The sequence below is a fragment of the Uloborus diversus genome, chromosome 5, assembly GCF_026930045.1.
Source record: "Uloborus diversus isolate 005 chromosome 5, Udiv.v.3.1, whole genome shotgun sequence".
In the NCBI taxonomy this organism is placed as follows: domain Eukaryota; kingdom Metazoa; phylum Arthropoda; class Arachnida; order Araneae; family Uloboridae; genus Uloborus; species Uloborus diversus.
Window position 1 is genome coordinate 166,861,543 of NC_072735.1, and position 144,179 is coordinate 167,005,721.

A 144,179-nucleotide genomic window follows, 5' to 3' on the forward strand; every position below is an offset into this window, starting at 1 on the left:
TATCTATTCTCAGAAACGTCATTCTTCTTCGCAAATCGAAATCTATTCAAACGGCTGTGTAAAAGTGAAGTTAAACCTGTCGCTTATATGTTTCCTCGACGTGCAAACTATTACGAGAGATCACAGAAACGCCTTGCTTCCAGCAATGACTTTATCCTTACTATAAATTTCGATGATTTCTAAATCTATAATGGGGTCGTTTCCAAAATTTTAAAAGTACTTTTTTCTGAAAGAACATGCTTAAAAACATAGGATTTAACTATTTTTTAAATAATTTGTTTAAGCTTAATATTAAAAAAAAATTACTTGCATCGGTGTGCTGTCATTGTTTACATTTCTTGGAGATGACATCACAAATGAGGAAATGCCATTCTGTGTTACCATTCACAGAGCAAAATATTTAATTCGCATCTTTACTAACGTGTATTAGCAACGATATGGTAGAATTTCATTCGCTTCTTGATTATCATAACGTGGAAACGCGGTACAAAGATGTGAAAAAGAGCATCATTTGTGACGTCATCAAGACCACGCCTTCTTTGAAAAATCGGACATTAAAAAAAATAATTAAAAAATAACTGTTGGGAAAATTAAAGAATTTTCTTGGCCCGTGTTTTTTTTTTTTGCTTATTCTATCAATTTCAGTGACTAGTACTATTTTTGACTGAAGAAACAACCCCATCAGCTATATGGCGGTACCAATTGCGATTTTTTAATTCTATTCCATTTAAAAATATTTGTGTAAGCGGGATTTATCGCTGGGAGTTATACTTTTTCTAATAGGGATAGTTTGATCAGTAAATTAACCTTCATGCACAATTTCTTTCTCAGAGATTCATATTATTGTTACTTCAACTGTTGCGTCAAAGCTGTACCTTAGACCCAGACTAACGTACGAGTAAGTTTAAAAATTGCGATTTATTAGTCCTTTTATTAGTGCACTGTATGTAGTATCCTATACCGCATTGGGCCACGTGAACGTAATTCTAAAAAAAAAAACCTTATTAACTATATAATAGTGAAATCCCGTTACAACGAACTTCAAGGGACCGCAAATTTTGTTCGTTGTAGCGGGAATTTCGTTGTGATGGGATTGAAATAATGTAATAGCAGTTATATATGGACTGAAAATTTAGTTCGTTGAAATGGAAATTTCGTTTGTATTGGTATTCGTTGTAACGGAATTTCACTGTAGTGTTAAAAAACACACGTTCCATACTTTACATTAGCCAGACTATCGTTTTCTCTCCCTGTAAAATAGCGATTCTGTGACTTACGTCAGTCTGACGCAGAGGTACAGAAATACTGTAAAAGCATTACTTATTTTATAGAGAATTTAATTTTCGCGATTTTCGTGAGCCGCCCGTCTTAATTACGAAAATTTAAGCTTCGCGAAATATTTTTTTTGTTTTAACTGTCCATATAAAATTTGCGAATTTGTCTTCTGGTGAAATCACCGATATTTTCATCATCGCGAAAGTCACAGCCCGCGAAAATAAGTGCTATTGCAGTATATCAAGTAAATATATTTGGTAGATGTAAATATATGAAAAAAATAGAGAGAACTTTTATAGTTCTGCCGTTCTCTCTCTCTTTTTTTTTTTTTTTTTTTGGATGGGAGATTTCATAAAAGAAAATGCAGCATCTCAGTAAATGAACACGTCGAAACAGTAGACAAACACATACTTTTCTAGGCTTGTACTTCTCTGGAATTCTGTAGAAGGAAGTTGCTGTAGCCATTTCATACTAGAATTTTTTCGAAATTTTTATTAAAATTAATAAATAAATAAACTGTTTATTCACTTTTGAACTACCCTACAAACAACGTATAAAGTTGCTAACTCACAGAATTTGTAGTTATTTTAGGCTCTCGAAACTTTGAAAAATGCTTGAGTCGAGGTCTTGATGAATTCAATCTAATTATTAATTTCTATTAATAAATAGACTGAATTTCTTTCAATCACCTAGTAATTACTTTCTAAATAACCTTGGCGCCCACTTTTTCACGCAGCTATATTCGACCGAAAACGGAAAGAATCAATTAATAAAGATATTGATTAGGGGGGAAGGGAACATTTTCAAAGACCATGCGAAAAAAATTCCAGATCGATCCATTTAGGTGTCAATTTTTGGCAACAGAGGTGTTTCTAATAACACTTAATGGCTTCATTATAGAGGTAGCAGGTAAAAACAGACTTGTTGAAAAGCAAGAATGGGCAATTGTTGAAAGGGGATAATTACTACCGAGAGGAAAAGATGTATCTGTGAAATAAATTTTTGTCGGAAAGCGAATATCTGGTAATTAATTTTAAGCCGCTGAGTAAACTGAATGAAAGACATAGTTCCGCAATTAACATGAGAGCTGTATTTAAATGTAATAATGTATAAAAATGTTTAAGAGGATGTGTATTATCAAATAAATTAGGAGACGGGAGCTGTGATACCATCAGAACACGGTGTATGTATATTCATAGAACGAAAGAGAAAGCGCGTATACAACTAACAGCGTGGTAGAAAATTTTCTTTCTTTTTTGGAATGAGAGGGGGGGGGGGGGGCATCTAATAACGTATTTGTAAAGTAACAGAAAAAAAAGGAGATCTAAATGGTCTCTGGCAAGGTACATACAATGACGGCAGAGTTTTGTCAGTCCATCAATATTATCCAAGTATATTGTAACTTAAGTATAAATTTGTGATTTTTATGCTTTTTTTTTTTTTGAGCAATTATGAATTAGTTATTGCTTTCACTTGACTGTTGAATAACGTCCTCTAATTTTTGCACTTGGGTCCTCAAAAAAAGACATCGTTTATCCTGTCGTGTGTTTAAGAAAGACAAAATCACTTAAGTGTGTATTTTATACTTTTTTCACGTTATCCCCCCAAAGCCCGGGCCCCTAGTTTCCAACTAGGCAGACATGGCCTCTTCTTGTCGGGACTGTACAAATTATGCTTTTAGTTTCAATTGAAAGAAGGTAATCTCTGCTGGGTCGTTCCTCGTTCGCCCCAATTTTTAGAGTGGTTAATAATGGCGTTAAAATCCAGTAATATACTTCCACAAAAAGAGTTAAATTAAGGGGCTACATCCTCCCTCCCACCGGGGGGAATTTACTTTGATGCCCCACTTTTTTGACGCATCAGCCGTCTATGTGGGTGATGAAAAGTAGTTAGGGAAGAGAATTCCCCGATTGTGCTAAGGACTGCACCACTGTTCGATACGTAAAAAAGAAAAACTCTAGTACGTTTGCATCTATATTGCGTTATATCTAAAGCTGATAAGAAATGACGATAAGGCTAAAACTAACAATCGTCAAGTTAATTGTCTATTATAAAAATGACAACTGGAGGTAAAATCGTGTGCGTCAAACTAAAATTTTTAGTTTCAAAATGCTAATAAAAAATTCTCATTTCCAACCCTGGCTAAATTTTTGTTGCGGCTAATGCAACATAATTCATTGGGAAAGATACAGGGTGAAAAGAGATAACTTAGTCACGCACAATATACCATAGCTTTAATGATAATGAAAATATTACGACCAAACTTCAAAATAAATTTGAATGCATCCTTTACAAATTTTTAAAGTGATTACTTTTAGGATTAATGCAGATCTTTAAACGTGCCACAAAATTTTCGGCTCTGGACCGCAACTCACTTACTGATATTTTATCCTATGCCTTGCATAAAGATTTCTTTTGGGATGCCAAAGTTTTATGAGGTTTAGCACACACCCTTGTCTCCACGATAGATCAAACAGAATAATCCATTAGGTTCATATCTGGGGAGTACGGTGGCCATTCTTGAGCTTCAATATTGTCCGGAAAATGTGTCATGCACCAGTCTTAAGTGCCTTTAGCTCTGTGTGCAGGTGTGGAATTCTGTTTGCAGATCTGTCTTTAGTTTCCAAAGATCTTTTGCGACCAAGGTTAGACAACATCTTCCAAAATGCGTTTGCAATATGTTTCTTGACTAATTTTATCCCCTGATCAACAAAAACAAGTTATATTTTCCCACTAGCACATATCCCACCCATTAAACGCGAAATTGGGGTCGTTGACACCGTTCAACAGTGCAAGAAGTTCCTGGAGACAAGGTTGTGTGCTAAACTCCCTAAAACTTTGGTATCTCTAAAGAAATCCTTATGCAAGGGATCAGATAAGATATCAGTAAGTGAGCTGCGGCCCAGAGCTAAAAATTTTGTGACACGTTTAAAGCTCTGTATTAATCCTAAAGGTAGCCACTTTTAAAATTTATAAATATATTAGACGACATAAGGTATTCATATTTATTTTGAAGTTTGGTGGTAATATTTTTTATTAGCATTAAATTTATGGTGAATTATGTGTGTCCAAGTTATTTCTTGTCACCCTGTATAAAAGAAAACTTGTGATAACCGCAGAATGCCAGTTTAGGTAGTAATATTTAACATTAAAATGACAAATTAGAGAAATTCCCACAGCCAAATTTTTTTTTTTTTTTCGAGATACACCTTTCTTTCCCAGAAGACCGCATAAATATAAACGAGATAATAAACCAAAACCCAATCCAGCAGTCAGCAGAGATACGGGAAGCATCCCTCTGTCGCAAGAAGATTCTTCTCACTCGCGTCGTAAACGAGAGTCGAGGGTCCGCGGGGGTACTCACGACGGCCATCCACTTGACGGCCTCTCGCCGGGGGGTCCTTCCTACATCCGTGGTGTCCCCGCAGTTTCTTTAATTTGTAAGCGAGACGGAACGAAATTTGTTTATGCCTCTGCCTTCTCTTTACCCGGATTTGGATTTCCGTATATTCGAGCCCTTGTCTTATTTTTCCCACTCGGACTGCTGAAATGTCCGCACTGTCACGGCGTTCATCTTTTCGAGAAACTCTAGAAGGCTGCCATATCCTCGGAGGTGCCTCGTTTGGGGTCATTTTATGGTGGGACCAAATCCTATTTTGGTCTTTAGCCATAAATTTCCTTAAAAAGCATAGTGAACTTCAGCATGCTTAGGGAATACTAGTTTGCTAAGAAAGAACCTAAGCCTTTTGTGCATAATAAAAACACCTGACGTCATTCCCAAAAACAAAAACTTCGCTTTATTTTTTTCACCTCGGTACTTTACTGTCGGCAATGAGCATTTTTCTCCTTTTATTGCAGTCATTTGTATGCTAACATTGAACAGTCACCAAAGTTCTTGAAAACGATTTAACTATTTACTGCCTTAAAAGGCTAAAAGTTGGGGAATTGACTATTTGTAAGAATGGCGAATTTAATTATTATTCTGGAAATGGCTGTTAAGAACTTTATGTTCATTTCGTAAGAATGATTACTAATTAAGAGTTAATTAATTACTTTGCCAACCCTTTTTTTTTACTGCGCCTCTAAAAATCGAGAATACTTTAATTTTTAACTCCTCAAAATTTCTAATCATTTGGCTAGGAAATTATGTAGTACCAGGCTAACATTTGATATTTTTTTCACATATAGCACGTGCGCTTTCAACGTTTCGCAGCTTGAAAACAATAGTGACACAGCTCAAAAAAGTGACTTTTTCAGGAGATCATTTTTTAAATTGTTGCGATTTGTAATTTATTGTTGTTTCATTCATAACATTTTCTAATTATTATAATGCCCCTTAAAAATGATTAATATACTATTCTTTTTATTTATTTTATGCAGTTTTGATGCTAGTGTTTTAGGTTTTACTAGAAATGTTAATTAAATTTCAGTCAAATTAGGTTTTTATCAAAATTGCCATCGATCGGCAGCTTTGCTATCTACGACTTTTGTCTTTAATCCATATAAAAGATCAATTTTTTAAAAGTATTATCAATTTAAAAAAAAATCTTTTATAAATCTCTTTAAAATGCATAACACATTGAAAATAATCAGTAAGCTATAAGGAATATTTGGAAAAAATGACAAATTACGTTTACGCTGAATGCACTACCCTAAAAATATGCGGCGGTATTCGAAAATTTTTAGGAAACTGGAATTTTTATTAATCTTTTTAGGAAAGATGCAGATTTTTCTCAAGTAACATTGACAACTTCACTTGAAAAGCTGAATCATTTCGAGAAACTTTACTGCTCAGTTTCCTAGAGGTTTTCTAGTAAAACTGCAGTACCTTTTTACAGAGCAAGAACGATATAGTTGCTTCTTAAGTAACGTTGCAACGATACAGCGTCTAAATCAAGTAGCGCAACTTAAGAAGGAACTGTAACGTTACTAGTAACTTTTATGGAATTTCAGTTTCCTAGAGGTTTTATAGTAAAACTGCAGTATTTTTTTTTTTTTTTTACATTGTTATAGCGTTGAAGTTACTTCTTAAGTAACTTTGTAATGATAGAGCTTCTTCGTAGGTAACTTTACTTAAGAAGGAACTGTATTGTTACGAGAAACCTTTATGGAAGCCCTGTTTCCTAGATGTTTTCCAGTAAAACTGCAGTAGTTTTTTTACATTGTCGTAGCGTTGAAGCTACTTCTGAAGTAACTTTGTAGTGACAGAGCTTCTTCTTAGGTAACGTTACTCAAGAAGGAGCTGTATCGTTACGAAAACCTTTGTGGAAGCCCAGTTTCCTACAGGTTTTTTACTAGTACTGTAGTTTTTTTTCCTCTCACAGTATAAGGTCTTTTTTTTTTTCGTTTTACAGTGTAGGTCAGCAAATAGTGAGGAGTCAGTATTTAGCTCTATTAAAAATAGCGTTCTTTAAGCATTACGTATTTTATGGACTTCAACAAATTGGTTATGCTATACTTACTATTGGTAGAATACAGCATCAGAGAATGAATAAATTTGTGCAAGAAATAATCTGCAAAAAAAAAAAAGTTTTAAAGCTACGCTGGTGCAAGAGCAACCATTTCTCATGAAGGCATCTAATTTCCTTCAGTAAACTTTTTTTAAGAGATAAAAAAAATTTCCGAAAAAAAACAAAAAAAAAAAAACTAAAAAATATCTTTTTACTTAATTAAAATTGGATTTTTTTTTTCCAAAAAAAAAAATCTTTTTTCCCTAAAGGATAACTTTTCTCACTATCCTTTCCGTAAAACCACCACTGAACCACGAACTACAGGGTGATTATAAAATAACGTGAGGTGTGCAGAGCTCTGTAGCAAGTGAAATATTGGACGAAACATCGTCAAATTTCACGGGCGTACATAGCACACCATGGGATTTTGATTTCTACAACGGTCTTTTCACGGTCTTCATACAGACTATTGATGGATAATTAATATTAATTTCAAAGAGTACGTAAGAGTACATTTTTTGTAGAGTGTTATGAAAAAAAAAACTTTGAATTCCCAAGGTTTTCGGTGCTGATCAAAACTGATTTTTCTTTTGAATGGTGGATTATTCATTTTTTTTTTTTTTATTTTATTTTTTTTTTTTTTTTTTTTTTGTCTTATTACTATCGTTGGACACGAGAGAAATTAAATACACCCGCTTTTAATCAGAAAAAAAAATTATACATTGCTTAAAAGCATTTTTTTTAATATTCCCTTTCATGGTTCTTCACCGTCTAAAGGCTCTCTTTAGTTTTGTAGTGGACCAAGGGCTCTGAAATTCCAGCTCTGACTGCCTAAGAGGTAGACCTGTGCAAATTTATCAATCCTCAATTGGTTGAATTTAGGAAAAAAAAATACATTTTTAAACGCTTTTTGGCGTTTTCGCCAAATTCTAATTCTAAAACTGCTAATGAGAAACCAAGCAGTGGCGTACCCAAGGGGGTGCAAAGGGACAGTTGTACGCCCCAAGGTTCTTGCTGAAGTTAAAAAATATTTCAGATGATTTTTTTTCTTACTATCACAGACAGTTGGCCACGGTTTTGAATATCTGCGACGATATTCAATTACAATATGAGGACGGTGTTGGAAAGAGCGTTAAATTTCAAAATGTAAAGCTCATGAAAATGTGATTAACGTGTTTTTAAAAGAGAAATTCTTGACCGAAACTGTCAAGGATTGTTGAATCGGGCGCTTTTTTCTACAACAGTCAATCAATGAGAACAAAAGATCCACTTGAAAGGTATTTTTTTTAATCGTGAAAATTTAAGAGAAAATCTCTGGGGAGGGGGGTGCAGCAACCTCACAATGATTTGTCGGGTGAGCCCCACAGTAACGATGTGCCCCCCTCAAAATTAATTCCTTCGTACGCCACTAAATGAGAGCATCATAGATGGAAAAACAATATACAATCTTGAATGTTTAAAACAGGGGTTCTCAAACTTTCAGACATTGCGACCCCCTTTTTACACTAAATATTTTGGTGACCCCCAAAGTTTTAACATTGTCTAAACCCTAAAACAATAACTAAAAACCTACACAAATGGTTAAGTTTTATCCTTAAAAACATAAGTAACTAGACAATAGACATGAATTTTTGTCTCTTGAATTATTTTATAATAAGAGAAAGTAGTAGACCTTTCTGCTTTTATAATCTTGCAGTAGTTTTATAACAGTTATTGGTCTGTTGCTGTATTTTTAACAAAAACACAGCAATAAATTAATTTTCTTTAAGCTCTTCTTCCACCTCTCGCGACCCACCGTTTGAATATCACAACAGTGAAATAAATTTCAACTTAAATATTTAATATATCACAACAAAATATCACAATAATGTTTAAAATATCATAACAGTGGAACACATTTCATTTTCATCTTTTAGTTTATGAAAGCCGAAATTTAGAAACATCCATCCTTTCATCATCGAGTCTGAAACGTGACAGTTTTTCGAGGTCATTCGTCGAGCAACAAGAGCGGCGTTGCCAGCTCCATCTGCATGCTTTTGTTGCGATCTCCGCAACCTCAAACTCTTTGGAATAATAGAAATCCTCATTCCATTCGAATACAAACTCATTACATGTGTCCTTAGTGAGTCATTTTCATTATTACATAAAAGCCATCTTGCGTATGTTTCCGCGCCGAGACAATCGGATTCAATTTTTGTGTGTGTCCAGCTACCGGAGCAGCTGCATTGTTCGGACCAATGACAATGTTTTCATTTTCCTCTTTCTTCCTATTAGCTGCAATTGCAACTGGGTTTGGATCAAATTAAAAGCAGCCATTTTCCCCCCTCTCGGGCTATTTATCATACCTGGATGGTTTTTGAAACACACGGTTAGGGAAAGAATGCGAAGTGGCAGTATAGGATTTTTTTATGTTGTCTGTACAGGCGTACCTCGTATAACACGGTACTTGTACTACATGATTTCGATATCACACAGAACAAAATTTGCGATTATTATAACACGAAGTTATATTACACGGTATAAAAGTTGAATTCGATAAGGGAGACCTTGGGGCGTTTGTACCTTGGGACACTGCTAATTTCTAAGAATCTATTTTTAGCAGCTATGTATTTGTAATCTCTAATAGTAACCATCACCACTAAATGGTGCCATTGTAAAAATAAGCATCATATGACCAAAATTGACGATTTTGCTAGAGAAAGAAAATTTTATGACCCCAAAGTAAACATTTTCTTCATTTTAATTTCATTTTCTGTCTTTGTATTTATAAAACTAATCAGCTGAATTTTATTTTGTTATGAAAGAGAAGTACTTTTAATAAGAAAATAATTATAGTGTATCTGGATTGGCCACCATTTTGGTTTTTCTTAAACCACGCGGTGATTGTACCTTGGGAAAGCCAAATATATTGTGCTTTAGGACGCGTTCCAAGGTACAACATGTGCATGGTTCTTAATAATTAAGATATGTTTAGGAACAGGGAACAATATGTCCTAGCATTATGTAGTCTTTCAAACACATTTAATGTTATATAATAACTCATAAAAAATTATTCATCTTTCAATGTTCATTACTCATGATTTCATTCTTCACCATGGAAAAAAATATTTTTTTGTTTTTTGGTGCAAAATTGGTTCAAGTGTATGGATGTTTCTTGAATCATGAAGACTTTCCCATAGCACAACAGGATGTGTCTCAAGGTACAATAGGATGTTGTACCTTGGGACGTCTTGGAACTCTTACTTTAAAAACGGCTAGCAATATTTTATTTTCAAACTATCTGTATTTTTTTTAAATTACATTGCATTTAAATATGTTGGGGAATTTTAATGTGAACCTTAGCTTTTGAATTTGATTCAAATAATTGATGTTAAAAATTAAAATATGAAAAGTGTCCCAATGTACAACACTATATACCTTGGCCGCTACTATACGGTTTTGGTATAGCACTAATTTGAAAAAATAAAAAAAAAACTGACTACCACTTTTGTTTCCATTCAGTGTTGAAAGCACAAGGAAAATTACATTCGGCGAAATTTGGCAAACGATAAACAAAAAAAAAATTTTGAAAAAAAAAAAAAAAAAAAATAGAACCGACTTCAAAATTGCTCTAAAAAGTGAAAAATAATTTTATTCTTTAAACACTATCGATAATGCTTTTAAACATAATTTTTGAAGTTGGCGCAAAAACAAAACGTAAAATCCAGTGTAACCATGCTTCGTTCATATATATATATATATATTTTTTTTTTTTTTTCAGAAAAACATCCAAAGTTACGAATGAAAGATTTATGTTGTTGTTCAAATATGCTGTCATCAATGCATAATGTATGTGATAGTGAAGAAACTGAGCCTGGTTAAATTTATAGTTGTAGTTGAGTTACGGCTGTGAATGATTTTATCTACCGTTTTTGCGCCAACTTCAAAAATTATGTTTAAAAGCATTACCGATAGTGTTTAAAGAATAAAATTATATTTCACTTTTTAGAGCAATTTTGAAGTCGGTTCTATTTTTTTTTCTTTCAAAATTTTTTTATTTCATTCTTTTTAGTGTAAATGTAGGTATTTCAGAAATAGTAAGACGTTAACATCACGAAACTTCACCTTATTTTTTTCATAAAAATGCTCCATACTAAAAAAAAAACTATAAACACGCGTTAAACTTTAAGCAATTGGCACTAAAAACCTATCTAATTCCCTAACTAATTTCCATTTCGCAGCATACAAGTTGCTTGTTATGCAATCCTGTCCCGATCATCTGTTATTGGCATAGATGATAACGATAAAAATTCTACTGTGTGTGTGTGTGTATGCCTAATCACTGCATCACCTCGCTTCCAGGTTAGGTTTGCCCCCACTATGGAGCAATAGCACTGAAGAAGGGAAAATTTCGATAATTCACATAGGGTTACTATAAATCAGCAGGGTTACCAAAATAAAATTATTTACGCCAAAAATGAGACGGCAGCGCCAGATTTCCGATTATCGAAATATCCCCTGGAAGAAACTTGATGCTTGCTTCAGAGAAGCTTTCATTCAAAATTATCATTACAATTACTATTAATGTTACTGTCGTATGGCACCAAACTTTCATAACAATGGGTTTTAAATTTAATCATTTAATAGGAAATTTGCATGAAATTTGTTGTTTTTTGTCCATAACTTTTTTCTATAGGACAAATATGGTCAAACAAAGTAATGGGACCTAAGTGGAGCCGTCCCCTATCCATTGAAAAAAGAATCATCAAAATCGGTTTACTAGGTGAGACGCTGTGAGTGGACAAACAAAAAAAAAAAAACATACATACGGTATGAACTGATAACCGCCTCCTTTTTGAAGTCGGTTAAAAATAAATAATTAAAGAAATAAATAAATGTAGCAGTAAAATAATTCGATTCATTTTATACCCTCGTTGTTGTTGCTCAGATAAAATTTATTGCTTCAGAAATTCTCTGATTTCACTTTTGATAGTGCAGTAAAACCTTTAAAGTTGACCACCCTTGTAAGTTGATCACCTGTTTATGTTGACCTCCAATATACACCAAGTTTGGCTGAGAATCATGTAACATACCCTTTGTAAGTTGACCACCTGTCTAAGTTGACCACTAAAGTACTGCACCGCAAGTGGTCAACTTACACAGGTTTCACTGTATTTGTTTTGTTGTCTGTAAGTAAAGTTGTTAAGTTTTTCCTTATTTTATTCCCTTGTTTCATTTTAATTTTTTAATTTGTTTATTATTTTTTAAATTTCGCAATAATAAGTAGTGTGTTTTGTACGTTTTATTGGAACGAAGATTCAACTATCATCAAGTTTTACACCTTAAGACTTGACTTCGATATGCTATGGTGCACATTGCCATGTTTTACATTATTTCAAAGTTTCGTACAAGGTGAAATCCAGGAAAAAAGAGACATAACACTTGAATTTTAAAAATTAATTTTCTGTCACTTGCCATACACCAATCTATTCAGAAATAAATGAGGTTTTTGAATCTTGACTTCGTTTTCCCGAATAGTTTGATGACGTTTAGAAAAGCAAGTGCAAAATCAAGTTTTCTCTTTGTGTTTCTACAGAGCAAAAAATTTCTTTTTTGTCACATACTGTAACTTCAATAAACTTGTTATCAGCAGGGCTGTGGAGTCGGAGTCGGAGTCGAAGAGTCGGAGTCGGATAGATTTTGGGGTAAAGGAGTCGGAGTCGGAGTTGTTCAAAAACATGCCGACTCCGACTCCGAGCTTCTTTTTTTCTATCCTTTTCACTGATTCTCCTTGCATTTTTTAAAAACTGATTACCAATTGGTTTGATTACATGTATAAAAAGATAATAATGAGAAAATAACAGCCATTATGGCAATCAGCTAGCTTGAGTGTTTACCGAACTTTCTGTAGCCGTCCCCTAGTTTGCTTGCTTTTGAACTTAACTAATAGCAACTGTCAGCAAACGATTTTGTTGCCTAACATTTTCAAGTAATCACTTTCAAATAAAAATAGAAATATAGTGTTTTGTTCGATCTCGGTTATAAAATAGTAAAAGAAATGTAAAAAAATTAGTAAGTCGAGGTCCGTAGCTAAGGTTGAAACGTTTAAGGGTGATCGGCAAATTCAAAAAAGTTATGGCGCGAAAGCACGAATCCAAAAGATCCGATGAAATAATCAAATGTTTTTTTTTCTTTATTAAGACTATTTCTATAAGCTTGGTTCTCACTAAAAAGTATGGAACAAAATAAGTGTAAATGATTTCTTGATTACAACACTCAATAATTGCAGTTAATCTTAAAATCTTCATATTAAGGTTAATTTTAAAGCAGCCAATAAAATTTAAATTAAAAATTTAGCGAAGAAGAAATATAGGTATAGTAAAAGCTATTCGTACAAATTTATATAACCCCGCATTTTGTGTAAAATTAGCTGCTGACGTATATGTGCCCTATTTTCGCTGAAATTTTATTGATGAAATATAATTTAAAATATATTCGCGAAAATTTTCAGAATTAAAATATTTCTATTTTTTTATAAACTCTGAAATTAACTTTTCGTGTCATCTACCAGATGGGTGTCACCCAGAGCAACCACCCCCTCTCAAGAATTTGGATTTAGAAAAAAAGCATTTTTTCTCTCAAGTTACAGCTTTCAAAAATTGAAAGCACACGATTTGATCAATATCAATTTGTTAAACATTAAAGGGGGGCAAATTACAGATAATCCTTTTCAAATTTTTTAAAAGGGATTTTTAAGTTATCTCACTTTTTAACTCGTAACTATTGGAAAATTTGATTTTTAAATTGAATTTCTAACGTTGTATGCGTCTTGGGTTTACAATAAAAAACAAAATGCAAAATTTTCATAAAAAGGAATTAATATTTAAATCTCTGTTTAGAGGTTTCAACCCTTCCCCTGAAGGGAGAGAGGGAGTTGAAAAAATACAATTAAAAAAAAATAATAAAAGAAATCCGGAGTCGGAGTCGGGCATTTCAAAATCCAGGAGTCGGAGTCGGGGTCGAAGTCGGCCATTTTCCTTCCGACTCCGCAGCCCTGGTTATCAGCATAAAATATTTAGGTTAACTTTTATCTTTTGAATGTCTAGTTAAACTTTTTGGTTTGTAATTTAAAATTCTTTTTTTTTTTTTAACCACGAAATAGGTCCTTAAGGGTCTGTTCACAAATCGGCCGTCCGTCCCGTCCGCCACGTTCTTTTCCTCCCGAAACAGGTTTTCTTTGCTGGTTGCCATGACAGCAAGCCATCTTGGACGGAACCCGTTTCGATCAAAAGAACATTGATATCTGTCGGCCGTCAAAAGTAGGGCAGCATTTCATTGGTTCTCGCCAAACAGCGCGCTCTTTTCTCTGGTGGGTGATTTCAGCCACGTGATTGATGTGCGGTGACCGTATGTGAATGCTACTCTGTTTTCGTCGGCAATTCGTCATGTCAAAAAACGGGATGGACGGGACTGACGGCCGATAAGTGAACTGCCCTTTACTAAGGTGACAATTTGATGTCCTTCCGTTACCCAAATACTTCATCTCAGTTAGTTCACCAAGAACCTATTAGGTATAGAAGCTAATGTTTTTTTATGCAAAGCAGAATTATGTCTCTTGTCAAGGAGGTATAGTTAGAATTTTAATACAGATTTAATTAGTATGGTTTATAATGTTAACGGAAGGACAAAAAAAATACCATAACAGAAGGACATTTAACTATAAGCTGGTACAGGCTAAAATGTTAGAATGCTAGTACAAATCAAACAATTATATAAAGTTACTAGTCGCATTTAAAACATATATAAGTAATATTTGTATGAAAATTACGTGTGCTTTCATTTAAAATTTTAACTTTTACCCAAATCTATTAAAACCTGTTTCGTGATTTTATTTCTTCTCTTGTATGTGATGAAAAGCATGAAAACTACACTTAAAAACTCCTAAGCATGTGAAAAACATTTTGGTATGACATGTTTGTAGTATGACAAGCCGATTCAAGCAGAAACATTTGTTTAAAAACTTGAAATTTATATCGGAACAATACAATATTGAAACTGTTTCAGACTTGTTGCCACAAGTCACAGGAAAGGACTGTTGAGAGCATTGATTTAACCGTTTAACGTACTGCGAAGAGATCAGTAAATTCAAATATCAACTTTCAAAAATATGGAGAAAAAAGTATCCAAAAATATCCTTTCTCATCCTGACACAAAAAAAAAGCGCTATTTGAATCCTGTAACAAGTTATGTTATTGAATATAGTAAGTATTTCAACAAATATAAGGATATTTCACTTCAAAGTCAACAGACTGACTTTGAAAGTCAATAAATAATGTTGAAAATGAAGATACAAGCTGGATCAAAAACATCAAATCATAAGAAAACGCCAAAGGATTCATTAACGTTTGGACAAGTTTTGCTAATTGAATGGAAGGGATAGAAATTAACAAAGAGCAATGTTGCACAAGTACTTCATATAGAAGATGAAGAAATAGAAGTATCTTGTTTGAAAATACGTAATAATGTGGGAATGATCTTCGTGATTGCTGAGAAAGAAGATAAAAATGTTCTATGGATTATGATAAAATTATTGAGTATTTAAAGAATTCAGAATTGTAACAGTTGGCTCAGGCATTAGATATCATTATTTCAGACTGCAGTATTAGCTGAATAAATGTTTGCACGTTGAAATTTACCAAGTTTAATTGTTTTGGACTTGTTGTCCTTCCGTTACCCTTAACAAATACATAATTCATATGCTTAAAATAATAATTATTTTTTTGAACTAAAGGTGAACTTGTAATGATTAAACACTCCCGTATGTGCCCTGATTTTTGTAGAATTTTCCCTTTTATAGGTTGGCTGAACTTTTGGGAAGATTATGATGGCGTGAAAATCATGTCGCAAAAATGTCCTTCCGTTACCGTTTTTAAAATTTGATTAAAAAAAATAAGTTTCTAACAAAACATTCTTCGCTTTGTCGTTTTTAGCAACTTACAGTAATGTGTATAAAAGTATGCATCAGTTTTTGGAAATATATTTATTTTAATATGCTCACAGGCAGAAATGCATGGATTTTTTTCTAAAACTGTCCTTCCGTTACCGCTGGAATTCACCATAACACGGTTTCGTTATGCCACGAAACAAGGTTTCGATACAAAGTAGAACACAGTGACATGATTAATGTTATGTAAATACATAAAAATGAATAAAATAATAATTTATAAAAATAACAAAGTATCGTACAACACGGTTTCGATATCGCACAGTACGAATTAAAACTATGTTATACGAGGGACACTTGTACTTAGCGCAAGTTTTACAACATCAGAAATGCAACTTAACATACATAGATTTGAAAAGATGAATACAGTCGAGTCCCGACTTACGCGAAGGATTTGTTCCAAGACTCCTCGCGTAAGTCAAAATTTCGCGTTATGGAAAAATATGTGTATACAATTTTTTTTAGAAGCATACCAAATTCTTTTAGACACTTATAAACACTCTCAAACTGATTTAAAGCATTCCTCAACTATGCACTAAGGTTTCTTACACAAGGTACTAAACTTTTACTGTATTTAAAAAAAATAAAAAATTGTTTTATTCAAGATGAAATACTAAGATGCAGAAAATGAATGATCAATGGGAGGGAAAGATATGAAATAAAGCAACACTGTATGCACAGTATGTAGCAATAATAAAATACACTGTTAAAAATTTTTCGGAAAATTTACGGTAATTGTTACTGGCATCCATGTTGCCAGTAACTATTACCGTAAAAATCAAATGTTACTGTAAAATTTTACGGTTTCCTCGGTAGGCCACAGCAACCAATTGGCGCTGGGATCGCTTATTTCTTCGGTATAAATTACCGTAAAAATCAGCGATGCGTCGGCGATGCCATTTTACAGTAACAATTACCAGAAAATCTTCCTGAATTTTTAACAGTGTACTGCACTATAATATTACTGTACGATGTACAGTAACATATTTATGAGTACACATGGAAGATTCACTATTTATTGTCGCGCTATAGTCGACGTTTTGTAGTTATTCAAGCAATCTCGAGAATGTTAGACTTTTTTTTTTATCAGAAACTTTCTTTTTCTTCACATACTCACAAAGTTTTTGCACCACTAAATTACTATTACATTTCTTTAACTTTAATGTTTCGAATGAAAAAAATAAATGGTGGATGCTGAGTGACTATCAACGCAATGCGTGACTAATTAAATGTGGGAACTTTTGCTGTAAGTGATGCTTAAAGTTATGTAATAACATTCACGAAATAAATATTTAGTGACTAATAACGAAGCCGATACTTCCTTCTAAAAAATCGTATTATGGACGAAAAATACGCGTTAGTTCTAAAATTCTTGACTCGGGAAAAAATTCGCGTTATAGCCATTTCGCGCAAGACGAATCGCGTTGTAGCGGAAGTCGACTGTACTGCCTTGAGCAGGTAACGGTAGTATCTGCAAAAATAAGTTTTACAGATATTTGATGAAATGGATTTTTTGGACTTCCGACAAACACCATTAAAATATTGAACTTTGAAGTTTTTTTCATGCTTGGTTTTTAGCGGAAACCGAATAATCATGTTTGTACAATAAAGTTGCAGGAAGAAAGCAGAACAAAAATTGAAAAGCGAAAAATTTGCACATGCAGGTGATTACTTGTCCAGGGCTGAATATACATTTATGTGCATCTTTATTTATTTACTGTGTTTTAATTTTATAATTGATCTTTAATCTCATATGAGGCAGTAAGACACAAAGGGATATAAATGAACTTTTTAAAGCTTTGAGCAAAACGCGTGATGTATAGTTCAAGTTTTTGGTAAGCACTCATCGCAGAGTCTTTCTAAATTATTCTGCATCCTACCAAGGCGACTAGAGCCATGACGAGAGTTTCTGCTAATATTTGTACCAGTTATCTCTAAACTTTTATTTTTTGCACTTAAATCTCTATTTTTTTTTCAAGGTTTTACATGTAAACAGAGATTAATACTACACGGAAAAGATGCCTTGCAGTCTTCAGGACTTATTTTCATTAATAGATAGTCTGAATGTCCTCTAATGCGTAAAAAATCCCATAAAATTGGAAAAATTGCAGCAGCTGAGCTCCCAGTCTATCTCTATATTTTTTTTAAAATGCGTATTTGTTTGCTAAACTAGATCACATTTAGCGATCAAATACGCATCCGCTTTTACATCTTTTGGAATAAAAGCAAAGCAAAGCTCTGTTCGAAAGTTAAATATCTAATGACTAATAGTAGCTGAATACTTGCTTTTTTTTTTCCTGAGGAAAAATTTGAAAAATGCTTGAAATTAAAAGGGATAGTAAAATCATTTACAATGAAATACACCACTTTTACTATAAACGACACATACAGTGAAATCCCGTGACAACGAATACTAATACAATGAAATTTCCGCTTCATCGAAATGAACTTTAAGGTATAAATTTGTTGCTGTTATATTGCTTGAATTACATTACAACGAAATTCTCGTTGTAACGAAAAATTTGTGGTTCCTAGAAGTTCGTTATAACGGGATTTCACTGTATATGTATGTTCATTAACTGTGTGTGTGGGGGGGGGGGGAGGTCAGAATATACAAGTATCCCGCGTTTAACACGGTTAATTCATTACGTGTAGTATCGAAACCGTGTTATACGATATTTTTTTGAAAATAACATTTTTACATAATCTTAATACTAACTATGCGTGTGCATGAGAAAAATCAGTTTAAGATGTATCGTGTTGCATCGAAACCGTGTTATACGAGACTAATAATGTAAATCGATGTATACCGTGTTATATCGAAACCAAATTTCATAAAAATAAAGTAAAAACTTATTAGAGTTTTCAACCATTAACAGAATGCATTAAACAAAAATGAAATTCCATCTTTAAAATGTAACATTCGAGTTACATCAAAACCATGAAGTATTATATTCAAGTTTCGTACCGGGTGTAATATCGAAACCGTGTTATAAGAATAGCAAATTCGGTACCGTGTAATATCGAAGCCGTGTTGTAGAAGTACCGTGTTATACGAGGGACACCTGTACAACCCCCAGAAGCCACGTAGCAGTCTACCTCTGTGTGGACAAGATTGTTTTTTGTCCATGGCTCCCCTAAAAAAAAGATTCCTCAGAGTTGACCTTCCCGCTTTGCTAAACAAGACCTTGCGGCCATAGTTATCCCGAGCCATTAAACCTGATCAAACCCTGGTTCAAATGTCGCAATTGTCACAAATCCGAAATTGAGTTACAGCACATATTAACCATTATTTTAAGGAAATATTCTGAACGTTTAAAGTTCAAAAGATCGAACTTAAAAATACTGTTTTCATCTTGCTCCCAATTTGAGTATGTTCCATGCAGACTCGCAGATCCTGGCCTGATTCGCAATAACCAATTTTCTTGGACTATCGTTAGCATACTGTAACACTTTTGTCTTAGACAACGTGAGAATGGGTCATCCCAAGTCCTTGAGAAGAACTAGCAGATCGTATGTCATATGTCGCCCAAGGCTCCAGAAGAAAAATGCAAACACAAAAACTCACTCGTCTCATCGAGATGTGTTTATTAAAAATGATTTCTTTCCAGGAGAAATGGATGCCTGGGGTCATGCCCCACCTTGAAACGGGCAGGCTGCATTTAACTGCGGATTTATGGCCTCTCGTGTGTCTCAGGATGTCCATACTGCGCGAATAATTCGATGTCGCTTCTCGTTTCGCGAGAAATGGTTTGGACGCATCAGCTCATAGCGAACGGTAACAGAATCTGCACAAACCTCAAAGGAAAGAAATGAAAATTAAAATACAGGAACTGGTTATGAATTTCGTCTTGGTAACTCTGGCAACTAACGCAGAATGAGATTATGGTAACAGGATTCGTATAAACCCCAATGAAGGAAATGTAAGATCAGTACTGAAGTTGATTATGAATTTCGTCTTAGTAACTCTGGTAACTAACGCAGAATGAGATTATGGTAGCAGGATTCGTATAAACTCCAATAAAGAAATGGTAAGATGAAATGCAAGAGCTGGTTATGAATTTCGTCTTAGTAACTCTGGTAACTAACGCAGAACAAGATTGTAGTAACAGGGCTCGTATGAACTATGAACCCCAATGAAGGAAATGTAAGATAAAATACAATGTTATGAATTTCGTCTTGGTAATTCTGATAACCAACGCAGAATGTGATTATAGTAGCAGGATTCGTATAAACTCCAATGAAGGAAAGGTAAGATGAAATGCAAAAGCTGGTTATGAATTTCGTCTTAGTAGCTCTGTTAACAAACGCAGAAAAAAGGCTATGGTAGCAGGGCTTGTATGAACCTCAATTAACAAAATGTGTGATGAAGATTAAGAATCCAAGAACAGGTTAGGAATTGTGCCTCTTTAACTTCAGTTACTAACGCGGAATAAGATAATAGTAACAGAGATGATGCAAACCCCAATGGAGAATATGTATGGTAAAATCAAGGAACTAGTTCAGATGATTGTGTTGACACGATTCCTAACGAAAGTACTGTGCTTCAAAATCAAAGATAAGTTAAGAATTTTCCCTTGAGAACCATTGTTATTATGGCGGAATAATGTATTGGGGAACATGGTATCTCCACCCCATTGGAAGAAATGTATGTAAAATCTAAGTGTGAGTTAAGAAATTTGCCTTGGCAACTGCAGTAACTACGGCGGTTTTTAGAGAGTGGTAAGAAGGCTGGAACGAACCACAATGGAGGAAATATATACAAAAAAATCCAAGATTAGATTAAGAATATCACCTTGGTTTAAGATTGAACATGATTTAGACATAGGGTAGTTTGATGAGTTTCTGAGAAGAGATTTGTTTAAAATTTTGAAGGTCACAAAAACAATACGAAGTGCAATGCAATGCAGTAAAAATGCAGGATAATTACAATTATAAAGCTGTCCCATATAATATGAATTGAGTACACATCCTTTGTCTCCTCCTCCACCCCTCCTGGAAAATTGTGAAGTGACGGGCCTTTCTTTCATGTTGACAGCCTTAAAACTGACGTGCTAATGCTGAGTTCAGTATACTCGTATGTGTGGTCAGTGGCCAATACCCCCTACGCGTGGGTCAGATCCCCGAGTACCGTTGAGAGCGGCAAAGATTTCACCTGCTCAAGACCCAGAACAGATTTCTGACCCTGCTGGCATCTGCAAGGGCACCTGCCCCCGCTCGTAATTAATCGTGGCCTATGGCACACACCATTCATCACCTGTTGATGATCTCAAAACAAGGAGGAGGCGTCAAGGAACATACGGAGGGGCGACGAACATCACACCAGACTCTTTCCCAACCTTGTTTGCTTTCGCTGTGTTTGGTAAGAAGGCAGCGTGTGATGGGAATTCATCACTCATGTTTAAGAAAATATCCTATTGTTGTTGAATGATGATGTATGGCGAGCCAAAATCTCTTAATTATCTCCTTCCACCTATGGCTACGCCTCGAAATAGTGGTTAAGTTGACTTCTGATGCTGACTGTGCTGCTAACACGGCATTAACATGGTGTGAAGTCATTAATGGACTTCCAATGATAGTTTTTTGACCTCATAAAATTGTTTTACTGTCTCAAAGTATTAAAGCATTTGTTTCATAGGACAATGGTACGCAGTTTTAGGTATTTCTCTCACGTATCCATTTGTGTTTCGTTATTGAACTTCTTCACCAGCCACTGATATAGGGAGGTTTGACTATAGGATGAACGCATCCCCAGAGAATTAACCGTTTGTTTTTATTATAATTTTAAAATAAGAATTTAAAAGTTTTTCTTGTAGAATTTGGCAACAGCAACTTCCTTCAATATGATTCCAAAAAAGGGAGAGAAGAGGAATAAAAAACATCTATGACAAAGAGAAAACAATTTAAAAAAAAAAAAAACTCTAATTTGAATTCCGAAACTTTGAATTCAAATTATGTTTTTCGCAATCACGAGTTGCGACAAGACTCTACTGGTTAGAGCTATTGTTTCTAGAAATGGCTCCCCCGCCCAAGCATGTCCCTCCTCCTGGGTGCTTACGTGTATATAGTTGTGTGCGTGTGTGTGTAGGCTTACGTGTGTGCACGTAGGCGTGTGTATGTGTGTAAAGGCGTGCGCGCGTAGGCGTGTGTGTATGAGCATGCGTGTGTAGGATATATGGACGCCACCGCCCAGCAAAAGTGGATTCCTGGGGACAGTGCTCAGGAGCAGCCGCGCCGCCGCCGGTGGACGGTGGTGCTGCAGGCCTGGTCCAAGCTGAAAAAGGAACCGGAACATCAAGGACTGTCAAGTGAGAACAATAAGCAATCGTGATTGCTCAAAAAGTGAAGAGCAAAAATGTCCGTCCCAAAGCAGTGAAAAATAAAAAGAGTTATAAGTAGAGAGTATAAAAATTAACAATGAGTACAAAAATATATTAACAACATAAAGAAGCCTCGATGAACCTTCAATTTGAAAGAAAAATGAATCCAACATGTTCATTGACTGCAGAAAAAGCAGAGTTTGATCACTGGTAAGACATGTTCAATTATCGCATTGCTGCATCACTGTCTATTTGAAGTCCCTAAAACCCGAAGCAGAGTCATAAAAGTTGTCATACGTTTTTAAAAACACCTGAACGTGTACAATGTAGAAGAATGTGGGGCAAAGTTAAATATTTAATCTCCTTTCAGCGCCATTTATCTATTAATATTTTAACAATGAAGTAGATTATGTAGTCTATTCCAGATAGGAAAAAAGTACCACCAAAGATTAAAGCATATCATAATGCTACAGGCAATTTTCAAAAATTGTTACTTATTATTGTAATATTTTGTAGTAAGTTAAAAATTTCTTTTGTAATTGTAAAATGATAAAGTTCTTGTTAATAAGATTTTAAATATTAATTGAGACCTTACAGTATTCGGTATAGTATTTATTTAGTTAATTATTAAGCTTATTTGTGTTTTAAATATTTTTTTGCACTTAGTCAAGTCTATACGGTGCAAAGTGGATTGGATAAAGTGAAATAGTTTATTTCACTTATACTCACTCAATCACTTACTAAATCACCTACGTATTCCTTTATTTATTAATTCATGTACATTCCTTCATTTATTAATTCACTTATTTATTCATCCATTCACTTTATATATTTCTTATTCATTTACTCTTACACTCACCGAATTATTTTCCTTTATATATTAACTAATTTATTTATTAACTATTCGATTATTGTGTCATTATTTTTTCATGTGTTCGTTCGACCTTTTATTTATTGATTCATTTGATTTTTTTGGAGGAGCAAACTTATTACCAAAAAAAAAAGAAAGAAAAAAAAAGAAATATTTAGTATATGTTTCAATGCAAGTTTATTTATAAAATACAAAGTTCTTTCTTTACGTATTGTAATTTACGGAACAAACTTCCAATTTGTTCCTTTTGAAAAGTAAGTCATCTTAATTATTCACTTTGCCCCACATTCCCCTACATAAATCAATAAAAGGCTTTTACCGTCATGTACTAAATGTTAGTTTTTAATGGTGCTATGAATTTCTAATGAGTTTTCATTTATTGGTCGGACTATCATAGATGGCATTGAAAAGGCTGTAATCTATGTCGTCATGGTTACTTAATGTACGCTTAGAATCGTTTCGAGAAATTTATAAACAGGCCTTGAATTCTTTAAATAGATGTGGCATGATTTTACTTACTTTTATACATTTGAACTTGTCTGGCAACAGGCAATCGAAGTGCAAGCAAGGTGTACATTCATTCTTCCAATTGCTTTCATGCTTCAGTATCATTACATAAATTTTATAATAAACTGAAATGATTCAAAAAAATTTTTTGTAAAAAAGGAAAAAAAATACAACAGTGCTAAACTAAAGCCAATGGAGCCAAATGTGGAGTTTTGTATTGTTAATTTAAAAATTCAAAATAGACTCGTGTAATGTTTGTGAAAAAAATTCTTCGTCTCTGTTTCTAACAACCCTAATTTGTGAATTGATTAATAAATGGTTTAATAAATAAAAATAAAACTCTAAATTAGTAGTAGTGTGAATCTCATGTCTATGTTATATAAACTGTCTTTATTCTTAATCTTTAAAGAAATTGTTTTGAATGTTACTGCTGAGCAGCTCGGAACCAATTCTAAAGAATCGTCTTCAAAAAAGTCGTAATTACTGACAATTGATTAAAACTTTAAGGATTACTTAGTAAAAACTAACATTAAGGAAAAAAGCATGATTCGTGTATTTTCAGTTATATTTTTTTCATATCAATGTTTTTGCACCGAAACCACTTTTGATGACACTTACTACAACAGCAATTTTGGGTCAAAAATTGAGGTCAAGCTTTTCTACTGATAAAAATGAATGCACACCATTAAAATTATATGATATTTTACTTAGTGGAGAAGATAATTATGTTCGTAATTCTCTTTTTTAAAAATGTAATCGTGCGTATGATTTACTTAAAAAAAATGTGTAATTGGTATTCAAAAAAATGTAACTGTACCTATTACATTTTCCATTTTTGTATTTCAAACTATTCGTTGAACGTCATTTATATGGCATAAACATTTACGTTGGACATCGTAACCAATTTTGTAGATTTATCTACATTACTGTCAACCCAAAATCATTTTTCGAAGATGGGTTTTGGAACACGTATGTACAGGTTTAACATATATTTACTATTTTTTGATGCAGAATTACTTGACATTTATTGAATGTTTGTTAACAAATGTGTAATAATAGAAACTTTGATTTAGTTTGCTTTTAAGGAATTTTTTAAGGCAAAATCGGGCTACGCTTTTATTTCGATGCTAACCAATTTCATTCTTCATCAACTTCATTGAGCTTTTAACTTTATTTTTTAACTTTTCTTTTTTCTCAAAATGAAGAATTTTGAAGCAGTTTAGTTACAAAAATATTTCTGAAATTATGTAACAAAACTACGGTACGAAAAAAAAGAGGAAAAATTACTGTTTTTGAATTAATGAACCAAGTACGGTCTATTTGTGTGCAAAAAGTAAGGCGTGCTAAAAAGCATCAAATAGCATTTTCTTGATCGGTATTCCATGGTTAATAGATTTTCTTTTCCTATCACATCAGATAATATACACTCAAACCTGCTTTTGTGCGATTTTTTTTTTTTTTTGTGCTGTATATGAAAATTTCAGTGGGATTGGGACTTAATTAACGAAATTATTTATTAAACAAGTGGCGAGGTAGAATCTTCAAGTGACGACAGGGGCACACTGACGGGAGGTCGCTGTGAACTCCCAAAATTTTAATTATTCGGGAAATTTTTCCCGACTATTCGGCAAAATTATCATTACTTGGTTTATTTGATTTCGTTTAAAGAAGCAATTCCTAGATATTTCATAAGTTTTTGGGATATTTTCTACGTGAGACTTTTTTATGCGGTCCCTTAAAAAAGAAGAAAAAAAAAATAACTGCGTTGCGAAAACAACTTTTTATAGCTACGCGTGAAGTTTAAAAAATTTTTTTTAATGCGATTCTTTTATGCGGTCCTTATCCACCGCATAAAAACAGGTTTCGGTGTACAATTACTGTGGATCCACAATATAGAGCCTTATTAACTTCAAAATATCATTTGAACTGTGTGGAACATGTGTGTGCTGATATTGCGTAGCAAAGGAAGAAAACTCTCTGATTGTACATAAAGCAATGTTTATTTAGACAAAAACTCATTTCAATGAATATTGCAGTAAGTATCAATAAAATTTTCACATACATTTAAAATTCAACGTGTTGCATTTTGGTGATAAAACTATCCACAAACTGAAGTAACGGAATTCCCTCATCGCATTAACAACTGAAACATCAACGAATGCCTACCATCTTTAGACAATTCCCTACATTTCATAATTTTTCATCTTAGAGTCATAGGATTTTACAACTAAATAAAATGTTTAAAAAAACAAAATATTTTAACTAATGAATAACCAATTTCATTTCTAAATTTCAGAGTCATTTTATAAGTTTTAGGAACAGAAATCAAATATATTAAATAGCAATCAACAACGTTTTGACGCACAAAATTAGCAGATTACTGTGTTTCGCAGTAATCTGCTAATTTTGTTGTATATTTTTTTTTTTTGAACGATTTTATTCCCTATGAGTTCGTCCAAAAATTTCGCAGGAAGAATCAAAATTAGCAGATTTGCGGTAATCTGCTAATTTTGAGCGTCAAAATGTTGTTGACAGCTATTTACTTCGCCGCACATAGGTATTTATTTATTTCTTAATCAAATATATTGTTAATTGATATTCTATTTGATTGAGTCATTTTAATAACATTTTGTACGATAGCTTGCCATCATGAACTTGAAGGATAGTTGGTTTTTCAAAACCATCAATTCTTGAGAAAATTAACTTAAATCGAAAAAAGTTCATTCATTTAGCAAGAAGAATCAAAATTAGAATGTTGTTTAGGTTCAGGGGGAACAAACGCATTGTGAATGTTTTTTATTTTTTTACTTCATCGTGGTAAAAATATCTAAATTTGTAGTAAAAATGAATTTAATTGCATAAATACTTTTTTTTCTTTAATTGCGTCCATGTTAAAGTTTCAACACCCATAAATTGCTTTGAAATATGTTTGTTTAGTTGCATTTCGTGCTGAATCAGTTATACGTGGTTACGCACTTCGCTCAAAATATTTTTCATGAATTGTTCAGTTGTAAAAATAAAAAAAAATATTAAAAAAAATAAAAAAAAAAGTAATAATAAAAAAAGAGGAGCCTCAATGGCAATTGAAAATAGTTTGGTAAGTTCTTTTTACAGTGTATACTTTCCTTTGAGTAAAATATTTTTGGGCGTCAATTTTTGAGAAATTGATGACATGTTTTTTTCCTTTTTTAATTTCATTATTTTTTTAACTTTGGATTGAAATATTATTTAATAAAAATCCTAATATCAATCTCCATAGTCTTTTAAACATTCAAATATAATTTCTTGTAGTTGTTATGAGCATATATTTTTTTTTGAAAAATTATCATTTTTAATTATCCTATAACAAGATTTTTTTCCTAATACGCATATACAATGCTTGAATTTTTTAAACTAATAGTACTGAAATATGAATCTGAAAATTATACCGCAGTGACTTATGAAGGCTCGTATTTATTGAATTTTAGTGTTTATGAAAATAGTTACTTAAAAGCCATTTATTTTTAAGATGTTTGAGTTTAAAAGAGCTTAATTTTTGCATCAGTAAAAGTGTACAAGTACACGAGCACTACAATTTAAAGCGTTAAATTTAGTCAATTATGCATAAAATCTAGTAGTGCATTCGAAACAAATTGCACAAGTCTCCAATGCTTTTGATATCAATTCTTAAAAGCCCAAAACAAAATATTTGTTGTATTTCAAAAGAAAAGAAGAATTTTCTTGAATAAATTCAAAGGGATCAGTAATGATACTCGCACGAAGCAAAGTTACCATTCGTAAATTAAAATAACTAACTTTTTTTTCAACACGGTTATTTCGGTTTGAGCAACTTTTCCCTTTTGCCAACAACATCTACCTATTTGCTTCATTATGGCGGATGGTGTGGTACGCTGCCTCCAACAAGAACTGGATTAATTATGAGATTATAACGAGCGAAACGGTCTGTTGACTCATGGAAAAAATCATTCGAGCGTCAACGAAGACAAAGAATATGAAAAATATGGCGGAACATCTCTCCGCTGTCAGAAATTCGGCAAAAGTCCTGGTTAATACCCGAGTACAAGATGTCTTCTACAATTCAGACAGATATATTCGATGTGGAACCTTTCGTCTCGTTATGTTCAGACACAGATTCAACCAATTAGAAGCATATATTCTTTCGAACGAGGACTAACAGCGCAAACAAATGTTCGCCTAAAAAGAGAACATGCGGTCTGAAAATGGAGAATCGGTAGTAATAAAGCTAAAATCATTTCTGTGTAGTGATATCTAGATAATGCTTCCTTCTTTTTAATGGCTTTGATAGTTTGTAATGTTGTTGGCAAAGAAATATCAATTTTTCTAATGCTCAGATCCATAGATCTCTTTTAGATAATCGATAGTCGATAAATGATGAAAAGTGTGAAGCATTTAGGTTTACAAAGTGTTTCAAGATTTTTTAAAAAAATTAATAAAATAAAAGTTTTTGACAATAATGTATATTTCCTATTATTTTCAGTAACGTGTGTATCTAAAATATTTTTTTTAAAAAATTTACTCTTTTGAAGCACACTTTAAGTACTTATACACATTTGAAAAGTAATTTATACGAGAAGACTTAAAAATGTGAGCTTGCTTAATATGCAAAAATTATAACATATTTTAAGGTCATTTCTTTTTTCCTAGTGTTTTATTTGTGCTTGTAAGGTGCAATTACAATAGTTTTTGTTTATTTTCTTGTTCGCTCTCTTTTTCAGACCTAAAAACGTTCTTTTTTCAGAAACTATACAAAAATCGATTTTTTTTACATAACCTTTAATTTATAAATTGAAAGAATGCCTCCATGAAACTCAAGAGATTTATTTGAAAATAATTTGAGAGCGTACAAGTTAAACTATTCTTTCTTGCCAGAGAATTGAGAAATAGTTAAAAATTTACCTAATTTTTACCGATGGGAAATATAATCCACTCATAACTTTCTACTGCATGAATCAGTCTACATAATTTGTTTTTATCCGATTGTGAATTGTGCAAATTAGGTCTTAATGATTTTGTTTGTCGACATTTTTTTTATTAAGAATGAACGTTATAGAAAATCGCCAATGTTCATGTAAATACGTGTTATGCTTACTTCGATAATCCTGTACTAAATTCATGTTTAATAAAAATATTAAAACTGTTGCTTAAATGAATATGGTATCACGAAGTAGTAATAGAAAGTCATATGTAACTATAGATAAATTAGAAATATAAATTTAATTAAACACAGAGCTTGCAATAATTCCTTCTTTTGCTAAATAATGCTCTCAGACTTTTGAAAACTGACTGCATCTTTGTGTGATGTAATTAGAATTGTTCATAATTTTTCAGAAATTGAATGTCTTGTTTAAAAGCTATTTTTAATGTTACTTAGAAAAACTACCTTTAAAAAAAATTTAGCTCAATTTTCATCTAAAGGGACGTTAAAACAAAATGCTTATTTTTTGAGAAGCTACTTTAAAAAAACAATTAAAACCCCCCTCAAAAATGACACAAGTATCAGTAAGAGCTGCATACATTCGTTTCGAAATAATAAAGAACTCTCTTTTCCTTTTCTTTCCCTACAAAATAATCAAGAGTAAAATAATGTCTTTTTGAATGAATGTTTTCTCATTTATAAGCTTATTTCTTTTGCATTGAAAAAAAAAGCTACTTAAAGCCTTGAAACATGTGTGTGTGTGATTTTTATTGCTATTTTTGTATCTCTGCGTTGTTTTTGGTTTTTTAAATATAAATATTATGATATGAATTTTCGAATCAATTCAGCTTTTTTTTCCTTTTTTTTAAAGAAAAATTTTGATGGTACGAAATATTTTATCGTAAAAATGTTGTTGTTTTGTTATCTAATTTTTAATATAATTATTCCTCTTTTTGTGCAAATTCTATGAATTTTCATTCTATTTGCTCCGGAACGCTTTATGTTTCATTCTTACCTTTGGTTTTTATGATCCGTACTAAAATAAACTTGACGGACGCAAACAAATTTATTCAGATGATTGACAGTAAAGTTTAGTACATGGTGCAAAACAACATTCTCTTTCATTGTCAAGAACAAATCTACTGATAGTTTCAACAAACTATTCAAAGCAGGTTTAGTTATACCTTTAAAAGACATGATTAAAAATTATGATTTGTGCCCGAACTAGTTATACGAGAGATGCACCGAATTCCGAACATTTGGTTGAAATTATAACCAATTATTCGGCCGAATATGAAATATGTGTTTTGTATTAAGTTACAGCCCTAAGCCACACTAAGCGGTTGTGCTAATTATACATTAGCTGTTTGGCTGTGTTTGCTCCTTTAAGAGGCTTCCCGCTTCCAGCTCAGTTACTTCGTATTCCGGGCTAATGAGTGCTAAAAAGCACGAAACAGCAATCCTCGGATGGAATAACTGAGCTCACAGTGTATTTTATGTACGGAATATGTGGTATTACTCTTTTTTATGCCAATTAAAATCAATTTGCTTTTCTTCATTATTTTCAGTTGGTTTAACACCATAATTTTATCTTTCTATTAAGTATGATTATTAATTTGAAACAAATAAAAATAAAATTAATAATATCTAAACGGAAAAGCAAATTAAAAAATGTCTAATTTTGTTAATGTTCATCTGCAATTCTGCATAAATTGATAATTAATCTCTTTCTTGATGTATGATTTGATAACTGATACGCATGGTAATATGTTATGTCATAAATAATGTGAAATTGATAAAAACTAAAGTTGCTGAAATTTTCGTAACAAATTACAACTTATTCAAATGATTTTCTGGTATTTTAGTCTATTCGGAAACTCTCTTATCCACTGATAGTTTAAAATTTGGGTGTTTTCTCTTACATTAAAGTTTTCTTCTATGTGATGACGCTACTATATGATAATTTTCTTTCATGCATTTAAAAAAAAATGAATTTGTTAATGAATTGTCGACTATTTGTAACATTTTACTATCCGGTAATTGTTACATTTCGCTATCCGGTAATTGCATATTGAAGTATTCGGCTGAACTGAATATTCGGTCTGTCTACTGAATATTCAGTACACCGAATACCAACCGAACATTCGATGCATTTCTAGTTTATCTGTAAAGCATTTAAACTATGTATTATAAATTAGTGTCAATGAAATAAAACTTTGTATTATCATGAAAACATAGCACAGTATCAGCTTTGTAAACATATTTTCACAAAAGCTGCTTACTAATAAGCATAACATTCAGTCTAGCAACCAAGGATCCTTTTTTTTATTATCTAGCAGGCATCTTGTAGTTCAAACGTTGCAATGAAAAAAAGTCTGATTGCACCATACTTTTTTTGAAGCAGAAAACGTATGTTATTCTTATTTTTTTTATCACAGTTCAACACAGGTCTTTCGATGGTAACAAGCAAAAAAAAACTGAGGAAATATAGGAATACAAGATAAATACATAAAACAAACAGTATGCAAAATACAAAGAAATACTTTATAGACTTGGATCGACATGGTGTCCGTTGCTGTCGGGCGCAAGAATTCCTCCAGTTGGATGTTGAACAAAATATGTTTAAAAATACGCCAAAAGTTTGTCTGCAGTCTAAAATTTGAAATCTCCGCGTTGCATTATACAAAACTATATGTTCGAAGTGCTAGTCCAGACGTGCGTCAGACGAATGTTAAAAACGTGCTTATCTGGCCCACTTGTTGCTTGATTGGCGTGCAGTACGTACATAAGCAGACGCGCACATCAAGAAGAACGTCTCCTCGTAAACATACAAGGACATATATAATATATATTTATGTATAACTATTAATGTGTGTTGACATTGTCCAGCAGATGTTCGAAGAATGTCTTCTACTTGGGTGCCGAGCGGAGCGAAAAGAAAAAAAAAAACAGGAAATCACCGGTGCTCAAGTTGCGTACGTTTTCTTCCGTCCTACCGCACGGCCTGGCCGGAGTATTGTGACGGATCGTCGTAGTCGTCCGCGATGCAGTCCGAGTTTAGATTTTGGTTGGACGTAGAGGTCTGAGGTAAACCAGAGGAGTGGCTATTGCTGAAGTCATCCATCTTGTCGTCTGGAGGAAAGAAAGTAGAAGCGAAATTTAGTGAAATAGCATGTTAATAACGAATAGTTTGTCTCTGATAAGAAGAATTGAGGTAGTGAGAAGCAAAGGGATGTAAGTAATTTAATTGAAAATTTGGAGATAATCAGAACAAATTCTGGCAGAAACTCTCCTCAGTTTTGGGGCAAGAGATAATACTAGTAGCTCCGGTGGGTGCTACTATACATCATGATTTGGAAAAGAATTTCAACCAAATCATACCCATCTTTAACCCATCTTTAACCGCGTTTTACTCTAAACTTTAAAAGTCCACTTACATGCTTTGCTTTACACTGCTTGAATTGACCGTCAAAGGACATAAAACATCTCAAGAGACCCGCGGTAAACTATTCATAATGCATGTTTTAAAAGGTTTTACTAGATGAAATTTGTTTCTATAAGACAGTTATTTTTTTTCTCCTAATTGTACTGTCATGTGTAAAACTCTCGTTACATCTACATCCATTGAGGTCTTTAGCTGTTAATCAAAATACCTACTACTCGATTGTGTATTCTCAGAACATGTACACCGTGTGAATGATCGTCGATTGCTGAAAAAAGAATGTTTACTTGTTTAACTAAATGAACTTAAGTTTATCTAAACGGTAGTGTGCTAAAGTCAATCGGTTTCACGACAGAACTCATCTTTTCTCGCTTCGACAGTTAGCTTAGGGTGCATCGCATTTTGTATTTTGAGTAAAAAACTGAAGTGTAATCTAAAGTGAACAATTTTCTTTTCTTTTCCACTTAGTTATTATTTCAAGCTGCACCTGAAAGAAAAAAAAAAAGAAAAAAACTTCCAATTCTGCCAACAAATAGAGAAATTCGTTGTATTAAAACCTACTTATTAAACAACATTCTACACGCCTAACCAGGGGCGCTCCGATGGGAGATCACGGTTGGTCACTGTGACCATCCAAAAATTTCCTTATTCGGAAAAATTATCATTGTTCGGCGAAAATTAGAGTTCCATTTGGCAAATTGAGAATTTTCCATCCTTCCAAAAATTTAAGTTCTGGGGCGTCCCTGAATCTAACTTGTTTTATACTGCCACCTGAAATGTTATCAAGCATGAAATTAGCTGATTTTCTAGTCTAGGCTACCGATGTGCTGAATCAAACGTTAAAATCTAGAGAATTCGTTACAATCTTTTTCAGTAAGTTTAATGAAAGATATTTATTGCTTAATGGCACTCATTTCAAGCTTACTGTTACAGTTTTGAATAAGTCCAATAAGACATTCGTAAGGGTTGTGTCTCAGTTTCTTCGCATCATTTTCTTTTATGAATGCAATAATTGTTTGTACTTTAAAATGAAAATGTCAATGAGAGCACAAAATTTGGGATTCATTGCTGAAAGTGAACTTTTTTTTTTCCAGCAGACGGCGGCGGAACTCTAAGACAGCACTCCAGTTTGTTTGTATGTAGCTCAGTAGAAATAGATTCGAGCTTATGAAAAGTCTACAAGAACAGTTGTTTATAGAGGTTACGTAAATAAATTTTTTCAAAATCGGCAACAGGTACCATGTGATTTGAAAATGAACTTACCGTTTAATGCTATTCCTAGAAAGAGTCTTGCCACTCGCTGACCTCACTATTCTTGACGTACTGCAACTGATCTACAGGTATTTAACCTTTTTCTTCTTCATGTAGGCGTCGGTTATTTGAATCAGTGGTCAATTCAATCAACCGTTTTTAATGAATCAAATAGTCAAAAACAGAACAAAATCCAGCCTGAATTAGTCGCTTTATTGAATCAAAACTCTTTAGAACAAACGTTCTTCATATAATCGGCGGCCACTGTAATTATAGCTCTTTTTTTAATGCAGTGTTTTATTTAAAGAGTGCAGTTAATTTCTAGTTCCAAAATAAATGATATTGAAAATTTTTACGCATTGAACGGGAATTAAAGCTATTTAAGCAGGAAACTCTATTATAAAGTTACACAGCTCCATTGTTATAAATTTAGCCCTGTTTAGCGTTCCGAAGTATTTTTTCATACTGGTTTCCTCAATTGGAGTTTGTTTTTACGTACAACCAGACGAATTTAACGTAAAAAAGCATTTTCCGCAATTAATTTCAAAGATTAAGTAACGCAATTAATACAAACGACAGATTTTACTAGTGGTAGCGTTTAGGCGCATTAATAGAGAAGCGGAATTTATCCCGAAAAGTTTTAGAAAACATTATCCCGAGAGACGTGATGAAAGGTTGAAAAAAAAGTCAAGAAAAAATTACGCCAAAAGGGTGACCGCAGGTAAAAATTTCGTTAACCGTGCATAAAGGAAAATGTGTTTTCCTAATATAAGCTGCTTGGCGATCTTCCCCAGTTGCACTAGGCTAAGCCCTGAATCGTAGAATAAAATAGCGAGCGTCTCTGCCATCTTGGGGCTAAACGATGCTTTCCTTCCCATGTTTGCTATGGTGAAGTAGCTTGTTTTGCTTCTTGATTGTGGTGCTTCTTGATTGTGGATTAACATAGAGTTAATAAGAAACCACAATCAAGAAGCAAAACAAGCTTCTACACCAGGAGGTAGACATAGGAAGAAAGCCCCAAGATGGCGTGTGTGTCGCTTAGGGTGGTTCAAAAAAAACTTTTCTTCAGCTAGAAGTCCAGGACACCTCCTACTTTTTTTAGATACTAATAATATGAGGCTGTAAAAGTTTTAGCTTCCTACTCAAATTTTAAGAATATGGCGCAATCGCCCCTTTATTTAACATTAGCCGTAGTATATAAAAATGTCACAAATTTAGAAACACTTAATTTCCCCAGCTGTTTTTTTTAAAATATTTTATTGCAATGTATATGCATATGACTAGTGTATATGATAATGTGTAACATTGGTTTTTCAGTTCAATGAATTTTTAACCCCCTCCCCATACTTATGAAGTTTTGGGGAGGGGGTTGAGCACCCTCTTTCAGTTGAAATAGGAAGCTAAAATTCTTCCAGTATATTACTAATCACAAGTCAAAAAATATTGAAAGGGTTGTCTTATTTAAGGCAGTGTTGCCAGATGGTCAAATCCAGATTTTCCCAATTCCCTTCCAACTTTTCCCCAAAAAAGCGATGTTTTCAATCAAAATTCCCCAAATTCAAAAATTATTTTTCCACTAATATTTTCATAAAATGATTAGACTTCCTCTGATATTTTTGTCTCTTGAATAATTTTTTTTCCCCAAATAGCCAAATTTTCTTATAAAATTCCCCAACTTTTTTTTTTTCTTCCCATTTTCACTTTTTTTTTTGTCTTTATCTTTTTTTATCCTTACTAACTAATAATAAAGCTGAAAGTCTCTCGCTCTGGATCTCTCTCTCTGTCAGGATCTCTGTGACGCGCATAGCACCTAGACCGTTCGACTGATTTTCATGAAATTTGGCATAGAATCAGTTTGTAGCATGGGGGGTGTGCACCTTTAAGCGATTGTTCGAATATTTAATTTTGTTCTTTTTCTATTCCAATTTTAAGAACATTTTCCCGAGCAAAATTATCATAAGATTGGACGACTAAATTACCAAGTTATCATAATGTGGAACCGTAACGTGGGCAAACCAATTGGCGAGAAATTCATCATGCATTATTTGTAAATATACAGGGGAACCAAAATACCTTTTAATTTTCTACTACAGGCAAAGCCGTGCGGGTGCCACTAGTCATAAATACAAGTGCCTGACCGAGGGATAAGAAATAGCCAAATATTTTTTTTTTTGTACTCGCATTTACTACTCTGATTCTGTATGTATATTTAAACCACGATTTTTGTATATATTTATCCAAGAACATTCTTCATCACACTTCTTTTTGCCTGTTTCACGTATCACTAATAACTCACGCAGAACTATTAATGCAAATTCCGTAGCATAATATTCCACATAATACGAAATGCGAATTCCATAAAGTTGAGCAAAGCTAAACCAACGCTGTTTGATACAAATAATGTAACTACCAGATGTCAAGAAGCAAATTTAATTACTTTTTTTTCCCAAAAAATTTTTTTCCCCAGGTTTTCCCCAAGAGAAAAACAATTTTCCCCAAAGAATTCCCCTCAAAACCCATTTCCCCAAAACTTCCCCAGAGAGCACCAGATTTCCCCAAAATGGGGAAAATTTCCCCCAATCTGGCAACACTGATTTAGGGTAAAAAAAATTTTTCTACATGTATTTTTGAACCACCCTATTGACCACCCAACTTACACTGAGTTTTAGGCTTTGTCATGCTGTTTTTCTCGTGATACATGCGAAAAAAAGTTCTTCTTTAGAAGTTAAGATGTCAGGCAGCACTACAAAATATGCTTCGGAAATGTTTTGATGTTTATCTTTACTCAGTGAGGAAAACAAAGAATGGTGACCGGCGGTTTAGAAAATTTCAATTTTTTTAAACATTAAAAAACCAATAATTATAAAGATCAGTAATTTCTTTCACGCAAAGTAAGTCATGGTTGCAATGGAAACTTGGTTATTTTCTAATTGTTTATTTTCAGAGTTAATTTCATTCTTTTTTTAAGTGAATAAAATCGCACTTCTCTCGTTTTCTTTAATGTAACTTGCATTTGAATATTTGTTTTGGCCTTCGTCGCTTATGATCTCTAAGAAAAACAGGGTGATAAAAAAGTCGTACAATCCTTGAAACCCTAATTCCATAAGATGCATTTGATTGTTGAAAAAATCTTCCTCGGACTCGATACGTTGGTGCCGGCAGCATCTTAGTCCCGCTGACTTGCTCCATTTTGTCAGATATGACAACAGATTAATGGCACCCTCTTCGTTCTTCATTCTAAACTAGAATCTCCACCCATTCTATAGCTTCTCTCGCTAGCCTACACTACACTCATAGGATTCGAACAATAGTGCTCACGTGCACCAGACACTGGTGGCGACCTAAAAGTTCCATCATTTTTTCACGGTAGATCTAGGGTAAGCCTTTAAATACATAGTAATTTATTTTAATTACCGTCTGCCGAATGAAAATGAACGATGAGCCTTCTTTAATTTAGTTTTTTAGAACGAGTACTCTTAACTAGCATGTAACTATTCAGTAAATTACCGCCCCTTAGCCAGGGCTAAAGCAGAAATACATGAAATACACCGCCAGCTGAGTCATTTCCAGCCGAGGACTCCAGTTTTCGTGCTTATTAGCACTCATCAGCCCGGCATAGGAAAGTGACTGAGCTGGAGATGGAAAACCTCTTAAGGAAGACGAGTGCCAAACAAACTGGCAGCTAATATAGAACTAGCACAGACCAGACGAGTGACCGAAACAATGGTTCGGTTCAACTTGAAGACTGAAGGCAAGGCATGGTATATTCAGTAAATTACGGTGCTGGCGGGTGTATTTCACGTATTTCTGCTTTAGGCCGGCTAATGGACGGTAATTTACTGAATATACCATGCCTTGCCTTCAATCTTCGAATTGAACCGAACCATTGTTTCGGTCACTCGTCTTGTGCTAGTTTTTTTTATCTACCAGTTTGTTTGGCAGTCTTGGCTTCCTTAAGAGGTTTTCCATCTCCAGCTCAGGTCACTTTCCTATGCCGGGCTGATGAATGCTAATAAGCACGAAACTGCAGTCCTCGGCTGGAAATGACTGAGCTGGCGGTGTATTTCATGTAGCATGTAACTGTTTCTTTGCATTTCAACTAATGTTTATCCGATTTTTTTTTTTTTTTTTTTGAAAGAAAGAAACTATGTATTTTTGAAGCTTTGTTTCTTAGCCCATGTTGGTGGCAGCACTGAACCGGGGAGGGGGGGGAGATCTAATAGAGCGTTCCACCTACTAACTTTAAAGCGCTGGCCGACAGAAACTAAGCTATTATTGAAATAACATAAACTTATAATGCTGAAGGTATATTGAAAGAACGAATTGAATTAAATTTCAGTCAAATTTATCAATTCAACATTATAAGCTTATGTTATTCAATAAAAGCATAGCTTCTATTGACCAGCCCCACGACAGCCATTTTTAAAATTTAATACAATCCACCGTTCTTTGTTCTACTATCGGGCGATCTCTACTAATAATAAAGCTGAAAATCTGTCTGGATCTCTGTCCGGATGTCTGTGACTCGCATAGCGCCTAAACCGTTCTGCCGATTTCCACGAAATTTTGCATAGGATTAGTTTTTTAGCACGAGGGTGTGCATCTCGAAGCGATTTTTTCGGAAATTCAGATTTTGTTCTTTTACTATTCCAATTTTAAAAACATTTTACGCTGCAAATTAGCATAACATGGAAGAGTAAATTACGGAATTATCTTAACGTGTAACCGTAACAAGGGCAAGCAAATGAACATAGCAAATTGGCGAGAAATTCATCATCCATTATTTGTAAATATACAGGCGAACCAAATGACCCTTTAATTTTATACTACGGGCAAAGTCATGCTGGTACTGCTAGTCAAAAATAATTACCTTGCATTTGCACGTCGGGCATTCCGTCTGTGGTGGGGGCGCAGAGGGCGGAAGCGTGCCCCATGGCGTAGGCCGCGCTCTCCATGTAGGCTGAAGAAGGCACAGGGGCTGCTGCGGCAGTGGCGCCCACCTTCATGTTGGGGGGCGTCTGGGGCGGCGTGTCCGTCTGCAGAGAGATCGGGTTGAAGCTGTGTAAGCTGCAGTTGTAGCCACCAAACCTCTGGAACGAGAGACTGCTGCTGTTGCAATTCTGGAATGGAAGCAAAAGCACAGTTAGCACCATGTACATGAAGTTGGACTAAATTTGATTCAACTATGATATCGTGAAAGTTGATACCATAGACTAATAATAAGAGTAGACCGAGCTATGGCAACCCTTTTGCTGCTCATAAACCAAACCATGTGACTGGTGGATATCCTAGCAACAGCGGGCGTTAATCGTAGCAGACGATCAATGCCAACGCGAAAAAAAATAAATAGAATTGATGGAACACGGAAGAATGATCTTTTATGGAGTCCGATTTGTAAATTTGTTATTCTAAGTTGTAAATATTTTGTTAATATAGTGAGTTTTTCGTTTAGATAGTATTGTGCATTTTCTTTAGTCAATTTCAATAACTCTCTAAGCAATAAAAGATGCAAGCGACCAAGAAGAATCAGCAAACGGTAAGATTTTTACCTACAGTTTCAATTTAAGATACCGATTAGTACATTTTGCGTTAATGCAAAACGTTTACGCCATTTCGTTCACGCCAACGCTGACAGCTCCAAATGAAATAAAAGTTACCGAAAACTGAACAAAAAACTATTACTAATGTCAAAAATAATGCATAACTAAAAGAAAAACAGTTCAATCTCTGCACCTGGAAGTTTTTTTTAATGAAAACACATTGTCTTAAAATACATGTCGAGTGCCCAAACTATAGATAATGCTGCCATCTAGCAACCATGCTGCCAAAGTCTTCGCCAAGCCCTTCCACTAGTCACATGATACATCTATGAACCAATTTTCTGCATCAGCAAGAATGAGAAAGCTCGGTCTACTCTTATTATTAGTCTATGGTTGATACTGACTAGTTGGTGGAAAATTTGGAAAAATTGTAGTTGTGGGGTCTTATGTTTGATAAGATTGAATTTGGGCGTTTAATCGTCTGTCACGTAAAAAATACTTTTCCTTTTTTTTTTCTTTCTTTTAAATTCAATTTGATAACTTTTTCCGGATTCTACTTTCTCGTAAGTAAGCATTGGAAACATGAAAATGATGATTCAATGCTTCAGTTGCCAAGTGATTAACCCCATAAAACAAAATATAGAGAAAACATGATGGAGATGTAAGCCACAAGCACCCGAATTCATTAAATTCCCCATCAAGCAGTTTCTTCATCTATGACAGTAAAATTTGTATTCATCGGTCCACACATCCAAGTTTCATTTTCACGTAACTAAGTTTCACCAAGCACAGTTCAAACGTAAAGTTTTGTGGTGGTTTTGAAATTAATCGACCAACATTTTTGGCATTTTGTAGCAAGAAAACGAATTTCTCGACTGTTAGCAAGTATGTTAGAGGATCCTTTTGTTCAAATACTGGATTTTCTGGGAGAACCAGACTGCGTGTTTCAGCAAGACAAAGCGCGTACTTATGTGTTAACTCAACTAATATGCGGTTTAACATAAATAATATCAATATCATGAACTGGCACTCGCTTAGTTCAGACTTAAATTCAGAGGAAAACGTATGGGGACATCAAGCACGAAAAATACAGTCGGACCCCGATTCAACGAACCTCTATTGAACGAATTTCATGATTTAGCTAATATTTCTTTTTCCCCGACTAAAATGAAGGCAAAAACCCCTATTTACCGAATAATAAACCCCGAATTAACAAATTATTTTAACAGCCGATTTTTTTTTTTTTTTTTTTTTTTTTTTTTTTTTTTGTTAATTTGAGTTAGGAAATATCGGTTTGTTTTCCAAATGATATATCCATATTATCCGAAGCAGAAAAAGGCTTTTCTTGGTATATGCAATTTTTGACAGGCGAGGGGGGGAAACCAATGAATAGAGATTCTGTTGCAGAAAGCGGTAATGAAACTCCCATTAAAACTTACTTTTTCAAATGCTTCACATAGCCTGGAAAATAAATAATAACATATCTCATGCAACAGGCTGTAAGCGACACAGAATTTTTCTTCTCTCCATAAAGTCGAATGTTAATTACTTCGAGTCTATTATCAAAGAAATTTTCAAACATCCATTACACTGTACTTTGAAATTTCAAATTAATTAGTGCGTAATAAGTAGCGGAATGCTGAATAAAAAGTGAACAATTTCTAATTTTGGATATTTTAGCGCAGTTGCTGGAACTTTTAGATAAGGTAAGTGCAATTTAAAAAAAAAAAAAAAAATTCACACCCCGATATTACGAACAATTCCGACTTAACGTATAAAAGGATCGGTCCCGATGAATTCGTTGCGATCCGACTGCTGCATATGAAATTCCCCTCATTCCTATTTTTGCTCAAAATTTTATTTTATGCTTGTGTCTATATGTTTGGGGTCTGGGTGCACTTTGAGAAATCAAGTACTGTTGCTTAGAGAAAAAAGAAAGAAAGACACCAAGTATGTGCCTACCTCGTATCCCTTGGAGGTGCCACCTCCGCCCAGCCACGTCCCGCCGGCCGGAGAGCACAGGTCTTGGTGGACATAGGGCATGAGTGCAGTTTCCACTGCCTTGTTGGTGGCCGTGTCCGCCAGCGACCAGATCTTGGGCTTGTAGAGGTGGTGGTGGTGTGGTTCCCCGAAGCAGGACGCGTTGCCGGACTCCTTGCCCGGACGGTGGTGGTGGTGCGGCATGTGGTACGCCTCGATGTCCGGCGAGGAGCTCTGCGAAGAGACGGACGGAGTGTAGCCACTGTTGGTGGTGGAGGACGTGGCGGACAGCAGTTCCGGGTGAGAAGAGTCCTCGAAGTGCTGCTGAGGGTGCAGCTGCTGTTGTTGTGGGGTGCTGCTACCTACGGACGAGCAGAAAGGGTCGGAGCGATGGTGGTGTGCATTCAGCTCCATGTCTGAAAGATTAGAATCCATTGTGAGATGAGCTGTAAATTACCTCAGCATAGGAATAAAAACAACAATTATTGGTACAGTGAAACCTGTGTAAGTTGACAACTCGCGGTGCACTACTTTCGTGTCAACTTAAACAGGTGGTCAACTTACAGAGGTTGATTTATATGATATGGGCTAATTCCGTGTCTGAAAAATGCGGTCAATTTAGGCAGGTGGTCAACTACAAGGGTGGTCAACTTCACAGGTTTTACTGTTTTCAATTTAATTTCCTTTCCCATATTTTCCCATGTTATTTAGAAAGTTTTTAAATATTTTTGAATTTTATATCACCACCTCAGAGCTGTACTAAGACATCTAATCCCAAGAATCCTAATGTTGCTCTGAGGCGACGATATCGCTCATTTGGAAGAAGAGTGCTACAATACGAAGAAATGAAATTTTACAGGAGAAGCGTTTGAAGTTGAATTCTTCAGGCGATTTGCATTAAGAAAAGAAAGTTTGCTGTGCTCTCGAGTGGTTAATATTAGAACAAAATATCTGTCATTATTTTCCAAAGAAGATGACGTCCTTTGAAGCCCTTTAAGCGAAAAAAAGAAAAAAGAAAATGAAAAATTTGCTGGTGTGCACTCTCACACACACAGCTCCATGTCTGAAAGATTATAATCCATTTTGAGATGAGCTGTAAATTACCTCAGCATAGGAATGGTAAAAACGATTATTGTGCAGTAAGTTACCGACCTAAGGGCCACAAAGGCAGAAATTCATAAAATACACCGCTAGCCCAGTCATTCCATCTGAGGGCTGCAGTTATGTGCTTTTTAGAACTCATCATCCCAGAATAAGAAGTGAATGAGCTGGAGGCGGAAAACCTCTTAAAGAGCCAAGAGAGCCCAAACAAACTGGTAGCTAATGTTACCAGTTAGTAGCCTAACCCAATTACTAACTAGCTAATATTACCAGTTAGCTACTAGTTTGTTTGGGCTCTCTTGGCTCCTTTAAGAGGTTTTCCACCTTCAGCTCAGTTACTTCCTATTCCAGGCTGATGAGTGCTATAAAGCACAAAACTGCAGTTCTCGGATGGAATAACCGAGCTTGCGGTGTATTTTATCTACAATAATTATTGATTTTATTTTTTTTTTCTTTTCCGTACTTTCCCATGTTATTTTAGAAAAAATTTAAATATTTCGTAATTTTATATCGCCACTTCAGAGCAGCACTAAGGCATCTAATCCCAGGAATCCTATTGTCGATCAAAGGCGACGATATTGATTCAGGCCCGCAAAAATCATTTTAACATGAGGTGCAGCCCTCTATAAGAAAACGGTTGGGCACCACTGTTCGACACTGAGAAATTACTGGTAATACCCCGGGTCGCAAAATTTAACTTTAAAAATAGCAACGCCAGGATGCCAATTCTATCCCATATTTTTGAGACAGATTCTCATTCTTTCCTCCACACCTGGAACTGAATCTCAGGAGGTACCATATCAGCGTCTTACTTATAATCTCACAAATTTGACACCACTGGCGATTACTCCACCGTTAATTCCATTACAGAAAGTGCCGTTAATCATCTGTTTTTGAGCAAGAGGAGGCTTCTTTACAGCAAATTAATCCTCGGAAACAATTGACTTACGATTCGATCTCGGAACAAGCTGCTTCCAGCCGATATAAATTGAGCTGGGGTCTTCCGGGAACTGCATTAGCATTCAGTTGAGGTTCCGGCGGTAAGGTGCATCTGCTATGTAGGCGCGTGTTTGTACAATGTAGTTACCTGTTGTGTTCGCACTTTCCATCGAACGATTGCAGAATATGAATTATAATCTACCGGATGGTACTTCGTAAATCTGCATTTTCCTAACCAGTTTGATGTACTCCTGTATATCAGTGCACTATTACAGTTCGACTCGTTTATAAAGAGTGCAAAAGAACTGCTTTTTATGACCGAGTGCTCGTAAAAACCAATTCATGAAAAAAAGTCGTAAAATTTCATGCATACTTGATTTTTTAGTGTTACTCTTTAAACGCGAGTTTTTCAACCATAGATTTTAACATTGTTCCAACTAAGTAACCCCGTTAAATACGAGCGCTCGCTATAAACGAGTTCAATGGTATTTTTTCATCCATTTTCGATATGTCACCCATTTTCAATTATCAGAAACTAAATTTAATGACAATTTCAAAATCTTAGCACTTCAAAAAAAAGTAATATTATTATAAACATAATAAAGTCGTTGCATTGCACTAGTTGCTGAAAGCTAAACTTGAATAACTAAAAACAGAGCTCCGCGAACAAACATTAAAACAAGTAAGTTATTTAAAAAGATATTTTCTTTCAGTATTCGAAATAATTCTCAATACCGATCAAATAAAAAAAAATTTTTGTCTTTATAAGCTCAATGAAACAATAAATTCATCGATACATACGTTTCTGAAAGCGCGATATCAAGAACTAAAAAAGAACTTCCGCGAAAAAAAAATTTAAATGATTACTTTTGTAAAGATTTTTTTTTTCTGTCATTTTTCAAAATAGTTGCTAATTGTGCCCAAATCAAAATCAATCAGTTTTAGAGCACCATTCCGACCTTTGAGCTTTTAACATTAATATGCATATATTAATTTATAACAATGCATAAAGTGACCTGTTTCCATGAAGATTGCAGCTAAAAGCTTTTTGAAAAACTAAATAAAGGATTAGAGTCCAACATCACAGTAAGAAAGAATTTAAAAACTTTTAATACTAACATGCATTCACAGAAAATTTATGCCTGTTTATTTTTTTGTAAAAAGTTCATTAACAACTGTTATTTTACGTATATTCTTTTTAGCATATGTTTTTAAATGTTGACACGTGTCACGTTTGGGGCATGCACGTAGGTCCCGTATGCGACTCGTGAAACATAAACAACATTTTACATGAACCAGAACCCCCCCCCCCCCCCCCCCCCATCTCAGTTAAAGTAATTTTTGGTAAAGAGACTTGAAAAATGACAACTGCAAAAACAGCATCAAATTAACCATGAAGAGCTGTGTACTAAAAGTCTAAAAGCTCCTTCAATTTGTCCTCTGCGAGCCTTAAATCATTTTATTGAATAAAAAATTGTAAATTGGAGATATTTTTTCAACTCCCAACACACATCAGCAAAAGTATTCATTAAATTTCAAGATGCTCCTGGTAAAAAATCCCCATGGTTCCATTATATTTATAAAAAAAGAAAAAAATACTAAAGAAACCTACTTAAACGAGTTTACACAATTCTTTCCAACGAAAGCTCCAGAAAAAATTCCTCACTTGTTGGTCCATTGTGTTTTAAAAATGTTTTTCTGTTGTGCAGAGTTTCCTTTAAGTATGTCTCCACTTCGATTGATGCAAGTGCTTTGTTATGTAAGTCCTTTTTTTTTTGGGGCATCGGCAGCGTTTTGAAGAAGATTAAGTGGAAGAAAGTGTTGCTTCTAAAAATATGTCGTTTCGAAACGAAAATATTTGCAGCAAAGTCTTGATTTTTATCCTAAAACAATGATTCTTCTATTGAACTGAAAATTAGACTATCCTTGGGTCTTTACAACTTGGTATTGTACCTTTTTTTTTCAAATTTAAACCTCATTTTTTTGAATGTCAATTGCAGAAGCTATCGTTTTTTTTTTCTTTTTCTTTTTGAAGCCCACTTTCTCGTAAAAGGAAAAAAAGAAGAAAAATAATGAAAGAAGGTGAAAGAAGGTTTAAAACATCTTAAAATATCGCTGAAAAGAAGAAAATGTAAAAATATCTTATGGTTTGTTACTACAGTCAAACTTGTAAATCGAATTTAACGGAACAAAAGAAAAATTCGAGATAAGGAGGTTTCTAGCTGTAAAGGTTTTGATAAAGTTATAAAAAGCAGCAGTAGGAACAAAGTTAAAGATAAATAACAAATAAATACGTTTGTGCTTGAAAATTAAATGAATGAATTACCAACGTTTTGATGCACAAAAATCGCAAATTACTACAGACACGTGTTTCGGTGTTACAAGGAACACCTTTTTCCATGCAAAGAAGAGTGAGCTTTTGAATTAAAAGTTATCCGAGGAAAGACAACAGTTACCTTTCTTCGGAAGGCTTTTCAGTCAAAAGCTCACACTCCTTTGCACTGAAAAAGTTGTTCCTTGTAACACCGAAACACGTGTATGTAGTAATTTGCAATTTTTGTGCATCAAAACGTCGGTAATTCATTCATTTAATCAAAGTCAAAGAGTTTACAGATTCTTCTTTTACTGAAATATTTACTGTATGACTTGTTGTGCGGTTACCCGTTTTGCTAATTTTAATGATTATATTGTAGTATGTTTATGCATATCTTCAAGAACGGAAATGATCATGATTGTACAATAAACCCCGAAACACAACAAAATAATCGTTCTTCATGATTTGAAAGTAAAACTCATCAATTTTTCATCACTGTTCAACAATACACCTTGCTCCCAGTTTTCAAGTGGATGGAATTACTAGAAACTTGCTCCTGCTACATTGCTTTCCCTGGGCTTGATGTCTCAAAACTTGGCGGATTCAATGATGGCTAATATTAGAAATAAGGGATTTTTGTCTCCAAATTAAGCAGTTTGTTGATCTCTAGGTATCAAATTTGAAAAGTAGTGTAGCCGAAATTCGAGATACAGAGGTTTTCGAAAAAATTTATTGGTGATAAACATGGTAGAAAACGTTGAATTTATGCTATATAAATGCAGGGAAAATGAAAAACGACATAGAGAGACTTTCGAGATAGGTAGGTTCGACTCTATGTCTCACTTCACATTTACAACGGAATTTCAGACTTGAATCATTGCCTGTATGTTCTACATGGAAGGAACTTTTGATCCCGGGAGGACACATCATTGTACCGAGGGGCGGATTCAGGGGAGGGTCAAAGGGTCAGCTGACCCCCCCCCCCCCCTCCTGTGACAAGAATTTTATCACGATTATTATTTATTATGCTTAAATTTTTTAGGTCCGAAAAATATCAATGGAAACAATGCTAACCCATTTTCGGTTTGGTTCTGTAAGGTATTTCTTATCTCGTCGTAATTCAAAGGATTGACTGAGTAATGAGTTTTTTGTTCTTGAGTTTTTGTTTATTTTCAAAAAAACAATAATCTCTGAGGAGCTTAAATTTTTTTCAGAGCACTCTTCCACCTCAAACTACATGTGTGTGTGGGCTGTTTCTAACTATTTTATTCCTGTAATATCATATTCTCAAAGCTTACGGTAATGTGACCAGCCTCTCTGTTTAAAATGCAATTTTTTAAGGAAATTTGAGTGAATATGATCCATGGCACAGGCTTTGGCAGTGAAAAACTTAAGGGGGTTATTTGAATGAGTTTTAATCTTCTTTGGGTAGATGACGCTCAGTAATGAAGGGGTGCGCCATCACTCTTGGGGAATGGGCAGCGTTGCTTACCTGATACTTTTTAAATTGGGAAATATAACGTCGACCATTGAAACTTGACCCCCCTAATAAAAATATCTGGATCCGCCCCGATTGTACTTGAAATATTTTGTACTCAAAAGTCTGTTTAAGGATCAATACGTGGCAATTTTATCCTTTGAAGCTGACAGAAATTAAGAAGGTGTATATTACAGAGAACTGCTTGGCTGCAAGGGTGAAGTATCAAGAGGATTCAAGAAAATCTTTCAAGGGTCCCTCTTTAGAACTTTACTGTCGATATAATTCCAAAGAGTCATCTTGAAGAACAAAATGATACCGATACAGATGTTGTACCATGCCGTACGGGAAAGGTCCTTCCAAAAAGAAGAAAAGTTTGAACAGATCAGTTTGCACTGACAATTCTTAAATATAGGAATTTCACTGAATGTGGAGTTTTCCACTGAAATAGAGCATAACGCTCAAAAAGCCGAATCGACTGCTGAAAGCTGCCATTTTGGTAATAGGCGAATCGACGTAATTTGTTCTGGGAATCCAGTTTTCCTCGTGACTATCGTCCTCACTCCGAACTTCTTTTAAAACTATCTCGGGATTTATTTTCCATTTAATTGGAAAATAAGCTTATACCTAGTCATTTTAAATGCCACGCGCCGCTGAACTGTGGAATGCTGGAATAAAAAGAAGAAATGGCGCTTCTGAACTGTCTTTCGTGACGAAATGTCGATGTCGCTTTTTTATTGGACAAGGGCTGACGCCCGGTTTCCAAATCCCACCTTTCATATTTTCGTGACAAGGAATGAAAATAATAAATAATAGAGGAAAGCCCGTGTGCGTGGCGGCCAATGGCGTCACGGAAGCTCCCTATGATAATGCCATTTCTTTCCTTTTGTAATGGGCGCAGGATATGAATGGCATTAACATTTCGCATGACTTAATGGGCATCCGCTTTTCGCGTGATGCCACGCAACGGTCGGCGATTTCCCAGCGCCATTCTATTTGCGTGGCGAGAACCCGGCCATGCGTGTCCGGCACTCGTCCGGCCAATGGGAAGCGTCCGGGAGTGGCCCGACCACGAGAATAAATGTCGTCACACTCCACTAATAATGGCCGCAATCATAATGAACAATAATAATGGCCTCGCGGGAACGGAACAAAGGGGGAAGCCGAAAAAAGCCCGCGCTCGATTCCGAAGGATAATTACCCTTTGTTTGTTTGTGGAGAGAGATGTTCGCTCTCCCCCCTTCGCCTCCCCCAATTATGAAATTCTATCGAGTCACGCACAGGTGGAAGAAGAAATATCGCTCTCAAACGAGCTGCACATGATTGAATCGCATTTAGTATGCAAACGAGTCAATCGAAAAAACCTCCGGTACATGTCCCTGCCAATCTGGGAGCGCACGAGATATCGGAACTCCTTCCCGCCCTCCACCCCTCCCGGACCCTAATGGTGGGGAGGAACACGATCGAATTTCGTTACCGCACACCGGCTCGTGTGCAAAAGTTTTAATTAGAGCCGAGGTTGATGAATCAAGAGGCGACAATTGGAGACCATTACAAACTATTGGTCTCTTTGTCCCTCCCCACTCGCTTTTTGTGTCATTGATTTCCACTGCACAGTCGAAATGAAAGTCAACGCAAAACGGGTCTATGTTATTTCAGTGATTTGTCCACCACTAGGTTAGCAATCATGGCTAATGACAGCTATTGCGTCAAAGCAGTTTTGAGCGTTCTAGACTTATGAAACCTTGGCATTCTGGATCTTGTTTGATTTCAAATATTTATTAAAAATATATGCTTAAACTACGTAATTTTCTGACAAAATTTAATAATAGGCCTACGAAGAATGTCTAAAAGAATTTTAAAAGTTTTTTTTAAGAAGCCTTTGAACATTCTCAACTGAAAACAAATCCATCACCGAAATGTTATTTCAGTAATTTGTCTAACATCAGATCACAGCCGATGAAACTATTGCGTCGTAGGACAACATTGCTTATTCATAGAAGTTGTAGCAAATGGTTCCATACATGCAGCATCTACGCGAACAACAGGGAATCGGATGACCACCAAATTTGTTTCACTGACTATACCAGAGACGTTATGAAGGAGAACATATGAACAAAAATCTACACTAGGTGTTTGTTAAATTTTCAGTTTTTCAATATTAAAAAGTAAATTGCTATCGTAGAATGGGTTAGACAATTGGAAAATTTATCATTCAGTAAAAATCACTGAATATTTTTGCCTTAACACCGTTCGTGTGATGCAAGAAAGGACTTTCCTGATCTATCTGACCACCAGTCGAGTGGTGTATTTCCAGACACTAATCCACTAATTTATCCGGATTTTTCATCTCTTCTACTTTAGTACTTACATATCTTTAGTAATCCAAGATTAGATTAGGATTGTAAATACAGGATTTATTGCTAGTTGTTTGAGCATGAAAAATTGAACAAACTAACTTGGGCGTTATTGGGTATATTATGCATGGAGCGAATGCTTCTTAAAGTTTAAATTTTGTACGAAACTAAAAGAAGAGTGGGTGACAGTGAATTACTCTTAACCAAACTTAGTTTTGATATCGGATCAAATAGAGAACCTGAAACTTTTTACTTCCTTTTACAAAAAAGGAAGTATTGTATTCGCGAAAAAATTTTCACTCAAAAATCGACCTTAATTTCCATTTTACTCACCCCCCAATAATTAATAAGTTTTTTTTTTTCGACTGGACCACCCGTGGATATATGCCTAGGAAAGTACAGACACCCGAAATATCCATTTTGACGATTCCCGAGTTAATTACAACGAGTTTTCTCGCGACGTATGTATGTATGTGCGTATGTATGTCGCATAACTCAAGAACGGTATGTCCTAGAAGGTTGAAATTTGGTACGTAAACTCCTAGTGAGGTCTAGTTGTGCACTTTCCCTTTTGGTTGCATTCGGGTGTTTTTAAAGGGGTCTTTTGCCCTTTTTTTTGGGGGGGGGGAATAATAGTTAATTTCGACGTAAACTCAAGTGGTGTTATAATTTGGTGGACACTTGGCGACATATCGCCAGTCTTTTAGTCGCCAATTTGGCGACAAATTTGGAGATTTTTTTAAAAATCTGATTTCAATTTAGCCACTGTAGGTGATTTTTAGAGAGTAAACTATTGAATCATATTAAAATTGCCAGTAATGGGCAAATGACATTAAATTGCGGGTAAAAGGAAGTCAGGAATGGTTCCAACAGTTATGAAATTTTCTCACTGCATTCTACTAGTCCCTGGTGATGATGAAACGAAAAGTCGAACTCAAGTTCAGAACAAGAAGAAAAACGCTCAAGAGTTTTGCAAATGTACTGAGGTTGATTGAAACACACTTAGCCGAAGTAATTTAACCCTTCGGAAAGGAATTGAGCCCATCAAGGCAGTGCTTTGCGTTGCTCATGAAGGATTTTCATAATGGAAACATATAACAATTTTCATAATGGGGCAGAAAAGAAAACTAATATTTTATCTCCATTCTAACATTGATCGGTGATTATCTCCGTGTCGGTGCTTATCTTCAAAATGTGAATTTTGAAATGAAATAAACGTTTTAGCAATTAAAAAACGCCAACTCTTATACAGTAGATTCTCGTTTTACGCGGGGGGTTACGTTCCACGGAAATGCCGCGTAAATCAAAACCGCGTAAATTGAGACTTAATAATAGTGTTAAAATAGGGGCTAGGTTCCATAGATGGAAAAAAATATTTCATTCTATTAATGACTAATTCTATAATAAGTTTAATGTGTACTTACATCGATATATATGCACAATATGCATAAAGAATACATAAATTAATTTGTGTATATAAGAACAAGCTGACTATGATAGTATTTCGGCAGCCATTAAGAATTTTTCTCTGTAGTTCTTTGCAGAGCATTAACGCGTCTATTATCACTTGCGCCATTTCCATGATAGAATCTTCCTTCACTAAAAAATCAGAAATCATCTGCAGTTGTCAATGTATGGCTCAAAATTTTCAATGTGAACGTTTTTGGTACTGTGTCATGGATGTTGGTATCCTCGTTGCTTTTGTCCTCTTTTGTCACTCCTAAAAGCTCTTCTTCCAGTGAGTTCTGAACTGTGTGAGTTGAATAACTTTACTTCTTGGGAAAGCTCTGGAACCAATCGCATAAAATGTCTCCAGTGGCCCAAGCTCGATTATTAGCAAGCCAAAATGCAGTTTATTACATGTAATTTTCAATCTTGGGCGACAAAACTTGGCGACCAAAAGACTGGCGATATATTGCCAAGTGTCCGCCAAATTGTAACACCATTTGAGTTTACATTGAAATTAACAATGATTTCCCCCCAAAAAAGGGGCAAAAATCCTTCTTAGAAACACCTGAATGCAACCAAAAGGGGAGGTGCACAACTAGACCCCACTAGGAGTCTACGTACCAAATTTCAACTTTCTAGGACATACCGTTCTTGAGTTATGCGACATATATACAGACGTCACGAGAAAACTCGTTGTAACTAACTCGGGAATCGTCAAAATGGATATTTCGCGTGTCCATGCTTTCTTAGGCACTTATCCACGTGTGGTCGAGTCGAAAAAAAACTCAACATTCATTTTGGGTGAGAAAAATGGAAATTAAGGTCGATTTTTGAGTGAAATTTTTTTTGCGAATACAATACTTCCGTTTTTGTAAAAGGAAGTCAAAATGCTACATTTTCGCCCTTAAATCAAAATAATCATAAATTAACAATTCACATTGCACTGACAAAACGACTCAATTATAACCATTCGAATTTGGTTATCTCCATATCAGTGCTTATTTTACAACTGTAAATTTGGAAAATGAAATGAATGTTTAAGCATTTTCAAAATGCCTGCTCTTTTCCAGTGTATCTCCCTGTAAAAGGTTCTTTCCGATCTTGGGCAAAAATGCTGTATTTTCCTCTTCAAAAATACCTTAAAATAACAATTGCATTGCACTGACTAGATAAACTAGGCAACTCAACCGTAACATTGGAATTTGAATTTCACTATGTCGATGTTCATCTCCAAAAATGTGAATTTGGAAATGAAATAAACGCCTAAGCGTTTCAAAAATGCCCATTCCTTTCCTGTGTATCTCCCTGTAAAAGGTTCTTTCCGGTTTAAAGACCCTTTTGGAAAAAAAGCAAACTTTAAGTAAAATGCTCTGTTTTCGCCGTAAATTAAATTGTCATACATTAATGCACTGCACTGACTAGATAAAATGGACAACTCAACTGTAGCATTGGAATTTGATTATCTCCATATTGGTGCTTATCTCCAAAATGTGAATTTGGAAATATAATAAACGCAAAAAAAAAAAAAACCTCAAACGCGTTTCCAATATTCTCTCTGTAAAAGGATCTTTCCGGTTTAGTTCCTTTTTCAGAAACGAGCTGATGTGTGCATCACATTACTTCCTTTACTCCAATTTAATGTCGTTTCCCCATTATTGGCAATTTTAATGGGATTCAATTGTTTACTCTAATAAAATTATCAACAGTAGACAAATTGAAACCAAACTTTAAAAAAAAGAAAAAAAAATCGCCAAATTTGTTGCCAAGTTGGCGACCAAAAGACTGGCGATATATCGACAAGTGTCCAACAAATTGTAACACAACTTGAGTTTACATCGAAATTAACAATGATTTTCCCCCAAAAAAGGGCAAAAGACCCCCTTAGGAACATCCGAATGCAACCGAAAGGGAAGGTGCACAACTAGTCTCCACTAGAAGTCTTACGTATCAAATTTCAACTTTCTAGGACATACCGTTTTTGTGAGTTATGCGAGATATATACACACATACGCGCATACATACGCGCATGCATACGTATATACGGACGTGACGAGAAAATTCGTTGTAATTAACTCGGGGGTAGTTAAAATGGATATTTCGGGTGTATGTACGTTCCTAGGCATATATCCAGTAGGGCTCGACCGATGGCATTTTTTGGCCGACGGGCCGATGCCGATTGTTGGCCGATTATTCAAAGATGGCCGATGGCCGATGGCCGATTGTTTTCCTCCAAATGGCCGATTGCCGATGGCCGATGGCCGATGGCAAGAAAAAAAAATCAAACACAAATAAATTGATAAGATTGTCAGGGATTTAAGGGATCATTGATTCATTTCACTTTACTTTCGACGAATAAGGAATTGTAATCTAAATATATATATATCAGATTTCGACCTTAATTTATATTTTACGATCACCCAATTTAAACTTTACAAGTTTTTTCGGCACATCTCTACATGCATATGTACCTAAGAACATATAGACAACCGAAATTTCCATTTTGAATTCCTCCTTCTTAGTTAATTATCGCAAATTCTCTTGTGATGTCATCCGCGTAAACTTGCGTCACTCAAAAACGTTATGAAATAGTAAGTTGAGAACTCATACATACGTAGTATGATCTAAAAGTTCGAAGCAAACTGTATAAAACCTTGACCTGAATGGTTCACATTACCGAAGCACATCTATCTACAAAATTGTCATCTTGAACGACTATGAACTTCTGCCAACGTTCGTATAGCTTTTAGAAGCACTGGCAGCCATTTTTGCAACTTCCTGTAAGGCCTCTTCCGCTGCTTTAACTTCATCGTGGGGAAGAAAACGACTTTCATGTTGAGGATGCACGGTTCGATTGGTCAATACTCTGATATGACAAACAAATAACATAACGTTTCGTCGGACTTAGCTCCGTGTGACTTTTACCTGCTCCCATCAAAAAAAAAAAAAAAACATTTGCATAGACGATGCTTTTTTCCGTCAGGAGAAGATGAAGCTGCATCATAGTAGGTAGCGAAAAATCGCTTCCAGGAGTGTTTCCAAAAGTTATATGAACACTGGCAGAAGTACATAGTCCCTTAAGGCGACCTTTTGAAGGTGGATGTGCTTCGGTAATGTGAATTATTCTGGGTAAGATTTTATACAGCTTGTCCCCGAACATTTGCATCGTACTACGTACAATATGTATAGGGTGTAGCTATGCTTCTCCTTTTTTAACTGCTGTATGATGAAAGAGAAGAACAATAGCCAAAAAAAAGGAAGAAAAACTAAGAGACTGTTTAATAACCAATTGATTTGTTGTTTTTTTTTTTTTTTTTTAATTGAGAATATAACTAAGATTTCAGTCATGTTGTAATAATGTATGGATTTAGGTACACTAAACATAGTTAAAAAAAATTACGTTGTTTAATCATTAAAAATTAATAATAATAATAAGAATAGAACTATGAAACCGTCAACAAATTACGCAATTGAAGTGGAAAGATTGCACGTAGACATTTTTTAGTCATCAAATTAAACAAAAAAGGTAACAGATAAATTACAATATTAAATCAAAATAGTAATCTTTTTATACTTATTTAAAATTTATGAATAGAAAGGTTTGCATTTTTCATAAAAGCTATAACAGTGACATACATTTTGCTGAAAAAAAATAGCCATAAAAGAGCAAGGTTCTTAAAACGCAGGTACAATAAACAAACTCAATATTTACACCAAGTTAATAACTGAATACATATACTACTTGATCTGATGTTTGCACACATAGTATTGAACAATTTGATTGTTTAATCTTTTATGACGCTTTACAAACAAGTTCAAATTAAATTTTTCAATTTAACAATAATTTTCTGAAATTTGAAAAATTGTATAATAGAAAATCCTTGAAACTTTTCTGTAAAAAACGAAAATAACTAATTCATTGATTTTATATAAATAAATAAAAATAGTTACTTACAACAGAAAAAAAATCAATCGTTATTAATGATGCAAAAAAGATGGCAATTTACGAAATATAGGTGAAACAAGTATGATGAATACGCAAAATGACATTTCTTGACCAAAATAAATACACGCTAAATATTTAAGAAATGCTTGAAATGACGAGGTAGGGTTAGGGGGGTCACCCTCTGATTTTGGAGTAAATCACACTTCGGCCCCAACCTCTGCCTCATTTTTTTAGTACAGAACAGCTACCACCAACGCCTCGGAAGAGTTTCTGAATTTACTTCAGCACTTCCGGAAAAAAAAAAAAAAATCAAAAGTTTCTTTCCTATTCCTATTCCTATTCAGAGTCACAACTGACTACAACTGTATTTATGTCGAGGAATGCATACTAAATGCCTTGCCTCCATTATTTTATATACCGATAGATGGCTGCACCATCACCGGATCGAACAGTTAATGAGAATTTAGAACTAGTCCAGGAGCTAGTAGCTACCTGGTGCAAGCACCCCCAGAGGTATCGTTTCACTTGGAGGACATTGAGAACACGAGCATATTTAACGTCGCCCAGTCCAAAAGTCCCTTTGATTTCTGAATTATGTCACCATTCAAAACGTCTTTAATTAATTTCTTACATTAATGCCCTAAATTCTTTCTAAACAATAGATAAAGTTTGAAAAAAAAATCTCCAATTTTATGAATGGTGTTAGTTTTAAACAACTCAGAAATACAACTAGAGTTAAATTTCAGGAATTGAGGGAGTGGGAGGAGGGGCACGCAAGTGTTCTCGGAAATTCAAAAAATAGTCGTAAAAATAGAGTTCAAAATAATCATAAACATTAAGCAGAAAACCCTTTCAAAACTTGCACCCGAGTTTGTTTCGACGTGCAATGGCGGATTTAAAATATAGCAAATGTTGCAAATGCGCGATATTCCCCATAACCATAGGGCCACCGAATGAGTTACAAAAATGCGAATGATAAATGTTTTACAACTTCTGTGATCCCGAAAATGTATTTCGCCGGGCCCCAAACTTGTAACTCCGCCGAAGCGATACAGAAAAGACTGCATTACTGTGATTCATATTACAAATATCGAAAAATTAAAAATTACCGTCGGTTCAACGGGAATCTAATGACACAAAAATCGGTTTCGCCATCTCATATTTGTTTCCATAGTCTCCAATTCGGCAATATATCAACAAATGATCGTCAGTCTGAGACGCTATATTAGTTTTGCATTGAAATAAGTAATTAATAGCCACAAAAAATGAGTAAACAGGCTTTTCAGAACACCCGATCAAAAACAAAAAGGGAAGTGCACAACTGGAATGTCCGCAGACACCACATCCGAAACTTTAATCTTCTACAGATTATCATTTTTGAGTTATGACTTATGACAGATACATACGTACATCCTGCTGCAAGAAACAACGCAATAATTAAACTTGTTTGGTACCTGAATGTAGTATTAAAAACTCTTCTAGGGATGACGAAAAATAGAAATTCATACTGAAATTTAAGTAAATAATTTTATATGAAAACAACAACTCCATTTACTTTGTATTAAAAAGTAAAACATCGGCCAATTCCATCGGCTTTTCGATGTTTTTTAAGGCCGATGGGCCGATATTTCCCGCAAGTTAGCATCGGCCGCCGATGCCGATGCCGATGGCTAAATTGTTGAACCATCGGCGCCGATGCATCGGCCAGGCCGATGCATCGGTCGAGTCCTAATATCCAGGTGTTATCGGGTCGGAAAAAAAACTCAACATTCATTCGGGGGTGAGAAAAATGGAAATTAAGTCCGATTTTTGAGTGAAAGTTTTTTCGCGAATACAATATTTCCTTTTTTTGTAAAAGGAAGTAAACAGCAAACTTTAAATAAAAATGCTATAATTTTTCCGTAAATTAAAATCATCAACTGCATTGAACTGACTTTGTAAACTAGGCGCGATGTTTTGTAGATTGGGAGTAGAAACTAGCAATCTAGTGGGCAAAATGTATCCGCCTCCAAACGTGCTGCTGACTCTAATAAGATTATTCCTACGACAAACAATGCTCCCCGCTGAGTGATTGAAATTCGTTTACAGGCAACCGTCTCTGATATTAAGATTAACAGCATGTTTTACCTGTTAAGTATCTGTCTATGTTTAGAACCGAACAACTGTTAAGAAAATTTAACGCATAATCTCTTTTTGTTTTCACTGATTTTTTCTCTCGTGTCAACACCGTGTTTAGCAAAATTGGTTAATCAATGTTTTTAACGATATCATGCAATATGTACAAATAAAAAAAGAAATACTCAAATTACGAACGATTTTGTCAATTACTAGTGGTACCCGCACGGATTTGCCAGTAATAGAAAAATTAAAAGATCTTTTGGATCGCCTGTATATTGACAAATAATATATGGTGAATTTTCTCGCCAATTGGCTTGTACCCATGTTACGGTTCCACGTTATGATAATTTCGTATCTCGACAATTGGCTTGTGCCCATGTTACGGTTCCACGTTATGATAATTTCATAATTTACTCGTCCATCTTATGATATTTTTGTTCTTAAAATTGGAATAGAAAAAAACCACATCGAATTTTCGAAAAAATCGCTTCGAGGTGCACACCCCCATGCTACAAACTAACTTTGTGCCAAATTTTATGATAATCGGCCGAACGGTCTAGGCGCTATGCGCGTCACAGAGATCCTGACAGACAAAGATCCGGACAGAGATCCTAATAGACAGGGACTTTCAGCTTTATTATTAGTAATAATAATAAATATAACCGCAAGTTTATCATTTGAGTTAGTATTTTTATACGGTTTATCGTAGTAGCTCATATATAGATAGTTGCACTTGATATGTCGCACCCCAGCAAAGAAAGTGACACAAATAAACAGCATTGCAGAATCAATGTGCTACACATACAACAGTAGTTTTTAGCGATTTCGTCTCAAATATTACAGAACGTACAAAAAAATTACAATGTTATGTTTCTCGTTTAGGTTTTGCAGTCTGCATTAATAATAGGGTTCCAACATTTTTCTTCCATATTAAGGACGTTTAATGATATGTTACTGTTAATTATACAGTTTTTACGCCCCCACTCACCAGTTATGTAAGCTAACTTTGTGCGAGTTTTGAGGCATAAAAGCGCATTAAATTTCGATTTTAAATCAATAGCTAAGTACGTTTTTCCAAAAGTTTGAGTTGTGTCACTTTCTCTGCCAGTCTGCGATACATCAGGCTATAATGTGACAATCATTAGACGTGTTTAGCATAAAACCAGTTCAAACCACTTTTTAAAAAATTTGAAAGAGAGACATAAACATTTAGTGATTAAGTTATTTAAAAAAGTGATAGCAGTTTTCGGCATGATTCAGCAGGATGCATTCCAAACCACTGAAGCATGACAGCGTCCTCCAAGAAGTATCAAATTATAAAATAAAAGAACCTTTAAAAAATAATCGATTGAGCTGGTTTTATACTGAATTCTTGGTTTAAAGTTCAACGCTAAACCGTAGAGTATTAAAAAAAAAAAAAAAAACTAATCGATTTTTTCTCCAATAGATATTTTTGTAACAGGAAAGTTATTTGTCACATAATTCTAATGTTTATTTTCCTACGGCAAAGATAATTACTGGTTTATAAAAAGTAAATATTTTTTATTATACTAAAAATTAATATTTTTCTCTATGCCAGGGTAAGCCTTTATAAATACCGAAACATTTCAAAATTAAAAGCGACGTCTTAGTAGTCACAAAAGTTGTTCTACTGAGATCAGAAACGTTTATAAAACACTTCTATAAAGAGTGCCGATTAGGAAGCACAAGACAAGTTAAAACACTCGGCTGACTCGCGGAGTGTTAAAAGCAAGCTGAACAGAACTCATACATATTTTCTTAAGTACAAATGCGTGTCTAAATCAATATCATTACTTGTGAGATAAGTTTGAAAGATTTACAAGGAAATTGGCATGAAAAGTAAAAGTTTTAAAAGGAAAAATATTGTTTAAATGCTTCAGTTGATTTGTTGCCAAACATGTCATTAGCACCAGTATTTCTAAACGTTGTCAACTTTTCCAAGAAATTAAATCCCGATGATTGGATTAACCCTGTTTTGTCACTTCTCTTGCAACGTGACCTTTCCCATTTTTTAGTTACTGATTCGAATAGTAAATTCGGGGCTTAGTTTCACACCAACAGATTGCGGGAATTTCTGAAACACTGTTCAAAATTTTATCGGGGATCTCGGAAGTTTGGAATGTCGTCTAATATGGTTAGCCATATTACGAAGTTCCTTTAAATATTTCGCGGTTGTATGAAGTGAAAGGTTTTGCATAAATGTATAATTTGAGCAAGAAAAGAAAGATTGTTTCGTACAAATTTTTGACCTGATTCTAGTGCGGAGCATTGGTTCTTCTAAATGTGTGAAAATGGTTGTATAAAGTGAAAGAATTTGCAAAAAATGCATAACTTGAGCTGCCCAGGTAAAATCATTTCGTACATATTTCTGATCTGGTTCTGGTGCAAAGCAGCGGTTTTCTATGAGTTTTACGGCTGTATGAAGTAAAAAAATTTGCAAAAAATACGCAATTTAACCTGCCCACGAGAGATTATTTTAGATTTCTGATCTAGTTCGAGTGCAGAGTAGCATCGTTTAGCAGCAAATGAGCAAAAGGAATGACAGACTCTTGCTAACTTTAAACTAAAATTAAACTTGTATGTTAAAATAATTACAATTTGTCAGAAGGTTGGTATTTAATTTTCATGAATTTTCTGAGTTCATATATTTTCTCTTCTAAAGATATTTTTGAAACATTCAGAAAGTTTTTATTTTGCCATGTTCCTTCCTTTACCATTTACTAGTATTTTAATAATTTTAAGGAAGGCATGCAGGGTTCGGAGTTGCTCCGAAACTGGTGAAACTCCGCGGCTCCGTGAAGAAGTTCTTTTGCTCCGTATTTCTCGGCCGAAAGTTTTCAAGCTTAATTTTTTTTTTTTTATCATAACAAACATGTAAATATAGGAAATTAAAGATGCTTATACTGAAAGATTGAAATAGTGTTAAAGGCTGTTTTATTAATTTCAAAATAATTATTTTATACTCGCGCCTAAAATCAGTTTTAAGCTATAAAACAATTTTAGATAGGTGGTTTTAGTTATTTTTATTGATTATTATACAAAATACCTAGCTGCTCCTCAAAATTTTAAATTGCTCCTCAAATTTTTTCTCTAAGTTTGGCAACCCTGTGTTAAGTCACATAGCGAATTAATTGCTATGCAATTATTCCCGCTGATATCATTCAACAAGTAAGAAAGAATGGAAAATATACCAAGCATTACTTCTCAAAACACGTTCCAAACTGCATCTTTCCGATCCTTCATTAGCTCATCAAAGTGACCTCTTTCGACGATCATTTTCTTCAATTGTAAGATATCCATTTTCAATAGACTACTGTTTCAAGCAAGTTTTAAGCAATTCATCATAAAACTCCAATTTTTACTTTTATTTCAAACCTGATAAAATACCACTATAGTAGATAACATTTGATGATAAACCTGTGAAATTTACATTATTCTTTTATGAAGAAATGAGCTGTTGGCAGCGACTCTCTTCGGACGTCTCATGACTAGAAAAAGTTTCACTACGGTGCCCATTATAACTCATCACTGGACCAATTGAAATAAAATAAAATTAAATTTAAAAAAAAAACAGAATGATTTTGTTAGTTAATAAGTTTTTTCCTGTAACAACGTCGAGTTTCACTTATTCAATTTATTTTTCAACTTTTTACAGCTCTTAAAAGTCAAAATACCGGTTTCTCATCAAAAAATTTTGATATTTTAAAATTACGTTACAATTTTTAAAATAATAACAATCATGTTATCTGAAAAACTTGTTAACTAATAAGGTCTTCGGTCATTTGAGCTTTTTCATTTTAAATGATCTAGTGATTAGTTTTTGAATGGCACTGGAATGAAACTTTTTTTTTGTGTGTGTGTGTGTGTGTGTCTTGACACGTCCATGGAGGCTAGCTGTCAATAGTTCATTTCATCACAAATATTAAAGGAAATTTCACAGATAATTCTTCAAAGGTTACGTGACTATGAAGTATTTATAGGAAAAAATATAGATTAATTGCGGCGTGAAAACCAATTTTCAAAAATGTGCTTTTTCTGCTGTTTTGAATTAATTTTTATTCTCCCTTTAAATTTATTTTATTTTCTTCACTACGCAGTTTCTGGTTGATTAAAGAGTAATTATGTAACAACATTCAGAAAGTTGTTTAGATTAAATATTGTTTTTTCTTAAAGTAAACCATTATGCAAATATTTGTGATGGAATTCGCGTAATTATTCAATGCATGTAAAGTTATTTCGCAAAAAAAAAAAAAAAAAACCTCTTACATGATAGAAGTTAGGGTTTGTAAATTCAGATTTAGACAATATTTATAATCATATTTTATACTTTAAGCAATAGACAAATATTCAGGTAAGTTGACTCAGAGGGAACAGAATTTACTTTTTGAAATTTAGCTCTTTATAAACACAACAGAAAAATTTCATTTGAGTGCCAGTTATAAAGAATTATACAAAATAACGGTTTCCTGCAAAAGGTTTTAAAAATTCGCATGATTTTAATATCAAGAAAGTTCAGTTTAACAAATTTTGACCTAATGAATGTTTCAAAATAACAAACAAATTTCACGTTCAAATTACTTTTTAATCTTTTGCGAGTGCATGACCACAAAATTACAATTTTTTTCTGTGAGCACTTCAGTTATTTTCCTTTAGTCCCCCTCCATCTCTTTCTTTCCTTCGTTTTGTTTTACATTTTTATCTTCCTACATTTCTGATGTACCTTTAAACAGTTTAGTTCCCGGTAGATTTAAAATTGACATTTTTTTTTTTAATTCTGAGAAAGATTTATTATTCGCAGATACAAATCTTGAATACGCTACCTAGCGGTGATTTAAGAAATTAATCAAAGACGTAAAACAGTTCAATTTTGCGCGTACAAAGCAGTTATCTCATTAGACAGGTACGTAAACCGGTCGGTCTAGGTTTTACTTCTTTCTGCAACCATTGATCAGAGACTGCAGCTCCTCCTATAGAGGAGACAGCTGATTTATGTCGAAATGAAATGTGCAAGATTATCTTTATTGTATCTGGTAAATGTACCAGCTTTAGACTCTTGCTGCTACAACTAATGGACAGGCTATGAAAAAAATTTAGCATTTTATTTCGGCACAAATGCAGCACTGTCCCACTCCTCCCGCCGTCCCATTTCTCCAAACTCTCCCGTATTCTTAGAAAAACATCCCAAAATAACTGAGGGTAGACGATTCCCTATTAATCTCTTCATCTTCTGGTTAGTGTACCAACATATTGAGCTCGGGTACATGGTGCCATTAGCTCAAAAAAAAAAAAAAAAAAAAAGTAAGTGTGTCGAATGATACAAAAATATTTTGCTTATAAACGATATACTTTTTATTGCATCATTACGTTTTTCAAGCGTGTAGAAATATAAAGTTCTTGAACTAATGGGAAGGGGCAAAGAATTATTTTTTAATCTTTACCAAATTTGCACCGCAAAGGATCAAGTCGTCAAGGTAACTCCTGCAACATTCATAGTCTATGGGAACCCAAAATCAATGAGTCCACCATATATCCCCAATATTAAAGCTCGGAGCACACTTATATTCGCAGAAGGCGTGGCTTGGGTAAGAAAAATGTTTTTCTAGTAATCAAGCTCCTTGCAACGATAAAGTACGTACATGCAATTTTCGTTGCAAACAAGTGCAATATTTTGTTTTTCGTTTATTGGTTTTTCTTCGTGTATATTTATGGAAGTTTAAATTTGAAAGTTCAACTTGAAGAACTTTGAACGGGTTTTATGAGTCTATTTATCAGGTGCTGGAACAATTCCAAGTTACAAAGACAATCAATTGTTGCAAAAAAATATCCTCCAAAAACTGCAAATATGCTAGATCCTAGATTCTTGGAGTAACTTTATGATGAGCATGGGTTCTACTTCTATATTATGCAATTAATTTTGAAGATTTCCAGAAACCAGTGGCGGCTCGTGGGAGGGGCCGGATGGTGCCTGGGCCCCCTCACTATTTTCAGACAATAATTTATATTTTTATTTATTTTCTCCCCTTTTTTGTACGTACGTGCTTGAAATTTGAAAAAAAAAATCGATTGTAGTCTTCCTGTGCATAATCCGCGGATTATCTGTTTAAAAACTGTAAAATTGATGAGGTTAGGATTATACGCAGCAGGGGATTATCTGTTCTTTTTCTCCCTCAACACCAATGCATTGAACTTCAACATTTACAGCAGGATTCGCAGAGACCGTTACTCTGCCTGTATGCTGTTTATTTTACATAGCTTAAATGTTCAGGCTATGTAAAATAAACAACACACAGTTCCTGAAGAAGCCTTCGTTTGCACAAGGTTAGACCGTTTGCTCCTTTCTTGACTCTTTGTCTTCAAGTAATTAGCGTACCATAATGATAATTTGGAGTTTAAAATTAATTTAATTTTATCAACTCAACACACGTATTTTAACACAAATAATTATTTTCAGAAAGTTTAAATATTAAAAAAATATTTAAAAAAAATATTTTTCCTTTTTAAACACCGAGAAGGGGAGGGGGCAGGGGTGCGAGCGCACCTATGATCTGGCCCCCTCACTTTTTCAAAGCAAGAGCCGCCACTGCCAGAAACAGTATCTAAATAACATCTTTGCCACAGTAACGGACGTATCTTATGAGATACGTCCTTATTGTGCAAAAAAATAAAAATTTTAAAATAGGACTATTCTACGAAACAGCCGCCATGTTGTCCTGCAAGTAACAGCTCATATATTTCATTAAAAAATAACAATTTTGTCAGGTAACGAACAAATTGTTTTGCTTAAGAAATCACACATACGTTTGGGATTTCTTAAGCAACAAGATTTTCCTCATTCACCCTAAATATATTTCTTAAATTAAATATGCGAGCTGTCACATGCGGGATAAAATGTCTGTTTTTCCGTGGAAAGGCGTTATTGTTTCTGGAAATCTTCAAAATTTCATTGCTTGATGTAGAGGTAGAACCCACGTTTTTTATCAAGTTCATTCAATGAAACAAGGACCTAGCATATTGAAGTCTTTGAAGGGTGTCCTGTGCAGCAACTGATACTTCAGTTAAAGCTTAGTTGACCTAAGAGCTACTTTAATCATGTCAACAACGTTACAACCGATTTTGTGGAATAGCTCGACAGCGGAGAGATGGCGGTTGAACTCGAAGCGGAAACGGATTACTTTGTTTTGTAATTGGTAGAACCAATGAGAACACGTGATTTTTCTGCTTGCACGTTTTCGCTTATTCTACCTATTACAAAATAAAGCGGTCCGTTTTCGCTTCCAGTTCATCCGCCACTCTCCGTGGTCAGATTTTACAGTTCCCCTTCAGTTATTAGTATTTCAATACAAAGTGGTCAGAAATTGGGCGTACCCTCACCCCCTCTTTTTTTCAAAATTAGGACAATTATGGTTGAATGTTTGTTATACACGATGACCCTGAAGTCTTAAAAGTCATAAGCATCAGTAGAACTCCATCCATGTCGTAATACAACAGAACCTTGCGCCATGTTCCCGTAGATGTTTTGCGAGTTTCGGGGGACATGGAGATGTTTTGCCGCAAAACATCTACGAGAACATCAGAGTTCAGCTATGTTATGACTTGGATGGTGTTCTACCGATGTTAATGACTCTTAAGACTTCAAGGTAATTGTATGCAGGGCCTGATTAACACACGGTCCGGCGGGTCCGCGGACCTGGGCACCACAAATTTAGGGGCACCAAAATAGCCTAACCTAAATTCACTTACTTACTTCCTTTTTTTATTTTTAAAGCTCATTTTACTTTTTCTCAACTTTAAGGGAGAGGAGGCTCATTTTTTTTAAAAAATCAGCTCAAAACCTCATAAAGTTAAAAACATTTTGCGTGAAGAAGTCATTGTCCCTTAGCTCTGGAGCTTCAAAATAATTACTCGGATGACATAGATGAACATTTTACAGAAAGATTAACACACTTTCAAATTTTTGCAAAAGGTAACCCTTCTCCTGGAGAAGGTTTTAAAAGGATAAGATCACTAAACATTACACATACATTTCTGAATGTGGATTCACCCCTGCAACTTCTTACCTTGCCTATCATCAGCTGTTCCAGTAAACGTTCCTTTTCATTTTTGAAAAGAGTAAAAAATCATTTGAGAAGCTGCGTTTCTCAGGATAATTTACAGGCGTTTTCCTTATTGACCATCGAAAACTATGTGACATCAAAAATAGATTTCGATTCTTTGATCGACACATTTGCCTCTATTAAAGCCAGACAGAAGCTTTTTTAAAGCTTGATGTCAGAATTAGTAAGATTTTTTTTTTTTTTTTTTTTTGCAGTTTTAAATTGTTTTTTAACTTCTTTTTCGTCTTAAGAGGCAATTTTAACTGTGATTAGTTTGGTGACTATCAAGTGTTTGGTATTCAAATCCCAGATTTCCTTTCAAATGTAGTAATGTTCCTTTAAAATGTAGTTTCTAGTAATTAGGTTTCTAGTATGAAACATTGACTTTAAAATTGCGCGGATTTTCTCAAGTGGGGATGGGGACACCAACATCTACTCAGGACCTGGGCATCAGTTTGGCTTGATCGGTCCCTGATTGTATGTAACAAACATTCAACCACAACTGTCATTATGTTGAAAATAAAAGGGGGTAAGGATACTTTCGAATCACTCCAGCCAGAGCTAATTTCCTAAAAGCCATTTTTCATTGAACATTGATACATCTCTACATTTAGATTTTACAGGGCCATATTCAAGGAGTGGGTTTTTAGGGTTTAAACCCCCTCCGAAATTTTACTAAACTATCGCAAAAAATACTTTTCATTATACTTTTTTCACCCAAGTATTATAAATACTATTTTTTAATTTTATTTTAAAAAGGAAGTTATTTTTATTGACGAATTGCACTAACTCGGTGCCTTAATCTGTAATATTATTATTAATTAAGTTATTGGCCGGGGCTTCTGCGATGTTTCTCGCGGGGATCGCGGAGGCCCCGTATTGGCGAACATCGTTTCTAACAAAACAATACAGCGTTTTCCTTCAGATTTTGAATATCTTACACTAAAAAACCGTCAAATTTCTTTAAACTAGAAACTGACAAACTCGATACTTAACAGATTATGTAAGTGCCACAAAAATATGAATTTAAGAAGTATAACTTTGATTGCACGTATATATGAGTACACGCATCTATTCTTTAGGATTATTAAAAAGACAACCAATATTTAACGGGGGTGAAGTTCTGTAGTGTACACATGGAATTTTTTTTCTTCATTTAATAGATACGTCATCTTTTACATTTGCTCATGTTAAGACCCTTGAAGTAGTATCCCTCGTTTAAATAACCTAGTGTTATTCAAATCAATAGGAAAAAAAGATTTTAATCAATGTGATTGATCATATTTACTTTATTATTTTTATTTTATTTATTTTTTATTTGTATATTTTTCTTTTTGTGTTGTGATTTCATAATATAAAATGTTATGCGAATTATAATGTTATTATTATTAAAATTATTTGTATTTATTTGTTTATTTATTTATTTTGAGTCAAAGAAACAAATTACTGTTTTATGTGAAATATTATACTACTTGTGCATATAGTGCTATTTTTTAAATATAAATAATATGTTGTTTAATATATATTTATGTGTTTTTACTCCAAATTATACTCATTTAATGACACTGCGGACAATGCCTTCAGCGCTCTTTAGTATTGACTTCTTACTACCATATCATATTGAACTATAATTTAGAATTTCTTAATGTTTGGGGCTGTGTTTTGCAATTTGCGTTGTATGAGTAACTAACTCTATTTAGTTTACTAATTTGTTATATATGTGTGTGTGTTTTGTTAATAAATCGTATCTTATACACATTTCTAAAACCCTACCTGAAACAAAAGTCTGGCCCTGAGATTTTAACTCGCAATTTTCTTCCCTTCCAGAACTACAAAGGGATGAATTGGAGTACATAGGATGAAGTGGTGTACTTGCCTGATCCGTCGGCCAAGGAAGAAGCGGACCCCTGCATCCCCCGGAGAGGGTCCGCCTTCTCGCCGCAACTCTCCTCCCGGAATCCCGCGGCGGGCTGTTCGGCGTCGGGCTCTTTGTCAGTGTCCCTCTCCTTGCCCGAGTCGTCGTCGTGGGATTCGGCTTTGTTGCGCGGCTCCCACGTCATCTTGTTCTCCTTTTTCAGGCGGCGACGGGCGTTCGCGAACCAAGTTGAGACCTGAGGATGGAGAGAAAAATCACGCATCACAGTCGGAAGTGGATCATATTTCTACAGTGTTTTTCAAGCAGGGATCCAGGGTCGAAAGTCGACCATTCTCGTATCATACCATTCCGATGCTTCGTCAAACATATTTATTTGTTTTTATTGATTATAAGGGAAAAAAAACATTTTAAAATAAATTGTTGAAAAAAATAGCATTAATTATTAAAATAAATTATTGATAACAACTAATTAACTCAATTACCATAAAGAACAGGAGTTTTATGTATAAAGATTATTATAACTCAAAATTTTAAATAAAAAAAGAGCCAATCATTTTTAGTAGAATTGGCGTTTTTTTTTTTTTTCCAATCTCGAAATGGTTTTAAACTTGGAAAATGGTCATTTGAAATAATCGGAGCTAGAGAAAATCTGGAAAAAAGTACGGCTGCTTTTGGAAAATCGATGTTGAAATGCCGGAAAGTAGACTCGTTAAGATCTAGGAGAACTAGTTCTTTTTTAAGACAACTAAAATTTAAAAAAAAAACAATATATATATATATATATATATATATATATATATATATATATATATATATATATATATATATATATATATATATATATATATATATATATGTACGTGTGAGAAATCAATAAAAAGTAGTAGAACAACGATAATTAAGGAATTTTTTTTTTCTTTTTGCGGGGCAATCGTCATAAATTCTTTTAAGGAAACTATTTTGGACACATTTTTAGAGAATTGATAGTCTTTACGCGAAAAGAACGTTTTAAGAGCTCGTTATAAAAGCTTCACTTTCCTTCTCATCATCCTCGAGTTTTCAATGAGAATCTTTCGCGGATCCCCGCTCCTTGGCTCCCTTCTAAAGCTCTATAAATCACACACCCCTTTTCAATTCTCCTTGCTCTCTGCCCCAGTTAAATAAGTAAATAAACCCAATAAATAAAACCTCATTTTCTTTCTAGGGCCAGATGAATGAGTGACGTATTGAGCGCTGATTGTGCGAAGCTGAAAGAGGGGGAGGCAAAAATGTATTTTTATTTATAAATGTATTTAAAAAGTTTACTTTCCGTATGTTTTAAACACAATTCAATGAAAAATTCTAAAAGCAAAATTCCCCCCACGACTAATGTCCTATCCTCTCTCAGAAATGCATTGCTCCTTTTGAAGGATTCTGCAACCGTCGGAAAAATTTCGCCTTTTACAACGATTCTCTGAACTACGGGAGAAATTCATACTCAAATATTACTAAATTTTCATCGATTTGATGAAAAGTTGTAATTTGAAAGCGGCGTGTTTTTAAAAAGACGAGGGTTGTTAGAAAGGTATCCCACTTTTTTTGTTCTGAAACCTGATTGATATGAATCAAGAGCCTTTGCATGAGCTGACCTTGAAACATTGCGCGTGCATGAATTATTTTTCCCGTCTATCAATAGCGTCAGTCCCTGGCAAACAGAGTTTGACCGACGTAGTATGATGACTCTCGTTTTTGAAATTTCAAGAAAAATTAAGATTCGACTGAAGCATTGCTACTGCAGCAAATTTTGCAAAAAGCTGGGCAACAGCCCAGGGTAAACCATTCGAAAGATGCAGACGGCTTTTAGTGACGATTTCTCACACTTGATTTCGACATTTTAGGCGAAAAACAAACTCCTGTATTTCAAGAGGCTCTTTAATCACCCCTTTGCGACTTCTGGCTTCCCCCTAAACTTAAGAGGTGATTGAAAGGTTAGTGCTGCTCCATTCGCTTCGTCGTTTTACTTAAAATTAAAATATCCGACAAGGGTACGACACTTTACGCCAGTCTATGTTTGCCAGTAACTGAATGAATTGACAGACGATAAAAAAACTCACGCATGTGCAGAAAGGTTCAAAGTCGTCTTACGCAAATGCGCTTGACTCATATCCATGAGGATTTCAACTAAATATATATGTGCTCCAAGAGTTTGTGGTAACTTTACTGCAAAGCTAGAGAAAGAATGGGTACCATAGAGGTTTTCTTTTGTCTTCCATTGTTACTTCTTGTTATTTGTTTGCTCATATCTCAATCTGTTTTGATGTCAGAATTATGCTTTGTACCCGCCATTCGAACGAAGAAAAAAACTTTTCTAACAGCCCTCGTATTGATTTCTGTAGTTTTCCGAGTACCAACAATTGTGCGTGTAAGATGGTTTTCATAAATGAAAACCGAGCTTTTTCAAACAAAACTGGGTTACCTGCGTGAGCGTCATCTTGGTGATGATGGCCAGCATGATCTTCTCTCCCTTGGTGGGATAAGGGTTCTTCCTGTGCTCATTTAGCCAGGCTTTCAGGGTGCTGGTGGAGTCCCGGGTCACGTTCTTTCGCCGAGCTCCATTGAAGTCCAGACCGCCGTACCTAGAAGAACCGATACACTAAACTGATCTGCTAATCAAACGGCTCAAATCAAATCAAATTTTTATTTTATAGATGGAAAAAAAAAAAACCTTCCGACGAAGGAATGGAAAGCGAAGTTTTATTGAGCATACGTTGCAACCTCGGATAGGTGGGTCTTATGGAAGTCAACCCTCTCCCCCCCCCCCTTCTTAATGACCAATGACAGTCTACAACTGCTTTTTTTACTTCCCCTAATTTTGTGCCATGGAGCCGAATTTTCCACTTGTGACTCTCTCCCCTTGAAAATGTTTCATATTCCTATGCGGCAATATTTTTGCTCTGAAGTCAACGAAATGTATTTTGGAGAAGAGAGGTCACAGAGTTAAGTGATCGGGCTCTTTTCAAAGGACGAAAATAGGTGAAAATATCCTTTATTTATTTATTTACAATGTTTTTATGTATTGATTAAAACGTGGTTCTCTTAAAATGTGTCTCACAGTAAAACGGAGTGAAATTTGAAGCGATATTTAGAAAAAATTCAAAAATGATTTTTCCGCCTTTAATTTTGAATTTTCTATTAATTGATTTTTCCACATGAAAGTTGTTTCATCCGCGAATATCACTTCTTAATATACACATCAGTCAAAAAAAAAAAAAACTTAAGAAAATTTACTTAAGTCAAATGTGCTGAGTCCCCTTGGAGAAAAATATCGAATTATAGCTGTCCAAAAAAGTTTCCGCTTCTCTTTTTGCCCTCAAATAACGTCCAAAAAGTTGATGAAAGCTTAATTACAAAGTAATTCATACCTATTGATTGCAACAGCTACAATTATTTAATCTCAGACTTATTATTGGTTATGCGTAAGTTAATGATCACGTCCTTGTATTTAAGACTCGCCTACTTATTGATACCATTTATTCCACCACTAAACTACTTCAACTCCCAGAACTATGATTTGTTGATTCCAGTGTGACGTCACTAGGAACAGATACATTTGTGCTACGCGATAACCATAGCAACAGGAATATGTTGTTGCAGTCGCAATCGGTGTAAATTCACCATTAAAAGAACCCGAATGTTGCAAACTACTTTAAGCCAAAGTTTGGATCAATCTTGTGGCATTGAATTAGATTCAGAGTACTTTTCGTTTAATAACGGCAACCATTGCAATCCTTGATAATAAATATTTTATCGATACCTTGAGAATTAAGATTTCCCACTGAAGGTTAGAGAATGAATTATTAATTTCTTTAATGATCTCCTCAGTGTTTGCATTAAATATGAATATTATTAAAGTAACAATTGAAATAAATAATTTCTACAAATTGCAAGGGCAACTATTCAGTTAAGCTCTTGAATTGCAAAATGCGGAGCGTCATATTGACTTTCTACGTAGTTATTAGAAACCCAATTAAAGTAAAAAATATTTCCTAAAGATCTGAAGTTTAGCTTATTAATTCAAGAATCTGCTAATTTGGAACCGAAATACATTATTTCTTATTTACCAAATGAACAATCAAACACAGGCACTAGCCATCAAATGCGCATTCAATGATAATCATCTTGTGAACGCTTTGTTTTTAATGATGGTTAAGAATTTTGTAACATTGTAAATTTGAAGTAGAGCGAATGAAGAGGTTAATGAGAGATCAAGGCAATATCTATCTGGGGTTAAAGAACTACAACTCAAAAAAAGCTCGGAAAAAAATAAATAAATAAAAATTTACCAAAACTGAAATTATCAAAAACTGTACTAACCGCATACACTTCCGAGATACTCGTACTAAATTTCTCCTTTTTATAAAATTAATGTCGATTTAATTTTATGAATAGGAAATTGTGGGGCGTCCTCTATCATTCCTACAAGATTTCTCTTCAATATCATAAGCCACTTCATTTATTTATAAGAATGTCAATTTTTGTCCAGAAAAAAAAAAAAACCGCGAAAGGATTACCCCAGAGTACAGTCAGTATGGTATAAATGGAAAACCTAAATTGCATATCTAAACTGGCAAGGAAGGAGAAAATCATAACTGTTTTTCATAATCTTCCAAGTGCTAAATAATGTTGCTTAAAACCAGTCATATTGTGTTAGCTCTGCTGGAAACAACTTTTTTCGCAGTGTTATCTTCAAACAGCGATGATGCCTTCACAGCAAAACTATCCAGATATCTGATTAAAGTGAAAAACCAACGTAAGCAAAGCACAAATTTTGAACAAGATGTCTTCTTTATGTTTCATTAGGTCTTCGCTCACCAATAGTTTAGTTTCAAAAAAGTTCAAATTGTGATAACACAGTTTGCTTTTTCCTCATATTTCTATTTATCCTAACTGAAACTTTGTAAAATATTATAGCACTGAATACTAGGGGTGCGATACCGATGTCGATGTTTTGGAAACATCGATGTTTTACTTTCGATGTTTTTGAAACCATCGATGTTTTGGTTTTCGATGTTTTTTCGATGTTGATGTTTTTGCATTTTAATTGAAAATTATTATAAAGTTTGCTCCAATTTTCTCACTAGGTAATTAAGTTTACTTACGGAGTTGACAAAAAAGAAAATCTGTTTTTTTTTTTTTTCTGCACCCATTTTATAAGATCAGTTTTTCTGTGTAGAGGATGATTTTTTGGGAAGATCACTACAAGATAGTAGAAGATTAACTAGAGAGTGAGGAAGAGGTCAAAGCTATTGGAAGAACCTAACACTGGTAGTCTGGTGCCAGAACTTGCAGTCTATTTTAAGGCTCCTGTTCTTAAACTAAAGGAAAATCCTATACGTTACTACGGTGAAAATTATAACTTTAAAAATTCAGAGCTGGTTAAAAGTTGCTTTAAAGTATTTGATAGTGATATCAACTTCTGTTCCATCGAAAAGAGATGTTTCTCTGACTGGTGGAATAGTCTGTGAAAAGAAATGCGCTTCTGGGGGACAAAGTAAACAAACTTCTTTTTTCTCCAAACCGTCAACTTCCAATATTCGGGTGTTACTTATCGATTTCCCCCAACAAGTCGTCCCTCTATTACTTAAAATTTGTGTTTAATTATTAACTAACATTACAACACATATTTCTTGCTTTTAAAAATAATTGTTAAAATTAATTTTGTATTTTTAAAATAATTACCACAACTTTTTCTCACCATTCAACTGACGGTAAGTGCTATGATACATTTTTCCTTAGATTCTTTTAGGATGTAAATTTACTTTTAAATTCATTCAGTTTGAAAATATTTCGTTATTACTATAACTAGTTTGTATTAATCAGTGCTTGTCTTATTATCAATTTTTGTGTTTACTATAATACCAAGATGCTGCGAAATTATTCTTATTAAATTATGTTCATGATTTGATGTTCAGTATTTTCAACATATTTTTCGGGTACGTATTCTTTTGCATTGCTTACCTTAGTGTAGTATATTCAAAAATGTATGTTATACATTGATCAGGGGTGATTGCGAGTTCATCAAAAAATACCTGAAAGTTTCAAAGCGAGAACGGGGGGGGGGGGAGGGTAATCTTTTGCCCCTATTACTTAAGTGCACCTTTGCCATAGTATTAAATAGTTCTGAGTCAAAATATTGTGTGTACATTTGATTAAATTTTTAATGGGTTACAAAGTTACTTTTGAGCTGGTGTTATACAAATTATCTTGACATTTGTCCATCTTAAGGGATAGGTGTCCATCTTAAGGCTCTTGCAGGTTTATTTGATGAGTATTATATAATTTAAAAAAATTGCGGAGGTAGGGGAGATAAAAGCATTAAAAAAAAAGAAAACATAATTCCGGTATTTTCGGACATAAAAATACCGGAAATACGTCCAAAAATACCGGAAAATTCGGTAAAATACCGGAACACAATCACCCCTGACAATTGATAAAAAGATTTATGTTTGGAAACATCGATGTTTTTTGGTCGATGTATCAATACCATCGATGTTTTGCCATCGATGTCGCACCTCTACAGAATACTGATTATTTTAAACGCATTTTTCTTCTTGTTAGAAAATTGGAAAAAAACCATCACATTCAAATTTATCTTTAAAATTGAAACTGCACATCATAGAGGTTGCATATATATATATATATATATATATATATATATATATATATATATATATATATATATATATATATATATATATAGTTTCAAGTAAAAAACAACTTTTTCATTCAAGTTTTACGGAGCTAAGAATGACATGCCCTTCTAAGATATAAAAAAAAAGCCATTTTCTTTTCAAAAAAATTCTTTTACAAAAGAACTTGGAAATTCAAAATTACTTTTTTTTCATGATATCATTTTTATTGCTGCATTTATGGAAAACATTACTGCAATTCATTTTTAAGTGGGCACGATACCGCCAAATCTATCAATGATTCCACTTACACTAAGTATTATTCCCCTCATTTTCGTAATCGCGTGCTCATTCGATGTCATTACTTCATCATTAAAAATTATTGCTTTTCAAATGATCCGTCGAAACACCATGTGTGTGCTATATCTGTTCACTGTCGCTCGTCAAATTATTTCGCGAAAGATGTCCTCCGCATAAATTTAAAATTCGTCCATAAAAATAAGTTCGTCCAGAACAAAGCAAACCCTATTTGTCTGCATACCAACATCGATTACTATCAGCAATATATCTGTCCCAATTAGCTTACGATCCAAAATATTGCAACAATACCTTTCACCAAATTAAACCAATTTTTGATTGTCACAGAGCTTATCTATTTGCTATTAACACAATACCAAGTTCTATTTTAGAGCTGTTAGTGTGTTTTAGTAAAATTCCAACTAAAAATGATACTTAAATAAAGACACGTAAAGTTCAAAAGCTTGTTTTTCCAATATGTAGGGAAAACAAACGTAAAGGAAACTTATTGCAGAACTGAATTACAGAAAAAAATCCTAATATAAAATTTTAAGTCTGAATCAAATGAAAAAAAAAGTATAAACAATTACACAAAACACTTTACACACTAAACTTCAAACAAGATGTATAATACTGTATTCGAAAAGAAAAAATGTTCATTTTTTGATTGTTGCCAAAATAATGACAAAAATACTAACTTTAAATGAAAAAAAAAACCTTCCTCTTTGTAAGCATACCAATAAAAAATAAAACTCCTTGTTCGTATTTTTTTTTTTGTATCAAAAATAAAGAGCTTTGAATTTACTAAATCAATCACCATTTCGCTTTTTGTTAGCCTACTCTCCCAGTAAAAGTCAGAAAAAGAAGAAAAAAGCATGAAAGAAGGCTTAATGCATCTTAAAAATATCCCGAAAAACAAAAAAAAAGTCAAAAATAAATAAAATAATTAAATAAATATCGAAAAATTAAAAATTGGAAAGTAGGGTATTGAGATGGGGAAAAATGTCTGTCGTTCTGTCTGTCTGTCGGTCTGTCTGTCTGTCCCCCCCCCCTAATAACTTTTGAATGAATAGTCCGATTCGAACAAACTTTTTTTTGTTCGAAAGATCTCGGCAAGGACACCTCATTCCCATATTTCGCTTTTTGGTTTTGAACTATTTTTTGTTCAATTTTGAACAGTTCAAAAAAACTTAACATTAGCTCCTACGGGGAAATTCAAGGCAATTCCGAACTATGAGGCGAATTTGCTTCAAACAAACTTTGTAGGAAACAGCTTTTGATGAAAAACTTGTATATAAAATATCTTTTTGATTTGAACAATTTTCTGTTCAATTTTGAACAGTTCAAATCCCTTAACATTAGCGCCTACGGGGAAACTGAAAGTCAATGTAGATTCCGTACTTGAAGGCGGATTTACTTCAAACAAATTTCGTTGGAAATAGCTCTTGACGCCGAACTCCAGACTCCGACTCCGATAATTTAGGGGCACCTGAATCCGAATCCGACTCCTGTGCCCGACAATTAATCGGACTCCCACTCCCCGACTTCGACTATGACTTCCTAGCTTTGGCAAAAATTTATACACGGACAAATGACTGACTCCGATTCTTGGATATTCGACTCCGACTCCTTCATCCCAAAATTAGATTGACTCCGACGCTATGGTTTTAACTGTGAAATAATTATTGTTGATGTGATTTGTTTTTATTTTAACGCTAAAGTTTTTATTTAGGTATTCAGTTTTCGATGAATAAACTCGAAGTCATTTATGTTTCTACATAAAGATACGCGCAGACGATTTTTTTTCTTTTTTTTTTTTTTTTTGGACAATGAAAAGTATTTCTTTACGTTGACATTTTATTGTTTTTATTTATCTTGATAAGTGCATTAATTCATTCAAAAAATTATTTTTGGCAACAGGGGAAAAAGAAACGATTTTTTTTTGATAGGATGTATTTATTTTAATGAGCTTATTAATTTTTCTTATTTTTTTTTCGTTTTGAAAGCTGTTGAAGAATTTTTTTTAAATGGAAAAATGTGTATTAGCTGCTTTGTTTAAAAGTTGCTGCTATTTTATTTGTTCGTTTTGTTTTTTTTTTCTTTTTTTTTACGCATCTTATTTTTTTAGATGAGTGAGGAATATTTTATTCCTAGAAAGTAGCTTAAAATATTGGAAAAATATGTTTGAAACAATTTGCGATTTTAGCTATTTTGAGAACATTGATCAGGTACTAGAAAGTAGTATGGGTATACGGGAAAGTAGGCTCGTCTAGTTCTAGACAGAACTTCTTTTTATTTTTATTTATTTATTTATTTTTATTTATTTATTTATTTATTTATTTATTTATTTTTTTTTTTTTTTTTTTGCATTTTACTTTATCATATTTCATTTTGTTATGCAAAACTTCTGTAGAACCTCAAGTAGTTTAAATCCCTATTTACTGAATTCCAGCTTAATCAAGAAATTTCTTTGAATTTTATGCTGCCTATTTTTCTATTTCTGTGTACAGGGTAAAAAATATTAAACTTTTTCGTCAGATAATGACAATACTGTACATCCTATTCTGTTTTCTGTCCAACCATTTGTAAAACCTGTTAATTTCTAAAAAAATATAACTTGTTAATTGGAGATTTGTGACGTGTTGGGTTGCAGAAAATAATTCACATGAAAGCCTTTTAGCTAGAGTAGTTTCCTATGTACAATCTACAAATATTAATAAAATCAGTGGTGACAGGACTTAGTCAAGATAATATGAGTTATTTATTTAACCAGTTAAAGAAAAAAGTTAAGTATATTTATTTAAAACCTTTGAAGTATTTTTTTAATGTCGTTACGAGTTAAGAAATACTATTAAAGTTCAAAATTCATTTTTTTATGCCCATTGTCTGTGGCAAAGAACAAATAAAATAGAAGTTTGAATTGTAAAAGTATTTAAATTAATTAATTTTTTTTAAAAAACTTCTCAGAAAATTTTTAAAAACCTAAAAATGAGTTAAATGATGGGTTTTTTTTTTAAAAAACCCATTGGGTCCAATCCGGCCAACCCTGGTTCAAATCCCCTCAACATTAGTGCCTACGGGGAAACTGAAAGTCAATGTAGATTCTGTACTTGAAGGCGGATTTACTTCAAACAAATTTTGTTGGAAATAGCTCTTGACGCCAAACTCCAGACTCCGAGAATTAGGGGCACCTGACTCCGACTCTTACTCCTGTGCCCGACAATTAAATCGGACTCCGACTCCCCGACTTCGACCCTGACTTCGTAGCTTTGGCAAAAATTTATACACGGAGGACAAATGACTGACTCCGATTCTTGGATATTCGACTCCGACTCCTTTATCTCAAAATGAGATTGACTCCGACTCCGCAGCTATGGTTTTAACCGCGAAATAATTATTGTTGATGTGACTTTTTTTTATTTTCACGCAAAAGTTTTAATTTAGGTATTTAGTTTTTTGGGGAATAAACTCGAAGTCATTTATTTTCTACATAAAGATATGAGCAGACGATTATTATTATTTATTTTTTTTTTGACAATGAAAAGTATTTCTTTAAGTTGACATTTTATTGTTTTTATTTATTTTGGTAAGTGCATTAATTCATTTAAAAAATTATTTTTGGCAACAGGGGAAAAAGAAACGATTTTTTTTTTCTTTTGATATGATGTATTTATTTTAATGAGCTTATTAATTTTAATTATTATTTTTTCGTTTTGAAAGCTGTTAAAGATTTCTTTTTATGGAAAAAAGTGTAATTAGCTGCTTTGTTTAAAAGGTGCTGCTATTTTATTTGTTCATTTTTTTAATTTAATTTAATTTTTTTATTTTATTTTTTACGCATTTATTTTTTTCAGATGAGTGAGGAATATTTTTATTCCTAGAAATTAGCTTAAAATATTTAAAAAATATGTTTGAAACAATTTGCGACTTTAGCTATTTTTGAGAATATTGATCAGGCACTAGAAAGTAGTATGGGTATACGGGAAAGTAGGCTCGTATAGTTCTAGACAGAACTTCTTGTTATGACTTTTTTTTCCACTTCATGAACCTCAGTAATTTTCTCAGTATTTTCGTAGCAAAAATAAGTTTTGTATATCCAGTGTCTTTTGATGAAAAGACTTTAAAAGACGTTCAAATACTCAGTATGTAATTAACAACTTTGGCTTCTGGACTAGTTCAATTGAATCGAAAAAGAAAAGGAAGAAACGAAACGTTTCTTGTAAAACAAGAACATTCTTTTCTCCTGTTTCTATTATTTTTCTATCAAAATGAAGCGTCGGAGCAACACATTGTGCCATGACCTCAAGCACCTATTCAGGCTGTGCTCTTTTCTATGCTCACAATAGCCATCCGGCACTTTGCATAAAATGCTTCCTTTAAAATTCACAGCACTATAAGCACAATAGCACTTCCATTAAAATTCACAGCACCGTTTCCCTCAGCTTTATCTAGAACAGGGGTCTCCAACTCTCCAACCTACGGGCCAAATCCCGTCCACGAGTAGATTTTACCCGACCCGCGGAGAGCTTACAAACTGAATTTTTTTTTTGATAATATTACATTTTTTTTTCAACCATTTTAAAAGAAAGCTAAGTAAAGAATGTATCAATAGCCACTGCTAAGCATGGCCGTAGCCAGAGGTCGTAGTCTGGCTACCCCTTTCCTCACCAACATGGCTATCGATCGCAGGTAGCCATGCTCTAGAAGAGAGTCTTCTTCACTTTCCTCTCTAAAGTCCCCAAAGATAGTTTGAAATTGCATTTTTTGGTCAAAACATTTCTGGAGGATTGTCGCCTACCTGTTCCATCCTCCTCATTTGAGCAAAAATATCCTCAAATAGTGTGTTGGTGACGTTAATTTCAATCGATTTCCGGGGAGAGATTCCGAGGGGCACTTTTCAAACGTCTCAACATATATAGCTTAAAATTGCGTTTTTTTAAACTTCAATATCAAAAAATTTCTGGAACAGGTCCTGAATTCTGACCATTCTTTTAACCCCATCAAAGGTATCCTGAAATATGTTTCTTGGGACTTCATTCCCAAAAAGGTTTAGAAGAGAGGATCTGAACCTTTCTCATGGCCTTGATGTCACAAATCACCAAAGATAATGTTAAATTGCGTTTTTAAAAATTGTAACATGCAAAGAGACAAAGCCTTTGACATCACTAAAGATAAACTAAAATTGACCTCATTTTTGAAAAAGAATTTTCAGGAGAGAATAACAACCTCTCTTTCCCTTGATTTTATTGAAATTTCTTGAAAATTCGAATTTTGATGTGAATTTTGAAAATTTCTCCCGAGGTAGAAGCTGAAACTTGTTCCACCGACCTTGTCTAATACCACCAAAAATTGACTAAAACTGTGTTTTTAAGACTTCAATTTTGAATATTTTTCAGAGAGATATGGCTGCATTTCCTCATCTCTCGAAGACAGCATAAAACGTTTAAGGAGTTATAACTTTTGGCATCTTGGTATCTATCTTTGCTTCATAGCAATAAATTACTCAAAAAGAATTTCTCAGTGTTGGACATATCTTACATTTTGTAAATTCGTTTATTTCTCTTCAAAAATTGAACCTTAGTTTAGAAAATTGGAGCAAGATGGGTGGCACAGGCGGCGGCAGCGTCAAGTCTTTGCCTGGCCTCGAAAAAACAAAGATACGACACTCAGCGAAGGGGCAGTTAAAAACCGTAACGGTGACGAAGGGGGAGGGTGGTAGGATTAACAAAATCATCTGAACTGAAATATTTTTGAATTGTTGGCCCGCCTTACCTCAAAAAATTTATAATGTGGTCCTTGAGCAAAAAAGGTTGGAAACCCATGATCTATATATATATATATATATACACTGGTGTGAAAAATTAAGGACGAGACGGTTTTTTCAATATAACTTTGTACAAAAGCTTTCCATATCAACACATTTAATACCGTAAGATCCCCAATACGTAAGGACATGTGTAATGTAAGCAACACTTACTAAAAGAGAAATCAGAGGGATAAAAAGAAGCTTTATTGGAAAAGTAGCATGGAGCGCAATGCGACTGAAGGCCGAAACATCCCTGTGATGGGTGTCCAGCAAGAAACATCCGGTCTTTAGTAGGGGATATGATCTTCCCTGACTGCTAGGCAGGTTTCACAGCGTCTGCCCATGCTGAGAATGAGGGTGTCAATGAGTTGTTGAGGCATTGCTGCCCATTCGTCTTGCAGCGCCAATCGAAGCTCCCGAATCGTTACTGGAGGTAAGGTACGAGCTGCCAAGCGTCTGCCTAGAAAATCCCATACATGCTCGATGGGGTTGAGATCCGGAGATCGTGCCGGCCAATATATACGTTCAATATCCTCACTCTCTAAGAGCTGTTCGGCAGCTACTGTGCGATGACATGGTGCATCGTCGTCCATGAAAAGGAACTGCGGACCCATAGCGCCTCTAAAAAACGCACATATGGAAGAAGAATATCGTTACAATAACGGGTCCCGTTGACTGAACCTGCGTCGAAGATGTGAAGTTATGTACGACTACCAAGCATGATGCCTCCCCAAACGAGAACACCGCGACCTCCATACCTGTCCCTTTCAATGATGTTCGAGGGATGATTGCGGCTTCCCCGCTCTCTCCAGATGAGTATGCGATGAGAATCGCTACTCAGACTGAATCTGCTCTCATCTGTAAAGAGTACTCGTCCCCATTCATTGTGTCTCCAATTCCGGTGTTCCCGGCACCACAGAGACGCCTTCTCCGATGGGCAGGCGTTAGAGGTACACACCGTATAGGGCGTCGTGCAAACAGACCACCACCGTGCAGTCTTCTGGCCACGGTAAAACGCGATATCGGTCGTCCAGTCGCCTGTGTCGTGTGTCTAGCGATTTCTCCCGCTGTCTGCTGCCTGTTTGACAATATACCGATCATCTGCGGATGTGGTTCCTCGTGGACGACCACTACTGAACCCCTGGATAGCTGTTCCTGTAGTTTGAAATTGTCTCCAAAGTCGTGAAACGATGCTGTGAGCAATTCCGAACTCTGCAGCCACACTTGTCACACTGCGGCCTTCCTCCAACTTCCCAATGATTCGACCTCGGGTAAAAGCATCCAGATGTCGTCTAACGGATTGATTATTCGCCATTTCTCGCTGAGGCAGCAACTCGGTGTGATTTTTACTGCTATACGGCGTGCAATCTCTTTGCCAGAAATACTGATCTTACACCGACAACATGCTTCTTACTACTCAGACACTCCCCCATTACGTCTGCCTGCATATCCGCGCATGTGCTACCGTACATCACCTTACTTAATCTCCTGATTGGTCTTTCTGTCCGCTCTGCCTCTTCGTTCAGCTGATATGCCAATTTTTCGACTTCGTCCTTAATTTTTGCACACCAGTGTATATATATATAGAACACTGGTTCCCAACCTGGATATAATTACCCCCAAAGGGGTAAAATGGGAAGTTCCGAGGGGTAAATATAAATGCAAGGATTGAGTCAGTGTTTGGTCAGAAAACAAAATTATCAAAAAGCATGTGCATCAAATCTAACAATCTAATTGGTAAAAATTAGTGATTTATAATACTAAAAAGAAAAAAAGGCTATAACTTCGATTCCAACTTACGATGTACATTGACCGAAACAACAATTAATAAACACTTTTTGATAACTTAACAGTATCAAAAATCTCATTGCCTACTTTTTGATTTAATAAAAAATTACAGGAAAACAAGTATTTTCTTTGTCTGAATGATTAAAATTAGTTAAAATGTTTTGAAGATATTTTTTGTTGTTTGCAGAAAAAGTACTGCAAAAGCTAATTTGTTTTTAGTTTGAACTTTCTTTTTTGGAGGGCCGGGGGGGAGGAGCTAATGTATTACCCACTGTTTTGGTAATAAAGCGGTTCCCTGTCATAAAAGGTTGGGAACCACTGATCCACAAAATGTTGCTCGTAATTATGAGAAAATATTTGGTTTTAAGCTTTTCAGTACCAGTATTTTCTTTTCCGAGAAGAAAATACGAGGGATGGAACTTTAATAATGGCAATACAAAAGTGATATATATATATATATATATATATATATATATATATATATATATATATATATATATATATATATATATATATATATATATATATATATATATATATATATGCCACCAAATTTTACAGTATATCTCAATATAGTCATTACCGTTGTGTAAAAGCAGTTAATGTGGAAAATGCAGGACATCTGTAATAGCGCCTGTTCTGCTGATGGCGAATATGAAATGAGGGAAGGTACTCACCCGTAAGCAGCTAGTGTGGGGTCGTAGTAATAGGATGCTGAAGATGAGATGCTCCTCCAAGGATCGGGACTCTCTTTCATACCATAACTTGAATTCTGAAACAGAAACACACTTTCAGAGATACGGATGGTTGAAAACAACGTAATTACAATAAAATCAACGATGGCTGGTTGCGGATAGTCGGTTAAGTTTATCTTCATTTCGTCGACATTTAAAATTTCGTTCCTCCCTTAAATATATCAAAAGGTAATATTGAAACTGAAAAACAGGGAGAAGGAACTTTTGTGTCGGCAAAACTGGGGGGGGGGGGGAGGGGGGACATCGTCAGTTCTAGAACGAACGAACAGTGCAAAGGGAGAATGAAAGATTTGCCAGATTGTTTTTGTATCGTTGGATTCAGATTTGATTTTTCTCTATGACAGTTATTCTTATTCTAAACGGCATTTAGCAATTAATTTTAATTTTAAAGTTTGTGCTATATCCAATATTTTAAAGAGTTAAAATTTTCTCGAGAGAATCTTGAATTTATACCTCGCTTATATAACCTATTGAACTTCAGTGTGAGTGAATTCTGTAGTTTTTGAAGTTCTGACACGAACTTTCGGGCATTTTTTCACGAAAAAAAGTTATTTTTAAAACGCATCTAAAAATCATTAGAGATTTTCAATATCGTGTAGTCTTACTTATGATGGGGCTACCTTTTGCAGATCTAGTGCAATCCCTTGATATAGCATTCATTCTTTCATCTGAGGGCGAGAGGGGGGGGGGTGCTATCACCACGAGAATTTTGACTCCCAGTTTCCACATCAGGAGCAGGCAACTGAGCTCTCTTCGATGATACTGCCAAGATAATTCAAAATCAAACGAATACTTTTTTTATCTTTTACGAGACGTATAGTCATGCGATATAGAAGCAGCCAATTTTTTGTATCTTGAAAATCCACCGTCTGGAGCCAGGTTTGAACCTGCGCCTTTGGGCGAAAGAGACCAATGTGTAATCAGTACATCACTCTAACGCTTCAACATTGTAACAAAAATTTAACTTTCTACGAAAAACTCTACTCATGATATAGAAAATATTACAAATGATGGAATTGAATATTTACAGTTAAATTTGCATTTGCGATATGAGCTGTCGTGCTTGATATATTTCAGATTTATTTTTCATCTAATAACAGTAGTAAAATGTCGATGGAAATTTTGGGGGCAACTATGTTGATAGGATTTGTATGAAATCTTGTCGAAGTTTGCCGGAAAGTTTTAAGAATTTAATAAAAATATTTACGATAATGATCCTAACTAACTCCATTTGAGTGTTTCTTCCCCCCCCCCCCATTTTTTGTTAAATTTCTTTATTAAAAGTTATATTTGTGACATTATAACTTATATTTACTGTCAAAGTTGAATTTCGAATGCGAATTATTTAGACGTTATTTAGTTTTTCAAGGAGTAAGAATTGAATTCATAGGAAATTTCCTACGGAATTTTTAATCAAACATGTCTAAAGATGTTTTTATTAATATGAATATGTTAAATACATTTCTTCGAATTATATGAAATATATCTTTGAATTTAGAGTTGATTTATGCCATTTTTATTTTACAACAAATGTAGAAAACTAGCAATCTTTATGGCACATATGAGCACGTTCCATGCAAATGATGAGGTTTTGACTTGACTCTCGAGCACTGATAGGGCGTGACTTATGTCGTGATAAATTTTCTTCGAATTTCCAAACACAATTTAGCAGATTGTTTAAAGCTAACTTATGAGAAAATGGGTAGTCAAAGTTTTGCATAAAGTCTCATTTTCTCAAAACTTTAAAAAAGTACTTGATGTTACGTAATTGTTTTCCGACACATGCAAGCACGAACCCATTAAAAAAAGACATCATCTAAAAATATTTTCTCATTAAACTGGTGTTCTTAAGGAGAGGATTTTTGACAAATTGCTCTGGAATTCTCGAAGTGGCGGTACAAATCTCAAAATCTGTCACGTAACAAATGAAAGTCGCTGATTACTACGAAAGTCAGATTGTCGAAGTGCCTAATTTGATACCAAACTCTTAAATAGAACTTAGCTAGATTTTAATGATTACGCCGTCGTATCCGTTAGATCTAATCAAACTTGAATCAAAACTTTGTTCTACTTGGCACGAGTCAAATTGAAATCATAAATTATTATCTTTTCTAAAGCTGCTCTTATGTTATTGATTTTTACTTTCAGTAACTAAATTCCCTTGAATCGAATGCCGGAACCTAATATTCGCTCTTGGCATCGCGACAATTCCCTTTTTCTCTCCCCCCCCCCCTCCCTTCCATCCCGTCAAAAAAGAAAACTTTCTATAGTTGGGGCGAACCTAACCTGGCAGCATTGTGAAGGCTACGCTGATCCTAATCACAGCATTGCGACGCTGCTCGGTTAGGTTTGCCTCGATCCGCTTAAGTTTAGCCATTTTGGATCAGATTTTACATTGTTGCGGAGCTAAGGTTACCAAGGCAAGGTTTCAGGTTTTGAAAAATTAGCCAAAAATGTACTTAACAAGTCACGTACAGTAAAACCTGTAAAGTTGACCACCCTTGTAAGTTGACCACCTGTCTATGTTGACCGCTTTTGTCAGGAACGGAATTAGTCTTATCTTATGTAATGAAGGAAAACCTCTGTAACTTGACCACCTCTCTATCTTGACCACCTGTCTATCTTGGCCACTAATGTTCGCCAAATTTGGTTAGGAGTATTGTAAAAAAAACCTTTGTAAGTTGACCACTTGGTTTATTTTTATTTTTTTTAAACTTTCTTCAGCAAATAATTTTATTTTATTATTTATTTATTTATTTTTATTATTATTATTATTCTTCATAGCTTTCTAAGAATGTTTTTGATGCTTTGATGACGGAACAGCATTTTACTAACTAAATCAGCAGCATAAAGCTTAACGCTGCTCTTTATTCTCCAAACTTGTTTTTCATTTGTTGTTCTATTTGAGATAGCTTTTTGCACTCTGTTCAATGAAAATAGGTGTCAGTAGTAAAGTTCAAAGTCTTTTCTTTCAGTTGCAATTGTTGTGACAACACAGAAACTGTGCTAAAAAGAGAAGGCCTGGATCTATACATTTTGATTCCCCTGCAACGAAATATGTAGGGCCCATATTTACAGGCCAGCAGTGTCTCTTAGTAAAGTGAAAAAGTCTTAGCACTAGTTTTTTTTTTCTATTTTTTTCTTCAATTTCTAGGGCTGTTAGCCCCTTTAAGGACGCGGGCCTCTCGTACTGCGGGTACGCAGATCTGGGCTTGCTAATGAGTAAAGTTACATGTTTCTGGTGCAAGGGATTAAGAGATACGACATTTTGATTTTGCCTTTATGAACTGAGATAGTCGAGCTTGTTGCTCTTTGTGCTGTAAGTTTTACATAAAAAGGCTTCAAAAAGAAAATTAGCTGAACTTGAGATTAATAAAAAGTATGAAATATTAAAATAAACTGAAAATGGAAAAAGCCAGAGAATATTAGCTGGCATATAAGGAATTTCTAAAACTAAAGTGTCTAATATAGTTAAAAACAAGGAAAAACTAACAAAATTATTTGAATAGTATTTTTAATTATTGTTTCTTTCAATAATATTAAACAATGAAAATGAGTTGAACAGAAAGAGTAAGGGAGAATTCCTCAAAAAATGAATACACAGTGCAAGAAATGACAAAAAATAAAAAAAAAGTATTACCGCCCTTTATAAGTTGACCACCTGTCTAAGTTGACCGCCAAAGTACTGCACCGCGAGTGGTCAACTTACACAGGTTTCACTGTACCGCTAATAACTGCTCGCAGGGAAAAATCATCAAACGCGATACCTTGCCAGAAAAGACAACCACTCAAACTCGCGCTCCGATCCAAAGTGACTGAACTTAAATTGATGCGTCGGCTCGTATATATACGGGCCTTAGCATCCGCTACTCAAATAAATAAGGAAATACACACTGTAGAAAAGATGAAAGTAAACTCTCAAAATATTTAGAAAAGGACCAATAAACAAACAAAAGAAAGAAGAATGGCCTTCAGATAGTGAATCAAAACCGAAAGAAAAAAAGAATGAAGTCTCAAGCAATATAGGTGATACTTTTAATGACTTCCCAACAGCTATCGGGCCATTGAAGTTGGAAATTTTAAGCGAAATTTTCAACCAAATACATTAAATTCTTACAATAAATTGGTTGTTCCATGAAAGTAATATGGATATGAAATTTCTATAAATGAAGGGCTCAGGGTAAGAACGTGATCAGCCACACTTTTAAAAAAAAATGAGTTTTTTTTTGTTCTAAATGCCTCTTTGATAATTGAAATAAACATGGCAGTGCATTATGTCACTGGTCAGAAAAACGCATCTGGTTTCAGTATTGCAGAATATAGAATGTATATTATCAATAAAAATATTTGTAGAATTTTTCTAAAGTCGGAAATTGGCCTACCGGAAAAAAACTCGTGTGGGATATCACATTCTTGTCCCAAGCCCTTCAAATGCTCGTTGAACATCTGATGCATGTAACTTCAGTTTTATGTTTCCTGAAAAAGATTCAGCAACAGAGTTCGGAACAGATATCATTAAGCTCCTATTGATAATGATCAGAAAAGGCATGCAAAAAGTTGCTTTGAAAGGAAATTTAACTGTGCCATTGCTGTCATATTCGTTATTGGTACAAATTCAGTTCATTTAATAAATTTATGAAATTTCTTTAGTTTATTTTATGAAGTTTTTAATAATTGCTGGTTCTTTATAATAGCATCCCCACTAGACAAGTAATTTTGATAACTTTTAATCTCTGCAGACCAAACCTTCTTACGATGGTCAAACCTTCCTCAAATGGAGAGGTTTGATTCAGTTTAGACACTCTTGAAAAATCACAGACTAAGTTATTGATAAAACTTTTTTTAAATACAAAAAGGTAATGTAAAAATGTCCCAGACATTACAAGATAACGAAAAATATTAATTAGGAAATTTTGCAACAGTCAAAAAAAAAGGGGGGGGGGAATATTTTTATAAAAAGTGGGTCAAACCTCCTTAGTCTCCCCCTACTGCTGGATCAACCTTAGCCCGAAGTATATGGTAGTCCGCTCCTCACAGCCAAATCATATCAATAATAGTAACAAATACGTATGCGCAATTGTATTTATTTTTAAAATTCCTTATTATAATTAGTATTACTTTCTATTCGTTAAATTATTTATTTGAAGACATATACAGTCGAATGTAAGTATTTCAAAAACCTGCTAAGCTCATCTTTTTTTTTTCCTGCGCTTAAAATCCAAATCCCATGTTAACAAATGTCTTGTGCCTATGCAGTAATCGAAACCATACCCTGTCAACTTAAAATTAACGAATCGTATTTGCTTTAAAATTTGTCAACTAATTACTGTTCGATAAGACAGGACCTTTCATCTTGTTTAAATTCGACGGTGTTTCAAAAATTACGTCAAAATGTTTTTAATAAATAAATTCTAAAATGTAAAAATTTTATTTCTCTAAATCATGCCGAATCTTTTGTAAATAAATCGTCTGAATAAACAAACAAATATGCTTCTAAAACATTGTTTCCATGATAAAGTTTTTAGGAGTTAGAAATCATTTTCTAAATTTAATAAAGCGCATCCATTTTATGCCTTTTAACGCTTAAACACGCTGTTTTCTTTGAGCCATGACCTTCCATTAACATTTTCTTTTCACCATCCAATCCAACTTTATAAAGTCGAAAGTTAACTGTGTCGTTAATAGTGGATAAAAAAAAAACAGAAGAAAAAAAAAACAATTATTTAAAAGCAACAAAAATGCAGTCTTCTCTTTTACGTACGTGATATTTTTTAATATTTCTTTAAATTCTAACTAAATCTCTTTTTCTTATACAAACACAAAAAATTCTTGGGAAGAGAATTTCGCTATGAGCTGCAGTAAAAATTCCACAGATAATTTTTAAACCAAAAAATATGTTTGAGAAACCAGCAAAAACTCTGAGAGAATCGTAAGTAATAAAACTAAAGGAAAAATAATCGTTCGATTGATTGATGTTTCTGTGAAAAAAAATACAGGGGGATGATTCATTCAAAGTTTCTTTTTGTTTCTTTGAAGAATCTATACCCATTTGTCACAGCGTCTTCTTAAAAGCGAACGACTTCGTGATGAATCATTTTCAGTTGATCGTGTGGAGTAGAATGAGAAAATAATATGTAACAAATAGCTATAAAATTTCGAATCATACATTTCTTGGACCTTGACACCTAAGGTTCCATTCTGATGAAATTTGATATGCTGTAATATTTATCAAAATGAAAAAAAAAAAGCGTAAAGTGAAAATGAAGTCAAAGTAATATTTTTATTGATACAACTTCAAAAAAAAAAAAAAATGTAGAGTAGCAATGAAGGATTTTTTGGACCATTACAAAATACCATGCTCATTACCATGCTCATCTGTGTTGCACTAAATGTTACATTAAAACTGTAAAATGAGTTTTTGCTTTCACTGAGTTGAAATGAGTTAAGAGATTTGCTTTCTTGAACTGTTTTTACTTCTTTTTCTTTTTAATGAGTTAACAATTTACCTTTGGAGTTAATTTTAAGTCCTAATTTTGATCAGAACTTAAACCACCAGGACCATTATAAATAACAAAAAATATTTTATTTGCTTGAAACTAATACCGCGATCGTCAGCAGCATGAACTCTGTACAATATGAAGCTCACTTGATAAATTGTCTTATGCAAAGTGCACATCAGCAGAGGCGCCCCGAACTCAAATTTTTGAGAGGGCAGAAATTCTCAATTTGTCAAATGGAACTAAAAAATTTTCCGAATGATGATAATTTTACCAAATTGTCAGACAAAATTTGCCCAATAAGTAAATTTTTGGGAGGTCACAGAGACCTCTCGGGACTTCCCAACGAGGCACCCCTGCACACCAGTTATGTATCCTTGAATATTTTTATACTATTGACTGACAGTATAGTGTTTTCAAACTACTTGGCTAGAAGGACATACTCTTTGAATTTTATCAACTCGACTTTTAAACGGTAAAAATAATAACATTAGTTAATGCGTCAAGTGTTTTTTCAAGCTATTATGTCTTCAAAGATCAGGAAATTCTGAGAGACTTGTTTGCTAAAGAGAACGATTTTTAAATTAGGTGTTAGTTTGCAAATCAATCTTTAGGTTAAACTTTCTGCGACAAGAGATGTACAGTGTTAAAACTACAGGTGCATTTGGCATCTTTCAAATGTGAAAAGCTTGTTCACCAGCGGCAACTTATACGGTGCCGAAATTGCACCCTTAACACGGATGAAAAACTGGCACACTGAACCCAGAGTGCACCGCGGTGAAAAATGGAACCCTATGGCAGAACATTGGCACCCATTCTGTTTTCTGTTGCTGACCCCCCCCCCCCCCATCCCCCATCCCCATGTTGTGTACATTTTCCACATTGAGTAGTTCTGAAAATGATTACAACTTGTACTGAAAGGCATTTTATCACATTTCAACTTTCTAACATAGTTTAGAAGTGTTCATGACTTGAATTTGTCTGTTCGTTTACTAATTTTCGTACTTCCACTTGGATTGCTCAGTAATTTTAATACGTTATTGACATTTACTGCAACATAATCGTACCGAAAATGAAGAGCGTAGGTATTTGTAAATAATTTACAGGAACAATCATAAATTTTCAATTGTATTGCAATCATGGAAAAATAAAATCGTTTCATAAACGTTCAAAATTTTAATCAATAGTAACATACTAATACGTACGTATATATGATACGACATTTGAATATCCGTATAGAAGATAAAAAAGTACTTTTTTTTTTCAATGTGAATGTTTTCGACAGATTAAAAGCCAAAAGAAATTTTAGCTTTTTAGAATAATCCTTCCTCCGCCGCATTGGGCATTAATGAAATAAAAGCATAAACCACGAAAGTAATCTGCCTCAAATTTAGAATTTATAGCAACAGCCGTCACATTTTCAAATCGATAACGACCTGATAAATAATTTCAAGGAGACAAACACGTTACAGTTCAGAATGTTGATGCTGTGTATGACTCCTCTGCCCAAGGAATATTTGCTGATTCTTTCCAAAACGGTTTTAATGCTTGGGCTCAAAGATGGCTCAAATGTGTGCAAACACATCGTGCGTTGTTTATGTTGAATGGTAGTTTTGTGCAAAGGGAAGTTCAGGTTATGATCCATAAGAACTTTTGTTGTTATAAGTTCATCAATATATTTTTTATGATACAAGAGGCACTGCGTTTTGATATATATTTGTATATTTTAGTGACACAAACACACAATGTCTAAACTTCCATGCATATATTTTAATTATGTCAGAAATTATTAAAAGACATTGATGAATTTGGTTTTACATGACAAAAAAAAAAGGAACATTCGGTAAGTCGACCCGGTGAATAACAACAATACAATCAGTAATTCATGATCCATTCAGCGAAACGTTTCCTTAGCACAGCATAAAGAAAACTAAATGTTTTGCCTCCACGCTTGAACCGGGAGGCAAACCTGAAGTTGTAAGCTAATCAGTTGGGGGTGGAGGGTATAAGTTGGAGCAGGTAGGTAGCGAACTTTTTTACGTTAGCTACTAAGTAGAAAATATATTTATGATAGTATAGGGAGGATCAAGCGTTGCCGATGGTAGCTGGAGAAGACCTTCTGCATTTGTTTCTGCATTTGTTAGACATCCAAGTCGGAAGACAAAGATTCGAGAATGAATGACTTCACCTCCACGCCATTAAATTATGAACGACCAGTCATTACAAGAAATCCTTTACCACAGCCAATAAATAGAATCTCGGAAGTCGACCTTCCGGATTAATAACCACCACAATAATTGATCGATTAATATTAATCGGCATCGTACATCAAAACGAAATGTGTCCCCCGTCGCCCGCGGGTGCTTTTAGCAATCGGAAAGCTCAGTGGTTTCTCGAATGACACAATCGGGCAGATATCAATAACGTGGGTTATTGATGGGCAGTCCGCCTCCTCCTTGTCGTCGTAATCGTATTCCCCGTTTTTGTTTTTCGCAGACGAGATGCACCGATCCACCTGCATCACCACCGGACGCCCAACTTGTTCCCGGCCGTCTCGTTTTTCCTGCCCTGGCTATCGGCGATGTATCTTCGCGGATGATTAGGAACTCCATCTTTTCTCGCGGCAGGTGTTCAGCACGGACTTCTCTCTCGCATCTTCCCGCGCTTTAATTGACTGCAGTACGGCGCACAGAGTATCATTTTGACCAGAAATTGACTAAAATAGCGAGTTTTGAGAAAGCATCTTCTACGTCAGCTCAAAATGCAGCAAATTTCTTAAATTTCTTGGTACAGTAGAACGTCAAAATCGTAATTATTTGAGATTATAAGTGAAGTTCGGTTTTCAAATTGTTTGAATTTTTAGAAATAACCAATAAAATACCGTTTAGGAAAATAGTATGACGTCTAATCACATTAAATGTTTGTACAGTATGTATGTATCATTTACAATACAGTATACAACGTTCCATTATGTAACTAGATGTTTAAAAATAAATTACAAAACTCAACTATCATTGTTTATTGAACATACAAGAGAAATGAAAAATATTTACAGTACTGTGAGGAACTATTATACAGTAATTAAACAAAGAGAAATGGAAAAGTTTGGCGTCAATGCCGCATAATTTTTTTCCTCAGTTGCCAAAACGTTAAATTAATTTCAATTAATTTAAATCGAGTCACTCCGCACTACGAAAAAGATCCTTGGCATTGTCTTTCTTATGAACAGCCTTTATAGCCGAATGGAGGTCTCTTAGAAGTTTTTGATTGTTATGCTGTATTTTTGTATACCGTGGGTTATAATACTCAGTAGTCTGTACTATATACAATGTTGGCAAAAAATGACGACTGGTTGTAAAATTACGATCGTCGAATTAATTTTAATGTAAATAGATAGCCGTGAAAAATTACGACTGGATGTAAAATGGCAGCAGTCAAACTAAATTTGTTAGTTGCCAAATACGATAAACGACACCATTTTCGAACCCTAAACTTTGAAAATAGACGAAACATTAGCCACTGATCGGAAACCTCTCATCAACAGAAAGATTGAAATTTTCAAAAACATTTCCGTTAAGTAAAAACGATTTGTACCTCTGCATGTGTTATGGACCGTGATATAGACGCATATGTCCCTTCCCTTTATACAAAATCTACTGAGCCAATTTTCACAAAACTTGGTACACATACTATTAGTATATAAAGTCTTGATTTAATAGTTTGTGTAGAAAAAATTTATGGCAAAGCGTATAGTGCTCAAAGGGTTTAATCTAAACGAAACAAAACTGTTAGTAAAGTACGTGCGGTTCTGCTTTGTTGAGAACTTTCTTGACAATGTTTACCTGGTTTTGGAGAGTTCAGTGAAAAGAAACGTGTTATTAGCTCGGTTTTAAGTTGGGATATTTTTGTAAAATTACTGCGGAAGAGTAACTCAACTCAACTTAGTGCCAATGGGGTTGTTTCCTTCAATCAAAAGTACTACTTCTAGTCATTGAAATTGATAGAATAAGCAAAAAAAAAACATGGTCCCAGAAAATACTTTCATTTTCCCTACAGTGATTTTTTAATTAATTTTTTAAAATGTCCGATTTTTCAAACAAGGCGTGGTCTTTATGGCGTCACAACATCTTTCCACCGCGTTTCCACGTTGTGATAAATAAGAAGCGAATTAAATATTGTGCTTTACGCTTGCTATCAACCATATCGTTGCCAGTACACGTGAGTAAAGAAGAAAATTAAATATTACGTTCTGCGAATGGCATTTGATCATTTGTGATGTCATCGACAGAAGCGTAAACAATGAAAGTGCACCGATTAAGGTAATTTTTTAAAAATATTAAACTTAACAAATTATTTAAAAAATGGTCAGATCCTATGTTTTTAAGCATGTTCTTTCAGAAAAAATGCTTTTAAAATTTTGGAGACGACCCCATTACCCTTCCCTTATACCCGAAAGAGAGGTAAACATTCTAAATGTTAGAGCTCAACTTATAACAGCCACACACTATAAAGGACAAGAGTTTACTTACTAGAGCGGGGGCGTAGAAGGTCGTCGTTGGGTCGAGGTTGGGGTCAGCCTGGTAGGAGGTGGTGTAGGACGGTAGTCGCGGATACAACCTGGCGTCGTACTGGCTCTCCGGACTGACCCCCGTCCGCTCGTAACAGGTGTTCTGGCCGGACGAACCACCAATCACCAACTGCAAACAGACATGAGGAAACGAAGATTAATCTCACCACGTAATTTCAAACTCTATGTCTCGAAATCTCTCACAAATAATGTGCAATTTATTTTTTTTTTTGAAATATCATTATCCTCGTATATATAATAACCAATGATCGGGTAACCGCTAGTTTCAACAATGAAACTGGCTCCACGGCATGATAATTTGGTAATATGTTTCGGTAGTGTTTAATATGCAGGGAAACAAGGCTGTGACAAGGCTGAACTCGATCCGGTAACTCAGCTGTTTTACTAGTAAGATTGTGTCATTTCAGGGGAATGAGGAAACCTAAAAATGGTCAAAAATGAACGCTACCTACTGAAGTTTAGGGTTAACGCACTGGAGTGAGGATTACAATATCAAGTATCAAAATATCACCAAACAGGCAATGGCCTCGTTCAAATGTAGAAGCAATTTTCACCCGTCATACCTTGACGGGCGATTTTCTCGTTGTATAATATCTTTAAAAACTGTAGTATTCACATCATGACATTAAAAAAATTTTAATAAGTGTAACTAAGGGGCTCCGGTCCCCTCTCGCTTCGCTCACACACCTACGTAAATATATGGTTCCTTTGCTAAAAGAAACGTTTCCACAATATCATGATTTTGTAAAAATATGAAGTAGCAAACTCTCTGCTCTACTTAAGTTATTTGAATTCTTTTGAAACTACGCCGAACGGACATTTCAACAACTATGAAAAAAAAAAAAAACTAGGTGCCAACGACAAGTCTTAGTTTTTAACGCTGGATACACGAAAGTTTCAATGTGCTGATGAGAGTGATTAAAAATTTTGAAAATATATGTAGTTTAGGAATCAAAATAGAATCTCTTACAGAATACAAATTAATTGTTAAGAAAGTCACAAATAATAGCAACAATTAGTAAATAATCTTTAAGGCGATTCTCGAAAAAATCTCCCGTGCGTAGCGCTAAGTTTTTATTTTTTCCAGCTAACCAAAGTCTTCAAAAAATAATGCTGTTGGGGAGAGTAATACATGCTTTAATATACTATCAAATTATAACAGTTTATCCCATATTTAATTAATAGTTACTTGAATAAAATAAAAAACTTAGCATTACGCACGGGACACTTTTTCGAGAATCACCCTTTGACACAGTTTGGGCTATTCAGAATGTTACGCCATTAAACACAGAAAAACTAACAAAATAAAGAAATAATCAAATTTCAGAACTTTTTTTGAGGGGGGGGGATAGGTTCGGAAGGTTCTTAGGTTCAACTTTAATTTTTGGAAAATGATTTTTGCAAACATTTTTAAACGCTTGACGTGCATTATTATTTATAACTGAATATAAACTTTCATCATTGATGAAAAAATTTCATGAAATGATAAATGAAAGTCAACCAAAGAACTAGGAATGTTTTTGTTTATTACAAACTGCCATGACTTGCTGTTATTTATAAACCACGTTTTTCCGAAACGGAATGCTTGACAAGCAATCCATCTATGTGTTTGGACACTTCTGTCAACGATAACAAATGAACAGGAATAAATTGAGGCTTGTATGAATAATATATAACGTCTAAAAATGTAAAACTTAAGCAGGTAAAATACGTTTTTGCTTTATAAAACTCAGTTTGAAAGCAAGCAATTTTGTCGGATTGCTGCTGCATTTTTTTGCTAGCTTGCCAACCATACTCATCAACACCGGTTCATATGTTGGCAAATGTTATTTAAGAACCATTTTTTAAGAGACAGGGTTTAAAATAAATCTACATATCGTGATAAGAAGTATCAATTTTATAAAATAATGGCATTACATGTCTTAAATAGAGAACTTTTTAAAAGAAGTATGTTGATATGAAAGTTTTTAAATTACAGGTCCAAAGTTTAGGAGAAGGAACGACACACGACGCTGCCAGGTTAGGCTTCTCCTAACTATAAAGAACATGCAACATATAGGAATGGTTTTAGTATTCAGAAATATTTCTTTCTCTGTTTGAAGGAGAAACGTATTTCACATAACATGCACCAAATAAAAAAAAAAGGAAGAAAGAAAACTCTGAAGCAGATAATTTATTCATGAAATGAAGCGATATTAAATATTTTTAATTCAATTATGCATTTTTCCCCAAGTATCCTTCAATGTATTTAAAAAGTATAAAAAATTTTGTTTGGAAAGCAAGGGTCAGGAAAAAACTGTTCGTAAAAACATTATGTGACAGGCCTAGGTTCATCAAGGGTTGCTATGTCAACACTCCTCAGACTTTGTAAAACATCGTAGCGCACAGACTCTACGACAGTAGGCTCTTCATCCAGTCCAGTTAAGAAGTCAGTGGCGCAGCGAGAAGGTGGATGGGTTTGGGGGTGAAAACACCTCCAGAGCTATTGGTTTTAACATAAATACAAATTCTAATACTGAAGTTTATGCACGTGAAAGTGCTGTTTTAATGTTAAAAAAAGCCTTCAGATGGTATTTTTGATCAAAAATCATCTTCAGAAGGTATTTCTGATTTAAAAAAAAAAAAACCCTCCAGAAGGCATTTTTGATTTGAAAAAAACCCTTTCAGAAGGTATTTTTGATTAAAAAACCCCGTCCAGAAAGTATTTCGAGCTGCCCTAGTATGTGAAGATTATATAAAACTCAAGTAACGTTGTAAAAAATACAGCACAAAATGCAAGACATCAACAAAGTCATAGATTTTATGAATAGATAGGTAAAGAAATAGATATTTTTTAAAGAAATAGCTCATCGAGTTCTCCCTTTCCGTCTCCTAAAATTAATGTGAGCCAGAGGTCAAATCCAATGAAAAATTAACCAGCAATATTCAGCAGCATTTATCGATAATTCAAGGTTGCAAGATTTATAAGCTCTATAAACCCACTAAAGTTGTGTGTGTGCCCCCGGGAGTAAATTCTTGCCCTGCCTCCCTGCTTTTTCATGCCAACTTCGCGGAAAGTAGGCGTAACGCCGTAATTCTTTCCAGGGTATTTATTGACTTAGCAGGACGGCAAGACATATATTTTTTAAAGTCCTTCCCGAGATTTATGGCAACACTTAAGCTCAGGAGCAAACTCAGCTTGCAGATTTGATAGCTCTATCAGGTTGGCTGTGAAACAGGGGTACAACGGTAATATTTTTTGGCTTTCGGGAAAAGTTATGAATAAAGATCGACTGCGTTCGTGTGTTCCAATAGCGCTGCCGAAAGTTGGGAGGAAAAGCGTTTATCTTTTCGTAGCTGTCTGAGAAGCAAGCATTGTCGTAAATTTTATCAAAGGCATATTCGAAAATAATTAAAGAGCTAATGGCTAAAGATGATATGTGAGAAATAAAACTACTTTAGATTATTATTAATGTTATTTTTGAAATATGAATTCATTTTATCATTTCGGCATTCGTCCTATCATGACCATGCAGTTAGCTATCTTTTCTGTAGGGGAACCAGGTAAGTAAGTCATCATCGTCCCTAAAATAGACCGATGTTAACTGGTTTGGCATTCGGGAGATAGCGTCATCAGTCATGTCCACTTCCTCAATTTTCAACCGGGTTGAAGGAGAGGGAAATTTTTTTCCAGTCTCCTTGAATAAGGAGTATGAAAATGAACATGAGAAAATCAGTTTTAAAATTTTTATCCAGGTTCTTTTCTCTCCTTCGCATAGTCAGTCATTTTTAATGCACCCCGTTGTGATATTAGCATAGCGTAACACCCACCAATTTCAAATGAAGAAATATTCATCGAAGATTTGTAGCTCGTCATAGGTCTTGCATAAGTTAATTGGCACTCTCGTATTGCCAATCGCTCACTGATTGGGTGTCATTAATTTTTATTTATTTTACAAATGCCAAACATTAGCGCCAAAGCCACGAACTCTTCAGTACTTTTATGTGTCCTCATATTGCAATAGCAGAATACGGCTTTCTAAATGTTCAAAAGTCATTGGTTGTTTAGAATCGTATGAAGAACATTCTGCGGACTCCACCACTCTGATTCTGTGGACATAGTCTCGCAAACAGCCATGTCCAATGAGAGCTACTGCAGTCTTCTTTGGGAAAACATTACTATTTAGTGGCAGTAAGTGTATTAAGGAAGTTTCCTGCATCTGTATCTATCACACAACCCGGTGTCGCAGTTTGATAGCAGACTACGTCACCACATCTTACCGAGAAAGACCTAGTAACTCCACGTAGGGGTAGGTACCAAGGATTCTGTTTCTATATTTAAAAAAAACTCTACGGCATCGGGACTGCTTCAATAAGACGTAATCTTCTCTATTATTCTTCTCAAATATTTTACTACTCCCAGCATTAGAAACAAAGAAACATATTCCTGGTCAAGTTTTTATATTCCTGACATCGAGTCTGCTTTGATAAGGTACATTAATTTCTAAAAAGCATTCAAGCCCATGTTAAAAGTGAAAACTATGTAAAACAAAACTAGGCGTCAATTTCAAAATAGCGCACGAATTTTACCACAGTAAATCAATTGAGCGTGGTTCTTACAGTTAGAAGTTCCAGTATACTTAATCTTTTGCAAGGAAAAACGTTGGATCAAATGACTGAACTAAATATGATATGGCTTACGGGAATCCTCTGTTACTCTGGCGAAACTAGAGCACGTCAATCACTTTTTATCCCTTTAACATCATCTATGATAGTTCAGAAGACCGAAAATACGGATTGAAATCAGTTGATGAGCCTAAATATTGCTCTGCTCTTTCTCTATTTAGTATGTGTAATGACGTAAAACGCATAAATCAAAAGAGCAATTTTCCTAAATTAGCCTGCTTATAAACACAAATAACTGCAGCGATAAACAAATCTTCAAGAGTCTAATATTTCTAGCGAATAAAAGCAGTCCTAGATCGTTTTAGTGAGTATGAAATTCAGCGAGGTTTCACCGAAGACCCCCCTCTTTACCAATATACTTTTAACATTGAAAACGAGATTTGAGATTCGATAGTTTCGGATACAACCAGCCTTCCATTTTATAAATTTCAACATTATCCAATAATATGAGGAAAATATCTGATACTATTTTTTTTTTTTTTTTTTTTTGAAATGAGAGGTATGGTAGATGAGAGCAAGGCAGATATGAATGGTAACTACACTGTTTTTTGAATAAAAATCTTCAAATTATCATGAGTAAGTACATACTAAAACTCTACTGAACTGTCATTTATTTAAAAAAATTATTATTAATTTTATTGTCGTAAAAAATACTTAAAAAGACGTTACGAATTGAAACCATTATGAAATAGTTGGCTAAATTGGAATAGGTGATTTAAACCGATGGTTTCATCTTTGTTACTACTGAGAACCACTTGGGACCCTTCCGAATCCAAAGGACCACATACGATAGAAATAATATTTTCAGAACAATCATATAAAGTGAAATAAGATAATCCAAAAGGTTTCTTTAATGCATTTAATTAAACTTGTAAATGTGATATAAATTAATTTCCACTTGCTGTTCTCGAACCCACATGAAAATTGCAAGCGCTCCAGAGGTAGTGAATCACTGGTTTTAACGATTAAAAAACTTTGATCCTACAGTTTCTTTTATTGTTTCAAACTTCTGGTTCTGGCCAATGATGAAACATTTTTTCCAATATGTTTGACACTCCTCCCCCCCCCTTCTGTCACAATGTGTCGCATTTCACTTTACCCCCTCTCCTTTTCACATATCACGCTATATTACATAAACATATTGCTATAAAAATGTTTTTATTTCAATAAAAATATCTGATGGCAGACCTTTTGTTAAACCTGTGTTACAAACTGTCCAAATTTTACTTATCCCCTTTCCTTTCAAAGAGTGATGTTATTCGTATGTACGGTGTCCTTCTTTATGTCCTCTCTTTCAGTTGAGCCCTTTCCTTCAAAATGCGACATCATTCGTATACGATGTCCTTTCTGTTGAGCCCTTTCTCTCAAAGCCTGACATCATTCGTATATGATGTCCTTCATTATGTCCTCTCTTTCAATTGAGGCCTTTCCCTCAAAGCGTGACATCATTCGTACACGATGTCCTTCTTTAAGTAATTTCTTCCAGTTGAGCCCTAACTCTCAAGTTATTACAAAAGAGGATTCAGCTTTCCTGCTTTGATTTGACTTCTCTGTTTTATGAGGAGATGGTCTATGGGTAGAACAAAATTTGTAGACTTAACTTAAACGTATGAAGAACAACCGCACCAGGATTCTTTGAAGAACAGGGTTACGTCAGATATTGAGGAATAACCATACAGATCCTTATCACAGCATTACTGCGCTCACAGACTAGGTTTGCCCCAAGTATAAGTATTCCACAATACCCGACGTACCATCTTGGAAAACGAACCTTTAAACTAATGGACAAAGCATTGTTAGCTTAAAAATAAAATAAAATAAAAATGGTCAAAGTAAAACAAACTACACTACAACCTCGTTTATCCGGATTAACTAGAACCAAAAGTAATCTGGATAATATGGATAATAAGCAAAATAAATTCTTAAATAAATGATCTTCTCTTTTATTATAGGAAAAAATGACGCTTCCTGGCGGAATTATATGGGATTGTTTTTCATAAACACTTTCATTTATATTTTACCTGTAGGGGTGTCGGGCTGACGCTCTAAGTACACCATGTTGCTTGTTAGATAACAATAACTTAGTGTACGACCTGTACGGGAATTGTACGTTTAATCAAAATGAAAAGCAAAAATTTGGTGTATTTATGCTTCCGTTCTTGCTATCACTTGGATATTTAAGTGAATATATTTTTTGAACTTCATAAATTTGATCCGGATAAACTGGCGATCCCTTTAAACGGGGGTCGGATAAACGAGGTTCTATTGTGCAATTATTAACCACGTATTAAAGACTGATGAGACGAAGAAAGAAGCATAAGTGTTGATCGAGTGATATAATAAAGTAATGGTTTATAATCGCAGCCATTAACGATAAACAAATTTACTGTTCAATCGAAGTAACAAAACGTTTTGACCAAAAATAAAGCTTGAATCATCAATATCTATATTTTTTAGTTACTTTAGATTAAAAGATAACAATATATCAAAATGAATTTTGAAGATAACTTCAGCATTTTTCAGGGTTCAGCATGATCAGCTTATTACGTCCGACTAATGTGTTTTTGAGACCCTAATCAAGGAAGTCTTGCATTGATTACTATAAACTTGATAATGTACGACATAAGTACTGCCGTGGGCAGGTAAATGGCAGTATCTACAGAAATGAGTTTCCGAGATATTTGAAGAAATGTGTGCTTGATTCAATTCTAACAATAGGGAAATGTTGGAATTAGACTTTTTTCCGCACCTATTTTTCAGCGGAAACCAAATAAGAAAATTTGTACAGCAAAGTTAACGCACAACAGATAGCAAAAATGCAAAAAAAAGAAAAAGAAAAATGTGCAGTTGCTGCTCTTTACCTGCCCACGGCAGAACGGTCTAATGAATGAGACGTGTGCTCGGAGTTAATAATTACTATGAGTAACCGGCGTTAGAAATTTAAATACTTATTATCCTAATTTATTGGAACTGCTTAAAGAATCTTTTTTTCTTTGAATACTTACCATTTTTATTTCAAAATTACGCAATAGAAAAAAAATCTTTCCTTTAAAAAGAAAAAGAAATCAAATGACATTTAATGCATGATAAACCTAAATGAGCACAATTTTTGTTTGATTTGACAGCAGTTTCTTTTAAAATCTACTTACTTTTCCTTTCGAGACAAATTTTGCGTAGGCTTTTAAAGCATGTCTTGCATACGCGAGTGTGTCACTAGAGAGCGTACTAATTAGTACGAGTGGCACGTACGCGACTAATCGCGCTGATCTTAATGCTCACAAAACAGGTTAATTTGTTTTATGAGTTCCAAAACAACGCGACGATTTATCCGCTCTAGGTGTTATGACAGCTGAAATTTACTTGTAACGTGTGACTGGTTTATTCTTTAACTGCTTTCACCTCTATGAACTAAAGCTCTCCTCGCCATTAAATAAAAAAAAATGTCGCAATAACTCACACTTTGTTACATGATGTACAATTAGTTGCATATAATGCTTTTTTATATATATATAGGGCAAATTAGCTGGTTTAATATGTGTGACAGAATAAAATATTCATGATTTCAACTTCTTTATTTTATGATTTGTGTTTCCACTAAAACGGAATGAGTCCCATTCCCCCTCCTCCCCCCCCCCTTTTTTTTTTTTTGCTTCTTATGTTAATGGGTGCTAAAGGTATACATTCTTCCAGATAGCTAGTTTAACAAAAAAAAAAAAAAATCAATTAAAACTCGTCAGGAAACTTGATGACGGTAATTACAAGAAGGGCAACTTGATGAGTTGATTTTGAAGATAGTACAGCATCCACTTTATCTTCCCTTTTCTTTTAACTACGAATGCTACATTGTGATTCAAACTCGATACCTTTTATGCATCTCATGCTAGTGGATGCTACAGATATAAGTTCTTCCACATAGGTATTCTAAGAATAACTAGGAAGAATCAAGGAAAACTTGTCAGGAAACTTGATGACGGCTATTACAAGAGGAGCAACTGGATGAGTTGACGAACAAGATAGTACAGCATCTACTTCATGTTCCTTTTTGATTTTAACTACGAATGGCTACATTGTGATTCAAACTCGATACCTTCTATGCATAGCATACTAGTGGATGCTAAAGATATAAGTTCTTCCACATAAGATAGTACAACAATAACTAAGAAGAAACAAGGAAAATTCTTCAGATAACTTGATGATGGTTATTACAAGAGGAGCAACTTGATGAGTTAATGAGCAAGATAGTACAGCAACTAGTTCATCATTTCTTTTCTTTTAACTACAAATGTTATTGCAATTCAAACCAGGTACTTTCTAAGGGAAGGGCGTTGAGGCTAGCCACAAATGATTTATCGAGATTAATTAGAACATCGGTTGATTTCGATAAACAGAAATCCAATTTAACCAAGCCAATAGTAATAATAAATAAAAATAATTAACTAAAAAAATAAATAAAATTTGACCTACGAAAAACATTTGAATGGGTCTCTAGAAAAAGGGCATATGAGGCAGTGAGAAGCAAAGGGATGTAAGTGGACATTTTCAAGTTTTGAGTAAAATGCGTTTAAAGATAACATCTACCAGGGCTACTAGTACCATCTCTTGCCCCAAGACGGAGGAAAGGTTCACCTACCATGCGTACTGGTTATCTACAAATTTTTAATTTTGCGAATTACATCCCTTCGCTTCTCACTGCCTCATATGTTACACTTGATCTTCATTAATATATATTTCGTCCTTCCTGTCCTAGAAGAAAGGCATATGTTACAAATTAAAAGTAAAATTTTTGATTAGTGGCATATGTCCTTCTTCTGGGGACCCATTCATTTGTTTTTCAGATAATATGCAGTAGAAGTACTGCAGTACCTTGATCTAAGAGTAGTTTGAAACTTTTGGGACTGTTTTGACAGATGATGCTATAAAGTTAAATCACTGCATTAAATAAGTTCGTAAAGAAATCAAGGCATATTGTCTGATTCCTTTACGAACAAGGAATCAGACAATATGCCTTGTCAAGGCATATTCCACAAGTCATTCGAACAAGTGTTTTTCGCGTCGCTTCTTCTGTAATTAATTAAATGAAATATTTGACAACCATTAATATCTAAATGAAGTTTTTATTAAGTTTGTGAGAAGAATTAAATCTACGGTCTACGTTGAGTAAAAATCGCTTTCTTTTTTTCTTCTTTTTTTTCCACGGTGGATTCTTATGTATCTTGAAACAGTGACGGTTTTGTGCCTTTAAACTTTCGTTGCCTGGGTAAAAAAAGAAGATCAACATATTGATAATATTGTCAGGTAAAAGAAGTTCTCAAATATTTTACTTTCTATTTGTTGGCGAACAAATTTTGAAAGTGTTTTCACTTTTGTGAAATTTTGTGTTCTAGTTATAGCTCTGCATTTTACTATTATATCTTGTACGCATAGCATTATGAGGGAACATATAATACGACAGACCTACTTCTTTAATGGTAATTATTCTTAAAAATAACTCATTTCATTGCACAAAAACAGTTTTCTTGTAACAAGGTGCAGATATTGTATTATACGTTGTCATCAACAAAGCTCTAAAAATATTCATAGTAATATCAAGGAAGATATTATATAAAGTTTCTCTGACCAGATTTCTTAATGATTTTATGAGGCATGGGAACAAAAAAAAAAGAGTACTTTCAGAGTCGTTTTGGAACTGATATCGGGAAAAGAATGAAAAGATGCTCAAGTTACTCCTACTTAACTGGAACAGGAGATGGGAACGGTCGGGAAAAAACCGTAAATTTTGTGGAAAAAAATTATTTTACATTTTTTTTCGGAAAAGTTTATTTTCTCTCGGGAATTGAAATTTTGAACTTTTTTTGTACAAAATAATATGTTCTGAAGATTATAATACTAACATTCCATTTTTTTTGGTTTAAATACTTTTTAAATATTTAATATCCCACATGAAAACACTTTAATAATGCAAGCTGTAATACAATTCGATTTCCCTGGATACCAAAGTATTATGTGTTTCTTACCTCGCAAAAACTGTCAACATGGGACAGAATTACACCAATAATCTTACTTAATGTAAACGTTTAAATTAAAATTTTCATATATTTTCATTTAATTTATGTGTATTATGCGTAAACATTTACATGGAACAAACTTTTAAAACAAAAAGAAAACAACTTCCTGTTTACAATCTCACAATGGGGTCGTTTCCAAAATTTCAAAAGTATTTTTTTCTGAAAGATCATGCTTAAAAACATAGGATCTGACCATTTTTTAAATAATTTGTTTAGTTTAATATTTTTAAAAAATTACTTAAATCGGTGAGCTTTCATTGTTTACATTTCTTGTCGATGACATCACAAATGATGAAGTGCCATTCTGTGTTGCCACTCACAGAACTAAATATTTAATTCGCATCTTTATTCATGTATATTGGCAACGATATGGTTGATAGCAAGCGTAGAGTGCAATTTTAATTCGCTGCTGGATTATCATAACGTGGAAACGTAGTAGAAAGATGCGGCAAAGTGCATCATTTGTGACGTCATCAGGACCACGCCTTGTTTGAAAAATCGGACATTTTAAAAAATTAATTTAAAACAAAAACTGTTGGGAAAATGAAAGTATTTTCTGGGCCCATGCTTTTTTTTTTTTTTTTTTTTTTTTTTTTTTTTTTTTTTTTTTTTGCTCATTCCATCCATTTAAATGACTAAAAGTAATACTTTTGACTGAAGGAAACCGTCTCATTCAAAAATTATTTTTTTTTCTTTTAATGTATGTGTAATATGAGTAAACATGTACAAGTAATAAACTTTTTATACAAAAAAAAAAAAAAAAAAAAAAAAAACAAGAAAAAGAAAAAAAAAAAAAATTAAACACTTCATGAAAAATCACGCGCTATCAGAGTTAATTGCCAAATGATGATTTGACCATTTTCTATGCTTTTTTGGTGTTTGAAATGTACTATCAGTTAGATAACATGAAGATTTTTTTAATAATAAAAGTTTTGTATATATTTTCTAAGAAGGAAAGATAGATGACATATGTTTTTAAATATGCAGTACATTTTGTAAGAAATTGTAACAATTAAATTTAATTTTAATTCGCAAAAAGCATTTTTTCCCTATTTTCCTGGAAAAAAAGATAAATAACTTTTTTTTTCATGGCTTCAAAATTTCCAAAAATTAGTATCTCTAACGGGAACATATATTTATTTCAACTAAGTTTTTTAAAAAAGTGTCAAAAAGGTAGTTACTTTTTGGTAAATCTGTGAGCTTAAAATTTACAAGAAAACTAAAGGATCACGATATCACTTAAAATCAGCAATACATAACAATGTACTTGTACTTAGATCACAACATAAATTGTAGTTGAAAAAAAAATTCAAAAATAATATCAAAGCTTAAAAAATACGAAATCTAAAGTACGAAAAATAAATACAAATAAAAATAATTAATGGTGTAATAATATATCGTTTTTCATTTTATCATATCTGTATAAGAAAATATAAACTTAAAAGTAATATTTTAAACAACAAGTAAAGATTTTTTGAGATAGAATTATCAGACACAAAATATGTCATAATATATGTTTCGTAATTATGAAGTCTGAATTATGTATTACGAAAAATAAAATTACAACAAAATAATTAATATTTGGGTAATAGTAACTATAATAGCAACCTTTTTTTTTAATCAAAAGAAATATAGAAAATTTTCATTAAACAATAGCAGTGGAAATGTTTTTTTTTTAAAAATGGAAATCACTGCTTACTTTTTTTTTTTTTTTTGTTACAGTTTGTTTTGTTGTATCTTCTCAAAATTTAGGATAGGAAATGCTGTATGTATTTGAAAGTTAGTAACCACAAACATTTCAGGGCTGTAGTCAAGGGGTGGGTTTTATGGTTCTAACCCCCTCCGAAACGTTCCAAAACCATTAAAAAAGTACTTTTCGCCATACTTTTTGCAATTTATTTTTTTCAATTTCATTGAAAAATGAAATTTTTACTATTGAAAAATTGTACAAACTCAGTGTTTTTCCTGAAGCATTTATTTATTCATTTTTTCGTAGCTATTGCTAACATCATTTCTTGCAAAATATTACAGTGTTTTTCTGTAGAGAATTTGAGTTACAGACTCAAAAACATCAAAATACTTTTAACTTTAAAGGGCTAAATTCTATATTTTACATGTTTTCATTACTGTTGAAAAAATATGAATTTAATTAGTATTACTTGGAATGCACGTACAAGCATCTAATCTTTTGAGTTATCGGGAAAACATCGATTAATAGGAGTGCAGAAAGTTATGTATAGTGCACATTAAATATTTTTGTCTTCATTAAATAGATATGTCGTCTTTTACATTTGCGTTAAACTAACAAAAAAATTGTCAAAAAAAAAGTGTTTGGCCCTAAATCAGTTCTATATTTTAGCTTACTTATCCCTTTTTTCAGGTGCTTATTTCTGCACTCAACAACGGTATGTTCTACAAAATTTAACACATAATTATTGACTATAAGTACTCTGACACAAATGTTTTCGGCTATAGTCACGTTGTTGGAACGTAAAAGATGCTTGAATAGGACTATGAGAAATTTTAACATTTAGGGGACCACGTGCTCGATGATTTAAAAGATCAATAACATTACACCTACACTCCAGGGTCCTCCATACCTACCACTACACGTTGATTAACCGGTTGGATGGGGGGGGGCCTGAAGACTTTATATATATATATATATATATATATATATATATATATATATATATATATATATATATATATATATATATATATATATATATATATATACGGACCAGGATCCAAATAACCCCTGATCCAGCACCCTCAGAGGTATTGATATGGATAGGGAAATTGGTGGACTTTGTGACCACGACATATTTAACATGCTTTATCACCATTAGCGAACATGGAGGAGCTTCGAGTTGGCTGGTATCGAGCCCGGAACCGTCCAGATACGAGGTCAACGTCTTAGTGATCAGGCAACCACGGTCCAAAAATCCATTACAACCAACACAAATGTAAGCAATAATTGCTGGTATTATTTAGGGGAGAAAAATCAAAAAAAAAAATCAGCAATTACGTTATGCAAAGTTTGGAATTAAATCAATTCTAAAAAAAGTTTTGAAAAAAAAGAGAACCGACTTCAAAATTGCTCTAAAAGTGAAAAATAGTTTTATTCTTCAAACACCATCGATAATACTTTTAAACATAATTTTTGAAGTTGGCGCAAAAACAAAAAGTAAAATCCAGTGTAACGATGCTTCGTTCATATTTTTTTCAGAAAATCATCCAAAGTTAGGAATGAAACCTTTACATTGTTACTCAAATATGCTGTTATTAATGTATAATGTATGTAATAGTGAAGAAACTGGGCCTGGTTAAATTTGTAGTTGCAGTTGAGTTATGGCTGTGAATGATTTTATCTATGGGTTTTTGCGCCAACTTCAAAAATTATGTTTAAAAGTATTATCGAAGGTGTTTGAAGGATAGAATTATTTTTCACTTTTTAGAGCAATTTTGAAGTCGTTTTTTTTTTTTTTTTTTTTTTTTTTCAAAATTTTTTAATTTATTCTTTTTAGTGTAAATGTAGGTATTTTAGAAATAGTAAGAAGTTACTATCACGAAACTTTACCTTATTTTTTTATAAAAATGATCCATACTATAAAAAAAACTATAAACATGCCTTAAACTTTAAGCGATTGGCACTAAAAACTTATCTTTGTTCCTCTCTGGAATTCATTTGTGTGTTAATTTAATTATAACCATTTAAATATTACGTTTTCCCTAACTAATTTACATTTCACTGCATCCAAGCTGCTTGTGATGTAATCCTGTATCTCCTTACTTGGCCTCGAACACCTGTTATTGGCAAAGATGATAACGATAAAAATACTACTATATATATACATATAGTTGAGGCAAACCTAACCTGGTAGCATTCTGAAGGCTAAGCACATCCTAATCACTCCATTACCTCGCTTCCAGGTTGTGTTTAACTCCACTATGGAGCAATGGGACTGAAGAAATTTGATGCTTGCTTCAGAGAAACCTTCATTCAAAATTATATTTACAACTACTATTAATGTTACTGTTGTATGGGACCTAACGTTTCTAACAATGGGTTTTATATTTAATTATTTACTAGGGAAGTTCATGAAATTTAATGTTTTTTGAACATAACTTTTTTTTTTTAAAGAATAAATATGGTCAAACAAAGTAATGGGACCTACGTTGAGCCCTCCCCTATCCATTAAGAAAAGAATCATCACAATCGGTGCACTAGGTGAGACGCTGGTAGTGGACAAACAAAAAAAAAAGATACATACGGTATGAACTGATAACTGCCTCCTTTTTGAAGTTGGTTAAAAATCATGCCCGTACTACTCAAATGCTAAACAAATGACAAGCGGATTGTTCTATGAAGTAAGCGTCTAAATATATGATTACGCGGGAAAACACAATAAAAAGAAAAATATTTTTGCTTAATTAGCTGTTATTAATTCTAAATTTAGCGCGTAAACATCATTTTCCGTTACTTAGATTGTACTGAAGGTTGTTGATATTTGAAGGCTCAAACAACATTTTTCATTAGTTGATTTTAGTAGGAAGGTTTCCTCCGTGTTTTCAAGTTCTCTTCACTGCAGTAAAAATAACAGTGCAAAGAAAATGAATTTACAGGATTGCTCATGGAATAAAACAGATATAATGGAACACCTTCATCGTTAAAAGTTTAAAAATAACAAAAAATAAATCCGTTTCTGGAAAATTAAACTTTTTACAGTCAAGGACTGCAGTTGTAACGTTATATTTTCTCTTTTCAGGTTTCTATATTATAAAGCAGGATCACAACACCCTTAGAAAAATGGGGTCTTTTCCGAAATTTTAAAAGATTTTTTTTTTTTTTCGAAAGAGCATGCTTAAAAGCATAGGATAATTTGACTAAGTTTAATTTTTTAAGGAAATGTTTTAATCGGTGCGCTTTTATTGTTTACGCTTCTACCGATGACAACACAATCGATGAAATGCCATTCAGTGATGCCATTCGCAGAGGGCAATATTTAATTCACATCTTTACTCACGTGCACTGGTAACGATAGTGTTAATAACAAGCGTAGAGCGCAATATTTAATACGCTTCTTGACTATCATAACGTGGAAACGCGGTAGACAGATGCGTCAAAGTGCATCATTTGTGACGTCATAAAGACCACGCCTTATTTTCAAAATAGGACATTTTAAAAAATTAATTAAAAATTAAGCGTTGGGAAAACGAAAGTTTTTTCTCGTTCCTTTTTTTTATGCTTATTCCATCAATTTTAGTAACTAAAAGTAGTACTTCTGACTGAAGGAAACAACCCTTTTAAAACTTTCTCCCAGCATCATAATCCAACTCTTTAATTTATACACCCTGCTATAAAGTAAAGTTGATTAGTTCATAATTCTAAAAATTTGTTTTTCATAAATGTCAGACCATCTTTTGAGATAATTTACTCGCACAAATTATCCTTAAAAAGGAACACGGAACGCTAACAAATCGAAACACAACGAACGCTGTATCATAATGCAGATAAAAACTTAATAACAGTAAAATGAAATGCACAATTTTTAAAAGTGTAAAATATGTACGCATCAAAAACTAGTACGTTGTGGCCATCACGAAACTTTCTTCTATATTTTTCTTTTTTTTCTGATCCCTCCCCATGCTTGACGAGGAAGCAATATTCCCAATAAAAACAAAATTACACATGCAAAAACTTGACGACCATCCCAATGTCTGAATTATTGCAAAAGCAAAGCAAAGAGCGAAAATTGAAAGTTATTTTAAAAGCCTTGCTTGAATTAATTACAAATATTTTATTTGTTAACAAACATAGGATGGCAACAGTTAAAAATTTTAAATCATTGAGATAATATTTCCGATCATTTCCATACGATTAAAATCACGGGAAATACGCAGACGACAATCTATTACGATTTATCTTTCTTATTGTTGCATTAATAAAGCCATTTTTATTCAAAAAAAAAATCAACACCTCTTGGAGCGATTGGCGTCAAAATTGAACCAAAGCCTGTTTACATATGGATTCACATATATTCCAAATTTCAACCAGAACGTAGCATTACTTCTTGAGATAGAGCACTCACAATGGAAAAAAAAAGAACGGGCGATTGCGCTACCCCCTTTTTAGCTGTTGACACCAAAATAAAATCAGCTCTTATACACACTAAGGACTACTTGCCGATAAATTTTTCTTTCATTCCGTTCATTATTTCTTGAGATACAGCAGTCACAATTGACGACGAAAAACGTTCTATACCTCAATCCCCGTTTGAGTTATTGACACCAAAATTGAATCAGCACCTGTTCCTGTTACTGGCAACATATGGACCAAATTTTGTTTGATTCCGCCAGTTACTTCCTGAGGCCCGGGCGGTGGAACCTAAGGCCTACGGCTAAGAGGTGGGGTGTGTGCGGAGAAAAGTTACTTCCTGAGGAATAGCAATCACGCGTAACTCAAAAAACGTCCCATTGCTCCACCCCCCTTGGAGGAATTCGCGCCAAAAACCAATGGGCACAAGTTCACATAGGGGCACATATGTGTACCAAATTTCGTTCGATTTCATGCGGTAGTTTTTGCTGTAGAGCGGCCACAAAAAACTGGTCACACACAGACGTGACACACACACATACACACACACACACACAGACAGACAGACATTTTCCAAAAATAGTCGAAATGGACTCAGCACACCTCAAAACGTTCGAATCCGTCAAAATTCGAAATTTTAAAATTTGCACGAATCCAATACTTTCTTCTATATATTAGATATAGAAGAAAGTAAAAATTTAAATTCTCAATGAGTAGTATAAAACAGCACTTTTGCTTTAAACTTCAACAAAACTCCAGAAAAAAGTTTCCAATAGAAAATAAAGAAATAATTGAACATATGGAGTAAAATGAAACAGTTAAGCAAACTTGACTTTTTCAAAAGGAACAATTTGGAAGTTTATTTTTAAAACTACAGTACATAAAGAAACAATATATTTTATAATAACACTTGTATTAAAACATTATTTTTGGCAGTAAATTTGCATTTTCAAAAAGAAAAATCATCTTGCATTTAAAAAAAAATGTTCTTCTGGGTTTTTTTTTTTTCTAAAATAAATTTTTTAATAAAAATTTTCAATTAAATATTTTCTCTTAGATTATCGACAATAATTTCGATCAAATGAATAAGTAAGTAAAAGAATGACTTAAAGGAGATAGTTAATAAAACACTAAATGGATAAATTAATTAATTATGAGAAAAAATGAGTGAATAGAATATTGAATGGATAAGAAAATAAGTGAATAAATGAATAAAAATGGGAATTATTAGATGAAGGAATGTAAATTAATTAATTAATATTTTTTAAATACGTATGTGATTTAATAAATGATTGAACAAGTAAACAAAAAAAACTTTCCCTCTGCCCCATCCACATAAAGCTCAACATCAAATAACTGAATACTTCGCACAATAAAAAAAAAGAAAAAATAATTTGAATTTTGACATCTTGAACTCAAATTATGTTTTTCGCAATCACGAGTGTGGGTGTGGGGGTATGTGTGTGTGTGTAGGGGGTATGTGTATGTGTGTGTAAGCCTGTGTGTTTGTGTCTGAGTGCTGGCATAAGCGTGTGGGTAGTTGTGTATATGAATGTGTGTGTGTGAGGAGGGGTATGTGTATGTGTGTGTAGGCACATGTGTTTGTGTCTGTGTGCAGGCATGAATGTGTGAGTAGTTGTGTGTATGTGTTTGTGTGTGTGCTTGTGTGTGCGTGCGTGTGTGTGTAGCTGCGTATGTATGCGCATGTGTGTAGCACATGGATGCAACCTGGAGACGGCTTTCGCTATAGGAGCAGCATCGTGAGGACCCGGTCGACGGTGATGCACAGTGGGGCAGCCTAATGTTAATTTTGGACATTGGGCGGAAAATTAAACCATTTAGTTTCGCATTTTTACTGTTGTATTGATAAACTAAGAACATATTCCCACTAATCTTACTAGTTTTTAACATTATTACCCGAAGATAATACCTTGAATTCGAAGAATTAACTAGCTACTTCGTTAGAAGACAATTTAGTAAACAGTAGATAACTTGTTTAAGAACTGTTCAAATTTAATAGTGTGATGTGCTGGGCTTTATGCACTCGTAATAAATAAGAAAAACACCCAAAAACGTTTCTTAGAAAATACGAAAATTTTGGAGATAATTTTCAAAGTATTTTGAATGTATTTTTGAATTTCGAAAATCGCTAACAAACGCTAACAAAACTATTATATCCCAAGCATTGTAGAGAGTTTCAGCTTTCATAATCCGGTTTCAGTTTTTGCCTAAACTTGCCTATTCAAAAGATATTGAAAATTAAAGATAAGTAAATATTTTACTACGAGGACGACGAAACGAATACGAAATGAACGTTGCACGAAACGTATTATTTACGTTGGTTTTTTCACTTTAGTCAAGTAAACATGCTTACAGTTTTCAGTTTGTTTACTTTTTATTGCAAATTATTTCAATTAAATACTTCGAGGAATCAGTTTCATTGTGTCATTTGTAGACTGTGGGACAAAATCATATGAGATGCTAAGAAGCATGGTTTCGTTTGCTTATTTCGGGGACTACAAAAATTATTACTATTTTGAGTTATAAGTGACAGCAGACGAAAAAGACACAATAATCTCCCAAAAATACTTCTCATAAATTGTATGTACACAATAACAAACACATCACAAAATGAGTAAAAATGAAAACAAGGAGCAGGCATATTTTGAAAAGATTAAAATATTATACATGTACATCAAGAAAAGTGTTTTTTTCAAAAAGCAAACGATTGTCTTTAATAAACATTTAATTTCTTTTATTACATTCTATATTAGGAGAACTTACAGCAAGCTATTTACTTTTTAGAGCATTAAAAGTTATTTACTTTTGATTTTAGTCCAGCAAGTTGTCTAACAAACAAAAGTAAATTCTTTTTAATTTAAATACCCATTTAATACTTCACCAGATTTATCCAAAATAAATTCTGAAGGAATTATCATGCCTAAAAATTTCATCTTTTATTCTGAAGTATCATCGTCAGAATCCCCGAGTTAAGCTATCCAATATCCGAAAGTAATCAGTGATGCTTCGGATTTTTTTTCGTGTATGCCAAGTTGTAAAAAGTCATTAAAAAATAATTTAAAATATCGTCTGTTATTAAACAGCCATAAACGAAAAAAATAGAACATTGTGATAAAAAATGAATTTAACTTTAATTTTTAATCTATCGTCTGCTCATGCTTCATTTAATGATATTCTCTAAATTGGTCTTGGCATTAGTTAGAGTTGTTGTTTATGTTCTAAAGATTTCGCTTATCAATTATTGCTATTCGGAGATCTATAAATACGTTTTTTGTGCAGTCTAAAGTTTTGTACTTAACAATGTAATTCAACGATGACTCTAGTGTATACGAATTCTAGTGTACGCTCACTTTGGTAAGCAAACTTGAATGATATCGGTGCTTGACCCATAGACTTGCTGGTGAAAGATGAGTTTCGAAACCAACCGTGACCTTTTTATTTTTTTAAAGACAAATTCTATTCCTTTTACCGATTACGACCTGGCTCTGGAAAAATGGATTGACACTCTTGGTTCTGAGATTACAAATACGACAAAGACGAAATTAAGAGGCAAACCATAAGTATTTTCGATCGTATAGGGAATTGCATTCAAGGAAAACGTCCAGAATAGATAACAATAGAGACGTTTTTAATAATTTATTAATCAATTCTGATCCTCTTATCTCAAATTTGAGTCCAAAGATTTGCAGTTTGCACCACGAAATGTCACAACAAGTGAATAATTTGCTTGAAGATGATGGAATGGAAATTGGCTAAAATACTGTTACATATTTCTTTAAAAATTGTTTTTAAATGTTAATTAAATATTTTATTTTGCACTAATGACTTAGTATTTGATTATCTTTACATTTTAAATAACAAAATATTATCATATTTTTAAGTAGAAATTGGTTTTACTGAAATGTCCAAGCTTTCCGTACACTTGCCCCACTGTGTGATGGGGCGGAGGGTGGCGGTGGGAAAATAAAATCAAAGGACATCAAAACAGTCAAGTGAGAACAATAAGCAATCCTGATTGCTCAAAAAAGGTCTCGATTAATATTTAAAATGCTAATAACAGGCCCTTTATCACTCTATAATAGCAAAAATACTTTTTGACTTACAACAAAACATTACAATATGAATATCAATTTTTGGAAATTGCTCATATTATTATATGCTTTAATATTCAACGATATATTTTTAATGACTGGAATAGACTACATATGCTTCTACATAGTTAAATTGTTATCAGATAGGTGGCGCTAAAAACAGAGTAAATATCTCACCATTTCACTTTGATCTACTGTTTCACTTCCCTCCCATATCCCAACTTGTGAAGTTTGTTTTGCCACCGGTAGCGAGAGGTCACCGTGACCTCCCAGAAACTTCCTTATTCGGAAAATTTTGTCTGAAGATTCGGCAAAATTAGGAGTTCTATTCTGCAGAATTATCATCAATCGGCGAAATTTGGGGTTGCATCCGGCAAATTTAGAATTTTCGCCTTCCCAAAAATTTGAATGTAGGGCGTCCCTATGTGCCCCATTAGCACCTTAGCTTTAAAATTTAAATTTCTTATAATTAACTGTTTTCACGAAATAACTCTAAAAATTTATTAATCAATACCTGGGCAGATCATATTAAACAATTGATGAAAGCTGTTGTACAACCTACCTAACGGGAAATGATGTCGCATCGAGACATAAATTGGTATTGAAAAACGATCTGATTTTTCAAGATAAGTAATTAAATTTACGTAGTATCCAATTTAGGATGTGAAGAAGACAGACATCCAGACACGTCATCCATCAAGTGTTCTGAAAGTTACTGAGATTTAACAAATGACTCGGCAAAATTTATGACAAAGTTAATTCATAGAAAGACTCTTCTAACGTGCTTAACAATCCAACAAAGTTAATCTTAAATATCATTACGATCTCCCCTGATAATAGAACTGATATTACTGATCCTCAATTTGCTCTAATTAGAATTCGCCTGGAATGCAGCCAGATTTGTTTTCTATTTTTTCTGAATTGCGCTGAAACTTGCTGCAGAAATCAAGTTGAGCGGACTACAGAAAGATTACGATATGATCAGAAAACGTATTTTTCTCCCATGGTTTGATGAAGTAATTTATAGTCATTAAATATTTTTCAGATTTTTAAAATTTTAAACTTGCGTAAATGTCCTGTAATACAGCATAATATATCTATTTATAGAGTATATGCAACTTTTTTGCCTTATCCTACTGTAGATGATTTAGAGCGCCAGTTCTAATTGAATATCGAAAAGCGTAGGGTAGTTCGGGGCACATCTACGAGGATTTTTTTCAATGAATTTTCTAAATTTTATGTTTTAACTTAGGAAAATTTTGACATTGCTGTTTTATGAAGAAGTTAATAGAGTCTAAATTGGTATAATCAGATGTTGCTCAGTTGGTGTTTTTAACCGTTAAAAAAAATATTTTGAAGTCCAAGTCGGTTGCGTAAACTTGTCCCGGACATGGGGCACGTTTACGCATATTTAGTATAACACTTAACGTGATTCTGCTAGTATTTGGAACAGAATGTCTTACCATCGTTAAAAAAAAAAGCATATTTATTACAGACTGAATAGTGTATAAAGTGAAAGCTGAACGGGCATGAAGACAGCACTACATGATTGTAATTTAAGAGATACGAATTTGTAACTCAATTGAAAATTAAATGGTGATTTTCAAAACTAAATAGCCTGAAAATACTAAAACGTCTGGAGCCAGTTTGGAGCGAAAAAAGTGTCAGGGCACGTATAGAAGTAAGACACAGTAAGAACGTGCGTAAAGCTGCTTAGACGTCAACGCGTAAACTTGCCCCGTCACCAAGTTTTGATTTATTTTTAACTTGTAAAAAAAATTAATATCATTTCAGTTCATACAAATACACTTCTCAAAAAAGGGTAAAATTCTTCTAATTTTTGTATATTTGGTCTTCCGTAACTAAGTATTATTCATTCACAATAAGCTTCAAAACATGCAACTCAAAATTTACCCGACCTCCCCCCCCCCCGCCTTGGTTAAAAACAGATTATTCATTCTGCATGCTAGACCAAAGCTCGACTGATGCTCAAAAACTTGTAAGAATATTTGCTAGGGAGCAGCATCAATCTGTTATGACTGTTGGCTCTCCAGTCATAATTCGTTTTGAAAAAAGGGCACTGCATAAACGTGCCCCGATCTATACTAAATAACAGATTATTATAGGCAAGCAATTTCCTAAATTAAATTTTGGTTTATTTAAAGGAGCTGTCCACAAAACGAATAAAATAGTGTAGGGGTTTAATAATTGGTAGAGGCTACAATATATTTTTCTTTTCAAGGACACTTCGGCACAATTAATTTTGACGGCATCGAGTCATGAAGTCTTCACTACTAATTTCACTCAAACATCAAAACCTTTTGTGGTCCTCAGCATTAGTTTAACCAGGTGCTAGAATCTTGTTTCAAAATATGCTTAAAGCGTTTTTCTGTAGAATTTTGGAGCATTCTGTTGTATGCGCTATGTTGTATTGTCAAAAATAAACTGAATCATTAGAGAATTGCTCATCATAAGACCCAAGGAGTGCTGTTGCACACTTCTTTCTGGCTTATCAGTCTGGAATAGCTACAGCAGAACTTAAGGCAAATAACCTCACGAAGAAGCTGAGTACATTTTAACACTGGTAGCTAAATATGTTTCATTACCTCAGCAAGATGTCTGCAGCCACTGAACGAATCCACCTCAATAACTAAATATAAAAGCTATGGTATGTAACTACCATTACTTCCCCAAAGCCGGAGAGCTTTTTGTTTTTTTAATGCTACCAAAAAAGTGGAAATATTGTGAAGGTACAAAATATGTATTGAAGAAATTGCGGTTTACCAAAAATGAACATTTTGATTCTTGTCCTCCGTTCTTAAAAGGAAACCGTACGAAATAAATAGCAATAGAAAGAGCACAGCAAAATGTTTCTGGACGCATAAATAATTTGCCCTTATGTCCCCGTTATCAAAATATAAGGTCTTATTTTATAGGAAAAGTCGCCAAATTTAGCGAGTCTCGGTCAGTAATGGAAGTTATCATTCACACGCTTTGCAGATGGATGTCCTACCTCATACAGACTGAAATCGCGTCGTACCTTCAATTTCTCACCAAATCTTTACATTTGACGCTTTTCTCAAAACTTCGGAAGACTTTAAGACCTTCTCGATCACATAGGAACGAGGGCAAATAAATTTTGCGCCAAAAAAAAATGTTCCAATATGCTTTTTTGATCGGAACCTCCTTAAAATGTTTTTCATTATTACACTGTTCGTGCGGTTCCCTGGTTAGGAGTGCATAGTAGCATTCATCAACACACTTCGCTTTCAGAGGGGTGGATACAGGGGGAGGGTCCATGGGGATAATGCCTTCTCCCCCTCTCCTATTTACCGTCGATACTATTATAAATGCACATAGCGTTCAAACAATTTATTAATAAAATGTAAACGACTGCAGTAATATTTTTTAATACATCAAACATTTTTGAAAGTAAATATTTTAAATATTACTTTTTTCATTGCCTGTAAACTTAATTGAATTGTTCTATTTGGTGAATTATTCCTAGCGATTTGGTGCTTTTTATTGACACTTAAGCAGCTTCAGAAATTTTTCGCACAAACCGTAGGTTCGTTCGTAAGAGAAAGGGCTGGCGAGGGGGGAGTTCTTTCCATCCCCTCTAAAATGGTAGTCTGTATCCGCAACTGTTCGACACACAATGCCCCAAAAGAAATAAAAATCGAATTTTTTTAACACTTAAATTTTACTTTCTTTTTCTAATTCTAGCTTACCTTCATTTATATTTCGTCCTGGTACGCACGATCCATCATTTAAACGTGCTCTTAGTTTTTTAAAAAAATAAAAACGATTCTCAAGCCATCGGTGATATATCCACCTTAAAAGCATCATCCCCAACAATGCCCTGCTTTAGGAGGAAAGGCAAATAAATTTCCTTAACTGGCGTGACCCCCGAAGTAAACCGAGACAGGGCCCCATGCGGTGCCCGAAAACGATGGGGTCAGCGGAGGGTTCATCGCGAAGGGGTTGACACAAGAGCTCGCTGAGCCCACCGACGTCATACCTGGCAGTTGTTTATTGGGAGGTGGCAAGATCTCGGATTGTGTCATGGAAAGCAGAGAAGCTTTAAAAGGAAGATGGATTGTGACGGATCGCAGAGGAAAGTTTCGATTATTGTTTTTTCCTTCTTTATGTTCCTGGCTCTCAGTCGGAATGTCGAGGGCTGGAATTGTTTAGGATGTAATTGCTACTGTTGCAGTTGGCGTGAATGCATGAGAACAGCACGTCGATTCATCGAGGTACAAATTTGTCTGGGATTGAATCATTGTGGCTTTAGTTCGCCAAGAACATGGCGAGCTAAGTCACCTCTAATAGTGCCAAGTCCAATAGATAATTCTCAATTTTTTTTCTTTTTTACGCGGTAAAATTGCATAAAAAGTGAATTTGAGTTTTGAAATCACAGTATTATTGCTCAAATATTTTATCAAATATTTTATAGTAAAAAATTAGTCTTGAAAATTACTATTAATTAAAAAGATTGCTGTAAATTTACTCTGTAATAAATTGTTGCCACAAAGAGTTACTAACAAGTCTTACGCAGCAATCAATGCTACATTGAACTAGCTAGAAACCAAACTATACAGAACCTGGGAATAGGGAAGTTTTCGATTTTTCAATTTTATTTTTATATGATAGAGTAACATGTATGAACATCATAGGTGAAAAAATTTTTGCGAAACGATAAGTAGTTTTTTTTAATTATTTTTTAAAGTTCAAGCGCTTGTGACGTCAAATGGCATAGGAAGTGACGTCATACGCTCTTCCGATAGGGGAGAAGCCGAAGGTCACGCTTTCGACTTCGAAGACGAAACGTAAAAGGCTTATCTCCTCGCATTTAACTCCTCGCTTTTCTGGAACATTAAACCTCTCATCCTCTCGGAAATATTCGAATACCATCATTGATGTTACATGAGGAAGATTATTTAGATTGTGCTTTAACGAATCCGGCCTCCATAGTGTGTTCAAAAGGATTATTGAATTTCTAAAAAATAAAAATATCAGCGCGCTCAAATGTCCCTAGCGAAAACAAGAGATCTTCGGCGGAAGGCTACCCATTCGCGCCCTGTGACGTAGGCTCGTGACGTTTCAGAAGAGCGCACTTTTGCGCGTGGATTTTTAAAAATTCATTAAAAATCAACCACGGTGTTTTAAAATTCGGCGATTGTGAATTTTTTAGTTTTAAGGGTCAATTAACAATATCCAATAGCCAAAATCTGAACATTTAATAGGTTGCAACTTCCCTATTTTAGCTAAACTTGGAAGAAGCAAGGCTGCGGAGTCAAGGAGTCAGAATCGGATTTTGGGATTACGGAGTCAGAATCGGGAGTCGAAAGCTTAGAAATTTCAAGAGTCGGAGTTGGTTACTTTCCCTCCGAATCCTAAACTCTGCCAGGGCTGTGGAGTAAGAATCGGAGTCTGACTAATTTTGGGTTAAAAGAGTCGGAATCGTTCATTTTTCCTCCTAATCCTTAACTTTGACAGGGCTGTGGAGTAGGAATCCAAGTCTGACTGATTTTGGGTTGAAAGAGTCGGAGACTATTGCTGTAAAATTTCAGGAGTCTGAATCGGAATCCATCATTTTCCTTCCCACTCCTTAACCCTGTTCAGAACTTCTTAGATACGCAGCGGACACGATGATGATTCGGAATCATATAACATTGCAGATCGGAAATAGTTTCCTCATACGGTAGAATATGTTCTATGAGCAGGTCCAGAATACCAATTAAACCAACCAAGGCCCTGGCCTAGGGGGCGCAAGTCAAAAAGGGTTCATATCACGGAAGAAAAATAATTAACAGCTCATTGAAAAAAAAAACAGTAATGCGATGCGCTAGTTTCTGGAGAAGCAACATAGAATTTCTTTACTCTATGTTGTTGCCCGACAAAGAAATTAAACTTGATTGAAAAAAAATTTCTGCTGCCAGTTTCTATTTGTCAACAAATAAAATACTTGTAATTGATTTTTAATAAAACAAGGCTTTTATAAAAGGATTTTCAATATTCCCTCTTACTTCTACATTTGCGACCCAGTCGGGGTTTTTTCAAATTTTTAATTTACACTACTTTCCATTAAAATTGCTACACCAAGAAGAAATTGCCAGAATTAAGCTAAATTTTGCACACGTGATAGCAAAATTGACATTAGAAAGTGATTACAAAATGAAAGCAAATTGATCATTTATTGTTGGAAAAATCTCAAATGAATGGAGGTTTAAGTACCCTGTTAAGTCACCTATAGCGTGAATGTACGATGTACGAAGCGATACAATCGGGCATTGAGGCATAGCAGTCTCCTACGATATCCTACGTCATCTCGTACCACAGTTGCTGTAAACGTGCCACTCATTCGATCAAACTCATACGCATGTGTTAGCATTCACGACGGGGCTCTCAGGAGCCATTTTTAACATGACAATGCTCGATCACACACAGCAAGGGTGTCAAGAGACTTTTTCTTCCACATTACCACTTTTCTGGTCTGCGCGATGCACTGATTTGTCCCAAATCGAGCATATCTGGGATCACTTCAGATGGTAAATTGGACAGCCTGTAAGTTTGATTGAATTAGTGGCGCGTTTACAGCAACTGTGGTACGAGAGGACGTAGGACATCGTACGAAACTGCTGTATCTCAATGCTCAACCGTATCGACTCTTACATTCCAGCTAGAGGTGGCGCAACAGGGTACTTAAACCTCCATTCATGTGAGATTTTTCCAGTAATAAATGATCATTCAGCTTACATTTTGTAATCGTTTTCTAGTGTCAATGTTGCCATTAGTCCAGTCAATAGATACATTTTACCTTGCAAAAAATGGGGTCAAAGGTTTTATTTTTTTAATTTGTACATATTGGTGCCGACATGGAAAAACCAAGTTATCCAACACGAAAGATCCCGGAAGAACTTTTGGGGGCCAAAAAACAACAAAAATTTATGACTTTTTTTGTTTTTTCCAAAATATCTCCGAAATGGTTCAACTTAGAAAAAAGTTTTAAATGTAAAGTTTAAAGAACATAAAATTTCCTACAACTTTTGCGTTTACAACTTTTTTGTAGCACAAATAACAAGCTTGCTATAGCTCTTTGAAAATAGGCAGTTTTCCTCCACTCCGAAAAAAAAAAAGCTTTCACACCGAAAGCAAGGCGTCATAACTATTAGAACTTGAATAAAAATTTTAGTTTCAGAGAGTTTATTGACAGTAAGAGTAGTTTGAGTTTCTTGCCCCCCCCCCCCCCCGCTGGACACAGAGTAGCAATTCTGGCTGACAGATTAGTTCCCACTAGACTCCAAAAACAAACGATGTATTATGAAGCTGAAATACATATATACACATTCATTTAAAGCACATACGACGATGCAATAATTTTAAAAAAAGAAACCCTTCCCCACTGCTCACGGACTAACTTTTCTGATCTGACAGAGGTAGTCTTCATCAGACTCCAATAATAGATGATATATTGCTACTTGTAACTGGATTACACAATATATACATTCATTTGAGGGATATAATTCGTACATTCTAGTCTAATTATTGCAAACAGAGATGCGATTTTTAAATATTAATGTGAAGGAATGAATATTAAGCAGCTAATAAGCAAACAATCAACACAGTCATGCATCCTATGCTCTGATACAATAATAATAATAAACCCTCCCCCACCGATCACGAACTAATATTTCTAGTCTGACAGAGGTAGTCTTCAGTCAGACTCCAATAACATATGATTTATATTGCAGTTTGTAATTGAATTATATAATCTTCTCATTCATTTAAAGCACATAATTCGTACCATCTATTAGAAGCGAAAATGCAATATTCGAATATAAAAGTGAATGAATAAATATTAGGGTGATAATAAGCAAACAATAGACATAATAATGCGTAAATAAAGGCACAATAGTAATACGTAATGAACACTTTGAAAAAATTCTGCAGAAACTGACTTTTTGAGGCATGAAAAACCCAAACGAATTACCTTTCAAAATGAAAATCAAACTGTAGAAGTTTAATACAGATTAATTACAGACAGAATAATACAGATCTAAATTACAGAGAGATTCATTCGACCTTAAAGCAAATAGAGAAAAGACAACAGAATACGCTGTGTATCTTCTTCGAAGCCGTTTTGAAGGTCCAGGTTCTCCCGGTTCAGAATCTGTAGGGGGTAGAAAGAAGCAGAAGTGGTCCTTTAATTGTTCATCTCCTTGTTGCGGTAATTCCAAAAGCTCCTGGAACAAATCTTCTTCAGCAGTCTCATCCAAAGATGAAATTTCTGCAACAGTTTCACAATTTGTGCCACTGCAGTGTTTGCACGTGCTGGAGCATTTTAAACCTGCCTTGTGACAAGAACAGGCTCCAGTACAATTTTTCTTGCAGGTACAAGGCACAATCTTCTAAAGATTCTGAGTAACTGAATCTCTTTTTGTGTCAACATGCATCATTAGACCTTGCTTTCTGCATTCCCAACCCCATTTCTCTGGTTCAATTATGTTGCCCAACCAACTTTGAATTTGTTGGTAGAACCGATATGAGTGATAACGTCCAGTATCCTCCCCCCCCCCTCCCCGCATGTTGGAGGTAGCCCTGCAAGATTTATCTTAGCCCTGCATACTAGTTTTATAAAAAGATTAAATTGCAAAGTATCCAAAGATAGGTTCAAATACTTTACGTCACCTGTGTATAATATTTGCAAAATGTTTTCTCCAACTGCAGCTAAGGCATCATGATGACAGATTGGGTCCATAAATACTTCAATAGCTTCCTTAATTTCAGGAGTTTTTTTTTTTTTTTTTTGACTATTTTGTACAACTTAATTTTGCCTTGGCCAAAGATTGCCGAAATCGTATCACACCCACTAAACGCATGGATGAAAAGAATATTGCAAACTTAAAAGATATAGTGGGGAAAAAAACAAATCACAAGCATTCTCTCTTCCAGGTTTTAAAAAGAACAAGTTGCTGAAAAGCAGTCCTAAAGCTGTCATCAGCACCAACAGATCTATATCCTCTCGCCCACTATAACAACCTTTTCAATTTCTTTTGCCTTTGAAAGAGCAGTAAGTAAGTCGGCATCATCTTGAGTCTGCCTGACTTCAATGCCACTCTTCGAAATACAGTCTGAGTAAAAACTTTAAGGCCAGTATAATTTTCTTTGAAAAAAGGAAAATGAAATTAAAGGGATTTTAATATTATTGTATTATTAATTATTAATGTTCATTGGTAAGAAATAACGCAACAGACAGGATTTGTAAAGCATGCAATAACCAGAAAAGCAATGGTTTATTCAAAGTTAGCATTTCAGCTTGAGTAAAAACTTTAAGGCCACTAGTATTTTTAAAAAACTGCAAGTATTTATACTGTAATAAATGTCACCTCAGTTAACAAGATTGTGGAAACCCTTCAACTAGCAGTTTTGTGATTAATTTCTTCGAAGTTTTTGTCCTACTTGTGACGATATCGTAAGGTAAAAAGTTAACTGTTCAAGAAAGAGGGCAGATTGAAGCTTTTCCTTCAACAAAGATAAGTAGACGTACTATTGCAAAAAAATAGGAAGATCGAAGACTGAAGTCAACATTTTTGTTTGATTTTAAACACAATTGGGGTTAAAAGAAAATCCGGAAAAACTTAAAGCTTTGTCCTCGCGTCATGGAAGAAGACTTTGGAAATTATTACATTACCTGAAAAGTATTCAACCGGGAAACTTATTCAGACGATAGGTTTAAATGTTTGTCAAAAACGCTATATAACACAATTAGAAGGTGTGGAAACTTTATTAATGCTGCAAAATTGCTTAAACCTCATTTATTGAAAATGAACAATATAGAGCGTTTCAACTTTAGCCAGGAAATCATGACCTGGGATAACCAATGAATGCAAATAATTTTTTCTAACGAAAAGAAGTCGAGTTTGGATGGACCAAACGGACGGAAGTACTATTGGCATGATTTACGAAAAGAAAAAGAAATATTCTACAAGTGCCAATTAGATGGAGGCTCTGTCAGAACTTGAAAGTGCTTTGCTTACAATGGTGTGTGCTCAGTTGCGTTTGTTTCAGGTAAAATGAACTCACAAGCATATTAAAATGTCCTCCCAAGTCACCTTTTACCAAATGATGAATTTATTGCTGGAGAAAATTGAAAATATCATCAAAACAATTCATCTATCCATCCGAGTAACAGTGCAAAAAATAGGCTCCAAGTAAACAATGTATAAACTTTGAAATAACCAACTAAGTCTCCAGATCTTAACCCAATAGAGAACTTATTGGGTGACTTAACAAGAAGAGTTTATGAAAAGGAGAGACATTTTACTTCATCAATAGAGCTGAAATCTACCATCGAAGATGAATGGTAAAAAATACATCCCGAATTTTTGTCAAAAACTAGTTTCATTCATTAAAACAAGAATATTTGAAGTAATTTGAAGGAATGGCTCCCACACAAGCTAATAAATATTTGATTTTTTGTCCTCATATGCTTTTTTTTATGTTGGCCTTAAAGATTTTACTCAGGTTCAAATATTGATCTGTAATATTTTCTGATAATGAAACACTTACAATTAAATTTTTTGTCTTTTTTTACTTGTATTTAAGGTTAAAAATTATCACTCATGTGACTTTTTTATCCTAAGATTAAGGTGTGTCCAATTTCTCAAAAAAGTGAACTGGACTTAAAGTTTTTACTCAGACTGTATGTCTCAAGAAGTTGAATAAGACAATTCTTGTTGTTATAATTTGCCAGTAATCTTTCTTCAGGAACTTAGTTAACATGTTAGGTTCAACCACTACTTCAAGGGCAGAGATTGATTGCTCATTCATATAGCATTTGTGATAGGCAGTGTGAATTGTCACTTCTTTTAAGAACTTCAAAAAACGCTGATGTTCTTCATTTTGCCGTTTTGCGCTGCATCTTTGAAGATTTTCTATTCCCTTCTCCTTCACAATCTTTATTTCGCATTCATGCAAACTGATTTCGCAAATAATAATAATAATAATTTAAAAAAAAAACACCTTGATCAGGCGTAATCATTTCTAAGGAAAAAAAATATAATACAGAACACACAAATTGATAAAACATACTCTCGCTCAAACCCTGAAGTGACCAACATGAGTAGCTATTGAGTCGATTCATCTCATTTGGAGAAAAAAAAAAGGGGGGGATGGAATGGGGGTGTTTTGTTTAAGTTAAAGGGAACGGAGGCATTTACCCTCAACTGTGAAAGACAAATGATTTCCAAGGTCAGACTGCCGGCGTTTCTCCTTTTTTCCTCCGTTATCCGATGCGCTTTCACGCACTTCGCTGGGGGGGGTTCAGAAAAAGTGTGACTTTCAAGAAGCTCTAACTCGCTTGCTTTTCATGCTACAAAAATGTTGTAATGACAAAAGTTGAAGGAAATTTAATCCCCTTTAACATTTACATTGGAAGTTTTTTTGTAATTTTAACCATTTTTGGGATATTTTGAAAATACCACAAAAAGTCACAAATTTTTGGGGGTTTTCGGCCCCCAAAACTTCTCCCGAGGTCTTTCGTGTTGGATAACTTGGTTTTTTCATATTGGCACTAGTATACACAAATTTAAAAAATAAAATCTTTGACCCCATTTTTTGTAAGGCAAGCCCGTTTTTTTCTACCTATTGACTGGACTACATCACGTGTGCAAAATTTTGTTTCATTCTGACAACTCCTTCTTGGTATAGCAATTTTAATGGCCAGTAGTGTAGTTACTTGTTTTACTTTTATTTTGAAGAAATTCTAAGACATTTTCTACACCACTAAATCTGCATCTGTATACCAAATTACATGTTTCTATACCATACCGTTTACCCGGAAGTCTCGCCACACGCAAGCATCTCTTTTTTTTTTTTACTTTTTACGTATTGATTAAACTTATTGATGTGTATTAGAATTAAAGGCCATGAAAGCTTGTATAAAAAGAATAGATGAAGAACAAAATTTAACAAACAATAAGACCACCAAGCCCGAAGATAAAACAGCACTGCAATTACACCGGAAAAGAAAACTATTTTCCACTCATGAAAATCAGAACAGGATTTTAAAAAAGATGGACGATGATAAATGACAAAGAATAAGATTATGTAATTGACTTCACTGGTTATGACTCGATATTGCAGTTGCGAGAAACTTGCGAATATCATACGATATTCATCACGTTGTCAATAATATTATTGTCAATTAACCCAATTGATTCCTCGAAGAAATCTTTACTCAAAAAGTTGTTTTCTTGTCAGTTAGTTGTAAAATATGCCAAAATGAGTTAAATATGTGCAATAACCATAGCAGTAAATAAATTCTATTGTTTGAGGTGTATTTTGTCAACAGTTAACAAAAAATGAGCATGCCAAAGCTACGAATGTGCTATTTGGTAAGCTACTTGGTGTGTTGGTGTAATCAAAGTTATCAATTTATTTTTTTTTTCTAATTATTTCTCAGGTCGCTACTTTCTCTCTTCATGGATACTCTTTTTGAGTTTCGATTTGTGACATTTAGCGATACTGCTCAGCATGTAAAAAACAAATTAACTAAGCTTAGAAAAACATGTACAGATACAAGTTTCGCACAAGCAAGAGAAATCACAGATAGCGATTTAGAAAATGAACCATTTGCCCCATTCGGTCCTATATGCTGTTGAGAGATTCAGCATGTCCAGATCATAGGTTCAGAACCGTGAGCGAATGTCCGGTTGAGAGAGTTTGTCGAAGAGTTAAAAAAAAAAAAAAACAATCTATAATGGGATCACTTGTGGATGACTTCAAGAAGATGTTCTAAAAAGCTGTAAAGACAGGACGAAGACATGGCTCTCCAGCATGAATAAAAATACATATGAGGCAGTGAGAAGCAAAGGGATGTAAATGGCAAATTAAAATTTGGAGATAACCAGTCCAATACAAATTGTAGACGAACCTCTCCTCTGTCTTGTGACAAGAGTACTAGTAACCCTGGTAGGGATTATTATACAGCATGATTCTTTCAACTAACAACTAACTTTTCAAACTTTTCAATGAAAGCCAACCTAGGATCTTATCTTTAAACGCATTTCACTGAAAACTTGAAAATGTCCACTTACTTGCTTCTCATTGCCTGATATGCGGCAGTGAGAAGCAAAGGGATGTAAATGGAGTTTAATAAGTTTCGAGAAAAACGTATTTGAAGTTCAGATCCTTGTAGGTAGGCTTTCGTTGATTTTTTTCCCCCAAATCATGTGTATAGCAGAACCTACCAGGGCTAGTAGTACTATTCCTTGCACCACCGCAGAGGATAGGTTTTCTTAGCATTTGTGAAGGTTATCTCGAAATTTTTAATTTTCACACTTACATCCTTTTTCTTCTCACTGCCTCATATCGCATGAGTGGGCTCTGAAATAATTAAGTTTCACCAAACAGGATCGGTCAAATATCAACGTTTCAAAATGTACGTGAAGTTCTTGTTTTAGTAACTGTTTTAGTAATCCACGTTTCTTGATACGATCGATAATTTTGAGAAAAATGACCTGTTATCATTTAGCTGACCTGCAGAATAAGATTAAAATATTCAGAATTTATTTAGCAATAATGAAATAACGGTACTTGAAAAATCTAGTTCTGCTTGTATAATGAAACGTTATCAGCGGTGGAAAATTTCTGTACTAAGATTTGAGTTGCACTTAACTCGAAATTAGAACATAATGCAAAGGCTGCGTAATTTCTTTTACCAAGGGCATAATTCGAAATTAGAACATAATGCAAAGGCTGCGTAATTTCTTTTACCAAGGGCACAACAGGCTCTCGCACGGTCAGATTTGTAAAACTGGTCACCATCTTAAGGTTCTATAATCGACGCAATGGGAGCTAATGTGCATCAATTCCATTTCGACTAAGGGGATAATGCAAATCGATTGTGCTCAGTTCGATAGAATTTCATCTACTAGAAGCGTAGCGAGAAATTTCCTTCGGTGTGGGGCAAAGCAAATTTCTGTCTTGATTGATACAATTGATCGTATTCGATTTGATCGGGTTCTGCTGTGGTTGAATTTGCCTCTTAATCCACTTTAACTCTGGACGCCTCATTAATGAACGTAAACTTTCGAGGCCAATATTCTACAACGTTCAGAGCGGAGGAGACGTTCAGAGCAGGTTTCCATGCCACCTTCAGCGGACAAAATGGATCAAGTCAAAATCAAGTCTGAACGCCTCAATTACTGGGCGCTTGCATGACTGTAAAAATGGCAATCTCAAAAATGTTGTTATTCATTTACAGACGTTCATAACAGGCTTCTATGCTACCTTCAGAGGCGAAAATGGATCAAGTCGAAATCAAGTCTGAATGCCTCAACTACTTAAGAACTTACATGACTATGTAAAAATGGTCATCTCAAAGTGTGGTTATTCCTTTAAAAACATAATTTCTAGGAAATTGAGAATTGAAAACACAAACATACTAAACAAATTAAAATACCCGATGAAACCCTTTTAATAAATTGTTTTAATAATTGAATAAAAAATGGTACAAACTTAATGGAGTTGAATTTTATTAAGTTGTGTTGTGTAATTGTTAGCTGTTATTATTTGGTAAATAGCGGATCCTGTTCATAAGAGGCACACGTATAAACATATAAACACATTGTTAGCTTTTCAAATATTAATCAGCATTGCTAACTGAAATTAAAAAAGCACAGTCAGATTCGTTGGCGCAACCAGAGGAGGATTAAGGTCAACACTTCTAAAGCCTATGTTTTCAAGCAAATCCGGGCATATATTTTCTTTATTTATTCATTCATTTTTTTTTTAAAGCAAGACCATATTACCAATGACAAAAAAACGCGACGTACCAAAAGACGGGGGGGGGGGGGGCTTTTTTTAAAAAATCAGATTAAAATAATGAGCATTCTAGAAATTCCATATTTCGAGCAGTGCGGAATTCTCAGACAAACATATAACCTCGACCAAGAAATGATAGATCTCCAAAGCATTGTCGAAGAAGTAGAAGACAAGCATCAAAACATATCCTCAACTTTGATTTGGTAAGAAATATGAGAAGAATAATAATATACATCAGCTGAAAACCAATAGCAAGATAAAAATAATAAAAAAAATCTTAACCGCGAACAGAGCTGGAATTCTTAGCGCGAAAAGAAAGATCAGAGTTATTCCGACTTCTTTGCTAACGAAACAAGATGTTCCTGAGCCTCACTTTATACTTGTTTACTACTTTTTACACTTTCTCCTCCTCTCGACGAAGAAAAAGGGGAAAAGGCACCTAACGAGCGAAAGCTCATAAAACGCTTTCTGCCGAATCTTCCAAGTCTATAAACCCCAGGGAAGGTCCTAAGTAAGTGAAAGTGAGTTGAGAGACGCCTTAAAAGCGTGGGCCACTTGTGGAACTGGTCTTCGGATGAAGATTGATCATCGAAGTACCACCGAATGCATAGAGAGGAAAAAAAAGTAGAAAGCAAAGATATTTTCCCTATAGGCTGGAGAGGGGGAGAGGCAATCCCAGAAGTGCTGGAATCATTTTGTTCCAACGAAATATCGGACGGAAAGTGTAAGCTAGCCAACAAATGACGAACTGTTTTGCTTTTGCCGCTACTCTTGCCACTATTGATTCCATTCGAATCGATGGTATCTGTATCCGCTTCGATTCCCACGTTGGGCTTTGAGGATTTCTTCTAGATCGAACTTCCGTCAGGTGATACAAGCGTAACGTCGAAATCCTGGTGAAACTAAATACCAGTTAGAGGCGCCGAGGAATAAAAGACATGGTACGACTTCATTCCATTTATACTTTTTATTTCACACTGCAATTTTTTCGACAGTCGTTTTTTTTTCCTCCGGACACTTTTACCATCCATTTATTCGATTAACTTTATTGTTATACAAGTAAAAAACAAAAGTTACAATTCTCATAAAACCTACTTTTAGACTACCAAGTAATGTGCTGTCTGAATCTGCCTTCGATCATGTGTCTCGTGGCAAGAAATATAGACGATAAAAGCTAAATTTGGCTTTTTGTCGTAAAAAATAAATGAATGTTCACCAACTGCCAATATATTTGAAGTCAATGCCAAGCAGATTATTGCAAAAGCGCCGACAATGTATCGAGCTAAAATTAGCCGTAATCTTAAGGAAATTTATCTCTCAGGCTTTCCTGTGAAATCAAGTTATGATAATTTTATTCAATTAATTGGCGAGCAGGATTCATAAATATGCATCACACATTAATAATACTTAATTTCATACCTATCTGCAAGTAGAAAGGGTGAAAAATATAGCTAATTCTACGAATAGAAACATTTATCATGACCACTTGTTGAAATGTGTATTGACTGATAACACTGAAAAAGAAGTCTTAACAAATTTTCTGTGCCTCAGTGTAAGCGTGCATTAGGGTGTTTCTCATAGATTTTAGGGTATTGGAAAATAAGTTGGAGGGTGATGAGGATGAGCGAATTGGAAAAGGCTGCCTTAATGGATAAAATGGTGTGAAATATTTTATCAGAAATAAACGAAATCAAAAACAAGAAAAGTAATTAAAAGCATACTGAAAAGATATAGATTTAGAATGCTCCGTTCTATATAAAATTTTTGGCATCTTTCAGAGACAACTGATTGCAGCAGTAAAAGCACATTCATTCAGTTGTAGATAAAGTATAAAATTTATTTCTAACGAATATCCTTTTCTTATTACAAAAATTCTCTAAAAATTTTTAAACGGTTAAATTTTTTAAAGTTTTATATTCATTTATATAACTAGGGGGCTCTGCCTCCTGCTCGCTAACGCTCACCAACCCCCGAAGATTGCTTCTCAATCTTATTTGATTCGCAAAGATTTAAATCGTCAATCAAAAAGAAACAGATTAAAAACGCATTATGAGCTCCCTTTGGAACAAAAAGCACTCCTTCTCCGGGTTTCAAAATACCTTGTACCCACTTGCAGAGCCGTAAGGGCTAAGGGGCTCATGAGCACTGAAAAACTGCAGTTTTGTACGTTTGAAAAGTCGCTTTCACATTCGTGGTCTCTAGTAATATATCTTGCTCTTAAGCTCGGGGCTTGAGTTGAGCCTAAGATTTTCCGTTAAAATCGAAACCCTTAAAGTTTGTGAATAAGAAAGAAGAAACATGCGGATTGAAAAGACGTAACAATGGCACGGCTAAATATCAATAATTTTAATGGAGATGAGATTATTCTAAATTGATTTTTAACGGCTTGTAACTTTTCGACTTTGGAGAAAGAAGTTCAGTTTTTCGACCATAGGTCGAGTTAGATCTGGAGTAAAAAAAGCCACTCTTTTCAGTGGTATCAAAAAGAAAACTATAGGACAATTCCTTCGCTTTTTACTGGTAGATTTAATGAAGAAAGTAGTGCCTAAATTTTAGTTAAGCCTAAAAAAGGTCGAGCAAAAAATGCAAATAACTCTCGCCGTATTTAAGTTAGGGCATTGAAACAAATTACGTAGAACGCGGAAAGTTTTACCCTTTCCAACGATATGTAATATTAATATGTGCAAGTAACGTTTTACCCCTTTAATAGATAATAATAGGCAATTTACGTGAAATTTGAGCTTAAAAAATTAATTACAAAAAACTAATTCGAATTTAAAAAAATAAAACCCCAGGTGCACACCCCCGGGACTCGAAGTAATTTTGTACAAAATTTCAAGGCTGTAGGTGCTATGGGGTCTCCTGGACGCACGTCCGCCACAGACTTCCTTCCAGTATTTCATTCAAACCTTCCTTTTAAAGAGAAACTTTATAAGATTTATAGATGCTAATTTAACGTTTCCTTACTACCAAAATTCCAAATTATAAAACTAATAAAGTAAATGTATTGAATAAAAGTCACAAAATTGAGGCATTACAGATTTTGAAATATTTAAAAAGTTTTGAGTGATAAAATATTTTCGAATTCATATTCCTTTTCAACACCCATTCAAATATAAAAGTCAGCCCTCAATCAATGTATGACAGAAAATTTGTTTATATCAATTGGTTAATTAGTAGACCGATGATAAAATAAATTTCGTTGTTTCAACTTTTGTTGTTAAATAGATTTTTGTCATGGCTTTCTCAACCATAATTGCGACTTCGTTATTTCAATCACTCAGCTATGTAATTGATTGGAATGACATCTGCCACTGAAGTAACAACGAAGAAGGCGAATCGTTGGGGAAGAACACATTTTTCCCACTCATCAGAGTTGCTTCAGATGCCAGTGGACATAAAATTGCCTTTCCTTTACTAAGTGCAATTACACAGGCTAAAAGCCCAAAAGTTTAAAACGTGGGAATAAACCCATGACTTAGAGGAATCAACAAGAACTTGGAGAATGTTGGGAACTTTGATGAATGAAACGATTTTAGCAAGATCTTTTTGCAAAGTGTTTAGTTTAGATTCGGTCTTCTTGCATTATTTTGTCTTTTGTAAAAATTGAAGTTTATAATACATGGAAATCCCGATACAACGAACTTCGAGGGATCGTAAGTTGTGTTCCTAGTGATGGAATTCAAGAAATCTAATGTAATCTAAATCGGGGCTGAAAACTTATTTCGTTCGAACGAATATTTCGTTGTATTGACTTTCGTTGCGACGAGATTTCACTGTATGTGTCGCCAACAAACGCAAATGGCTCGAAATATTCGATTAAAAATATACCTTGACGTCTAACACAGACATTGATGACTTTAAAATAACATTTTATTTCACAAAACATAACAAAAAAAAAACGAGTTTGACAGAAAGCAAGTAAAAAACCTTTTTGAAACATCTGAGTGCAACCAAAAAAAGATGCACAAGTAGACATTGTTAATTTTTTTTGCTCAAAATTTCAATTTTATGAGGCTAACTATTTTTGAGTTATGCGAGATGCATGCTTACATACATTTGCATACATAAGTACACACATACATTCGTATGCGCACATACAGACTTGACTAAACTTGCCAAAGAGGAATTTTGGTTGTCCGTACGTATAAACGAATGTACGGACCCCCCCAAAAAAAATAATAATAATTTGAATTTTTGGCATCTTGAATTCAAATTACGTTTTTCGCAATCACGAGCATGTGTGTGTATGTATGCACGTGTGTGTTTGTGTAGGCGCATGTGTGTGGGTGCGTGTATGTGTGAGTGTATGTATGCATGTGTGTGAGTGTTGTGTATGCAGTGCTGTGCGTGTAGGCGTTCGTATGTGTGTGTAGGCATTCGTGTGTGTGTGTGTATGTAGGAGTGTGTGTTTGTGTCTGTGTGCAGGCATGAGTGTGTGTATGTGTGTGTAGGAGTATGTGTATGTGTAGGTGTGTGCGTGTAGATGTGTGTGTGTTTGTGTCTGTGTGCAGGCATGAGTGTGTGTATGTGTGTATAGGAGTATGTGTATGTGTGTAGATGTGCGTGTATGTGTAGGTTTGTGTATGTATGCGTGTGTATGTTGGATATGGACGCAACCTGGACACGGTTTTCGCTAGAGGAGCAGCATCGTGAGGCGGCCGATCGGCGGTGATTCTGCAGAGGGTGCTGGCGGGAAAATAAAATCAGCGTAACGCCAAAACAGTCAAATGAGAACAATAAGCAATCGTGATTGCTCAAAAAAAGAAATATTCCTCAAAATTAATTCATTGGTGATAAAAGTGTAAGTTTAGGTTGAAGTGTTAATGGGAAGTGAAAATGGCAAAATTGGCATTGTTTACTATAAGTCTAACATATCCTTTGAAGCGTGAAAAGCTTCCTTTCTAGGAAAGATGAAGGGCTCATGAAGGATTTTCCTTAAATTAATCAATATCTAATGTGCTCTTGGAGTTTCAACATGACTGACAATGATCGACACTTTCAACTCGTTTCTTATCAGGATTTTCATTTTCCGCCAAGCGTATTTTAAGAGATCCTTAAAATTTACATTAGTCAAGAAAGTCTGCAATGACAGTTGACCTTGTATGCATACATACTACTACGTATCTATTAATAGTAGTTGCGTACATCAAACTAAGAAAAAAAGATAAATGGAAAGAATGTGTCACCAACCCACAAATGACGTTCAATATTCACGAAGTTCTAGAGATTAAAATTGCCGACTTGAAATTAGCAATGAAAAAAACAAATTAGCTATAATTTTTGGTTTGAAAATGCCACAGCGTTTAATAAATACACTAGGGGCTCCGTAGCCTGCTCGTTTCGCTTGCTAAATCCCGTTTAAATCGAAATTATGTGGAATATATGGACAACTTTTGTTTGCAACTATGTATCATTTACTGACTGTAAGAGATGAACACGTTCAATACATATTATTCAGGCGTTACAGGCATTTTTAGTGGATGCTATAAACAAACATCATTTTCTTATAATGAATTCAAAGCGAACAATAACCAGAATCAATGGAAGTAAAAATAAATCTTACGCAGCAACTGCACAATGCCACCTAAGGCAACAAACCCCTAACTGTTGACCCAGAAATGTTTCTTTGCGATAATGAATCTTCAAATGAAGATTCTGATTGAACCTCATTTCTACTTCGAGACCCAATGAAAGCAGTAAAAAACAAAGTATTTTAAGTAGTTTGTACAAAGTATTACTAAGTACATCACCTGTTGAGAAAGATGTACCGTAGTACATATAAAATACAGTACATCTTCGTTTTATCTGGACTAATTGAGACCAAAAGCAATCCGTATAATCAGGGTACTTGTGAGAAAAAGCAAAATAAATTCCTTAATAAACAGACTTACTTTTTGCAGCAAACAATAGTGCTTTGTAAGAAAAAAAACTTCAAGGGATGGTTTCACGTAAACACATTATAGTTCAGCTGCAAGTGGTGTCGACTAATGTTCCAAGTACACCATGCTGTTTATTTAGATGACTGTAATTTGCAGGAGTTGTGGCTTAGAACAAAATAAAAAGCGAACGTTTGGAGTTAGCTACCATTATTTGAAATTAATATTTATATGAATCAGAATTTTTCAAAAACTCTGCAATTTTTATCCGAATAAATGAGGACCGGGTAAACGAGATACTATGTGCTTTCAATGACTGAAGAACATTTTGTTCGCCACAGTTATCAATACAAATCTGTTTCGGTGTTCGTTATTTTTTTCCCCTTTCTTTTTATAAAACACGTTCGAATAGGTTTTTGAAGTCCAAAATGCCGAAGAATACCTATTACTCCTTTTCTCGTCGTGAAGCTCTTAAAAGCTTTCAAGAAATTGTTATTTAATGCAACAGAGTGGAACAAAGTAACTGAGCTCTATTTAATTTTTTCCAAATGGCTATTTGGTGGGACCGTAATTAAACACCAACTATAACAAAAAGTTAATCGTCAGAACACTATGTCGAGGCTGTTCAAGGTTATGACAATTATAAAATTAACAATAACTATGCTAATAATAATAATAGCAAACAAAAAAAAAAATGCTTTTCTTCATATAATTTTTTAGCGAAAACTGCAAACGAATTTACCAAGTCAAAATAGTTGATTTTTAAAACCAATCACAAAACCACGCACTATGCATATTTAGGTCTTAACAGCTGATTGATTAAACGGGCCACAGCATAAATTATGCTTTTACGAGCAGATATTGCAACAGCGTGACTAACTTGGATCTTGATAAAATTTAACTGATGTTTGTACTCTTAACTTAAAACTAAGTAAAAGGATAAAATCAGAAAGTTATGGAGATGTTATCAAAAGTATCTGTCCCGTGAAATAAATTTCAAAAGTATCATTTTTTGTATACCTTTTGGCAGAATCCCCTAGTATTTATCCCTTATCATTAAAGAATTTACAAATAATGAACATTTTTTTTCTCATAAAGACCAGGAAAAAACTTGCAAAGTATTTTAATCCCGGATGATGCTGAATTTACTTTGAACTCTCTCTTTATCAATGATTAAAAAAACAATCCACTATTAAGGACAATTTCCAACCTAAACTTCCGAATGCGCTACTGAAAGCATCAAAATGATCTGAAATGGAATATACATTAATGTTCTTTTTGTAAAATCTATACTAACTATATAGCTGAATGTCTGGATTTCTGTCCGGATCTCTGGCTGGATGTCTGTGACGCGCATAGCGCCTAAACCGTTTCGCTGATTTTTATGAAATTTGTCACAAAATTAGTTTGTAGCATGGGGGTGTGCACCTCGAAGCGATTTTTCGAAAATTCGCTTTTGTTCCTTTTCTATTCCAATTTTAAGAACAATTAACATAACATGGAAGAGTAAATTACCAAATTATCATAACGTAGAACCGTAACATGGGCGAGCAAATGAACACAGCAAATTGGCGAGAAATTCATCACCCATTATTTGTAAATATACAGGCGAACCAAATGACCTTTTACTTTTCTACTACGGGCAAAGCCGTTCGGATACCGCTAGTATAGGTATAAGATATTAATCATTTTTTTAAAGAGTTGTCTTCACAACATTTAGTTGGTTTCTATTTGATTTTAGCTTTCTATGTATTTCCCGTATTTTACCTTTTTTAACTCAAATCCTTCAGAAAAGTAAAATCGGGGTTTCACTGAATTTTAGAAGTGGAGTGGTAAGTATAAGAAATTATATTATTTGTAGAATTGTCGTCGTACAACGGGCAACCTTTTTCTGAAATATTTGCTAAATTTAGTCCTACTAAATATTAAATATTATGTACATAACTGAAGAATGATAAATATCACGAGAATTTTTTTTTTTTTAATAACTGAAAAAAAAACTCCATATGCAATTTTTAAAAATATTCGTTTTAAGCGCATTTTTTTTGAACTCTGATCACTGTTTCACTGTTTATAACAAGCTATCTTGTCGAGTATTTTCTGAACGACCATTTGTACCATCTGAAAAAAGAAAAACACATTTTCGTGACTATGATAATTCTTCCTCTTTTCAAGCCACAAAACGGCTAATATCAATATGAAGGAATTCTCGTGTTCATTCGATATGGACAGCGTTTTGAAGTATGAAATAAAAGACGCGAGATAAAGCATAAAATTTGTACGAAGATAGATCATTAATTAAAACTCTTTAAAAAATTGTTTCTAAGAAAACAAAAACCATAGCTCACTTATATTCATCGTACACAATCAAACAAACAAGGAGACAGTGTAAGAAATTACCACCGAGAAAAATGAGTTAAGGCAAACTTTTTTGCACAACTACAATAAAATATCTACTTTCATATTCACGATTCAAAGAAATTCTAGTTAGTTTACGTTTAAAAAAGAACAATGCAAGTCATTAAGGTAATTCAAAAGCTTATAATTCAAATGAAAAAGCTAAATTTATATTCTTCATGAATACAATTGATGACCACAATTAAGGTAGTTAGAAGCAAAGAGATGTAAGTGAAAAAATTGAAAATTTGGAGATCACCAGTACACACACTGTTAAAAATTCAGGAAGATTTTCTGGTAATTGTTACTGTAAAATTGCATTGCCGACGCATCGCTGATTTTTACGGTAATTTATACCGGAGAAATAAGCGATCCCAGCGCCAACTGGTTGCTGTGGCCTACCGAGGAAACCGTAAAATTTTACAGTAACATTTTATTTTTACGGTAATAGTTACTGGCAACATGGATGCCAGTAACAATTACCGTAAATTTTCCGGAAAATTTTTAACAGTGCATGGGTAGATGAACCTCTCCTCTGTCTTGGGGAAAGATACGGTACTAGTAACATTGGTAGTTGCTGCTATACAGCATGATTTAGAAAAAAAATTCAATGAAAGCCTACCTAAGATATTAGCTTTAAACGCGTTTTACTCAAAAGTTGAAAATGTCCACTTACATTCCTTTGCTCCTCACTGCCTCAATTGATTGTTTGGCGATTTTTACTCAAAATTATTATTTAGAAAATTGATGATAACACATATGCTTAGTTTGGCAAATGATAAACAAAAAAAAAATGCAGCATCAAAATAGTTATATTTGTTTTATTTATTTATTTATTTTAGTTGTTGCTTAGACTAACCTTTCAAAAGCGATTTGTCAGTTATCCACTTTTTAATGTTGCTTGAATTTGGTTTAAGTTGAAATTTAAAAACCCAGTTTGGCAATGAGTATGATCTTTTTAACAATTTTATAACCAATACGAAGAAAAAAATGGTTCAGGTAAGTAAATCCAGTTTGCTGCTTGCCTCACGGAGCTTCTGCACACCTCCTCTTTGAGCAACAATTTGAAATGTGTAAGTTAGACAAGAGTTTGTTTGTGAGAGGTTCGTTCGAACATACAAATTCCTTCCATGCATAGAACAGGATTCACCGACCTGTGAATGAATACAGTCCAACTAACGGACAGTTTATTTAATTAACTTATCTATTTTAAGGAATAAAGTATAAAAAGTTTTTTTCTAAGATGAAATGGCAACAGTAACTTCCTTGTATACGATTCCAAAAAGGAAAGAAAATAGAAAAGAAAAGAAAAAGAATCTATGAAAAGGAACACTTTTTGAAAAGGGAAAGAGGAAAAAAGTAAACCAGAAAACAATGAAAACAACGGAGAAGTAATACGTAGAGAGTATCGAATAAAAGATGAGTATAAAATAATCACAAAATATGATGAAGCTCCAATGAACTTTTGGTTCAAAATAAATACCTCTTTGGTTCATTGACTACAAAATAGTGTGCTGGTTTACTGGTAAGACATATTAGATACGTGTATTGGCTGGCTTTATGCTCTGTTTTTTAGTTAAAACCCCTTGAAGCAGAATCTTTTAGCTCTCCTAGTTTTTTTTCGTTCGTTACATGTATCAATATTATTTTTTTATTGCTGTTTTCCAAAAGCTATACCGTTTTTTACGACAATATGAATTTCTGAAAAGAAACTATGGTTTAAGCGTTCATTATGTCAGACTAACCTAAACGATAAAGATTTGTTCCACAACGATTGACCAACAAAAGTGCAGTATAGTCGTACCTTTTGCATTTGTTTTTTTTTTTTTTTTTTTTTTTTTTTTTGAGCAATCACGATTGCTTATTGCTTTCATTTGACTGTTTTTGAGGTCCTTTGATTTTTCCCACCGCCACCCTCTGCACCATCACCGTGGACAGGCGGGCTCCTCACGCTGCTGCTCCTATAGCGAAAGCCGTCTCCAGGTTGCATCCATGTCCTACACACACGCGCATACATACACAACTACACACACACACACACACACACACAAACACACATACATACAGACACTTACACATATACACACACAAAAACCTACACACACACACAAAAATACCCACACTTTCATGCCTGCACACAGATACAAACACACATGCCTACACACACATACCCCATACACACAAACACACATATCCCCCCCCCCACACACTCGTGATTGCGAAAAACATAATTTGAATTCAAGATGTCAAAATTCAAATTATTTTTTTTTTTTTTTTTTTTGCATTTTTCCGTGGATTGCGCAGCGCATGGTCTTTACTTCGTTAATATTACTATTTAATAAGCCGTTTAATTTTAAATACATATATTGAACACTTGACAAATTAATGACAAAGTTCATCATGCAGATTCTTATCCATCTCAAAGATAAAACTGATTCATTTTTCAACAATAACTAGGGTAAAGGCACCAGTAACAGACAGTCGTAAGTTTGGATTGAAATAACAAGAATTTTAGGCGGGAAAAACTGATGTTGCTGTGACCCATGAATACGGTGCAACCATCCATTGCTACCAGAGTGAATATTATGAGCCAGGTGGTATCTACAAGGCAGTAGTGGAAGGTTATGAACAGACACCACAAGGTGTGCCGGTGTTTCATGTTCATTTAAATTTAATAAGGTTTTAGATCCAAAAATAAAGAACTTTTGAACATTTTGAAGAGTAAAGGGGAATTCTGTCCATTATTCATTCTTTTCTCATCCTATCTGTGACTGAGTATCATCAAAATAAGTTGTAGTTGCATGAGGGAAAAATAGTTTAAAAAGTCTAAATACGTTAAAGGCTCAGAAAATTGAGTTAACCTGAGAGCGATGTCTTAAGCATGTCTGTTACTACTACATATTCTGTATCTATCATAAATGGAAAAATCAAAGATTGGCACGCATATGAGAACATCCCCAAAACGGAACCTTGACTTAACTTAGAACATGCAACGAATCCCAATACAACTCTTTGACCGAAAAAGAACATAAAATAATACAATTTATTTGAATCGAATCCATTCTTAATTCCTTACGAACATCCCAGAGCTCCATTATTTACACTCCACAAAAGCAGCAAAACGAATGCTTCGAAAAATTTATTGGCAAAAATGCAAATATGTTTCGTGCAACGACGGAAAAAATCCGAACTCGCATATGGCAACGAAGCCCAAATGAAGAGTTGGTACAAGCATTAATATTCCACTCGGCGACTCTATTGCCATCTAGATAACGACAATTACCACAAATTTAATTTGTGTCAGCGACAGCGCACAAATTTCCGATCACATATAGGTGGTTATACATTTCCAACAGGTGTCATAAAACTGCCAGAAACACAGATGGCACCTGAGATTGCCGAGCGTGGATAGAGATTAGATAAAATCATAACTTTCTACTATTTCTGAGCATGGCATTAGGGCTCATTTATTTTGCAGAGATTTAGGAAAGAATGGAATTCGTTTTTTTAGAAGGAGAATAAGCTAAAATTTAAAGTATGAAAGCTGTCAAGTTAATTAGGCAGGCAAAACTTTGGTAGATTATTTTTGTAAGGCATTAAATTGAAAATTAAGCTAAGAGGAAAAAGTCAAAATTTTCGACAAATTCCTTTTGTGACCAAATTACTTGAAGCAGCTGAAAAATTTGAATGAAAGTTAACAAGCAATTCAACAAATTTTTAAGGAAGATATTTACGATGAGATCTGAAAATTCAGAGTAAATTATAGATGCTGATTATTCTTGGGGGGAGGGAGCATTTAACCCTTACGAAATTGATTACTAATTTTGAATATTTTTCTTTCAATACTAATAATAACAACAACAATAATAATAACAATAATTTTTTGTAAAAATATTAGGAAGAAATTAATTCTTAGAAAAACATAAAAACTACTTTTAATTCTGACAGAAAACAAAACTAAGTCAACATACAAACGTCCATTTTTTTAAACATTTTGATAAATTGATGGCAACATTGTTACGTATTAATTAAGATATTAATTATTTTTTATCAAAAAAATTGACATTGTAAGATTTTTTCGGAAAAAAATGCGTGAGTACTTAATATGTAAGTTTCAAAAGAAAATATTTAAAACAAAAAACGTTTGACTGAAATGAAACATAGAATTAAAAGAACTTTTTCTCACAAAATGACAAACTTCTTCAGACCTATCTTATTAAATTTTCATTTTTGTAGATAACACGAGAAGAAAGGCAATAAATATTTTTGCCACCTGATATCAGGATTTTTCAAAAAACCAAAAAACCCTAAAACGAAAATCTTATTGATCGCCAATCAGAATTTGATCCGCCCCATCAATGGATACAAGGCTTCCGACCTCTTAGAGAGGGTTACCCATCCCCATCCATAACAAGCAGCGCGAAATCTGCCAACAAATCATCCCCTGATGTATTTTGCCATGGGACACGGCAGCTCTGCGAGTGATATGATTTAACTCCTCTTCTGGGAAACTGGGCGGATAGTTACTCGCTGCGGATATTCACTGACATGACAGTGGCAGTTTTTCACTGTTTGAGCGACAAGCAACAATCTAATTAATGCGCCGCGCCTTTGTTTCTAGTTAGTCAGCTACGAATTTGAAGCGCCATTCTGGCAGACAACGTGCAATTACCAGCCCGCTCTTCAAACAGACGAAACATTGCCTGTGTACATGCTTCATTTTACTGTATATTCAAGCGGTGTTCGACCGCACAAGAAAAAGACCCGTTTTGCAAGTGATACATAAAATAAAGAGTTAATTTAAATGTCATTCGGAGCGATGAGAAGCGTAAAGCTCTTAAAACTAGCGTGATCAAAGTTAAAATGTCAAAGAACGCAGCTGTTAATAACTGTAATCCAACTCGTGGTTTAGTGGCAACGCTATTGACTTGAAATCAGATGGATAGAGGTTCGAATCCCCACAATTCTTTAAAAAACAAGGAGATATGATGGCTGTTGCGGCATGCTGTCTAATCCTCGTTAAGTAACTTTTTTTTTTTATATATTAGACACAAAAAGAAACTCCCTATGCACCACATAGTATCACATAGGGCCCGAAGGTAAGAGGCACAACAGTACAAAATACACAAAATAAATGAACACAACATACAAACAATTAACAACGAATAGAGAAGAAAACACACACACATACAAAAAGGTCAAACAACTGAATAAATAAAACGTTTAAAAAGAGAAAAAGTCTCGACGCTCTGAACCAGAGCAGAAGGAACAGGAGGCCAAGAAACGGACAACTTCCTCAGCTCCCGCATAAGAATTTCTCTCTGGGGGTTAAAACGATTGCAACGAAACAACAAGTGTTCTGGACTTTCAATATCCTGTCCACAATCACACACGTTACTAGTAGAAATATTAAATTTATACAAGTACTCTTTGAAATTACCATGCCCAGTAAGAAACTGAGTGGCAAAAAAATCAGTTTTGAGGTGTTGCTGCTTCAATCTAAAGAAAATAGTGGGAAGGAAGCGCTTGGTCCATTTTCCCTTATTTGAAGACAGATACTCTGAATTCCAATCCTTAGTAGCTTTCTTAGAGTAGAACAGTTTCCAGAACGAGGGAGGATTAGCTACATCTAAGGAAAAAGGAAAACGAGTAGCCTCTTTTGCTAAAGCATCAGTTCTTTCATTTCCTCGAATTCCCGAGTGGCCTCGCACATGGGTAAAATCGACACAAATATCGTGTGAATTAATATTGCTTATAATGCTTTGAACTTCCACAATGAGCTTTTCAAAACTTCTGACATTCAAAAGAGAAAAAAGAGAGGAAAGAGAGTCACTGCAAATCAGTACTTTAGCTCCAAGAAAATTCGAGACGTGTTTCACTGCGAGATTTAAACACAAGAGCTCGGCTTGGAGAGAGAATTTCTCCTACGCATATTCAGAATGAACAGCACTTTAAAACTTTAGTAGTGTTCAAAGTATGCTCCTTGAGTATCTACAGGCTTACGTACGCTCCCTGACAGTCAGCAAATGAAACATCTTTCAAATCACTCGTGCAAGCACAAAATGCAGCAAAGCATTGAACAAAATTAAACAATCAAATTTTGTGCAAAAAATGAGCAGAGGGGTTACAAAAAATGCCGTTTTTTTTTGGGGGGGGGGAAACTTAATCATGACAATGCGCCGTGTCACACCTGCTTTGTAGTTATTTCTTTGTACAGAGTATCTGACGAAAATTGACATCATAACTATTCCTCAACCTTCATATAGCCCTGACGTTTCCCTTACAGACGTTTTCTTCTTCCTCAGAGTAAAGTCATCCTCAAAGAACGCAACTACGGAACCCAAGATGCAATCAAAGTGGATTGCACGCGTGCTAAGGGGCTGTCTATAAATGACGTCAAGCGTTGAGGGGGGAAGAGGCGACAAGAAGTGTGACATCAAGCATTTTATTTATAAGGATATGTTTAAGAAAAATAGAGTGACTCGTGACAAAGAGGAGGGGGATGAAGTGAAGTGTGACAATGTGATAAAGGAGGGGGGAGGGGTCAAAAAATTTGAAAAAAAGTGACACCATTTATGGACAGCCTCTAAGATGGATGCTTCATCTTCTGACTTTCAGGGAGCGAGGAAAACTCGCCTTCAGAAGTGTGTTGATACTCAAGGAGCGTACTTTGAAGACTATTAAAGCTTTGTAGCGATATCTAAAACGTTGTGATTTGTATATTTATCATCATGACTTAAAATACAGACCCAGTAGTATATGTATTTGCACAAAGCATATGTGGATTTAATCTTAATTTCTAAAAGAATCGCCACCGTGGGCAGCTACCTAATCTCACTCATTTGAAATTCGGTCCTAGATAAGATAAACCAGTAATCCTTCTACCGAGAACAAAGTGGTTTAACCTTTTAGAACGACAAGCACTTAAGGAATTCGATGCACCAGTAGCATGTATTTTTAAAATAATACATTATAAAATTTATAGGGGATATTTCAAAAAAACCCTGATGTGAAGTCTTGTCTGATTTTTGTTATATAGAAAGAACTCTGCCCTAAAACAAAAATAATAATCTTTCAGAGACGATGAAGGGATTTAAAAAAAAAGAGCTAAAATAGTAAAATGAGCATATTTTTCAGGATTGATCAAGGTCGAAAGAATGTTTTAACATTCAAAACTTCATGATTATGCACCTATAGCAGAGTACTATTTCGACTTATTTTCACAATCAGTGAATTTGTAATACTTTTTCGCATGCAAGATATCGTTAAATGTATCTGGACTGCACCCATTTCGAAGATAATGAATGTTTGAGAAAATATTTTAATATATATAATTTGTACTGATGCCAAATAGTTTGAGGAGGATTATAAAACAGTTTGGACATTTAGTAGTACAAATATAACTCCATTTTTAAACTATAAAAAAATAGTGCCATTAATGCGATTTTTTTTTTTTTTTTTTTTTTTTTTTTTTTTGTTTGTTAAAACAA

The 144,179-nt window shown here is 34.3% G+C and overlaps 1 protein-coding gene across 1 annotated transcript; it reads right to left on the minus strand.

The window, feature by feature from the left end:
- Positions 1 to 31,334: 31,334 nt before the first annotated feature.
- On the minus strand, positions 31,335 to 96,759 carry LOC129223261 (homeobox protein caupolican-like). The gene is made up of 8 exons (XM_054857826.1): positions 96,706 to 96,759; positions 92,584 to 92,751; positions 81,480 to 81,574; positions 68,699 to 68,858; positions 66,244 to 66,478; positions 40,538 to 40,971; positions 37,906 to 38,155; positions 31,335 to 31,474 (listed from the first exon to the last, which is right to left on the minus strand). Exons 1-8 carry the CDS (start codon positions 96,757 to 96,759, stop codon positions 31,335 to 31,337), a joined length of 1,536 nt encoding a protein of 511 aa, XP_054713801.1.
- Between the last annotated feature and the right edge of the window lie 47,420 nt (positions 96,760 to 144,179).

Coding starts and splice junctions, on each gene's coding strand:
- LOC129223261 (XM_054857826.1), bottom strand. CDS start 96,759: ATGGCTGTTTGCGAGACTATGTCCACAGAATCAGAGTGGTGGAGTCCG. Junction 92,752..96,705: donor AGTGGTGGAGTCCGCAGAAT/GTTCTTCATACG, acceptor GTCTGTTTGCAG/TTGGTGATTGGTGGTTCGTC. Junction 38,156..40,537: donor GCACCTCCAAGGGATACGAG/GTAGGCACATAC, acceptor CTTCCATTCCAG/AATTGCAACAGCAGCAGTCT.